Source organism: Patella vulgata, chromosome 6 (genome assembly GCF_932274485.2).
Source record: "Patella vulgata chromosome 6, xgPatVulg1.2, whole genome shotgun sequence".
Taxonomy (NCBI): domain Eukaryota; kingdom Metazoa; phylum Mollusca; class Gastropoda; family Patellidae; genus Patella; species Patella vulgata.
The window spans coordinates 63,165,667-63,309,845 of NC_065884.2; the positions used below are offsets into that span (position 1 = coordinate 63,165,667).

The following is a 144,179-nucleotide window of genomic DNA, read 5'->3' on the forward strand; positions in this document are numbered from 1 at the left end:
TGTTATCACGTGGTTATCACAATTGTAGATAATACTGGGTTAGAGGTTAGATCTATTTGATAAGGCCAACTTCATGTTTGGTGAAATATCACGAACCAAATGTTCATCATCGTAGGTCAGTGCTTATGTGGACTTAACCTTTCCCCCATATTCTTAAACCTAACCTACAATCTCGCCAACAATCTCGTGCCCTAACCTTATTTACATCTCAGCGACCTTGACGAAAACTGAGCTGGCCTTAATGAATAGAATTAGCCGGGTTAGAGATACACGCTCTTTAACGAAATAACGAAAAGGGTTTTATGGGTGCGTGTGGTCTAGCGTGTGTTTTAGATCTTAAGGTATATCATTGTGTGGATTGATATCGATCCCTCGGTGTGCCCCCACCCACCTAATCATCTATGCAGGACAGATATCTTTGCAAGGGGCAACGTATAGTAGTTCGAAAAAGATCCCATGGCAGTTGTCATTCGATATTAAGAGTATAGACCATAACGCCGATGTCCGGGCAAAATATCCCTCATAGCACACTGTATGGCCTATGCCCGTCTTCATTAGCCCAGTCGGGACAGAACAGTAGGACGTTAAACCCCATTTTTCCATTTCATTTCGTTATCGATCTCAGGCTTGTACGTGATAAGGAGTAACGCCGACTTATGTCCTCAAACTGCTAAAGATCCCCTACTCACATTATTGAAATAATAACGTAGTTTGTGACGAGTGGACTTCAAACCCCGTTTTCTCCAACATCCTTTGTATCTTTAAATAACCAAGCAATTTATAACACCCACTATAATAGTAGTAGGTTCTTTTAATTAACATATTTAAGAAAAGGTTTACAAATATACAAATTATAAAAATAATAATAATATGAGTACATTTGAATTTAGATTTTACTAAATTTACAACTAAAGGAAAACTAGCATAGGGGCTACAGCGGGAGACTATTTAAATTGGTTTTTACTACTTAGTTCCAAATCAACCTCATTAATAAAAATGAAATATCATATTCGGCTCTAAGAAGATTAACAAGGAGTTAGGGGAGGAAGAGGGGGAGGTGGTGAGATAATTTATGAACGGAATACTAAGGCAATCATGGCCATGATGATACTTCCAAATACTGAAGCAGAAACTCCAACGGCACCTGGAATAAAAGAAATTTTATAATTAAATAAAATGAGAGAGGGAGAGGGGGGGGGGGGAGAGAGAGATGGGGTTTAACGTCCATTCGGAACAAACAAGATAATTTCGGGACTGACATATGGTTCAATTTTTATTTAGCAGTGGGAGGGAACAGGGAGACCCGGAGATAACCCAGGATAATGACTGAGCCACGCTGGGTAAAACGTTGGATCGCTAACCCGGGAGCACCTTCTTGTTCGATCCCGTGTTGGTCGAGAAAGTTCATCGGATAGAAAAGTAGATGGTTCAATTTCATTTCATAGATAAGTACATGTAATTATCCGGTCTTCCGGGTAAAGTAAGGTACGGGCTATCATCATATATATATCAAATTGTATACACGATAAAAAAAATTAACGGGAGCCGCGGTGGCTCAGTGAGTCCCTTGATTGATCTAGGTGTTGGCCGAGAATGTTGAATGGGATTTTCCGGCGTAGTTACCCCTTGTTAGTTGTGCAGGATCGAGGGTCTGGCAATTGATATAACATGTAGTCGTTCGGATGGGACGAAAAACCGATGTCACATTGGCGTGCACGTAAATGATCCCTTGACAGAATTCGAAATAAGAGTGGGCCGTTGTGCTGCTGCCAGGGCAAAATTTCCCTCATATCACAGTGTATGGCGTATGCCCCTCTTCCGAACAGTTGGAGTGGAACAGCAGAACGCTAATCCCCATTTCATTTCATTTCAAAAACATTTAATACATTACTTACTATTGCATCCCTTTGTTTTCTCGGCAAGATAAACCACCTTTTTAGCAGCTGCAATGGTGAGAGATGTGCATAAACCATCTTGTTCCGGTGTCTGTCGCTCTACACATGCTTTCCAATTGGCCACAGCACTGGAAAAATACATTTCATTTCATAATTTCATATCTTTTTTCACATTTCTTTACTTATTTGAGAGAACCGAGTCGACTGACTATTTTGTTAATACACTGGGTTATAGACCGTTCCGGATTAAATTTTCAGTGTGGACGGAGTAGAGTCTATTGGGTCTTTCAAGGGTTGAGACGGATAACAAGACGCACAAGCCAGGACAGTGAAAACCATAGGATGTTAAACCCAATTTCACTTTATTTCAGGACAGTACTTCAAGTCGTCCAGGCGTGGGGGAAACCGAAAGTCTTCTGTATCATGACGAATCCCTTGATACCAAGTGTCACGGAAACGTTTCTTCGCTATATATTATACACAAGCATACAGAATAAAATTAATATTTTCTCATTGCTCATTGAAACATATTAAATTATACAAGTAGTACCAAAGCAAATGAATGGATGGAATAATGAAGGGTGGGGTATTTTGTTTTTGTTGTCAATTTTAGATAATTAGGTGAATTATTTTTAAGATCATATTATTCAAATTTTTCTTCCCTGTAAGGGAAATTGTGTCCTATTAAGCCGGAAGTGACGATAACACAGTGAGTAAGACGTTGGCTCACTAACCTGGAGGTCACATATTCGTTGGCCGAGAAAGTTCATCGTGATCCCCCCCCCCTTCCCTACCCTTTTTGGTGCGGAACGGAGAGCAAGGCAAAGGACAGTATCTGGTCGTTGGGATAGGACATATAAAACCGAGGTTCCGTGTACACATTTGCGACATAATTTGCAAGGAACATTAATTTATCTTGCAATATTCTATTGGTTTAAACCAGAATGTTTCCACCAGAATGATGACAGCAGAGTTTGATCCTGAATCAGATGGACGCGAATTTATCTCATATACGACTCCATAATCATTATCCCAGTTGCGTCCGGAAAGTGGGCCTTAAGTGGCAATAAAATGAGACAATCAGAATATTATATTGCTCATCTCATTGAACCTAATGGTCTTCCGTACCTAGTTGATAATCAGAAAATGAACGGAGGATGTTTCAGGTGTTGAATCGAAAAAGATGCTTTGATGATAATACTCACATGCAATCGGCTTCTTTTGAATTCGAGTATGTATTCTGACAATCTATTAAATGGCATTCATTAGCAGCATAGGCTACACCTGGAATAATAATAAATATATATATGTTATAATAAATACCTGAAGAGCAACTTCGGTTGTGAAAATGTTAGCACAAATTATGTAGTTCATTTCACCAACATAAATTTTACTTATATATATATATATATTTATATAGGCAATATCGCGATTTTTTCGATCAGCCTCAACACCAAGATAGTTAGCGCTTCGGGGCTGATCGAGTGTAATCTGCACCAGACTATCAATAAACATTTTTTGTTCAGACAAAAAAGCACAAAAACAAAATATTCTCCAAAAACAGAGGTTAGATACCGTCTTGGCCTCGATGATCGTGGAGAGAAATGAGTTACCATTTACTATCGACGACTGACGGCGTGAAATAAATCGATAAGGGTGGCTAAGTGGGTAAGATGCTGGCTCGCTAGCCTGGAGGTCGCAGGTTCGATCCCGGTGTTGGCCGAGAAAGTTAGTCGGGGTTTTCAGGCGTGGTTTCACCTTGTCGATGGTGCACGACGGAGGGCCCGGTTAGGATGAAAAATCGAGGTCCCGTGTACACAATGGCGTTCGATATAAGAGTAGGCCGTAGGGCCGTTCTCCAGGCAAAATTTCCCTGTATGACGTATGCCCGTCTTCATTAGCCCAGTCGGAGCAGAACAGTGGGACGTTAAACCCCATTTCATTTCATTTTAAATCGATAAACGTGAAGCAATTCGTGATTGGGGGGGGGGGGCTTCCATCCTAGGTCCTTATAGGCGTGGGTCCAGGGGCCGCAATAACCTGGAGAAAAGAGTACTTGCAGCCAAATTATAGCCCCCCCCCCTCCGCCGGGCCTGTGATTGGTTGATTTTAAAACGTATTGGAATAAATGCTTGCTATAGCAAGACTACATTATATTATGTGTCAAGATTTGCGATTTATTCTGGAATGACTGTGTAATATTATGTTTCAAAATCTGTGATTCATTCTAGAATAGCGGGACTTTAAACGAACGGAACCACTAACTAACTTGTCACATTGTTGGTTGGTTGTTTTAACATGTTTAGATCAAACATTATATCTCCAAGAATTAGGTCAGGGGGAAATGTTTTGGGAGTTTACACATATTTTATTGTAAATAATTTACAAAGGGACCATGTTTTGGTGACATGAGACAAGTCGTGTCGTTTGTTTACGTGCCTGACCTATATTTTGCTACATTACAAGATAATTGGGAGAGGTAAAACCTGAACATAGAGAGATAGAATTCTCTTGTCAACCATATGTTATTTCTGGTTTTTCGTGTGACACACTGGTTTCTTTTTAAACTACAAGAAAGACTTTGTCTTCACCTTTGATATATAGAAAGATAAAATAGACGTAGACATTTGTTTAGAAATGAAATGAAATATGTTTTGTTTACGTCTTAGTACTCTTACTTTTATACGCCGACAGGGAGTGGGCTAATGAAGACAGTCATACGTAATGCAGTGTGTTATGAGGGAAATCTTGCCCGGACAGCGGCGCTACGTTCTACTCTTATTTCGCATTTTACAGGCCAATGTGCACAGGACCTCGGTTTTCGTCCCATCCGAACGACTAGGCAGCTGTCCTTATCAGTCCTACGTCCTGCATCTCTGATAGGGGACAATAACACTGGAAAATCCCGAGGAACCATTTGGGCCATCATCGGGAGTGAACCCGAGACCTACGGCTATAGCGAACCGACGACTTACTCACCGAGCCACGACGGCTCTCTACCGTAGTTATAATCTGATGATTATTCATGAATGACGGTATCGACACTTATAACCCATACTCCTACCCACACTTGTCTATGGGAATACAGCACCGATTGGTGTATTTCGATAGACTACATATGAAACTAACTTCTAAGATTAATTTTATTCACTATTGAACCACCCAACATTTGTATGTCGGTGATGAAGAGCGCCGCCGAGATAACGAAATAATCTATTTATAGGAACACATTTATAACAAAATGGAAGAAATATGTAAATATTTGAAAGTGCCTAAAGGGAAGTTTATATTAACTATAAACGCGATGTGTGATAGAAAGCGTTCCACCCAAAGCGAAATTGGTAGAGGATAGAGCCGGTTACACAAACGAGAATTAACATTAAAGTCAATGAATAAGTCCAAGGTGATCAGTGGCCATATTGTATAGTCTCGTTAATCCAGCCCACTCGTTGCCGGGGGGTTATATGTCAATATTGTCATCAGATATGTCAATATTATGGTGATTAGACGTCAACTTTTTTTTTGGTGTAACGTGACCTCAGGCAATCGATACAATAACCATACTAGTCATAAAACATTTGACAACGCCTACATATATTTTACATACCAGGAATTTGATCAGAAGGGGGTCGGGGTGGAGAGTACGTCCAGTTTGGAGTAAGATCTGGAGCATTACCGAAGAAAGTGATAAAATCAGAAGCTCTGAGACAATATTTCTGCTCATTAAGGGGGCATACTACGACGGCCCATTAGTGCCAAACAAAATCAAAAATATTAATCCGTTTGAATGATATTAACTCGTTCTAACGAGATACTAACCCGTTCAAACGAGATACTAACTCGTTCAAACGAGATAATTAATTCGTTCAAATGAGATACTAACTCGTTCAAATGAGATACTAACTCGTTCAAACGAGATACTAACTCGTTCAAACCAAAATGTCATCCTCGATCCCCAGTGGTTTCGTTCTGTTCTACTCCGTCCTCGGTATCAGTGGAGTGAAACCACTGGGGATACTGAGGATGCGAAAACGTGGGCAATGCTTGTTTGTTAAATATGCTCTGCGCAAAATATGTTTTGTTTTTTGCTTTGGTCGAACTATTCCCTATTAATTTTATTAATGTTTCCAGAATGCCTACAATTTTGTAGAAGCTGTTATAATCCAAAATACACAAACAGAAACAGAGATATGTTTACTACATAGAAAGACGGTTATTTCCCGGCTGTGTCCTCCGACTGCTAAAGACCCCTGGAGGGAAGCAAATAAATACAGTAAAAGATACGATATGTTAGTCAAGACAATACCTGTATGGCCGTGTTCATGGTCCTGTAGCAAATGTCTGCATCAATTGGGCTAATGACACAATGTGCTATGAGTCAAATTAAGGCCAACTGCAGATTTGGTCAAAGGTCACGAGATGTAAACAGGGCTAGCGTTAACCCTAAACATAAACCTAACCCTAGCCCTAACCCTGACCTTAACCCACAATCGGGTCAACAATCACGTGTTTACATCTGTTTACATCTCAAAACGATAACAAGAGGTTGCCATGCAAGGTACGCCCACATTTTGCAGGAGATGGACTGGGAACAAGCAAAAAATGTGATTTTCATACAATAAGGAGCCATAATACAGGATGTAACGGTTCGATATGCGTTAGTATAAAACTGTGGAGGTATAAAAATTACAACCATTTATCAACCAGGACCCAGTTTCTAGAAATCTTAACTAAAGATAAAATCCAAATTTTAGTAGATACTTCAATTTTGATTGGCTAAGCACTAAAATCGATCTAATATTATCCAATCAAATTACTATCGATATTTCATTGTTCAAAGAACAAGCAGGCCCACAAGTCGCTCGGGGTCGAAATGGCGGATCCTACAGTCTTTTGAAGAACGCTGCCCAAACGTCTGCACAAAGAAGACTTAGAACAATAAAAAGATTAGCATCAGATAATGCAAATGTTGACATGAGTACACAACTATCAGCAACCCGAGCAGTCATTATTAGAAAGTAATTTCTAAAATGTGACTAATAATGAAACTATTATTTTTCACCTATAGCTAATTAATCAATGTGTCAACAAAAACTGATGATACATTGACAGCAAATACATCACAAATAATATGTCATAGGATGACACTGATACATGACATTAATACAGTGATTCTCAACTAGTGGGCCTGACAAGGACAGCTGTCTAGTCCTTCGGATGAGACGAAAAACCGAGGTCCCGTGTATACATTGGAATGCACGTAAAAGATCCCTTGGCAGTTGTAATTCGATATAAGAATAGGCGATAGTGCCGCTGCCCGGGCAAAATTTCCCTCATAGCACACTGTATGGCGTATGCCCTTCTTCATTACCCCAGCATAGGAGCAGAACAGTAGGACGTTAAACCCCATTTCATTTCATTTCATTTCTCAACTAGTGTGCCGCGAAATTTTTAACGGCACACTAAGAAAATGCGAAAAACCACGTGATCCCAATTGAGTATTCACTGGTGTCAACTGATAAGTTCATAGCTGTGTTTTTCTTTATTTAGTTTGAGTCATTCTATGTGTCTATGACTAGTCTCTGTCTACGGTTGTATGCCGTCTAACTTACTATGTTTTTATTTTGAAAAATTCAATTATTTTTCATATATATTTAGCCAGGTGTGCCGCTATTTTCTCATGTGTTCCAAAGGTGTGCCGTTGGCAAAAAATGGTTGAGAACCACTGCATTAATACATACCTGATAAATGGAATGAAATCAAATGCCAGAATTACATTAGTTTATACACAGTTACCCGAGTAGTGGACTGAAATAATATTCGTCATCTACTTCTCACCACCAGCCGGGATAATAATAACAGGTATACGCCGTGCATGTGCTATGGGGGTAATTTTGCCTGGGCACTGGCGATTCCGTCTACTCTTCATAGAATTCCAACTATCAAGGGTTCTTTTACGTGCGCGCCAACGGCCTATCCGAACAACTTGATGATGTTCCATGGTTGGCCGACCTGAACAATCCGCACGCCGGGATGGAACCCAGGAAGCCCTGGTTAGTGAGCCAGCGCCTTATTCACTGAGCCACTTTAAACACGCAACAGTTGGAATTCGGGAATAATTTAACGGAAACGCCGATGCCATACGCATGCGTTAAGATATTATCAAAATGAAAACGACGAGAATATCATCTTGAAAATGTTGAATGTTGCTAAACCAGTAATTGTTAGTCCATGTAACCAATTTAGTGTATTATAGCTTTCATATATTCAACCCTCATAATATTGTAGTTTGTAAGAGATTAAAAATTGCACGATCGGCGTCTTTATTGTACTTAAAAAATAATAACACCCTTCACAGTTTGGTGCATTTTTGAATCAACTGGTCTATTGCCAAATTCATTAAACTTATTTAAAATACAGATGTGACGTCATCCTTTGATGTTGGAGTATACCATTATTTCAAATAATCGTACGGGCAATGTGCCAAGCGTAACTTGGTAAAATATTGAACTCGAGTGACGTATTTCATTGCAAAGCACGTGCAAGTGTCTGTATTTTAAGTTGTTTAATGGTCTCGAGCTTAAGACATTGCGTAATATATTGTAAAAACATGTTACAATATATTACTTAATATCTCGCTCTCGACCATTAAACAATACATAACATATATTTAATTCCAAGCCTATAATGACCTAACCCAGCAAAACAAATGTAACTGTTTTCTTTGCTACTTGTTTGAAAATTCCCAACATCCATAATAAAACGACAGTTTGACATGCCATCCGACGGACTAGGCGCTTTTCCTTGCCAGGCCGATTTTACCGAACCTTTGTTTATAAATTAATCCCCTAAGCGTATTCCGTGTGGGATTGGGTGGCCGAATGGATAAAACCTATGGGTATAAAAACAAATATGAATGTAATATGAATGTATATAAAGTGATTCATTAAAGTAATTTCTAATCAATTATATTCGGTGAAATACAAACTGCCCAAATTTAACAACAGTCGTTTACGCCTGTATAGTCCATTTTACACGTTTTCTTTTTTAATTATTTTTTGGCTGTTTGTGAACCAGTCATTACTAATTACTTCCACATTATCTTGTAAGATATGTTTGTCTTTGTTCATTACAAATGGCGCCAGAACCATAGATTACACGACTCGTGCACTGATTATAAAATGCTCATCGTGTCTTAAATATTGGATATTAGGATTCCATACTTTCAATATTGATTGAAATGGGATAATATTAAATCTTTATTCGTGTTTTTAATTTCAAAATATTGAGATAGAGGTTCAGCCCCTTTAACCGGCTTCTGGATATATTCTCTCGTCAAGCTAATTGTTTTGTTTTACTGTATATGTAACAAGTTCAAGATGTTGCCCATTATAGCATATACCAGGTTTTTTTTATATCCCAGTACGCTACAAGATGAGTCAATGAACTCAAATTATAACTAAAATGCGCATTGGTTACTTGTCTGGCACTTGTCCAAAATTTATAGACTTTTCGAGTATAACCGCTCATAAGACACGGTTTTATGAATATTGTGTGTGTATAGTTTGGAAATTAGCCCAATTTTTCTTAATATAAATGTAAAAGCAAAACTTTTCATTTATATATCGTTTACACTGAGTGTTATTTTTAATTATTTTTTTAACGACAAACAGTTTTATGGACATCGTTTGGAAATTAGCCCAAATTTTTCTTAAAGATACATTATGTAAGATTTAGATAAAGAGCTGGCCATTCTTGCTATAATAGTTCGAAAATTGATAATGTAAAATGAATAATTTGAAAATTTCATTCGAATTACTCTATAGCGAGCCAAGATATTAGCCTTCGAAGGTTTGACAAGACGTGTGCTAAGTCTCGCTCCTCCATTTTTAGCTTAAATCAAAATATGGCTAATCTGTTCTAATCTATTTAATATCGGAGAAATCAGATGCCACCGAGAGTTGATTATGGCCTGGATAAGTTAATTAATGTTTAATTTATAATTTAGATAACATTTCAGTTCTAAAGAAAGACCTGCAATAGGCAGATTTAGCTCTTGCATAATGTATGTTTAATGTACATTTAAAAGATAAACTATTGATTTATGTAACGTTTATACTGAATGTTTGTAAATTGTTACTGACTTACTCGTGCTTAGAATTCACATTATGTAATCTATTAAAATGTATTTGGATTATGAATTGACGTAAAGAGACAGACTTTGCGTAAAATGATATAAGGTTTGAATCTATTTGATTGTTTAATGCGATTGACTGTAGTAGTAACTTTCAAGTTGTTATTAAAGGATCGTCGGGGGGGGGGGGGGGTAGTAGAGACCGAGGGCCTAGTCTTTTGGATGGGACAAAAGAACCGGGTTCCCTTTGGACACAATTGAAAGCACATTACCCATCTCCCTTACTATTGGAAATAGTAGGCTGTAGCCCCGCTACGTGAGGACAATTTCGACCGCATTAGCTAGGTTGGTGCAAAAATGTAAAGCGTTTCGGGAGCCGCAGGGGCATTCTGCACACAGCGATTCATCTACTTCATACATCGAGAATAGACATTAGATCTCTGTCCGAAATGGCCGCCATATCCAAATATTAGTATACTGTTTGTAATGCATAAATATTTAACAAAATTCTGGAAGTATACGTACTGTTTTCGACTAAAATCGTCGATAGGACTTAAAAAATTTTTTTATGTCGGTCAACTATAGCTTAGTGTAAATAGGCAGCCTAAGTTTAGTGTGCCGCAGTGGTTAGCTAACCAGGAAATCCCGGGTTCGATCCTTTGTTTTTTTGCCGATTTTCCGGCGGGATTGCCAAGGAACAGGGTCTAGTCCTTCGTACGGGACGGCAAACCGCAGTCCCGTGTACACGTAGGGTGCACGTAAAGTAACCCTTCACAATTGAATTTCATAATTAGAGTAGACCCTAGAGCCATTGCCGGGTAAAAGTAGCCTCATATCACACTTCATAGTTCATTCCAGTCTTCATTAGCCCAGTCGGTGCAGAAAAAAGTAGGCCGTTAAACCCCATTTAATTTAACTTCATGTCATTAAAACCATCATTGTAATTTGATTTTTTTATGTTGTAAAACTGTATTTATGTTTTAATGGTATATTAATCGACAGTATGACCTGAATAACCTTCAGGCGAGGAAGTAGATAATTTGATATATACACCATCAATAGTCTGTCACTTCTAAAGGTTAGTTAATAGTCCTGTTTAAAGCAGCAATTCTGTTCAAATATATCAACTAAAACCTTGGCATGGATTCATGCTATATTATAACCGCCTAGAGACCTCGACATTTCTCAAAAACAACTTTTTAAAACTCGCATTTTTTTAAATATAGTCGAGAGATAAACAATATACGCTATTCGAAAATATTACAAGTACTGGAGTTTAAACTTTATAAGCTTTAAAATCTTTTTGAGCCTTAAATACCCTCACATTGCATATTATAAACAACGTTTAAAAACTCGAATTAGTTGGCCACCAGAATTACGTTTGTTTAGCGTATAAGTGATGTTATAGAGAGTTGCACAATTGACATTAATGCAGAGTTTTGGACCTCCACATTTCTCTAAGACAATGTTTGAAAACTCTAATTCTCTCTCTCTCTCTCTTCTCTCTCTCTCTCTCTCTCTCACGAATTGTTCCGACTTACACCTCATCATTGCCACTTTAACATGTGGTTTATCATTCATGCTCTAATATTAACATTCCAACCGGTGTAGCAAATATAGCTACCAAATTTTCAATCAGACATACCTGGCTAGGTTTCTCTCGTGAATAAATTAAAAATGGCCGTAGATAAAAACTTATTAGATTAAACCTATCCTATTGCTACAAACTGTTTTATATATACGTATGTATATGTAATTTTATGCTGCTCCACGTGGGCGTTATTTTTTGCAATAAATGTATTTATATTTCTGCCTGTGCTAGAGGTCTGCAAAAGTTCTTGAACTAGACCCGATGTTTTTAATGAATGTTTTGTAAGAAGACAACCCGTTTTCATCGAAAATTTTACCTCTGAAGATAAAACCGAGAGTACGTTCAACTGTCGATATAGTAGTCGTCCGGATGGGACGAAAAACGGAGGTCCCGTGTACACGTAAAATAATCCTTGACAGTTGAAATTCAAAATAAGAGTAGTCCATATAGCGCCGTTGTCCGGGAAAAATTCCCTCATAGCCCAATATATTTATCTCTGAAGATAAAACCGAGAGTAAGTTTAACTCTCAATACAGTAGTCGTTCGGATGGGACGAAAAACCAAGGTCTCGTGTACACGTAAAAGAAACCTTGGCAGCTGAAAATTCGAAATAAGACTAGTCCATAGCGCCGTTGTCCGGGTAAAAATTCCCCTATAGCCCACTGTATGGCGTATGCCCGTCTTTAGACCAGTAGGAAATGAAAATGAAATGAAATGAAATTGGGTTTAACGTCCTACTGTTTTGCTCCGAACTGTTCATACGCCATATACAGTGTGCTATGAGGGAAATTTTGCCCGTAGCGGCACTACGGCCTACTAGTATATCGAATTCCAACTGCCAAGGGATCTTTTACGTGCACGCCAATGTGTACACGGGACCTCGGTTTTTCGTCCCATCCGAACGACTAGACAACTGTCCTTGTCAGCCCCTCCGTCCTGCATCACTGACAAGGGACAACCACGCCGGATGAACTTTCTCGGCCAATGCAGGGATCGAACACCCGACCCCTAAGCTAGCGAGCCAGCGCCTTACCAACTTAGCCACCGTGATCCCCTAGACCAGTAGGAGCAGAACAGTAGGACGTTAACCCCCATTTCAGTTCATTTCTGTCGATACAGTAAACCCAAAGTTAATCACAAAGAGTTTGTCCCATCATTATCGAACCCAATAACTTTCAATACCTTTACCAGTAGTTTAAAGTGAAATGAAATGGAGTTTAACGTCCTACTGTTCTGCTCCGACTGGGCTAATGAAGACGGGCATACGCCATACAGTGTGCTATGAGGGAAATTTTGCCCGGGCAGCGGCACTATCGCCTACTCTTATATCGAATTCCAACTGCCAAGGGATCTTTTACGTGCATTCCAATGGATTAAAATCGCATTATAAAATAGAAATGATAATAGACTATTGTTACCAGCCAATCTTTAAAGTAGCTAAGTCTCTAACGCATTATCATCCAAAGTCTTCGACAATGAAAACACGAATTATTTATCAATTTAAATCAAGATTGATGTTGTGATCTTACCGAGAAAAGATGGGCTTCTGATATCCAACATTTAAGACAAAATAAACATTTTAGCATTGGTGCACGAGGCTAGACATATTCCACAAGTCATGTCAAACGGGGATGTCATATTCTTATCTGGAGAGCATGCATAATAAGTACTCTCGGTATAGACTGGAATAACCAGACGCTAAAGATTGCCATTCGATTGAGATTTCTGGCGTATTTCGCTGAACATAACTGATTAGAAATTATAGTAAAAACAGAGACAATTGAATGTAAATCAGTTTATATACATTCATATTACATTATTATAATGCGTTGCAACCCATTTGTGTCAATTTCTAGGTCCCAAATATTAGCGATTTAGCTCCTTTAATAAACTCAGCAAGTAGGGTCAAAAATGAGAATCGGTCGATAAGTGTAATCTGCTAAGAGTACGAGTACGGATCAAGAATGGTACATGTAATTAAGCTAATGGGCAGCCATTGCTACTGGCCTGGATCTAACAGATTGTTAATACAGCTCACGTAATACACACATTGTTTCTACACACTACAGCATCCACTACGATACAAAATAAACAAAACGTTTGTTAGACAAAATATGACCTTTACGGTTTGGTCGAAAACAGTTTTGACTTCGTTATAAAAAGGATCAATTTGTAGTAACAATATTTTTCAGGATTATTTCCTCTTGTTAGAGGCGCAGGGTCGAGGACATGGGGGGGGGGAGGATGAAATGAAATGGGGTTTAACGTCCTACTGTTCTGCTCCTAGACTGGGCTAATGAAGACGGGCATACGCCATACAGTGTGCTATGAGGATTTTTTTTGCCCGGGCAGCGGCGCTACGGCCTACTCTTATATCGAATTCCAACTGCCAAGGGATCTTTTACGTGCACGCCAATGTGTACACGGGACCTCAGGATTTCGTCGCATCCGAACGACTAGACAACTGTCATTGTCAGCCCCTCCAACCAGCATCTTTGACATGGGGGAACGACGCCGGAAAATCTGGATGAACTTTCTCGGCCAATGTAGGGATCTAACACCCGACCTCTGGGCTAGCGAGCCAGCGTCTTACCCACTTAGCCACCGTGACCCCCACCTGTATATCGCATGTAGTAAATAAGCTAAAATGTTAGAAAACACTGAAATCCTGCAAACTATTTTAATTTGTAATAAAATACAGGTTTCTCATCTGACAGTTATTGCTTTGCAAAGTATAACATTGTAAACGTTGACTCTCTAAAACAAATACCATTCCAATAATGTATAAATATATTCGATATCCTCTGTAAAAGAGATGTGGCCAGAATAAAACCGTGTATTATCTGACTGAATCCGTGCCTGGAGATTATAAATTTGTGTTCTGGATATTAAAATTCTAAATAATAGATTTGTATACATTTTAGCGTGGTTTAAACCGCGATAAAAACGATATTGATCCGATTGAATCAAAGCCGGGGTATTATAAATTTGTGTAAAATGTTAATAATAAATTTGCATACACTTTAGCGTAAATTAAACCGCAAAAATAAAATAAGATACTGGTCCGACTGAATCAAAGATGGGGATTAAAAAATTGCGTAAACTGTTAATAATGATTTGCAAAGATTTTAGTGAAAATAGTGCCCTACAAAATACAAATGCCACACATAAACAGGTGAAACGTGCATGTAAATAAACAAAACTGCTTACCAATAACTAAGACGAGAGCGATAAAAACCTTCATGATGATTTGAGTACGAAACTGTGGCTGTTGATATGTCCGTGCTAAAATGCGAAATGGTGAGCTGACAAGGCGTGTACAGTCTTTTTACACAACCGACCAGGATCCTGCTACGTCATTTATAGAAACAGTCGATGTAGCGGTTTTGTGGTTATAGATAAACCGGGGAAGCCCGAGACAGTAATAGTGTTGTGTGTGGGTGGGTGGGTGTGTGTTTGTGTGTGTGTGAGAGAGAGAGAGAGAGAGAGAGAGAGAGATGGGTTTAACGTCCACTTGACACAAACTAGGTTATTTCGGGACTAACATATGGTTCAATTTTATTTCAATAATTCGCTTTCGCGTATGGGAGAAAACCGGATGAATCGAAAAAATCCCACGAGGTTGGACAGTTGACCCTACTCTTTGTCACATACAACCGGGGAATCGAAACCACGTCAATTGACTCAATGACAGACCTTACGATACAGCGCGTACTAACCATTCCCTCCCACCCCGTCTCTCCAATACAGTAGTGAGTGTTGTACGGGAGAGATGCTAATTGTTGTAGGCCGGTTGGGGAGGTTCGGGAATTTCAAGAGTTCACCATGGTCGCTTTAAATAATTGAGTATTTTGGGGAATACTAACACTGAACTTGGATCCAATTTACCCTTTACCCCTTTTATAAGAGTCAGGGTTAGAGTTAGTATTCCCCAAAATACTCATTTATATAAAGCGGCTATTGTGGACTACGGAAATTCCCGAACCTCTCCAACCGGCCTACAATTAGCATCTCCCATGTTGTAGAGCCTCGGAGATATATAATGCGGGGAAGTCTGGCACAGTTGTAAGTGTTTGTATAGACTCTGAGAAGCTGGGTACAGTAGTGAGTGTGTGTTTTGGTGATTAGAGATAAACTGGGGATGCTTGGTGCAGTAGTAAGTGGGTATTTGGATAGATAGAAGGTTGGTCAACGTACAGTATTTGTACACTGAACAGCCTCAGTTATAGATAAACCGGGGATGTCTGGTACAATAGTAAGTGGGTGTAGATTCATTACTGGTGATAGTTGTTTTTCATAATACCATACAATATACAAAAGTATACACAAGAGTACGAAAATTATACACGAGCACAAATTCAAAGCACTCCCGTCACTCACATAACCGGACAATAAGAACATGGACACATATTTTATAATCATATCGCCAACTGTAGATCACACTACATGTTGTATATATGCAAGCCATGTGTACGATTACGGATTGGTATATAATAAGGTCAGGAGCTTAACCACATGTATTTTCCTGTGGTTTACTTTTTCGTCTATAAATGGAGAAGAGGGGTCAAATTTTGGGTAATACTGATGATATTACAACGTAGGGATAGGGGTGTAATGTATCTTTCTGCAGAGCAATCAATGTGTCGGAAGTGACATTTTGAACCCAGTCAACATCAAATCCTCGTAGCAAAGAATCTAAACGGTCAACCTCCTACGACATTAAGATGAGGAATTTGCAAAATGCGGTCCCCTATGTTCCTATTAAGATTGGAACCAACGGAATGTTGATCAAAAAGCTATAACCTGTGATGTTACAGCCATTTAACATTGAAGTCACTGTGCAAATAACTGAGTCCTGATGTTCAATGCCAGTGGAAACGCTGATAGGCAAGCATGTTGGAGTTATTTCCCTTTTTACAAAAACGAATACCTGGTTATTTCAGGTGGTTTTAGGTTCGAACAAGTGGCATAAATAAGATGAGTGTTGGATATTAAATCCTGTGTTACACCTTTGGGTGTCAGGTTTTTTTTAAGTCTTATTTTTGATTTTTGTTTATGTTTGAACCGGAAACGCCAAGCAACTGCCACGAATATCTAAAACTGGCCAGAGAGAGAGAGAGAGAGAGAGTCAAATATAGGGGCATCGGAAATGGAATGAAATGAAATGGGGTTTAACGTCCTACTGTTCTGCTCCTATACTGGGCTAATGAAGACGGGCATACGCCATACAGTGTGCTATGAGGGAAATTTTGCCCGGGCAGCGGCACTATCGCCTACTCTTATATCGAATTCCAACTGCCAGGGGATCTTTTACGTGCATTCTAATGTATACACGGGACCTCGGTTTTTCGTCTCATCCGAAGGACGAGAGAGATAGAGAGAGAGTTTACCGTCCACTCGACACAAACTAGGTCATTTCGGGACTAACATATGGTTCAATTTTATTTCCATAAATCGCTTGCGCGGCGGGGTCTTTAGCAGTGGGAGGACCCAGAGAAAACCCACGAGGTTGGACAGGCGATCCTACTCCTTGTCACATATTCGATTTTGTCGAAACTTAAAATATAGGTCTATCTCCGAAGGATCTCGATTCTTTTCGATATTGGCATATATCCGACCATATGGCCCCCGATTGTACGAAAAATCACGTTTCTAGCTTGTGGGCACTCTAGATTTGATTTTGATGAAACTTGAAATGCATGTTTATAACCCAAATATCTTGGTTCCTTTCAAAACACGCGAATATTGGATCGTAACTTGCTGAATTATGGCCCTTGATTGTACGAAAAATCACGTTTTCAGTTTATGGTCACTCTAGAGCTAACAATGTTTATCAGATTGAAAAAAAAACGTTTGAATATTTTACACCGTTCATGAAGGTAGTGCCAGTTATAAATAGACAATTTTCCTTTAATTTTTTTCTCCCCTTTTCCTGCATTTATTGATTGACTTTTTGGTCTAGAACTAATGAAAAGGGACCAAATTTGCAATTTCATAGCAGTTTTGGGTAATATTAATGATATTACAACGGACGGATAGATGGTGTAAAGTGTCTTTCTGCACAGCAATCATTGTGTCGGAGGTGACATCTTGACCCCAGTCGACATCAAATCCTCGTAGCAAAAAATCTATAAGGTCAACACTCTACAAAATTATGATGAGGAGATTGCCAAATGCCGTTCCCTGTGTGCATATAAAGATTGGAACCAATGGAATGTTGAGCAAAAAGCTACAGCCTGTGATGTTACAGCCATTTAATATTGAAGTCAATGGGCAAATAATTGCTAGTCTGAGCCAATTCGGTTTTGTTTGAGTTATCTCCCTTTAGTAAAATGAATAACCACAGTTCACTTTTGATTTCGATATTGACCTCTTAATGGTAATTCTCATCTCTTTGGCGGCGGCCAACCTGGCAACGACTTGCCAAAAAGCATGTATAAAGTTCACCACTTTACCATTCACTCCACATTTTAACGTGAAACGAAAAGATATGGGGTTTGACACCACTAATGTTCAGGTTTCATATTACCCGAATATACTAGCTTTGCATTTAAAAAAAAGGTATTTTTACATATGAATTAAGGAAGTTTATGTTTGAAAATGAGATTAAGATTTATTTTCTGTTTAATTAATTCATATAAATGATATCACGTGCGCTGTAGATCACAAGGTGTGTTTCATCAATAAAATGGGCATTATTATAAAGTCATTTGAATTGCAATACCACGGTTTCAACACAGATTAGAAATACAAAATTCTCTTATGAAATTGTTTAGCTATTTCTTGCATTATTTATAACATAATTAACATCACTTATAACATAATTAACATCACTTATTATAAAGTCATTTGAATTGCAATACCATGGTTTCAACACAGATTAGAAATACAAAATTCTCTTATGAAATTGTTTAGCTATTTCTTGCATTATTTATAACATAATTAACATCACTTATAACATAATTAACATCACTTATAACATAATAAACATCATCTATGACATAATTTTGCATTCTTATAATGTGCACAGGGTTCTGCTCAAAGCCAGATACAATTACTAGCCCGTTGTCTAGGGTGGGGTGGGGGGTACTCGATTGAACATTCCGGAATTGAATTCTCAATCCCAAAAATAGTGACAATTTGGCATGAAGGTAGTTTTCGATGTTCTCTTCTATCAAGAACAGGTTACGTGCGATCTGACCTCATTTTCGGCGGCCATTTTGCTATTTTAGTTTCATGGCATGATAGACTATTGGTCGAAGTGTAGAAATCTACGTTTTAGCACTCACAGAAATCACCAGAAATACTTTCATTACCAATGACAATATTTGCAAGTTCCGTTACCGAAAACTCACAATTCAATTTTTGGGCCAGATTTGGAATACACATTGCGGCACTGTATACATGTTTGCCACCATTTTGTCAAGACTTATATGTTAAGCGAGTATGCCGCTGGTCCACTATAACCCGCGGATGACCCGAGTTCGATCTCGATGTTGGCCGAGATAGGTACTCGAGGTTTTCTTTAGACAGTGGCAAAGGGCCTTGTAAGGACTTACATCTAGTCGTTCGTACGGGACAAACAACCGAGGTCCCGAGTATACATTAACGTGCCAATCAAAGAACCCTTTGGGGAACTGCTTAAGAACAACAATACTGTTGAATATCTAAAAGGAATATCAATTCCGTATTTACAAAGAGGGTAATAGCGCACGCAAGTTGTCTTATTTTTATTATCTTTGCGCATGCTCAGAGGTCTTTCCTGTATTCGCCCCTGTCTCCAAGCCACATACACTCACAACAGGGATGCAAATCATCTCCAAGCCACATACACTCACAACAGGGATGCAAATCATGACCGCAAACCAGAGGTGACAGGACAGCTTGAGGTCGAAGCGCGACACTCTAGACCAACCCCTTCAAAATAAGGTACCCTCCGCAGACAATATATTCGGGTTATGGCCAAAAGTCAGCCCACCCGTAATCTTCGCAACAATCCTCCACCAATGGACTGTTTTTAATCGGATTGATTCTACGCGCATAGACTTTAAAAAGAACGGGGAAATAAAGGATTAATTAAAAAGAACGGGGAAATAAAGGATTAATTAAAAGGATCGGGGATATAAAGGATTAAATAAAACAGACATAAATTCAATTTTAATTGTTGATGAACATTTAATTTATTTATTCTAATGATAATAATAAGAGAAATAATGCCGACACTTTTCTTGATAAAAATGAATGGTATGTTTTATGAACGTGGTGATATGACTTTTAAACCGTGGTATCAACTGAAAGAAAGAAAATATATGAAAATATGTTAAACACAATTCTTATCTGTTTCACAGGGGTGACATGTTACAAAATTGTCATCGTAAAGAAAAATAAGGCACTCGAAGCTATCACACAATTTCGGTTTCGTATAGCATCGCTTTATATTTTCAGATTCGTTGGAAGAATTTCGTTCCCTAATCATGGTTTAGGCAGTGTACGAAAAGAATTGCTGGACATTCGACACAATTAAGTGGTAAATGATTGCTATATTTGTTCGAGACTTTAGTGTAAGATCCAACGTTTAAGGAAATGAAATGAAATCGGGTTTAACGTCCTACTGTTCTGCTCCGAACTGAGACAATGAAGATAGGCATACACCATACAGTGTGCTATGAGGGAAATTTTGCCAGGCTAGCGGCACTATGACCTACTCTTATATCGAATTCCAACTGTCAAGGGATCTTTTACGTGCACGCCAATGTGTACACGGGACTTCCCAACATTTATATTATCAGATAAACTTTCAAGCGGGAAGAGTCACTCTTTAAAGTACCACTGAATATGGATCCGGAACTGACTCTGACGTCATCACATCATCTTATAAATGTGACGTCATATCAAAAAACGTAGTGCATGTAATTGTCCAATTGTCCAAGGAACAAACATGCCAAGTTCCATGTCGATCGTACATGAATTCGCGGAGTCTTAGTCTTTTTTCGGAGAGCGCCACCGCCAAGAAGAACAACAAGAACAAGATCAGTAGCACTTGAAGACCAGTTCCTGATCCAAAAGGTCGCTCTTCATGTATATATGTAAAATACTTACTGTTGTTATTGTTGACATTACCAAACTGAGTTCCCATCATACCAGCATAAGAGTTCATACCAGCCAACATTCCTGGGTACATTCCTCCCATCATCATTCCCGGGTACAGACCAGCTCCGTACATACCCATACCAGCTCCGTACAGTCCCATACCAGCTCCGTACATCCCTAGACCACCAAGGCCGCCATACATTCCAAGACCTCCGTACATTCCGAGTCCGCCATACATTCCTAGGCCACCGTACATTCCGGACCAAGGTCCATACATTCCTAAACCAGCGCCGTACATCCCCAAACCTCCCATGGGAACAGCCATGGAGACGGCCAATACACAGGCAAAAGTGGCAACAACGAATTTCATCATCTGAAAAAGAGAACAAAGCTGGTGTATAATTTTTATTTATTCGTCAAATCACGATGAATACCCCAACATAGCCAGAATCAATGTTACACACACAGCTAAAAAAACTATAAAAAGTACTATAGTAACAAGAAAACATTCATGTACAAATATTTTTTCAAATCCGTCAGGTTATGGTCATTTTTAGTTTCCGTGGATTTCTGTTGATTTCACACCACCATATTTATATTTTTTCAAATCCGTCAGGTTATGGTCATTTTTAGTTTCCGTGGATTTCTGTTGATTTCACACCACCATATTTATCTCCAGTAGACAAATAAAGTAATAATAATTGTACTGTATATGAGGTTATTTTGATACTACAATCCGCTTAACAGTCTTTATATAAAACCGTGCCATTAATAAAAGGAAATTCAGTATCTAATCGTTAAAGAGGAGATCTCTAGGGTCTGGTAAACGACCTGGTTAAATGAAATGAAATGGGGTTTAGCGTCCTATTGTTCTGCTCCTATACTGGGTTAATGAAGACGGGCATACGCCATACAATGTGCTATGAGGGAAATTTTGCCCGGGCAGCGGCACTATGGTCTACTCCTATATCGAATTCCAATGCCAAGGGATCTTTTACGTGGACGCCAATATATACTAGACAGTTTTCCTTGCCGGGGCCCTCCGTCCTGCACCACTGACAAGGGGAAACCAATGCAAGGATCGAACACGCGACCTCCAGGCTAGCGAGCAAGCGTCTTCCCCACTTACCAACCGTGGTCCCGACCGGGTTAAAAACTTCGGCTCTAATTGATAAAATCGCAGTAAATTCAATTTTACAAGATAATTTGTCCATTATGTCTCTATGACAAGTGTTAAGTTCAACTTACCTTGTATGTTATTTGAAGAGTTAATCAAACTGATGATGTAGATATGAACCAACGAGATATTTATACGTACGTATATGTAATTATGTAGTCATTTATTATCACACTCCCTCCCTCCGCTTCCTGTCCTGATAATTAATGACCACTAATTAACTAATCGTTATCCAAAAGTTATATAATCTATGAAATGAAATGTGGTTTAATGTCCTACTGTTCTGCTCCGACTGCACTAATGAGGACGGGCAGCCCCATTGCCTAGAAACAATGTCCCCCATAACATACTGTATGGCGTATACCCAGTTGGTATAGGATCGTGGGACGTTTAGCCCCATTTTATTTCTTCACAATCAGTTTGAAAAATGGGTTGTATCCCAAATCTAGTTACTCCTGCGTTAATAAAATCTTGGGGTTTCCGGACCCTTGTATCTGTAGGACAAAATGCTGATTATACACATTAGCTTACACACATGAACTCTTAATAAGACAGAGAAAAGATAATTGTTGTTTAAAACACAATTATGTAACAATTAGTCCAGGAGCCAAGGGGTGTTTGCATACATAAAAGGGCCTTGAAGTTTCTCACCCTATTCTAATAGAGGATCCTATGGGGCGCCATTTTAGCCAAAGTGCACCTTCTGAAACATGGTAATATTTTTTTTTCATGGTTTTCTCTGAATTGTCGTGGCCCAAAACCAGTCAAATATAGGGGCATCGGAAATGGAATGAAATGAAATGGGGTTTAACTTCCTACTGTTCTGCTCCGAACTGGGCTAATGAAGACGGACATACGCCATACAGTGTGCTATGAGGGACATTTTTCCCAGACAGCGGGCATCAGAAAAAAAAATCATGTAACGTCGCAGGACACCGGTCTACCTATAATAGCGTGTTGCCACTTGAAATGAAACTTATGAGACACTTAAAGATGCGTTCCAAGAAAAGTATTTATCGGGTGGTAATGTCCAATAAAAGTATGGTAATTTAGGTATATATGGAAAGTATAGATATCCAATCTTACTAGAAAAATACCGGATTCCCCTAATCAACAGACCGACGATTAGGAACTTCTGCACGCGTGATGTCAAAGGTCACACGCGAACATTGAACGTTTGATGTACAAGTTGATAAACTTTATAAGAGTTAGACGTACAACACTTTCTGAGATAAAAATGACGGAAAAAGACGCGGGTAGTGGATAATCCGAGAATTTAATTAGGATTCGATATTTGTAATAAATAGTAAGCGATTAAAAACAACATCGTCTTATGTATGCAATGAATTCTCCTCTGACTTCCAAGTGAGTTAAGTCACGTGACGTAAACATGACCTGGCTTGATCGAATTTTTATAGCAGGACATTCCTTCGCAATTACAATGATTGAGAAGGATTTGAAGCAAAGTTATGACAAATTAATTAGTTTGAATATGTTTTTAGTCCATATATACCATTAAATCACCCAGTTTGTACGCGGGAACTCATCTTTAACAATATTGTGTTCCGCTCTATCTGACATCCTGCATAGTTTATAATGTAACCAGTATTTTGTTTTCTATAATGTTTTATCATATATGCTATCATCTAGTGATATGGTCACGTGTTAATGCATACCGCAACAAATAACTAACCCGCTTTATTGCATACATTACTGTCAGTTACGGATAACATTAGCTGTAGTTAGGTCATGGACAAATCGAACGATCTTCTCGTTTTCTATGTAAATGGGGTGCAGGTAAGAAAATCTTGTTTTAAATAAGAAACATTTGTTTAAAGTAATGTAATCTGCGAGAAAACATGTATCATTTACCACGAATGGGCTATAAAATGAGCTAGGTCTAATTTGGAAATGGACATGGCAACATTTGGGGGCTTTAAAACAAAAAAATAGCAACATTTAGGGGCTTTTCGTAGAACCTCCGTAGCTTATTTTATTATCCTACTTTATGAAATTGTAGTCCACATGATGTTAGCCTCTGGTGGGGTTTTTCACAACAAAGAGTTCATCAAAATATTTTCAAAACCCCTCAACTGTCATACTCCTCGCAGTGTTTCGTTTGATTAGAGCTAATCTCACTTAACACTGCTGTAATGGAAGCAAATTTCTGTTCCAAATTATGACTGGCCAATACTATAGTCCGATTAACAACCAATAGCTAACTGCGTAACAATATTATTACGCTTTAAATAGTGCTCCAAATCGGACCAAATATGTTTACATAACGGTACGTCATGACTCACGATTTAATTACGCCTATTTAACCATTGCATAGCAGAATATTGCAGAAAAACTAATTACGTGATAAACGAGGCTATCTAAACGGATACAATGTAAACAATACTGTATGGAGACGAACAATACTTTTACCGTTTTAATAGCTTAATTAAATCACTGTCCAAAGTTTTTGGGAAGACCCCAGATTAAATGAATGGCTGTCGTGTTGCTGTACTTGGGATAGATTTGATTGAACAGAAAGAATAGACGCACTCCCCAAAAGCCCAAGTATCAAAAGCCTATCCAGCAATGGCCAGAGAGGGATTTTCAGGAATATGCTCATCTGTCCGTGTGGTGCTACATTCCAAAAGATTTTCGAGTATCCCCAAACCTTGCTATAATTATGATGTGTTATTAAGAAGAAGTTTTATAAAGAGACGTCTTGCAAACACTAATCACCCTTGCATAAAATAAACCTTTAATGTATGCATGCGTTGGGCCAAAGAGGCAAAGAGTTGTAGAAAACTGTTCATTGCTATGCAACTAAGTTCAAAACAGATATTCTCTACTTGTTACACAGTGTTCGGGACAACAAAACCTGTCATACTATGTCAGGCATAATAAAATCAGCCATTTATTACCAACAAAGACGCTTCTTTCATATATAGTTTCAAATCTCCTTTTATAACTATTTGATTATTTGCAATACCCCATTCTATCGTAGGTGAGTTCGGGTTATGAGATAATGTTTGCAGAGCCGTTGTATTTGACAAGCCTATTTATCATATAATGTTTGTTGAATGGAAAAAAATAAATTTCACATAATTCAATAAATATATTTATAGCTCCACGATAAAATAAGAGATATACGCATGTTTTAAAATTTGTTGCTGTGTTCAGCAGAGGCGAGTAGAATTTCGTTTTTGGGACATATAACAAGCGAGGGTTCTGTTGATTACGGTGTCTGATTTAGGACACGCAAAAAAAAAAAATATTTCGAGCGCTCGAGATATTAAATCGAGCGCTCGAGACACTAAGTCAAGCGCCTGAGATACTAAGTCGAGCGCTCGAGAAAGTTAAGTTGAGCGCTCGAGAAAGTTAAGTCGAGCGCTCGTGATAATTAAGTCGCGCACTCGAGATAATACAATCAACATGTCTCAACCGATGTTTTAAGCTGTATAATTTTGTGCATTATTTAATGATAAACTTGCAAAATAAAGATATTCTGTAAAAACGAACCAATGAATATCTTTATTCTACTAGTTTATCATCAAATTATGCACAAAATTATATAGCTTAAAGCATCGGTTGAGACGTGTTCGCTTATATTATCTCGAGCGCTCCACTTAGTATCTCGAGCGCTCCACTTAATTATCTCGACTTAGTATTTAATCAGCTGATTCATGTTTTCTTGTATTTTATTTTGACAGACGATAGAACATGATCCTGATCCAACATGCTCCCTTCTACAATATCTTAGAACAAAATGTATCTTTTTATATTTATGGCATGGTCTTATTGGTGTTTTTGATAAATATTAACACAGATACAAAACATACAGGGTTACATGATAACTCAACTATGTCTAAATCATGTGTTCGGTAGCAAAGTATTGTATAACAATCCATGTGTTAATTGCTTAAGTTCGTAGAAAAAGCCAATATTATGTGTTCAACAGTCGACTGTTTACTTCAGAGTTTAAAACAAGATTATGTTTTTAGAACCACATAAAAGTGTAGTTCAGAAGCACCCGTGTATACTTCTGAAAGTACCACAGTATAGTTTAGAAAGTACTTGAATATTCAGAAATTACCCGAGTATATTTCTGAAAGTACAAGAATGTACTTCTGAAATTAACTAGAATATACTCATACTACTAGAATGTACAAGAATATACTTCTGTAATATATTTCTGAAAGTATCAGAATAAACTTGTGCAAGTAACATAATCATTTTCTTTTAGAATAAGTATATATTTCTGTAAATAACAATATATTTCTGAAAGTACCAGAATATACTTCTGTAAGTAACATAATATATTTCTGAAAATAAAAGAATATACTACTGTAAATAACAAAATATAATTCTGAAAGTACAGGAATATACATCTGTGAGTAACATATTTCAGAAAGTACAAGAATATAATTCTGTAAGTAACATAATATATTTCTGAAAGTACAATAATATACTTCTGTATGAAACAAAATATATTTTTGAAAGTACCAGAATATACTTTGGAATGTACCAAATATACTTTGGAATGTACCAAATATACTTTGGAATCACCTGCATGTCACGTGGATACACAGTGGGAATCTACACGAATCCGTCACTGGATATTAATTAACGTGATGATTTCATTTGCTATTGTTTTTCGGATGCTTGTATATCAGCATTTAAATTATATCGACGAGCTTCTAACACAGACTCGATTTTAAAAACAAAACAATTACCTTGATTAAAAATAAGTACAACTTACTGGTGCCAAGCTGGTCTGTGGTGAAGGAGGATGTGGAGCATGCACTGTTATGATTTCCAAATACGATGAGGAGAATAGAACCATACTGTATCCTTTTCAAACTAAAATCTTATTTCTGGGTCATTTTTAAAGATGTATTAGGAGAAGTTGGGAGCCTTGGTGCCGAGACAAACTCGTATGTTTAATTGTGCATACTCCATGGCGTGTCCTATGAGGGAAAATTTGTCCAGAGAATTCATATTTAGATTTCCAACTTCCAGGAATGTTTAACGTGCTGGCAGTGACATACACAATACCTCTATTGTTCGTCCTTTCCAAACTGCTAGTCCCCTGACAAGCGGGAAACGCGGCTGAAAAATCGGGATCAAACCGAGGACCTCCTGGTTAGTGAGCCAACACTACACTGACCGAGCTTCCATACCCCAGCAGTGCATATAAGGAATGCGAGGTTAATGAGTCGACCACACACACGTACAGCGGTGGGACAAAATCACGATTTTACCGGTGATTCGCCGACTATACTCTCTTGGCAATGCTTTAGTTTGAAACTGCCATGTCACCTCTTTCTCAAAACAAGTGTTTTATAATGTTCTCGTAGCTGGCGTGTTATGATACTCATTGTCCAATAAGTAGGTTACCACCTTACTATGGACCATGAACTGGGTGTGACATCATATCGATGAGCTATTGTCCAAGGAACACCATGTTTCAGGTTAATCGTACCGCAAGAACAACACGATGGATAGCGTTTGCGGACCACTTCCACGCCCCAAAAGGTATAAGAAAGTGGGGGGACATATGGGACTATGGAAATGAAATGAAATGACATGGATGTAACGTCCTACTGTTCTGTTCCGAACTGCATCACTGACAAGGGGGAACCACGCCAGAAAATCTGGATGAACTTTCGCGGCCAATGCAGGAATCGAACACCCGATCTCCAGGCTAGCTAGCCAGCATCTTACCCACTTAGCTACCCTGACCCCTCATATGGGACGATGCTTGTCCGATGATAGTAATTAACAATCCTTATATATACTCACCAGACATTATTCAGTTAATGCGTGTTTAACACCAGTTTGTTCTGTACACGGATTAGCTGTTACAACGACTGAAGGTATTGGTAGTCTTCGCACTAGATTACATCCAGTTCAGGTAGGTCAGACAATACATTAACTTAACCAAGAAGGGGGATCTTCAAGCATATAAACCATTTAGTTCGGTTATGGATACACCAAAATCACCCCTAATAAATTGTTACATTTTGTTTTATATGAAAACTGTTCGTTAGTTAAACATGCATTATGCAGGAGCTAAATCTGCCTATTGCAGGTCTTTCTTTAGGCCTGGATGTTTTCTAAAGTATTAATTAGACATTAATTAACTGATCCAGGCCTTAATCAACTCTCGATGGCACCAGATTCCTCCAATATTAAATAGATTAGAATGGTTCAGCGATACTTTGATTTAATCAAATATGGAGGACCGAGACTTAGCTTCGATCAACCAGTACGGTGGTTGAAATTATTGCACACGTCTGCCAAACCTTAAAAGGCTAATATCTTCGCTTACAATAGAGTAATTTGAATGAAATTTTCAAATTATTCATTTTACATCATCTACTTTCGAACTATTATAGCAAGAATGGCTAGTTCTTTATCTAAATCTTACATAATGTATCTTTAATGGACATCATTTCAGACAGGACTGGAATGAAATTGCTACGGTAAAACAAAACAACCCTATCTATGTGTGTTTAGCCGATTTGGGTCCCCGAAGATAAAACCTACGCCCTGGGGCCTGTTTCACGATAAAATCCAAATTTTAGTAATTTTATTGGATAGTGTTAGATTGATTTTAGTACTTGGTCAATCAAAATTGAAGTATCTACTAAAATTTGGATTTTATCTTTAGTTAAGATTTCGAGAAACAGGGCCCAAGTTTTATAGCTGAATTTTCTTTGTCGAGTATCTTATCTTATAGAATGCCGAGTCATTTGGGTTTTTTTCAAAAATAAATCTGTGTGTGTACTTACATGGAGGGTTAGATAATAAAACTAAACCACTAGATTGCGTTATCAGCAAATCAGAACAGGTCGTAAAGGGAGATGAGACCATAATGTGAATTACATGTACATATCGATTGTGCAATTTACATGTTATGAAACATGTGGTTAGTAATTAGACCACACTATTCGCCACGTACGATGGTGGTGTTCCCCTAGCTACAACTGGTCTGTTTCTTCTGCAAGAAGTAATGAAATGAGGCTTAACATCCTACCTTTCTGGTGAAACGAAGACGGGCATACGTCATAAAGGGTGCTATGAGGGAAATTATGCCCGAACAGCGGCACCACAGCCTACTCTTATTTCGAATTCCAACTGTCAAAGGCTCTTTTATGTGCACGCCAATGTGTACACGGGGGCCCCTTTCATTCATCTCACCCGACCAAAATGGGACACTGTACTTTGTCAGGGCTTCTGTCCTACACCACGCAGAACGGAAAAACGCGGGGAACTTTCTCGGCTGGAAGCGGGATCGAACCCCGGACCTTCAAATCGAGATGAACCCGTGTATGTAAAACAGTCCCCACCACAACCCGGGTATTTAAAGCCCTCGTGCACCACGAACTGACATTCAATATTCACCATAAGTTGCTTGTCGATGATATTATGATAATTGACAGTGGCGAATCATTGCCAACAGACGTCAATAAACCCAACAGAAAAGACCCGTTGAAAATGAAATGAAATGGGTTTTAACGTCCTACTGTTCTGCTTCGACTGGGCTACAGTGTGCTTTGAGGGAACATTTTCCCGGGCAGTGGCACTATGGCCTACTCTTATATCGAATTCCAACTGCCTAGAGATCTTTTACGTGCATGCCAATCTATACACGGGACCACGGTGATTAGTCCCATCCGAACGACTAGACAGCTGTCCTTATCAGGCCTCCCATCTTGCACCACTGACAAGGGGAAACCACGTCGGATTTTTCCGATGATAATACATGTATAATGATATTTATCCACATATTTAATTAAACAAAGCAGTGTTTTCATTGACTTTTCAATTAGTTAATAGCTGTTTCCTTTTTGTTTAGGGGGGTTGGATGGCCGAATGGTTAGCACGTGCGCGCTGCGCTGTATCATACGGTCTGTCATTGAGTCAGCCGGCGGGGTTTCGAATCCCCGGTTGTACGTGACAAGGAGTAGGGTCGCCTGTCCAACCTCGTCGGTTTTCTCCGGGTCCTCCAGTTTCCTCCCACTGCTAAAGACCCCAACGCGCAAGCGAATTATGGAAATAAAATTGAACCATATGTTAGTCCCGAAATGACCTAGTTTGTGTCGAGTGGACGTTAAACCCCATTGCTCTCTCTCTCTCTCTCCTTTTTGTTTAAAGTCCCAATGCGCGATTTAAGCACGTGAAAGATGGACCTGTCCAATAATGGTTAAATTGCGTTGAGTATTTACAAAGATATGTGAAATTAAATTGAAATTTCATCGATCTATGCTGTTTGCTATGCAATAAACCGGCCGCCATTTTGTTGTCCACGAAAATTAAATGATAATCTGTTTTAAATCCGATTGAATCCAAACCGGGACATTATCTAGTGTTGGTATTTTGATTTTGTTTTCTTCGTTAAATGTTAAATAATCAACCAGAGTAAATTTGAGCGTGGATTAAACATACATTATGCAAGAGCTAAATCTGCCTATTGCAGGTCTTTCTTTAGGCCTGAAATGTTATCTAAATTATTAATTAAACATTAATTAACTGACCCAGGCCATAATCAACTCTCGATGGCATCGGATTTCTCCGATTTTAAATAGATTGGAACGGGTTCAGCCATATCTTGATTAATTTAAAAATGGACGAGCGAGACATAGCTTCGAACAACCAGTACGGTAGTTGCAATTATCGCACACGTATTGTCAAACCTTCTAAGGCTAATATCTTCGCTCACAATAGAGTAATTTGAATGAAATTTTCAAATAGTACATTTTACATTATCTATTTTCGAACTTTTATAACAAGAATGGCCAACTCTTTATTAAACTCTTAACTAATGTATCTTTAAGCCGTGAGAAATTTGATATTCTAGCGACAAATGTAACTGGCGCTTCGTTAGTTTAAACATCAGGTATATGAATTTATTTGATTATAATGCACAGTTGGATTTTATATAGCGTGATTAATAGCCAGCTCCAGCAGATAATACGAATAGTCTCTTATATAAGGCTTAGTCATTCATATTTGAAAAAAAAACAAAAAAAAAAACAAAAAAAAAAACCACCACATGCGTGATAAAATATAAGGTAGGTCAGACATTATAAAATTAAGGTTATTATAAGATAACTTTATCAGTAAAAAAAGTCGTATCTTTTATTGGTCTCGATGACTATGATATATAAATGCACTGTGTAAATAAAAAAACCCACTTGTCGCGTTTTTGACATATGGTGTTTAGACACGTACTCATAGTTGGGTTCTCGTAGTTTACAACGTAAAGATACAAAATAGAAGATTAGATAAAGAGCTAGCAGTTCTCACTATAATAGTTAAAAACTAGACAATGTAAAGGGAATTTGCTGAAAATTTCAGTCAAATTGATCCACTGTGAACCGAGATTTTAGAGATTGAATTTTCGGTCTAGTCTCGATCATCATTACTATAAAAACATAGTCTCGATTATCTATTTCATCGAGAGTTGATAATGGTCTGGATAAGTTAATTAATGTCTAATTAATAATTTAGTCTCGATTATCTATTTCATCGAGAGTTGATTATGGTCTTGATAAGTTAATTAATGTCTAATTAATAATTTAGATAACATTTCAGGCCTAAAGAAAGAGTTGCAATAAGCAGATTTAGCTCTTGCATAATGTATGTTTAAACTGTAATACTTGATCTCCATTAATACACCAAGGTTGTGTCGGCCATTTAGAGGTTTATTATCTAATCCTTGAAAGGCATTTAGCAATTGCATTATGATATAATACTAGAACACTTATTATGGATACAATCACTTGGTTTATTATACTGCAGCGTTTCAACAAGACATCACAGGCCATTTTCAAAATGAAATAAAATGAAATTAAATAGGGTTTAACTTCCTACTGTTCTGCTACGAACTGGGCTAATGAAGACTGGCACACGCCACACAGTGTGCTATGAGCGAAATTTTGCCCAAACCTCGGCACTACGGCCTACTCTTATATCGAATTCCAACTGTCAAGGGATCTTTTAAGTGCACGCCAATGTGTACACGGGATCTCGGTTTTTCGTCCGATCCGAACAACTAGGCAGCTGTCCTTGTCAGGCCCTCCGTCCTGCATCACTGACAAGGGGGAACCACGCCGGAAAATCTGGATGAACTTTCTCGGTCAATGCAGGGATGGAACACCCGACCTCCAGGCTAGCGAGCCAGCGTCTTACCCACTTAACTACCATGAAATATACAATGTATATATATATACATGTACAATCAACAATATCGTTAATTAATGAGCTGTATAGACAGGTGACAAAGATTACTTTACAGTTTTTATAAGAATATAACTCTACTTGGAGTAAGTTTTTGAATATAAAAATCGTTGGGTTAACCCAGAGTGACATTCAAATCGTTATAATCATATAATAATCAGTTTGATAATACAATTTTAAACAATGGTTACAGTATTTGATATACTATTATCTCTAACTCCATATGCGGTGTGCATTGTCTGTGATATCACCTCGGTGGAAACGGACGTAAAATAAAACTAACTCACATATGAGGTGTACGTTTCTTTTATTCGGCATAATAACCCGATGGGGACGTACGGGTTTATCATTCTACGTAATATTGTTCTACATCTTTGTAGAGCCTGCTTTCAAACTTTCTATCGATCGGTTATACCATAGAAAAAGAGAATTCAGTAGAAAATCCGAATATTTTGATGATCTTTCAAATTGTAAACTTAAAGGCTCAATACCACTCTTGTTGTAACTGAATAATATGTCCCAATCTTTATTCTGGTCAACAAATTGTACTATTTTACAATATTCCATTTAATTGATGATACAAATTTCATCTTAACACACCTAATTTAAAAAATTGGAAAAATTCAACTAAATGATTTGAAAAGCCTGACGTAAAGCTTTTCAAATGTGACTTGGATTTAAAAATATTTTTGAACCCTCTGGACAAGTAAAATAGGATTTAATGGATAATTTACACAACAGATAAGACACTAAGACACCTAGGCTATTTTTTTAATTTCTGGAGCTGTCAAGCCAGCAAGAGTGTTATTGTCCCTTTAAATGAATAAACCAACACAAATACAAACAAAAGTAAAAATCGTGCAAAGCAATGATTGTACATAGTAGTGGGACTTATTTGTCGCAAATTTTCCTCTATCGACATCTGTTCTGGATAAATGATTTGAAATTCGAGTTGATATTCGATGTAACTGGCATACGATTTGCATTGAAAAGATTTAATTTCAGTACTGTAGAATTAGATAACAATCATGTTGTGTATAAATATATTTTAGGAACAAATAGCAAAGCATCATGGATCACAATGTGGTTTCTGTACACCGGGTATGGTCATGTCGATGTACACGTTATTACGAAATAATCCACAACCATCGATGGTACAAATAGAAAAATATCTAGAAGGTAGGATAGACAATCGTCAACCATCTATGATACAAGTTGAACAATATCTAGAAATTAAGATAAACAACCCCCAACCATCTATGGTACAAAAATCTAGAAATTAGGATAAGCAATCCTAACCGATCTATAGTATAAATTGAAAATATCGTGGGGGTAGGGTAGGCAGTCCGCATAGTCCAATTGGAGTAATTTATAGAACGTAGAGTAAACCATCCGCTACCATCGATGGTACAAATATCAACCAATATTCAACCGTCGATGACACAAACAGAGAAATCTCTAGAAGTTAGGGTTAACAAACTCGAACCATCGATGGCACAAATATATAAATATCTAGCAGGTAGCGTAGACAATCGATGGTATAAATAGAGAAATGGCTAGAAGGTAGGGTAAACAATCATCAACCATTGATGGTATAAATATAGAAACATTTAGCAGTTACGGTAATCAATCATTAACCATTGGTTTAAACAGTATTTATTTAACATTGATGGTACACTGAAACTCATGGCCATTGATGGTACAATGAGACGCATGGCTAGAAGTTAGGGTGAACAATCACCAACCATCGATGGTACAAAGAGACAAAAAAGAGAATTATAGAAAGGATACCCTTGTTTTACTTTTAGCTGACAGGGATAATGCTGTCGATGGCCACTCCCCCAGGGAGGGCTTCCCTTGCGCAGGTTTCCCTGGTCAGTCATTCTTCCTGGAACATCTGATACCTATGATAACAGAGATAATAGGGTTTTTTTTGTTTTCTTTTAGTCTCTGCATCTACTGCTGTGAACCATTTATCGCCTTTCTCTGAGATACGTTTTCTTGTATGCCCGTCTTTATTTTAATACGATAATCAACCATATATATTTTATGTCATATAGTTTTCTAAAAGCGATGAATAATCTTACATGTTTCTCTGAAAGGGTAATTAACCTTATATTGTTTTCAAAGGACATAAATAATTTAATGTGATTTTTTTATATGGTTAAATACTCTTGTATATTTTTACAAAATAAGGATTGATGTGTTATGTTTTTGTATAAATGTAGCCATAAAAATATAATTAATATCATATTTTTTTATAAAAAATGAGGATAAATAGATATTTTTTTTTATTAAAGGATAATTAATATTTTATGTATTTTTATTAAGGTAATTTATGTAGATGTACCGGATATCGACCAATCCTGGATGGTTATCGGTCTTTTTCTAAGGTAAAGTGTTTGTCAGCCATTTTTATTCCACGGTTCAGTTCATCATGCATTCAATAAATAACGAAATGGCAATTTTAACAGTTTTCGTCATACATTTAATTCTTACAAAAATATTTCCTCCAGTGAGAACAACAAAATGGATTACTCGACTTTTTCTAATTCGCCAACTTCGTAATTTGACCAATGGTTCGGATTGATTCCGCTTGTTTGTTTATTATTATTATTCTAATAAATCCTGAAAAATATGGTCAATCTCGTGCACTACCCAGAGGCAAATACAATCAATGTCTCGGGCAAAAGGTTTCAAATACAGTCAAGGTATTGGACGTATGTCAGTTAGTGTAGTCAATGTATTGTAATGAATCAAGATTGCCTGTAGATGGTAAAGGATAGGTCCACTCATTTAACTCTTTGAATGTACATGTTTTACATTTCTTCATTTCTTGTTTGGGCTGGGTTCGAGCAGCTATCGACCTTAAATGTATAAAACAGAGTTTATAAATCAGGTTTGGTATAGTTGTTAGAACAAATTGAAAAGCATGGCAGTATGCACATGACAGTATATGCTAATATGTTTTCTTATTCTAGGAAGCCTGTGCATTGGGTGAAAATTGTTGTAGAAATAAAAATGAAGGCGATGACAACAAAAATGATAACAAAGAAGAAAAGGTAATCCTCATCACAAACATAACCGTACAAGAACCAATCCTGTTTCATTTTCTGTTATTTTGTCATATGGGATGACAATTTGTCCGATAAAAAAGATTTGAGATTTGGTGTCACACTACTGTAAACACAGTAGGCTAGGTCAAATTTCAAACCAGAATTGATGAACAAATCAACTTTCATTTAATCTTTGGGAACAAATACCACACCACTAATCAAAATAATATATAGCAACCCACAACAATACCGAAGTCAGAGAAGTTTAGCCCACTTACACATTCTTTCTTGAATACGGGATTGTATAACATTGCTATTTATATACATATGGTGATTTTATGATCATGATACATTCAACGTATAAGCATAAGCCCCTCATCTAAATGAATAATTAAACATACATTATGCAAGCGCTAAATCTGCCTATTGCAGATCTTTCTTTAGGCCTGAAATGTTATCTAAATTATTAATTAGATATTAATTAACCTATCCAGGCCATAATCAACTATCGATGTCAACGCTAACCTGCAATATTTATTGTATTATGATCCGATTTGCTGCTCAACTTTCATTCATGATTTAATCATAAAATGGATAATCGAGACTATGGGTTTTATCGTACCGACTTTAGTAATGATGATCGAAGCTAGGCCGAAATTTCAATCGTTTAATTCTCGGTTCATAGTGGATTAATGTGACTGAAATTTTCAGCAAATTTCCATTACATTATCTAGTTTTTAACTATTATAGTGAGAACTGCCGCCTCTTTATCTAATCTTCCATAATGTATCTTTAAATGAATAAATAAACATTACATTTGCAAATAAAGCCCCCCTAAAATAAATAAATTACCTAATTTGGTATATTTTCAGAGCGAGGCTTACATTTCACCTTATGATCCGACACAGGAACCGATATTTCCCCCAGAGTTAAAGGTAGGTAATACATGTACTAATCAAAAATGAAAATATCCCGAAACTACAAATTAGCCTGTCAAACCTTGTGGGTTTTCTCCGGGTCCTCCGGTTTCCTTCCACTCCTAAAGACCCCTAGGCACAAGCGAATTATTGAAATAAAATAGAACCACTTGTTAGTCCTGAAATGACATAGTTTGTGTCGAGTGGACGTTAACGCCCCCTCTCTCTCTCTCTCTCTCCCCCCCTCTCTCTCTCTCTCTCTCTCTCTCTCTCTGTGTAGGAGCGTTGCAAGCTTACAATGACACAAAGTTAAAAGGACAACCTCTCCATTTATTTGGTTATTTCCATACAGTTTGAATTCCAAAACTTAAATTAGTGCTCCATCATGTATTTAGTTTAGATTGAATCTATATGTGATTTTTCAATGTTTTCAATAAAAATGCTGTGTTTTAAGGTAAATTATGCTAAATACCACAAGACGAGTCTACTGTTTCATAATAATGGAGTAAAATGGTACAGACCTACTACATTAACTGAATTGTTAGATTTAAAACAAAAATACCCTGATGCTAAAATTATTATTGGTAATACAGAAATCGGTAAGAAATGTTATTAAACTAATGTGTAACATAAATAAAGTAGTTTAAGTGTATATAGTGATCTAATATAAAAAATTTCATATGTGCAAACATTGTTTTTTTTAGTAGTACCTTTAACGTTTGCATTGCTTGATAACGATGAAATTGAAACGTTGCAGTTAATAAGCCTAGTGAATTTCATCCATAAAGCTGCCTGTTTATGCCTTTTAACGTTGTGACGTCTTTATACACATGAAGAGTCCATGGGAAGAACGATCTGAGTCACATTTTTGTCTTTTCGCCTAAAAGGCAAAACAGATTTTTGGACAAGAATGCTTGACGCGAACAGAACAACGAGTGGGTTTAATTACAACTTCAAAATGATGTCCAATACGAATCATAATTACCAGTACAAGAACTGACTTCCACTTTTCAGACAAATTAAGGTCAAATAAAGGGTACGATGGACGTATTTGTCCGGGAGGTCATTTCAGAAGGGCCTTGGTTCGATGTGACTCCAATCGTATTTACCTGAAATTAAGTGTTCCACAGAAAGCTTATAAAATTTGCTACCAGATGGCGCCATAAACTGGGGTTTGCTGAAAAAGTGACTTAGATCGTTCTTCCCCGGGTCTCTTCAAATGCTTTAGTTTTTGTCAGTTAATGGTTAGATTTAACAGTCAAGGAGAAACTTGGTTTTAGCGTCTTGGTAACACAATTCGTTACAACTAACATGTGTTGATTTGTTTTTGTATATGGCGAGCACTCTAAGTATAACATTTTACATGGACATCTATTTTACGTCTGCTCTTGTTTGAATTGAAACTTCAATGTTATCCGTTACGTTTACTACCAATTTGTAGTCCACACCGATATTGTTCTAGTACAGGGCGAATGGTCTGACAAAGGAACAACCCACAGTTGATAGGATAGGATGAAAAACCGAAGTCACTTGCACATATTTACATGCACCTAAAAGAACAATTGACAGGTAGAATTCGAAATTAAAAGTAGGCCGTAGAGCCGCTGTCCAGGAAAATTTCCCTTATGTCACACTGTAAGGCATATTCCCATCTTCATTAGACCTGTTGGTGCAGAACAGAAGGACGTTAAACCCCATTTCATGTGCTCATGAATTCATTCATTCATTCATTCATTCATCCAGTCAGTCAGTCAGTCAGTCAGTCAGTCAGAAATTCAGTCATTCGGATATTGTTCGTCCCATCTCAACAACTAGCCACGCTTTCCTTGTCAAAGAGTTAACAGTATTTTTTTCATGAATTTAAGATAAAATATATAATGAGTTTAAAATAGAAATAATTTGATATTTTTAAGGTATAGAAACAAGATTTAAGAATATTAAATATGACGTATTGATCCACGCGTCTAATATTCCCGAACTTACAAATATAACATCTACTGAAGGTGGTATTAAATTTGGTGCGTCTGTAACTTTATCTAAGGTAGAAGAGGTCCTTCAGCAAGCCATTGATAATTCCACAGGTAATGTAAAATAGTAGAATACTCGAAGTTATGGAAACCTCTCAAACCAGTAGCTTACTTGTGGTCAGTGAACGCTCACAAAACAGCAGCATACCTGACGTTATGGAAACATTTCAAACCAGCCGCATACTTAACGTTTCGGAAACCTCTCAAACCAGCAGCATACTTAACGTTATGGAAACCTCTCAAACCAGCAGCATACTAAACGTTATGGAAACCTCTCAAGCCAGCAGCATACTTAACTTTAGGAAATCCTCGCAAACCAGCAGAATAAATGACGTTAGGGAAATCTCTCAAACCACTGGCATATTTAGGAAAGTGTGTGTGTGTTTCTGGTTGGGGTGGGGATGGGGTAACACTGTCGAATTTAAACATACCAAGAACTTATACTGTATAATTCTAAAAACCTCAAATCCACTGCATGTTAAACTAGCTCATTTACCCCCCCCCCCTCCCCGCGTCCCCTATTCTATATAAACGTCTACGAGATTTTTTTATGATTCAGTTTCCTTTGAAATCGATTTCAGAAGAAAAATGCCGAGTGTTAAAAGCTGTTGTGGAAATGTTGAAATGGTTTGCCAGTAATCAGATCAGAAATATCGCGGTATGTATGTCGTTATTAAGATTTATATTAAGCATTGCGGTTTGTATACATCAGAAATAACGAGGTATATATATATATATATCGTTATTAAGAATTATATTAAGCATTGCGGTTTGTATACATCAGAAATAACGAGGTATATATATATATATATATATATATATATATATATATATATATATATATATATATCGTTATTAAGAATTATATTAAGCAATACGATTTATATACATCAAAAATACCGAGGTATATATATATCGTTATTAAGAATTATATTAAGCAATGCGGTTTATATACATAAAAATACCGAGGCATGTACATCGTTAATACGAATTATATTAAACGTATATATCACCGCGACATTAAATACTGATACACACATTCCAAATGCGCATGTTACGTATGTGTCGATGTTGAACTTTTAATTGTGTAATGGGTACCATCATATGCCAAGCATTGAGATGTACGTATGCAGTGTTAGCTTCCAACTCTCGTTATTTATATCACATTTTATTAATATTTTCTTCTAGGCTATAGGAGGGAATATAATGACAGCTAGTCCTATATCTGATTTAAATCCAGTACTTCAAGCCAGTACAACCGTATTAGAAGTTATATCTACAGGTACAGTATTCGCCAGGATAATGCAATCGGCATTCATCGATATATTCCGATCCAGCCATTGTGACACATTGAGTGAGATGCTGACTCACTACTTTTGGGGTGCATTGTTCGACCAAGATGTTGGCCGAGAAAGTTTGGGGAATTCCCCAGCCTAGTTTCCTCTTATTAAGGGAAGATCTGACAAAGAACAGCATTTAATTGCCGGGATGGGACGGACATCTTAGGTTCAGTTTACCCTTGACATATGAAATTCATTGAAGAGTTGGTGGAAAAGTCGTTGTCCGAGCACCACAGTACCCCATTTCTTTCATTTCATGTCGTATGTTTTAGAAGCTTTAAACTTTTATCAAATTAAATTCGTAATATATTCTTCTTCAGATAAGGTCAAACGACGAGTTGTAATGGACGCGGATTTCTTCACCGGTTATAGAAAGACAGTAATTAAAAACAACGAAATTCTTGTATCTATAACAATTCCATTTACCCACAAGGTAAGTAGTTGCATTCATGGGGGAAATGTGGCGCTACGACCTGCTCTTGGGGTTATGGGTAAGGATCCTTGATGTGTTGTCCGGGAAAATTGGGCCTCATAGCACACTGCACACGAATCTGCTGGAGAACTCGCGATCTTCTGACATACGTTTGTTTGGCTTGGCGTTTGCTATGGCAGCTACTAAAACCAACTGGGGCGCCGTTGCAAATTCTTGTCACCCTTGCTGGGACAGTCCCACTAGCAGCATTGTCTTATGATAACATAATTATGGTTTTCATTATTATTATATTTTAGAATGACTATTTTGAAAGCTATAAACAAGCGTTGAGGAAAGAGGATGATATTACAATAGTAAACGCTGGAATGAGGGTTGTGTTTGAAGATGAGTCTGACGTCATCAAAGAAGTGTATTTATCTTATGGTGGAATGGCGCCAACTACAGTTATGGCCAAAAATACAATGAGATATTTAGTTGGAAGGTTTTTATTAAACTATATTTTAAAGAAGGTTTTGGAGTCAATAATTTGATTGAATTTAGGAAATGATTTAGAGGATCATGTAGCATTTATCCTTTAATATCACTTTTTCATGGTTTGAATGTTGTCTTTTCAGAAAATGGGAGGATAATTTGGTACCGGAAGCTTGTCAATACCTGGAAGAAGATTTACCTTTAAATCCTGGATCACCTGGTGGTATAGTAGAATACAGAAAAACTTTAACCACTAGTTTCTTCTTTAAGTTTTATTTAACAATCACCCAGCATCTTTATAGTAAGGTATTTACAATTTCTCTATTGACACATTTGAACAGTCACACAACAACTTTATAATAAGGCATCCAAAATAACTCTAATGACACATTTAACAGTCACACAACAACTCTTTAGTCATGTGTCTAGAATATTTCTAATGAGGATTTAACAGCTACACAACAGTTTTATAGTAATGTATCCACAATATCTCTAATGGCGCTTTAACAGCCACCAAACAACTTAATAGTAACCCATCTACACATCAGCTTTATAGTGATGTGTCTATAATATTTCTAATGGCGCATTTAACAAACATACAACAATTTTATAGAAATGTATCCACAATATCACTAATGATACATTTTAACAGTCACACGGCAACAGCTCTCTAATTAAGGACATCACTTGGTGAAACCATCATTAGCACCAGCTGGTATTGTTTTATTTTGGGAAACCAACCACTTTGATCTCACAGCATTGCAATAGCAATCCCGTAGAAATGTATCTACAATATCACTAATGATACATTTTAACAGTCACACAGCAACAGCTCTCTAATTAAGGACATCACTTGGTGAAACCATCATTAATCTCTTCTTAATGCTAGAAAACATTATTTAGCACCAGCTGGTATTGTTTTATTTTGGGAAACCAACCACTTTGATCTCACAACATTGCAATAGCAATCCCGTAAGTTAGGACCAATACAATGACATCAGATTGAGTTCTGCTTACAAAGACTAACATGATCTATTTCAGGGTATACTCCAAGGAAAACCAACACCTCATTCTTACCTTAGTGCTATAGAAACCCATGAATTGGGACCTAGTAAGGGAACTCAGGTTTATGAATTAGTAGGTGCCGCTCAGAAAGATGACAATCCAATAGGACGACCAATTATTCACAACTCAGCTTACCAACAAACTACAGGAGAAGCGGTTTATATTGATGATATGCTGCCCAGAAAAGGTACTGAAATTCCCATTGTCACCTCCTTACTTCATCGAACACTCCTTTCGTGTCTTACAATGTGATTAAAACTCAGATCCCGGATATTTAGTTTCGTTTTTAATTGTTCAAAGTTTCAGTTTACGTTTAATCTGCACTGATTCATGTAGTGGAGGCCATCGAAAGTATAAAATAAAAGAAACGAAAGATAGATTTGCATTTTAATCAGATTGGGTTTTTTATTTGTCCATTGTCCGTGTGTTACTTTTATTAGTGCCCATGAAAGGTGTTGGTTCAAATGGTCATCCTCTTCCCTTCATTTGATCGCTCTCTCATGGCTTACGATGTCATGTTTTAAATTTCTTTTGTTCATGATCTGTTATATTGTTATAGGGATAGGGTGCTCGTCATGTTTAATGCGTGTATTTACTTTATGAAGCGTGTATCCTTCTACATTTGGTCCACTAAAAGTGCCAATGTGCGATGTACGTGAACTTGTGTTCCATATATATGGAGCCTAATCCAAACCGAAACAAACTAAATATGTCAAAATGAAACTTAAATCTTATAGAATGTAACCGATCTCTAATCAAAATAACCCAAACAGATCAAGCGAATTCAACACCTAATGCTAGGTTTCCACTATCACGATTCGTGCAATGATCCGTTCAGGTCTCATCATCTATTGAGGTCAGTCGTAGCAATCGTGTTGATCGTATCGATCATTCCAAAACTGCCTTTGTTTTAAGCATATATGAATATATTTCACCAACAGGTTCTTTGCACTAGATTTGACTTTGGCTCGCTAACTTGGACGTCCCGTGTTCGATTTTCAGTGGTGCCAAATGGAGGGCCTGCCAAGGGACGACGTGTAGTCGTTAGGTCCTGTGTACACATATGAGAACCCGTAACAAATGAGTAGACTGTAGTGCCGCTGCCCCTGAAAAATCCACACCATAGCACACCGTATGGTATATGCCCGTGTCCAACAGGACCATGATACGTTAGAAGGTCTTTAAATATAGATAGTGCTTTCTATTGTTTTCCAGGGGAATTATTTGTGGCACCAGTTTACAGTTCCAGATCTCATGCTACTTTACAAGACATCGATCCATCAGCAGCTTTACAAATACCTGGGGTCAAAGGTTACATAGATTATAGAGATATACCAGGAGTCAATAGGATAGTAATTTGCGCTGAGGATTTTTTTGCTGTTGACGAGGTATGTCGCCGTCCTTTTCATGAGGGAAAAATGACCAAGGTTGAACCTCCCACCCCTTACAGAATACTAGTATGACCAGAGTTTTAATTAGACAAACCCTGAGCTCCATGTATTTATTGGGAGTAGAGTATTTTGTGAGGTTCCACTGGGGTGTTGTGGATCGGGTAATTTGCGATGTCATCCAGGTTTATGAGAGAAATGGCCAAGGTTCGATTCCTCAACTTACTCCCCACCTCCTTCACCACAGATTAATGTGTCTTGTTGTAATTGTAATTGGACAAACCAAAATCTCTAGGTTGTCTAGGTAACGGGGAAAGTTGTTTACATAATTTTACATTTATATTGTTGTCTAGGTATCGTGTGAAGGTTGTTTGATAGGTGGTGTGGTAGCTACGTCAAGTCAAACAGCACGTGAAGCGAGTAAAATGGTGGATATAAAGTACCAAGATCTCCCGGCTATTATAACCGTTGAGGTAAAACCGATACTGGCTTTATGCTTATGAGTCATTAAATGGGCTGAATATCTAACACGGCACCATTTCGTATATTAAGTTGTTATTATTGGTTACCAAACAGTCGGACTGGGGTAAACTTCCAATCTGCACCCGGTTATGCCAATATAGAAGTTGTATACCTGTACCCCCCCCCCCCCACTTAATCCCAACCCACCGATATCTTATCTTCTTATTATACGATGAGTTCACCAATAAGTCGTATTGCAGTAAACCTATATCCCCCACTCCTTCCCTTTCATCCTATATCCCTGTTATAGGTTGTGGTCACCAATAAGTCGTATTGCAGAAAACCCATACTCCAACCCAACATAATTATTTTATCTTATTATTATAGGTTGTGGTCACCAATAAGTCGTATTTCCATATATCCTCAATTCTTACTCCTTTATATGTTTATTATAGGCTGTGGTCACCAATAAGTCGTAGTACACTAAACCTTTACCCTAAATCTCATCTCATTATTATTATATGTCGTGGTCACCATTAAGTCGTACATCAGTACACCTCTGTCTTTCACCCAACATATCTTATATCATTAAAGGTCACCGGAAAAGGTTCATAAATTTTGTAAATAATGCAAGTAATTATGTCAACATATCCTTTCCATAAGTATAACACGAACTCGAATGTGACGTCATTGTCGTCCTTCTGCTCATATTCTAGTCTATATTTCTATGCGCAGAAGGACTAAAATGACGTCACGGATTGCTTATTGACGGAAAGTTACGACTACCTACGGAGATTGGCGGAAATTACTTATGTTGAAATTTACCTGTTGCAGGTAATATAGACATTCGGGTTCGGATTATACTTATGGAAAGGATATGTTGACATAATTACTTGTAGTATTTGAAAAAAATGGAGGCTTTTCCGGTGACCTTTAATATTAGATGCGTTCATCAACTACTCGTATAACAGTAAAACTCTACCGCACCCACCCTCTTACGTCTTTATTATAGGATGCTATCACCAACGACTCGTACTGGAGAGAACCTTTAGTAAATGGATGTGGAGACGTTGATAAAGGATTTGAATTATGCGAAGAAGTGCTAGAAGGGGAAGTTTATATGGGAGCCCAGGAGCATTTCTATCTTGAGACTCAATCAGCCATAGCTGTACCAAACGAACGAGACGAAATGGATCTTTACAGCTCAGCTCAATGTCCAGCATGGGTTCAAGTAAAACATTTATATTAAAGTCTTACAGCGTATTGAACACCATAGACATGTGTCAGTCGAGTACACAAAGGAATGCATGTCTGCAAGGCACACGCAACTTGAATATGATACTATTGCGACCAATCATCATAGTTGAAACGTTTTATTACGTCATGATTCAACTCACATCACTTCTGCTTTCGGGACTGACAGAACCGTGAAGGGACTCAATACCGTGTCACTTAACTGCAATGCCGCCATTACTAAGCGTCCTGGGGCACTCCCAACAAAACTATTCTGTCACTTTGTATTTTTGGACTTTGACTATAAATGACCTTTAGTATTGATGATACCATATTTTATGTATATAAAACTCCTGCTTTGGCGACCATTGTTAATCGGTAAATATTCAGTTTGACGATACAAGTCATTCGGAAATGTTCGAGAAGATCTACCAACATATTGCTGACATACAGGCTTTTAAAGATTTAATTGACCCGTTGTACATGTGTTATGGCCGTTTCATGAAGTGAGTAGTCCAAAGATCGGTGGCTCTAGGACTATGTTTCTCACATCCTAGATATGCCAGAGCATGCCCGTTTTATGATGACACATAGGCACCGTATGTTTTGTTGAAACAGGGATATTTATAGATTTATAGTAACCGAGCGCTATAGCATGAATATGTCTGCTATCGTAATTACAGATATACTTTTATCTTATTTGGCTTTTTCTAAAAGTATATACACGAATTAGAATTATGTTAGATTTAGATAAAGAGCTAGACATTCTTGCTATAATTGTTCAAAAATAGATAATGCAAAATGAATATATTGAACATTTTATTCAAATTACTTTATTCTGAGCGAAGATATTAGCCTTTGAATGTTTGACAGGATGTGTGCATTGATTGTATTAACTACCGTATAGTGGTTGTCTGAAGCTTAGTCTCGCTTCTACATTTTTAAATTAAATCCTTAAATGGCCTAACCGTTCTAATCTATTTAATATCGGAGACATCGAGGGTTTATTAGGTCTTGTCATGTTAATAATTGTCTAATTAATAGTTTATGTAATATTTAAGGCTTAAAGAAAGACCCACACTTGGCAGATTTAGCTCTTGCATAACGCCTGTTAAACGGTCGCTTTGAGACGTAAATAACTGGAATTGGTATGCTGTAAGTTATAAGTACCGATATAGAATATTTGACATACTGAAGGATTCTCGCCAAGATTGGCGATATGGCGGTGATAATATCGCACAACATACATTGGTGTAATCAATGGGGTTGTATATGTTTAGTTTGTGTCGAGTGGACGTTAGATCCCCTCTCTCTCTCTCTCTCTCTAAAAAAAATGTTTAGACATACCATCGCCTTGATTGTAACCACGTTTAACTTTACCCTATTTTTTTTAGGAATCAGTGGCTCACGTGCTTGGAGTTCCGTGTCATAAGGTCAAATGCTATACTAAAAGACTTGGTAAATATACTTCCTACATTACTCAAAAGGGGGTTCGGTAGCCCGCTAACCTGGAGATCCCGTGTTCGGTCCCGGTGTTGGCCAAGAAAGTCCATTGGGATTTTCCCGGCGTGGTTCGCCTTTCTCAATAGTGCAGAACGATTTGCCTGGCAAGAAATAACATATAGTCGTTCGGATAACACGAAAACCAAGATAGCTAGTACACATGCACGTAAAAGATCCTTTTGCAGTTGAAATTCGATATGTGTTCGATCCCTGCATTGGCCGAGAAAGTTCATCGGGATTTTCCGGCGTGGTTTGCCAATGTTAGTGGTGCAGGATGGAGGGCCTGACAAGGACAGATGTCTAGTCATTCGGATGGGACGGAAAACCGAGGACCCGTGTATACAATAGCGTGCACTTAAAAGATCCCTTGGCAGTAGGAATTTGATATAAGTGTAGGCCATAGTGCCGCTGCCCGGGCAACATTTCGTCATAGTACACTGTATGGCGAATGCCCGTCTTCATTAGCCCAGTCGGAGCAGAACAGTAGGACGTTAAACCCCATTTCATCTTATTTCAATTATTATTATTTATAAAGGTGGTGGTTTTGGTGGTAAGAATACACAGAATATCCCTACAGCTGTATTAGCAGCAGTAGCAGCCAGAAAGTAAGATAGTTTTGTTTACCTTTCCAACTATCCATGTTCCAGTAATTGATCTTAAAAATTGTATTTTAATTAAATGGCAAATGTCTTGATTAGATTATTATAAGGAGTGCTAGACCAGAACAGATCACATAATAACCAATATAATTAAAACGAGATTACAATTTGGTTCGTGTATTTCTTACCTTTGCAATGCATCTAACCACAGCCCTTTTCTGTGTGACAGTTAAATTTACATCACCCAGGCATACTATCACCCATAGGAAAAACTTACCATTATATATGCTTGGGTTTCAAAATTCCTGCAATCCACTGGAAGACAAAGCCGCGGATACCAATATAGATAATGTGGGTCTAATAAATCGATTTGACCTGATCACCGTCTTCTAAGAAAATTTGTTATAATAACCAGCGGGTCCACCAGAAGACAAACAAGTGGACAGGACATAATATCAAGTGAATGGATCCGGGGTCGATCGTGTCAACTGCACTGTGCAGTCCGAGAATGCCGTGATACATTGTTTACTTTATGAAACCCCAATTTAAGCAAGTGAACCAAAGCATTTTGAAAAGATTGTATTATTTTAGTATATGTCATGACGAGTCTATGGTAGCAAGATGGTATTAAGATATAATCTACCCCTGATATAATAATTGTTTATTAAATGTTATATAATTATATCAACGAGATATATCTGTCTACTAGTTATGACCTAGCTATAAGCTGTTGTATATCAAAAATGCGATATATTTACCTGTCAACTAGATATAACCTAGCTATTGTTGTATTTACCTGTCAACTAGATATAACCTAGATATTAGATGCTGTATATGTCTGCCAACTAGATATAACCTAGCTATAAAATGCTGTATATGTCTGCCAACTAGATATAATCTGGCTATAAAATGTTGTATATGTCTGCCAACTAGATATATCCTGATTATAAGATGTTGTATATGTGTGTCAACTAGACATAATTCTAGCTATTAGTTGTTGTACACCAACTGTGATATATTTATCTGTCAACTAGATATAACCTAGCTATTAGTTGTTGTATATTAACTGTGGTATATTTGCCTGTCAACTAGATATAATTTACCAATGAGATGTTGTTTGGAGCGAGATGATGATATGGTCATGACAGGAACAAGACATCCTTTTATGGCGAAATACACAGCAAGTATTTGAACATTTTTTTACACTCAAATAAGTTTTATTTGTAGAACATTGTAATACGTACGTTTTCCTTTTAAGTAGACTATTGGTGCCAGTCATTATCACATATAATGATGGAATTATTAGTGAGCAGAAATTCGGCCGTGTATCTGTTATCACTCGTCATATCAGTCCGTTATATAGAGGTATGACTCGTTTTTTCCTGTGGCGTTCGTCACTTCCGATTCAGGAAACCTGTATTACTCAGCTATCGTAGCAATGATCTCTGTGTTGAAATTATGTGATAATGACTGGCACCAATATTGTCCTTTAAATTTTGTTGTTGTTATGCTGTGTGTTTATCTAAAGTTTTGTTATGGTGTGTTTTACATTTAAAACTTAGTTGTTATGGTGGGTGTTATTTTCAAAGCTTTTTTTGATATGTTGTGTTTTTTTTAAGTTTTGTAGTGGCGTGTGTTACTTTCAAAGTTTTGGTTTTGTTATGTTGTGTTTTATTTTAAAGTTTTGTTGTGTGTTATTTTGAAAGTTCTGTTGCTATGTTGTGTTTTATTGGAAAGTTCTGTTGTTATGTTATGTGTTATTTTAAAGTTTAGTTGTTCTGTTGTGTGATATCTTAAAGTTATGCTGTGTGATTTTTAGGTGTTGTTGTTATAGTGTCTCTTATTTTAAAGTTGTATTTCTGTGTTGTGTACTATTTTAAAGTTGCATTTTGGGCTGTGTGTTATTTTAAAGTCGTGTAGTTATGTTGTGTGTTATTCTTAGGTGTTTTTGTTATGATGTGTGTTATTTCTGAAATTTTGTTATGTTGCTGTTATTTAAAAGTTGTATGGTTTCTGTTATTTTAAAGTTTTTTTTAATACGTTATGCGCTTTTTTATGTTTGGGATGGTACTCTACCACTTACTCTCAAGATTGTAATTCTAATATGTTTCTTTTATTTAAGGTTGGATATTCGACGGATGGTCGTATTGTATGTCTAGATGTGAATGTTTATGCTAATTGTGGTGATTCACTCCACGGATCAGACGCAGTAAGTAGATAAGCTTGAATTCAATATCCAACTCACAATATGAATACTAATATACGAATTGATGAGAGGCCACAACAAGCTAGATTCATATGTAGAGGACATAACATCACCCAGCTACTGCCCACAGTAACTTGATTATCTTAAACACAGTAACATATTGACTTCATCAAACTGGGTTCTAACTATCGGTGTATATCGTGTACGAGGCAGATTACACTGATTATACTTATCATTTTTGAAATTCCGTTTCTCTGACTCTGCTGTCACTTGAAATGATTCTGCAGCTCGACTAACTTGAACACTGAAATGATTTTGAAGCTGGACAGTTGCTACGGATATATCTGCAACATTAATAACAAATATCATGTTTAATGCGAAATTGGCATATTTTCTTAGAAGTCAAAATATAGTTATTTCTGTATCTCTGTATCTCTTGCATAATAGGTTTGTCAAATCACTAAATATTATGCAATAATAGGACCTATCTAGCACTTAAAAGAATTATAATACCGGAAATTATCTCCCTTGTTTGCTGTACTCTACATGGAATTAGCAATGTTCAACATTTCTGTTTCAGTTTGAAAATAATATATTTGCCAATTTCTTAACTAGCAATGGTTATTTATAGTATAATTCTTTAACAATGCTGGACCTTTATAGAATTTATGAGCTTTATTGTAACATATTTTAAACATATGACTTAAAATAAAATGCAACTATCACTTTAAATCGGAAGTCAAAATAGTACATATTGCCATCTTCGACACTTTACCCTTTAGGATATTACATACAGGACATAAATATCGTTTTGTGTAAATTCTGCTTCTGATTCTCCCATTCTGATTAAAACACAGATCCTATTTCGTTTCGTTTTTTTATAGTTTACAATTTCGATTTACTTGTCTTCACTACACATGGATTTGGAATAGGTTTTTTTTGTAACCCGCTTAATGTGACGGAAAAACCAGTGAAATTGTCTGTTCTGGCGAGTGCTTGGCGTGCGGTGCACGGAACTGGGTAGAGATCCGCAGCGAAGACAAAGCAAAGGTTGTATATCCAAATACCCACCTGAAACATCAACGCTGATTGGTTAGTCAAATGTCTGACGCCATAATGTCAAAGGCCGCTTGCATGACCCATGACGCGACCGCCCACTACAACCGGTCAGATCTTCGTGTAGTGAAGGCCATCGAAAGTATAAAATAAAACGAAACGAAATACAGATCTGTATTTTAATCAGATTGTGTTTTTCCCACTCGTTTTAATTTTACATATTGTAGTTTCTCTTAAACTTTCTGCTTCATCGTCACCATTCTTCGTTAATGGGCTGTGGTAGGTCCATGTCAAACATCATTAGTATCTATTCTGCAGTCAAATCTATATATAATAGTGGTGGTGCCAATGGCCAAATATCAGAATTGTCAACAAGATTTTGTAATATTTTTACTCATATTGAACGACAATGTCTCTCTGTTTTCATTTCAGACGCTTGACAATCTTCTACGGAGAAGTGATAACGTCTACAAGATACCAAACTTTCGTGTATCCTGTCATTTCTGTAAAACCAATATCCGGTCGAATACATCCAATCGTGCTTGTGGCAGTGTACAGGCCTTTTTTATCATAGAAAATGCAATCCAGCACATCATCGATAAACATGGAATGGATCCTATTAAGGTAGGCGAGAGATAAAATATACATCGAGATGGGGTTTAACGTCCACTCAACACAAACTAGGTAATTTCGGGACTAACATATGGTTTAATTTTATTTCAATAATTCGCTTGCGCGTAGGGGTCTTTAGCAGTGGGAGGAAACCGGAGGACCCGAATAAAACCCACGAGGTTGGGCGGGCGACCCTACTCCTTGTCACGTACATCCGGGGAATCGAAACCAAGCGAGTTGACTCAATGACAGACTTTATGATACAGCGCGCACACGCTAACCATTCAGCCATCCAACCCCCAATTCGATATAAGAGTATGCGGTAGCGCCATTGCCCGGGTGAAATTTCCCTCATAGAACACTGTGTTGCGTATGCCTATCTGCATTAGGGGAGTCACGGTGGCTAAGTGGGTAAGACGCCGACTCGCTATTACGAATTCTAAAGGACTCGCTTTCACTATCTAAAGGACACCAAGCCAGCAAAAGTCCTTAACGATCGAACTACCTTTTCCCATAACACCACCTCTCATTATGATTACAAATCATCATAGTTTATTACAATACAAATTACCGTTTTCCTTCTGAAGGTTCGAGAGATGAATTTTTATCAAGAAGGAGATAGAACTCATGTTAACCAGATTATAAAAGATTGTAATATAGAGTCGTGTTGGCAAGAATGTATAAACCAGTGTGACTATTATAACCGCAAAACACAAGTGGAACTTTATAATAGGTATGGTATTTTTTAATATCAGAACAATCTGATTAGAATACAGATTTATATTTCGTTTTTTATATATTTTCGGTGCCCTCACTACACGAAGATCTGACCAGTTGTAGTGGGAGGTCTCGTCAGGAGTTAAAACGAGTGGCGTTGACCTATGACGTCAGACATTGATTAAACAATCAGCTTTGCCGTAACCGTTTCATTGGCTAATTCCTCACATCAACTAGAATGCCTGTTATATAACAACCCCTCCCAGAGCCTTGTGTTGTGAAGACAAGTAAAACGAAATTTTGAACTATAAAAACGAAACGAAATAGGAACTGTGTTTAATCAGATTGATTTTAAAATATAATGATTTTAGCTATTGTTGATGGGCATAAGGTGGCATCAACACGAAGAAAACCCACGACGGAAGACCCTACTCCTTGTCACGTACAAGTGTAGAATCAAAACCGCTGAATGAAAGATCTTATTTGTACAGAACAATATGCTGAGATAACTAGTATTTCTATAGACCTGAGGCCAATCTAGACAGTTAGTCGGATCACCGGCATAACCGCGGGTTTTTTTCTCTGTGTACCTTGCTTTCCTCTCATTTCTAAAAACAAATTCACTCAAATTATGTCATTGAAACATATATACAGCCCCTGTGTTAGCTCCGAAATTAGCTGGTTACTGTTAAGCGGGCTATAATAGTTCAAACATGTGATGAAAAATGAATATATATTTTTTTTCTAACACTATTTATTCAATAAATATTTACATAATATAAAATATAATATGTATAAATCTGGGATCTGATAACAAGCCGGGGCTTATATATTGTAAATTTCATTCAAATTACTTTATTCTGAGCGGAGGTATCATTCGCAGATGTAACGTAGATTGGTTGTTATCGTGGCAACGGTACTTGACAATCGCGAATTATTGAATGGTGATCTTGTTTCAATCCAAATAAATCTCGGCCATCCGATGTTCTAGAGAGTTGATTATAGGCTTGTCATGTGAATAAATGTCTAAATAACATTTAATGCAAAGTAAAGACTATAAAAAGGCAGGTTTAGCTCTTACATAGTGCAAGTTTAATTACTATTAGTACTAAAATATTTTACAGAGAAAATAGATGGAGAAAAAGGGGGATCTCTATCTTACCCCTGAAATATGGGGTATCTATCGGTGCAATTTTCTTAAATCAAGTAAGTAAACGATTCATTTTATCTCGTATCTATTAAAGATACATTGTGAGAGATTGGATAACAAGTTGACAGTTCACACTATAATAGTTAAACATTAGATAATGTAAAGGCAATTTGCTGAAAATTTCAGTCAAATTGATCCACTATGAACCGAGAACTAAGCGATTGATATTTCCGCCTAGCCTCGATTATCATTACTAAAGTCAGTATGATAAACAGTATAGTCTCGATTATCCATTTAATCGTTAAATCGTGAAGGAAAGTTATGCAGTAAATCGGTTCATAATCCACTAAACATCGCAGGCTAGCAATGCCATCTAGAGTTGATTATGGTCTGGATAAGTTAATTAATGTCTAATTAATGATTTAGATAACATTTCATGCCTAAAGAAAGAACTGCAATAAACAGATTTAGCTCTTGAATAATGTATGTTTAATATAGACCGATATTATGATTTATGGTTTATGTGTCATTTCGTAATAGAACTGGAAATATACCGGACATTATCACTGTTTGACGGGTGGTCTGACAAGGAGAGCTGTCTAGTCGTTCGGATGAGACGGTAAACTGAGGACCCATGTATACATTGACGTGCACGTAAAAGATCCATTTGCAGTTGGAATTCGATATAAGAGTAGGCCATAGTGCCGCTGTCCGGGCAAAATTTTCCTCATAGCACACTCTATGTCGTATGCCCATCTTCATTAGCCCAGGGGGAGGGGGGGTGACCGAATGATTAGGATGTGCGCGCTGTATCATAAGGCCTGTAATTGAGTCAGCTGGCGTGGTTTCGAATTCCTTGTTGTGGACAAGGGGTAGGGTCGCCTTCCAACCTCGTGAGTTTTCCCTGGGTCCTCCGGTTTCCTCCAACTGCTAAAGACCCCTACGCGCAAACGAATTATTGAAATAAAATTAAAAACCATATGTTAGTCCTGAAATGACCTAGTTTCTATCTCTCATTAATCCAGTGGGAGAAGAACAGTATTGTTTATATTATACTGAGCTATATTGTTTATATTCGATAGACAGTGCCTGGCGAATGTTTATACTGAAGTATTATATTGGTTATATTCAATAGACAATGTCTGGTGAATATTTATACTGAAGTAGGATATTGTTTATATTTTATAGGCAGGTGCCCTGGTGAATGTTTATACTGACGGATCTGTTTTATTGGCACATGGGGGAGTAGAAATGGGCCAAGGTCTTTATATTAAAATGATCCAGGTACGTATATATGTAGTTTGAAATCCCAGTGAAAAATAGTTATAGACTTTCAACACAGCAACGGTTCACAATTGTTAGCTATACGAATTCCCCAAACGAGAAGTTGTACCAGGTGTTAAGGAAATGTAAGCATACGCTGTATTGTTGCAATTATAGAGGACTGGAATGATGGTTGGGAGTTGAATTTCAGTAACCAGTAAGCGAATTATTGAAATAAAATTAAAGCATATGTTAGTTCCAAAATGACCTAGTTTATGTCGAGTGGACGTTAAACCCCATTTCTCTCTCTTTTTTTGTTTAACGTCCAACTTTTCTGCGCCTACACTCTTTGTCACTTACAACTATCCCCACAACTATCCACATGTCAATGATCCAGACTGCCACTGGTCCCTTCTTCTGAAAGAAGTAATAAAATGCGGTTTAACGTCCAGTGCTATGAGGGAAATTGTACCCAGACAGCAATTGAATTCCATCTGTCAAGGGTTCTTTTACGTGCAAACCATAGTTACTATATAGCATAATTTACTATTTAACACTATATGATCCCATTATCACACCATCTTTTGTGTCGAATTGGTTATTTTATAGGTGGCAAGTGCGACTTTAGGTATTCCAGCTAACCAAATTCATACCAGTGAAACGAGTACCAATACAGTCCCTAATGGATCACTAACAGCAGGCAGTACTGGGTCTGATCTAAACGGAATGGCTGTAAAGGTAGTATACATCATATAGGGGGCTAGTCTATTTTTTGTTTACCTGTTAATGTGCATTGTCTTTTTCCAGGGCCGTTTAATCTTGTGGGGGAACGGAATAAATCATTGGGGTTGGGGATGAATTAAGTAAAAAAATCGTATTTTCCAGCGCGGTGCGAAGATTCGAATTTGTTTAAAAGGGGACCCCCGATTTAGACTGAATGAGGGCACCGAGAATATTCTCTTTTTTTAAAAAGGAATCTTAACTAGAATCTCTCGGTCATCAAATGGAACTTTTTATCTTGTAATCTACCCAAAACGCCCCTCCCCTCCAAATGTAAGAAGCCTGGGACTTTGTCCCATTTTGCACCCCATGGCCACGGAACTGCCCGTTTGTCAACCTAACATTTGGATGGCGGCACGTTTTTGTTTACCGCTTTGGACAGCCTTGAACGCCACTGTTGGTTTTGTTTAACAGTGACGGTGTGTTTGATATAAATTGTATATTTGTCGAGTGTGTGTGACTCAAGGACCGCACAAACTCTGCCACAGCTCCGAGGCAAGGACAACCCTTATGTAGCTAATAGTAACGCCCTTTTCATGGTTTTCGGGACAGGAATCAAGAAATGTCCTGTTAATCTCCATGATGATATGATATGACTTTTTCCTGATCGGTAAACGCGATATTGTGAAAATTAGTTCGACAATCCACTATCACATTAAATGTGGGCGCGTTAACAGATTTTTGATTTCATAAAAATAGTATATATTTTTTTAAATTAAAAATGTATATTGCAGATCGCGTGTGAGAAGATATGTAAAAGGTTAGAAAAATATAAAAACGAAAAGGGTTCTTCGTGGAACGACTGGGTAAAGAGAGCTTATCAAGATCGAGTGAGTTTATCAGCAACAGGCTTTTATAAGTAAGATTTGTAAACATTATATATTGTGGAGAAATGGGGTTTAACGTCCACTCGACACAAACTAGGTCATTTCGGGACTAGCGCATGGTTCAATTTTGTTTTAATAATTCGCTTGCGCGTAGGGGTCTTTAGCAGTGGGAGGAAACCAGAGGACTCGGAGACAACCTACGAGGTTTTTTTCTAGTAACAGAAGTAAGATTCCAGTTATTTGCAAATATATAACAACAGTCGGTTAGGATCAATAAAATTGTGGGTGATGTTTTGATTTTTTTTATTTTGTCAGCAAAAGTTCATCGGGAATTTGCAGCCGGACTTTCCTTAGTCAGTGGTACAGGCATGAGGACATGGCAAGACAAGGTGTCTAGTCGATCGGATAGGACGATAACCAATGTTCAAACGTGTACCCATTGGCGTGCGCGTAAAAGGTACAGTTGGAATTCGATTATGCATGGCGTATGGTGTATGCCCAGCTTCATTAAAACTCATTTCATTTCTTGGAACTTATATTCTCTGTCATGGTGTATTGTAGAGCACCTGACCTGGGCCCAGACCCTAGTACAAACAGTGAAAACAGCTTTTACTATTATTCCTATGGAGCTGGTTGTTCGGAAGTGGAAATTGATTGCTTAACAGGAGATCATACAGTAAGAAAACTTATTACCACAGCCCATTCTCGTCTTCATTTACCTTAATGGTGCAGATAAGGTAGACGCGCATACTTTCTGCACCAGCTAGGGAAATGAAGATGGACATACAACTATACAACATGCGCTGTTCCAGGAGGTTGAATTATAGCTGATTTAGGGATTTGAAACTGCGATCGTCTTGGTTTGGAATTCTTGGACTTTATTTTCAACAAAAAGTCCACACAGGCCTTATTCTATTAGATGGCGTTTTTAATGTCAAATTTTTTAATCATCTAACATTTTTTCAAAAACCGAGGTTCTGTGTATACATTGGCGTGCACGTAAAAGATTCCTTAAGGCTGTTGGAATTCGATATAAGAGTAGGCCATAGTGCCGCTTCCCGGGCAACATTTCCTTCATAGCACAATGTATGGCCTATGCCCGTCTTCATTAGCCCAGTCAAAGCAGAACAGTAGGACGTTAAACCTCATTTCATTCATCCATTCATTAACGGAACAATAGGATAATTCAGACGAAACATTCGCAGGGGAATATATGCCTTTTACTTGCTTAAATCATCCCCATTTTGTGAAAATACTTCTTTGTTTTGTATTTTTAGGTTCTAAAAACGGATATTGTATTTGATGTAGGGACGAGCTTAAATCCGGCTATAGATATAGGACAAATAGAGGGCGCTTTTATGATGGTAAGGAATTGTAAAATTTGGTTTTCCAAAACGAACACCTCGAAACCCTATGTTATAAGCCCATAAATTAATTTTGTTTTACGAAACTTTTGATAAATTTGATTATTATTTACAAGACCTTATTGATTTGTGTCAAAATGAAAAGGGTTGATTTTATGTATGTTTTAAAAAATAAATAAATAAATAAAATGAAAATGTAATCGCAGAGAGTTAGACCCTTCACTAATTAAAATGACGTCATCGCAGACATCTTGGAATTGGGACGTCAAAAAACAAAGTCCTTCAATCGATGCGCAATAGTCCACGTTTAATGTCGCCCGTATTCGAATTACTTGGCGGAACACTAAGTTTTTCGAAAAAGCGTCGCTCCACAACCACCGCCAACAGCCACAGCAACCAAAAAAGGAGCGATTCCTGGATCAAACATCACGTTAACTCGACTTAGCGCTTTGTTTTTTTTTATCTAAATCAAAACGTGTACCTGCTTAAAAGCAGCTATACCATTTCTGTATTATTTTTACAAAAGGGTCATGGTCTACACATGCTGGAACATTTAAAGTATACGCCCTCTGGTACACTTCTAACTAAAGGTCCCGGCAACTATAAGATTCCATCCATGGGAAATATTCCTAAAGTCTTTAACGTCTCTCTGCTGAAAGGAAAGCCGAATAAAAGGGCCGTGTATTCATCAAAGGTAAGTGACGAAATACAATTGACTCTCAAGTTGCAATTCCTTAATTCAAAATTTCGCTGGTCCTCTATTGTCTAAACCAATAGGGGGCAGCCAGAGAAAATCATTAAAGGTCAGACAGTTAGGAAAGCCGCAAACACCCATCTTTCCTTATAACAGTGCTAATTACATTAGTTTGGAATAAACCTGTGTGAACCCGTAAAACGATTAAACAGCATCGAGTTTGGGAAACAGACAGTAAGATAATAATAAAAGGAAGCTGGATCGAACCCAATATTAGTAAGTAGACAAAATACAAAATCCAAGAGACGAGATCGAGTTAAACGGACAGCAGCAATTGGTCTGTACAACAGTTTGCAAATACTCCTGAAATGTATGTAATTACAGTGCATAATTTATTCTTTTGTTCCAGGCTATTGGAGAAGCGCCGATGTTACTATCCCTTTCAATTTTTATGGCAACCAAGTCGGCTATAATGGCTGCTCGACATGAAACAGGAATGGACGGCTACTTCCAGTTTGATAGCCCAGCTACTCCTGATATTATAAGAATGCTTTGTCAAGATGAATTTACAAAACAGGTACAAATTTAACATCGTTCTTTGGGTAGAGCAGACAAACTATGTTTGTATTATTGGGGAACAAAAACGCATTATAATAATAATGATTTAATAATGACTTTATTTTCTGGGGAATCATTTTAACACGTTGGTCCTTATTTTCAAACCTCGTGGGGTTTCACCGAGTCTTCCGGTTTCCTCCCACTGCTAAAGACCCCTACGCGCAAGCGAATTATTGAAATAAAATTAAACCATATGTTAGTCCTGAAATGACCTAGTTTGTGTCGAGTCGAGTGGATGTTAAAACCCATCTCTCTCTCTCTCTCTCTCTCTCTCTCTCTCTCTCTCTCTCTCTCTTCAACATAAAACCAACAGCTTATACCATATGCATTATCTACTGGTATTTAATAAGTGCATACATATGACCCCCCCCCCCCCCAAAAAAAAAAAAAAAAAAAAAAATAGGACATACAATAAAGAGGATTTAGGAAAAAGACAGTAGTAATTGACAAGGACATATAATAAAGAGGATTTAGGAAAAAGACAGTAGTAATTGACAAGGACAACACGATTGTTTCACTAATTTCCGTTTGAAAACAAAAATTGTGGCTGTCAATTCCAAAATAACGAAACGGTTTAATATAGACATATTCTTGGCATTTCCTTTTTTCATTGACCTCATTTGAAAAGAACACATACATCTTGAACAGGGTGGTATATGACGTGTTCATTTTTTCAAACGTCTAAAGGGGTTTTATTTTATATCCGTTACAGATTAATTATGTAAGAGCTAAATCTGCCTACTGCACGTCTTTCTTTTAGCTTCAAATTATTATTTAGACAATTATTCACCTGTCAAACCTATAATCAACTCTATAGAATATCGGTTGGCACAGCTTTAAATGGATTAGAACGCCCGCGAGATTTATCATAAAATTAACGATAATGTGGATAATCGAGACTCAGTCTCGTTTATCCAGTAGCGTTGCTACGATATAATAAACAATCTACGCTACATCTTCCAACACCCTCAACTTAGCTCAGAATAAAGTAACTTGAATGAAATTTTCAATACATTTATTTTTCATCACAGTATTTTAACTATTATAACGGTCAGCTCTTTATTGTAGGTATTGCTTTATACAGTTATGCATTGGACATCTTTTTAATAACTTTACGGTAATATGTTAAGCTGCACGTGCGACGTTGCACTGTGGGACAGCTATGGCGGAATACTAGGGAAGACAGCGTTCGTCATCTGTCGCCGTTTGTCGGCCTTTATCTTATATATCAATCATGTGTGTCATGAACTGTTGATAACTGGTAATCTGTTTGTCAGATGTTTGTTATTATTATAATATACTTTCTCATTTGATGACCATGTTGTAGATAATCCTACATTATCTAAATCCTACAAAATGTAACCATTAATGATTTATGTCTGTTTATATTTGACAGTTTCCATCACCAGAGGAAAACAACTTTACGCCATGGTTCGTAAAACTCTGAAACAACAATTGGTTGGACTTGAATACTAGTTATTATATCTAAATTAGATTTAAAGTCTTTTCGGGCGATTTGTTAGCGATTTACAATTGACCCCATACAGTGTACTATTATTTCTATTATTATTATATGCGTGTGTTTATAAATAAAAATATCTATAAGATAAATATTAGCAATCAAACTATGGTGTCCAAGGTCTGGTGAACTACTAGTCTCGGTCACCCAGAACCTTCTAGTCTTCAACGTACGGAGGGTCTGGGATCGTTGTCGATATTTAACGGAAAGTCCATTGGTTTTTAATGTGGTTGATTATCCAGTATCCCTGTCCGTCGGTCCGTTCGTCAACAAGAGGCTACCATTTTCAACAGGTGATGTTTTTCAAATTTGGCGTGAAGAGGACGAACCCTATTGATTTTTAGAGTTCCGTAGTGCAGGACGGAGGGACTGACAAAGACAGCTGTCTAGTCATTCGGATGGGACGAAAACCGAGGTCCCGTGTATACATTGGCGTGCACGTAAAAGATCCCTTGGCAGTTGGAATTCTATATATGCGTAGGGCATAGTGCCGCTGCCCGGGCAAAGTTTCCCTCATAGCACACTGTATGACGTATGCCCATCTTCATTAGCCCGGTAGGAGCAGAACAGTAAGACGTTAAACCCCATTTCATTTCATTTATGTACAAAGATAAAATTTGAAAAAAAGCGCTATGCTCAGGGTTTGCAACTTTTAATTTGTTCTCCACATAACTGAAATATTGCACAACAAAATCTCGACAGCAGCTTATCCGAACAGAAAACTTGGATGTTGACTAAAATTGATATTTTGGCAAAGCGAGGATAACTGAAAGCCACAGAATGTTGGATATCAATAGGGTTTCTCCTCTCGTGAAGCTAAGGCTCCAAATCAATATCGCGTTAACAAGGTTTTCGGAAAGTAGGGAGAACTCCGGATTCAACCTCTTGCTCCCCACCAAATTTGAAAACACCCATTAAAAACTACAGCCTCTTTTGTGTGCTCAGGGGTTTTCGTCAATAGAGGGATGGTGGATAACTACAGAAAGAAAAGTCGCGGAACTCTAAAAATCATTCGGGTTCGTCCTCTTGACGCCAAATTTGAAAAACATCATTTGTTGAAAACGGTAGCCTCTTGTTGACGAACAGACCGACGGACAGGGATACAACACGCCAACTCTAAACTGTTGGCATTCCAAAAATCTAAATTTAAAAAAAAGAAGTTAAAATGTGGCATACACCTGCATGATTTACCTGTGTCACTGTGAGCAATCACCTGGAAAGATTAATGGCATATAATAAAGTGTACATGTGTAGTATTACTGGATCGTCAGTTATTGTGATCGCGTCTTTGACTTCATGTTCGATGTTGGAACTTTATTCTTCGTATCAAGGCAAATTGTTAGTCACAAATCTCCTTGTTCTCAGAATAGTAACTGACCCTCTGGCTTTGATAATATGGTTGTAATGACAATCTGAATGAGCTCTGCCGAATCACAACCCTACTATCTGTTTTAAAGGTGCAAACGCCTCTAATTTAATTACCTCAGGGACTTTTGCACATATTTAACTTGCGGCAACCATAACAATTCATCAAAAACGACGTAAATTCATGAACAATAACTAGTTTCGGGATCCCTGAAATTACTATACTCCTGTTCAGCCCATCCCTAAAAAGGGAGGGGAAAGATAGGATGTTAAAACGTGTTGCAAATTTCTGCATTACTTGATTACTTTAATCATCAGTAGAAATACGCTAAATAAAATGACCAATCGTATATTATTTTACAGGTACAAAATAGAAAAAAAAGATTTGTTTCCGTTTTATCCAAGAAACAAATTATTGTCATTTCATGCAGAAAGATATGGTGTTTAAACGTGTTGGAAATTTTTTTATTATATGGTAGCCTTAAATTATCATATAAATTAACACTTGGTATTTTGATCGAGTATTTTAAAGCAATAAGAACGTTTCCGTAATCGAGAATTCCAATACAAAATTTATTGTTAGTTCGAGTGGAAAATGCTACAGGTGGTAGATAATATTTAAATGTTGTTTAAATGCGTATTTTCATAAGGTCCACTTGGATATCAAATACGATTTTGTGTGAAATAGGCGTCATGAATACAATGCAACACAGGAGGCTTATGACATTTTAAAGTCTAGTAGTTTATTCATCCCTTGAATCTGTGAAATAAAGAACATTTTGCATCCAAAGCTGGTTTGAATACCGTTTGATGCAAAGTGAACACACCCTTCAAAAAATTATCCCTACTCAAACTTTCCTACAGAACCATAGTCAGATTCGGAATTCCAACTGCCAAGGGATCTTTTACGTGCATGCCAAAGTATACATGGGACATCGACTTTTCGTACCATCCGAACGACTAGGCAGCTGTCCTGCACCACTAACACGGGGAGACCACATCAGAAAATCCCGATGAACTTTCTCGACTAATGCAGGGATTGAACACCCGACCTCCAGCTCCAGACTAGCAAGCCAGCGGCTTACCCACTTAACCACCGTGGTTCCCGGTCTATTGTCTGTACAGTCCACCATGTAGTTTTATAAACAACAGAGGATATGGTGTAACTTTATAAACAAAACATAAAAAAAGAAGAAAATGGCAGTACTACGCAGTTTCTATATTTTGTTACACGATGGGTACAGTCCACCATGTAGTTTCATAAACAACAGAGGATATGGTGTCACTTTATAAACAAAACATAAAAAAAGAAGAAAATGTCAGTACTACGCAGTTTCTATATTTTGTTACACGATGGGTACATTTTAATCTATAAATATATTATCTATTTACGAAGCATTGCATGATATTATATAGTATAATAAATATTTAATATTTAATCAATATTTAACCGAGTTCGTAATCTTAAGTTATACATGACGGTGTTGTTAAATCAACTGAATAGATTAATAACTTTATTTTCTAGCCATATATTATTCATTTTTGTTTCATATTCAGGAAATTATCTCAATTATCAACTGAAAAGATTATTAAAATGTTCGCTGATGTTGTTGGTTAAGGTGTAATCAACTGAATAGATTAAAACATATTATCTAAGCAAAATGGAACCCGGTCTCTCAATTGTGACAGCTGTGGAAATGAAATGAAATCAGGTTGAACGCCATACTATTCTGCTCTGACTGGGCTAAAAGACACGGGCATATACCATACAGTGTACTATGAGGGAAACTGTATCCGGACAGTAGCTTTAAAATAAAGTAAACAAATATATACTATTAATAAATAAAGTAAATAAGCCACATGAATGTAAATGATATACTAAATACTATAAATAAATGTGAGAGAGAGAGAGAGGGAGAAATGGGGTTTAACGTCCACTCGACACAAACAAGGTCATTTCGGGACTAACAAAAGGTTTAATTTTATTTCAATAATTCGCTTGCGCGTAGGGGTCTTTAGCAGTGGGAGGAAACCGGAGGACCCGGAGAAAACCCACGAGGTTGGACAGGCGACCCTACTCCTTGCCACGTACAACGTAGTAGTGTAAATGATATAGCAGATAGAACCATTTTATGCTATTTTTAGAAGAGTTAAAAGAAGACATTAATATTGGCAATATTATTGATTTATGTATTTCATAAGAATTCCTGATGCGATTGATATGGCACTTTTTAAAATGAAGAGTATGAAATATGAAATGGTTGCAATGGCTGTAATATGACAAGAGGCACAGAAGGCTAGGCGTTGGGTTTGTTTTGCCAAATTTACAGACGGCATATTAACAAAAAAAGTGGGTGTAATGCGGCCCCCGCGGGTCAGGAATGCACCAAAATAAATTATAGCTGTCTTTACGGTATAAGGATTAATTATGCCAATTTGCTAGATGATCCATTCAGAATTGCAGCCTGTAAACGGTAAACACAAACAATGGACGTGGCTCTGCCCCTTGGGGCTAGATATGGAACAATATAAATAGGTACAACCCTGTTATTGAAATGGTTGATGTGCTGAATTTGAACAAAGTTTGCTAATACAACCTGTAGAGTATTTACAGACAAACAATAACAAACATGCACCGAAATATATAGTTGCTATAAGGAGAGAGAGAAATGGGGTTTAACGTCCACTCGACACAAACTAGGTCATTACGGGACTAACATATGGTTTAATTTTATTTACATAATTCGTTTGCGCGTAGGGGTCTTTAGCAGTGGGAGAAAACCGGAGGACCCGGAGAAAACCCACGAGGTTGGACAGGCGACCCTACTCCTTGTCACGTACAACCGGGGATTCTAAACCACGCCAGTCGACTCAATGACAGACTTTATGAGTTGCTGTAAGTAATTCCAACCTGTAGACAAAAACACAAAAATTGGGCCTGGCCATGCCACAGGGGATCGGGACATATTATTTGTGACCTTCTGGCGCTAAACACAAAATTTGGGCGTGGCTCTGCCCCTGGCGGTCGGGACATGCACTAAAATAAATAGTTGCTATCCTTACGGTATAACGAATTCCAGTCTGTAGATAAAAAAACACAAACAATGGGCCTGGCAGTGCCACAGGGGGTCGGGACATGCACCAAAATCAAGAGTTGCCGTCCTTAGACTATAAGAAATACATATGTAGGCAACACATACATTCACCCAAAACAATAGGGATCATCCTTAGGGTATAAGGAATAGGTATGCGCAGTTTCAAAAGGATCTGTTAAGACCTGCAGTCTGTAGGCGCCACACAGACACATACAAAAATTGGGCGTAGCTTTGCCCCGAAGGACCCGGCATGCATCACAATTAATAGAGGTCATCCTTAGCGTATCAGGAATATGTATGAAAAGTTTTCAAGACACACAAAGAGAAAATGGTCGTGACTCTGCCCCTGGAGATTGGACATGCACAAAAAACAATAGGGATGATCCTGAGGTTATAAGGAACTAGCAGGATACCCGGCTTCGCTCGGGGGTCATAACTCCGAAACCGGAAGTGGTAGACTAACGCCACCTGGTCTATGTTACTCCCCGGTCCGAGCTACCCCTATACCCCAAATTTCAGACTCGGGGCAGACCTAGTGTAGCCGCCAACCCCGAACAGACAGGCTTAGCTCGGGGGTCATAACTCCGAAACCGGAAGTGGTAGACTAACGCCACCTGGCCTATGTTACTCCCCGGTCTGAGCTACCCCTATACCCCAAATTTCAGACTCGGGGCAGACCTAGTGTAGCCGCCAACCCCGAACAGACAGATACTCCGAAACCGGAAGTGGTAGACTAACGCCACCTGGCCTATGTTACTCCCCGGTCCGAGCTACCCCTATACCCCAAATTTCAGACTCGGGGCAGACCTAGTGTAGCCGCCAACCCCGAACAGACCGGCTTCGCTCGGGGGTCATAACTCCGAAATCGGAAGTGGTAGACTAACGCCACCTGGCCTATGTTACTCCCCGGTCCGAGCTACCCCTATACCCCAAATTTCAGACTCGGGGCAGACCTAGTGTAGCCGCCAACCCCGAACAGACCGGCTTCGCTCGGGGGTCATAACCCCGAAACCGGAAGTGGTAGACTAGCGCCACCTGGCCTATGTTACTCCCCGGTCCGAGCTACCTCCATACCCCAAATTTCAGACTCGGAGCAGACCTAGTGTAGCCGCCAACCCCGAACAGACAGACAGACAGACAGACGGACAAACGACAGTCACAAATATATATATAGATAGATAGATAAGTGTGCAAAGTTTCAAGATGATCTATTAAGAAATGCACACAAATACAAAAAATGGCCATGGCCCTGTCCCTGTGGGTCGGGTATGCTCCAAAAACAATATAAGGAATAACTTTGCAAATTTTCAAAATAATCCGTAAAGAATCGCGCCATGTAGGCGACCCCCCCCCCCCCACACACACACACCTAGACAGGGGTGAAGGCATAATACGTCCACATTATGAATGTGGACGTTTAATAAAAATGATAGAGAGCTTAATTAATTTAAATGACGAGAAAGTTAATTTGAAAAGATGTAGTGAGAGAGAGAGCGAGAAATGGGGATTAACGTCCACTCGACACAAACCAGGTCATTTCGGGACTAACATATGGTTTAATTTTATTTCAATAATTCGCTAGCGCGTAAGGGTCTTTAGTAGTGGGGCGAAACCGGAGGACCCGGAGAAAACCCACCAGGTTGGACAGGCGACCCTACTCCTTGTCACGCCAGTTGACTCAATGACAGGCCTGATGATACAGCACGCACGTGCTAACCATTCGGCCCCCCAACCCCCCCAAAAGATGTAGTAATATGGCCTTGACTAATAGTTGTTTATCTATCTATCTATATATATATATTTATGACTGTCGTTTGTCTGTCAGTCTGTCTGTCTGTCTGTTCGGGGGTGGCGGCTACACTAGGTCTGCCCCGAGTCTGAAGTTTTGGGGTATAGGGGTAGCTCGGACCGGGGAGTAACATAGGCCAGGTGGCGTTAGTCTACCACTTCCGGTTTCGGAGTTATGACCCCCGAGCGAAGCCGGGTATCCTGCTAGTAGATTCATATAGTCAAGCAAAATAACACTTGAAACAACAGAAATGTACATGACTTGAACTAAAGGTTAATAAAAACATTTGTCATAATATGCCATCTTCATGGTCAGAAATGCAATGTGTCTGTTGACCAAATTTAGTAATAAGTCCCTCCCAGAGAGCAAGGTGTGTGATATGTCTATTCCATATTTGTAATTTAGGACAGTGGTCAGTCTGTGACGCGAATCAATTCGGGTGTGGGCTGGGCACTATAAAAGAGAGTGGAGGATTGCATTCGGCAGAACTCTCGCCGACTGTCATGTCAGTCATATATTTATTTGAGAACGAGGATGATTTGAGACTAATGCTACGAGTATTAATAGAATAAAAAAAACATCAGAAAAAGAACCCGAACAGAAGTTAAAATCTTAGTCACGGAAGTGAAGGCAAGGTGAAGCTTAGTTATTATTATTATTATTATTACAGCATATTTATAGTGCGCACTTTCATATAACATGTTCAGGGGCACTTTACAAAGTGACAATGTAATCATAAATAAACAACAAGATTATGGACATGTTAAAAGTTGTATAGAGAAACAGTCAAAAGCCTGATTTTATAAATGTTTTAAGTTATTTTTGAAAAGAATATAGAGATGCACAACATTTTTATGTGTTTTAAGTTGTTGTTTTTTTATAAAGAATATAGTGATGTACAACATCGTAAACTAAATGGTAGATTATTCCATGAAACGGGTGCTTGAAAAGTAAAAGTTCGAATAGTACTACAAAGATAAGAAAATTATGCAAAGTGATCAGTCAATCAATGTAAAATGATAAGAATAATTATTTGTAATACAAAAATTAATTTGAAATGCAGTGAAATGAAAATTGAATAAAACAAGTAAAATTGTTCATTTAGAATGTATAGTAAACGGAAACCGATAACAAGAATTCTGTATTCATGCGTACGGAAATGACAAAAAGATAGTTCATTTATTAATGATATAAATGATATTTTCAATTGATAAGAAAATTAGTTATGCATGCATGCGGAAATGGCAAAAGGGTCGTTCACCTATTAATAATAGTATAAATGATATTTTCAAGTTATAAGCAGACATATCTCAGTTTGACTTCAACTGCTCATAGAACTGCGCTTATTTAATCAACCAGTGTTTACATACAATTAAACGTTCATCATGAAGGGTTATATGGTTTCGATATTGTTTATTCTAATAGACACGGCATCAACAGGTAAATATATTTAGATATATAGCCGTATTAATTCTTTGAAAAATGATTGAGATGCGGTTGCTCAGTGAATAGAACAGTGGCACGCCACTCGGCAAACCTCAACAGATTCCAGTACCCTACATCTAATCTCGGCTGTATAACAAAGTCCGCCATTAGAACTACTTTTAAGTTCCCGGATTACAATGGCGTTGTCCATGACGACCAATGACGTCATTGATGACGACGTATTTGAAGAATGTTTTATCTTACAAAATTATCAAAGTTTGAAGCTGTTTTTCTTTCAAGTTTATCCGATTTTCTTTAGACAAGGACAAATTTGCACTGAACATTCTACACACTCTTCGAACGACGCAATTTTGAGAACTTCTTTCTAAACGCGGGCAAGTTTCCCTTATAAGTAAACCGGTGCCGCATCGCAAATGTATAGGCGTAGGTACATTACTGTCACACAGCCGAGGCTAGACGTAGGATACCGGAATCTGCCGAGGTTTGCCGAGTGAGTGGCTCGCTAGAGGTCTCGGAATTTCCGGCGTGGTCTCCCTTTGAAAGTGGTGCAGGACGGCAGACTGACAGGGACAGCTGTCTTATAGTCGTTCGGATGGGACGAAAAACCGCGGTAAAATAACCTTGACAGTTTGCAGTAGATATGAGAGTAGGTCGTAGTGTGGTTGTCCGTTTTTTTTGTTGTTACAAAATGGCTGTCGCAAATAATGTAAGAATAATAAAGGGCACATTTACAATGTACTTTATTGGCAAGGGCTGTGATCAAAGTGCGATACAATTAATATTCTTTATGTTATTACTATAGATATTCAATTTTAGTTTACCAACGTATCGTCTAGTCATTCGAATGGAACGTAAAACCGAGTGGCTCGCTAGAGGTCTCGGATTTTCCGGCGTAGTCTCCCTTTGAAAGTGGTGCAGGACGGCAGTATACACCGGCGTGCATGTAAAAGATCCCTTGGCAGTTAGAGTTCGATATAAGAATAGACCATAGTGCCGCTGCCCGGGCAAAATTTCCTTCATAGCACACTGTATGGCATATGTCCGTCCTCATTAACCCAGTCGGAGCAGAACAGTAGAACGCTAAACTCCCATTTCATTTCATTTACCAACGTATCATTTATTCTTGATAACGATAAGAGAATACTTGTCGAAACGCCGTGCTATATGTGTAGAAACCAGTGATGGTATTCAAGGACTATATACTATCCGTGTGTAAAGAACACAGGTACAGTCTTATTACCACCCTTTTAAAGATACATTCCCACAAAAGTACTTATCGGGTGGTTATTGGTATATATGGAATGTAGAAACAGCCAATCTTACTAGAAAAATACTGGATTCCCTGCAAAACACCTATGGGACGCACACGGGACAAAAATATAAGGGTTTCCCTAACCGGCAACCCAACGATTAGGGATGTCTGCTCGAGTGACGTTAAAGGTTGCAACAAAGATTGTCTGATCTCTCAGCGTTAGTGAGCGCCTGATGTATATGTTGATAAACTTAATGGTGAGCTTAAACGTACAGCAGTTTCTTAGAAAAAAAGACATGGGCATTGGATAATGCGAGAATTTATTAGGCTTCGATATTTATGATAAATGGACAGCGATTAAAGACAGTATCGTCTTGTATGTGCAATGAACTTTCCTCCGGCTTCGCACCCGTTGCTAGGTACCGCGTCAACCAAGTAAAGTGTCACAAACATGTAATCTTTTAATAGATTTTTTTTATAGCAGGGGTATTCCCTCACAATTACTATGTTTTGAGAAGGCTTTTGTGCAAAATGTTGATAGATAAATTAGTTTGAATATGTTTTTAGTACAAATATATCATCAAATCACCCATTTTGTACGCGGGAAGGTATCTTTAGATCTTAGAAAAAACCCGAACATATTATGTTTCACAACAGATTTTTGTGTAATTGCATACAGCATCCTAGACGGGAAAACGGGGCCGAAGTATCCTATTCAAGGACGTAAAAACGTTTTGGGTCTCGAACCCTACAACTGTTTGGTAACAAATCCTACTCTCTACCCGTTGTGCCAGATCCTTCCGCTCAAACGAGTAACTTATAAGAGTATTGGTTTTTAAAAGTGTATAAATAGGCCTGAACGTACATCTTAATGTAATATGAATGTATATAAAGTGATTTATAATTATTCAAGTTTTAAAACATTTATCGTTCGGTGAAATACGTGAACAGTCCAAATGCTTAGTCCATTTTACACGTTTTTTTTTTCATTCAGCCATTACTATTTTCGCAATGTATTGTAGTAATTGTTTACAAATGGCGTACACAGCCATAGAATAGACGACGCGTGACACTACAGTCGTTTACGTCTGCTTAGCCCATTCTGCACGTTTTTTTATATTATTATTTTATCGTTATTGGATCAGTCGTTACTAACTATTTCCGCAAAGTGTATTGCAGTATTTGATTTTCTTTGTTTATTACAAATGGCGCCAAAATCTATAGAATACACGAGTCATCTTTACATTTTCAATGTGTTCAAACTATTGGATATTAGGATCCCATATTTTCACGGCATAACATCAATATAAATATACCTATATTTCTAATATTATGGAAAATATTGAGGAAGAGATTTAGGTCCTTTTATTACAGATCAATTCAAACGAAGGTATTTATAGGGAAGTTATGTCCATGAAAAGTATAACAAATTTGTTATGTATAGCGCCAAAATCTATAGAATACACGAGTTATCTTTAAATTATCATTGTGTCCAAACTATTGGATATTAGGATCCCATATTTTCACGGCGTAATATTAATATAAATATATGAATATTATGGAAAATATTGAGGAAGAGATTCAAGTCCTTTTATTAAAGATTAATTCAAACGAAGGTATTTAGAGGGAAGTTATTTCCCTGAAAAGTATGACAAATTTGGTATATATGGATAGTAGAGCCCTCCCAATCTTAGTAGTAATTCCCTGAAAAACACGAATTGAACACGAAGAGTACATAGATATGAGAATATCACGATGGGTAGTTCCTTGAGATTAAAATGTATATCAACTGTACGCGGGGGTGGGTGGGGGGGTATCTTTAAGTAGGTTCTTAGTCTAACACTTTTTGATGCACATTGCAGTTCTATTTTCTGTTTTGGCTTATTAATATTTAAAATGTGTCAAAGCTTTTAAGCTAGGTGAAACAAACACAGCTATATAGAAATGTTTCAGATTGCATAAAAGTGTTGCTATATGTCTTTTTTCATATAAAATGTATTAAAGTTAAGTGACATTGGATTACCTTAAATAAGTTTATTTAACAAAGATTACACACACACAGGCTTCCAGTAGTTGAACTTGTTGAGTTCGAAGTGTTACTTACTATATTTAAGATTGTGAACGATATGGCACCGGCATATCTCTGCAAACTCGTCGACGTCAAGTGCCCGCAAAAAGTCACCCGTTTTACCCAAGCACCACTACCTGCCTACCCCAAAGGTCGGGCGAACAATAAATTTTACGGTGACCGAATCGTCTCACGACATGCCCCTATCGTATGGAATGGGGGAGGGGGGAGGTTGGATGGCCGAATGGTTAGCACGTGCGCGCTGCGCTGTATCATACGGTCTGTCATTGAGTCAACTTGCATGGTTTCGATTCCCCTGTTGTACGTGACAAGGAGTAGGGTCGCCTGTTCAACCTTATGGGTTTTCTCCGGGTCCTCCGGTTTCCTCCAACTGCTAAAGACCCCCCTACGCGCAGGCGAATTATTGAAATAAAATTGAACCATGTGTTAGTCCCGAAATGACCTAGTTTGTGTCGAGTGGACGTTAAACCCCATTTCTCTCTCTCTCTCACGGAATGGACTGCCATGCGAAATTAGAGCCGTGATGAACATTGAAACTTTTAAAAACTAATCACAACCCGTCTTGATTCGGATGTTAAACTTTTTGTCGTCATGTTTTTATTGTTTTTATAGTTACTCCCCTTTACATATCTTATTACAGTTTTACTGAAGTTTCCTCTTCTGTTGTTTTATTATCTGTAACAATCTTATTTTATTTTTTTGATATTATGTAAAGCGTGTATCTTTATTGCAGTTTTACTCAAGTTTTCCTCTTATGTAGTTTTATTTTAATTTTTATACTTTATAAAGCGCGTTGAAAATATGCCATGCTTTTTACTGTGAAATTGTTATGTTTTAGAATGCGATATGAAAGAATGTACTATTATTATTATTATTATTAACATTTTCATGTGGCTTCATTTCCTTTTTATATACGTTTCCACACTGATAAGCAGTGAATATTTGATAGGCGACTAAAATCACCGAGAGAGATGATATCGGTGCGGGTTAATGAATTCGCAATATTAACTTTTTCCCTTCTGCAAATTTAATTCTAAAACATTTTTTGGAAGTAATAGAAAAATAAATAATGGAGTTTGAATTATATCTGGATGAAAACAAATATTCCTGTTTAGTCCCAAACGTTTGCGGTTTATGGATTACTTCACTCGCCACAGACTAGATCATTTCAGGATAAACATATGGCGCAATTGTATCGCGCGTAGAGGTCTTTAGCAGTTGGAGGAAACCGGATGACGCGGAGAAAACCTATGATGCAATTTTATTCCGCTTGGAGGTCTTTAGCAGTTGGAGAAAACTCTACCCCTTGTCTTAATGTCAAACCTTATGACCTTTCGGCCATTCTCCCAATATGATATAACATTATATCAAATGAACTCACACCAAGAAAAGGAAGAAGGATATAAGACGCATGACATGATTTTATTTTTTTCCTAGAAAAACTCTAGAATAAAAAAAATAGAAAAAAAAGAAAGAAAATGGTAGCATCACGGTTACTAGGTCATTTTGGAACTAACACATGGCTCAATTTTACTTCAATAATTCGCTTGCACGTAGGGGTCTTTAGCAGTGGGAGGAAACCGGAGGTCCAGGAGAAAACCCATCAGGTTGGATAGGCGACCCTACTCCTTGTCACGTACAACCGGGGAATCGAAACTAAGCCAGTTGTCTCTATGACAGACCTTATGATACAGCGCGCACGTGTTAGCCATTCGGTCATCCCCCCACTCTTTTGTTAGAACCAGAAGTAATTATTTGGTCATGGATATCGATGATAATTACACAAAGTCTCTGAAAAGGAATGCAAGTCGAAATTTCGGGTAGCTGATTGCTACAATAACTGTTGGATGGTGTCGCTTTCCGGACAAATTTTCCTTCATAACACTCTGCAAGCTATACCTGTCTTCACTAACCCAGTTAGGGAAACAAGGTTTGACGTTGAACCCAATTTCATTTGACTTCCGTGTTTATAAGCTGCTAGTCCCATATCAAAACTGTACTCATAAGATTTGTTTTATATGTTTCAGCTACGTCATCGCCTAAACTTGCCAAAATATCAACTTTAATGGATTTAACTGTGGGGTTTGATCTTATTGATTTAGATGATGATGGTGTGGTAGAATTTGCAGACAGTAGAGATCACTTTAGCAGAATAGATATCAATGGTGATGGGGAGATTAGTCAGGTGGAAATAGTCGGTGATTCGGTTGGTGAAGATATTCCATCACTGATTCCTAAACTAAGTGATGTCAATGGTGACGGGAAGATAACATTGGCCGACATTGAACTCTTCTATTTCGAGCTTGGACGAGAATATGGAAACGACATAGATCTGGGAGAATATTTGGAATATTGCCTCACCAAGATAGAATCAGCAGAAAGTGGCATCACGGTTAAAGCTTTTGTTAGAGCCAGAAATAATTACTTGGTCATGGATATCGATGATAATTTGAAAGTCTCTGAACAAGAATTCAGATCGGAATTTCGTGTGGCAGATTACGACAAGAACGGTAATCTTACGACCATAGAATTAAATGGTTTCAGACCCATTCGTAAAGTTGATGTAACTGCTTATTGCACTAATGCCAATGTTGGCTGCCCAGTAGAAAATTTTCTGGCTATGTTTAACGAAGCGGATGACAACAATGATAAGTTCTTAACTATGACAGAATATATGAACAAATTTGGCGAGTTGACGACTAGCATATAGATGAGCATTTATACGCTGAGAGACATACCTGTTGAACACCTGTAGTTTAACTTTGATTAAATCCTTCTCTCACAATTCTGTTGTTCATGCCATTTACAAGTCATTATTTTAAATTATGTTTAAAGGACAATATTGGTGTCAGTCTTTATCACACAGGAGATAGAACTGGTTAAACAAGTTCCAAATATAGTTTTAACACAGAGACCATGGTCACGAAAGATACGTAATGAAGATCCAAAGAAGTGGCGAAAGCTAAAGGAAAACACGAGTTATCCAGCTATATAACTGACTGAAGTGGCGAGTGATAACAGACACATGGACGAATTTCTGCTCACTAATAATTCCTTCGAAAACCGAAAGTTGTTGTGTGAATGTCACTAGATAAGAGAAAACGAAATAAATAGAAAAGTTCCGTGCATTACAATGTTTTTATTCATTCTATACTTAATAAAAACAAAGGACTGTACGGACTATTTCGATTTTTCTCGTGTTCTCTTATCCAGTGACATTCAATTACTTTTTTGAATTATCAGATATCATCTCACAGCCTCACATAACTTTTGGTCTTCGAAGGAATTATTAGTGAGTAGAAATTCGCGCATGCATCTGTTATCACTCGTCACTTCAGTCAGTTATATAGAAGGAACTCTGTTTTCTTTTTGCTTTCGTCACTTCCGTTTTTTGAAATCTTCACTACCCATCTATTGTAGCAATGATCTCCATGTTAAAATTATATTTGGTGTGTTTAACCAGTTCTATCATATATGTGATAATGTCTGACACCAATACTGCCCTTTAACTATATTTTCAAGCTGATAAAAATGTGTTGCCAGGCACCTACGCCCACAGCAGTTCGAGTTATTCGCCCACTCTCCCAAAGTTTTCGCAACACCTGCAGCCTTAGAGAATGAGGGAGGGGCAATGGTCAAACGTGGGGTTGACTGTCTAACTTCGTGGGAGTTGTTTCCGGTTCCTTTCAATGCTAAAGGTCACCACACGCATGGGCGCTAGTGAATTGAATAGTTGAAATAAATCTGTACAAGGTGTTAGTCCCGAAATATCTTAGTTCGTGTTGAGTGGGCGTTAATACCCAATTCCCTCTCTCCCCTTATGACATGTCTGCATGGCAAGTGATAAATTTGCACCACATTGCTATTCCCAACAATTACAGGCCTGAGAAATTGTTGGAATGATGCATGTTTTGGTAAAAATCTCAATAAATTAGCAGGTTTTGATACAAATGCATGAGTACCTCGAAGGAAGCCATCTGATAATAATGAGCAATCATTAACATCTGTATAGCTCAGGATCAGCCTTATACTACCCCCATTCACAAGAGTGGCCACTGGACAGTGACACGAATTTTCGTTCACAGGGAGATGATTCAACGTCAACCATCTTTGAAAACGTCGCCAAATTCTAAGGGTTAGATCAGGAAAGCTTGAGGCGTAACATCAACTTTTCATCGTGTTCAAATGAAATGAAATGGGGTGGGGTTTAACCTCTATTTTTCCTATTCCGGGAAAATTCGAATCCCAACTCTCACGGATTCTGTTAAGTGCACGCCAATGTGTACACGGAACCTTAGTTCTTCGTCCAATCCGAACGACTAAAGGTTGTACCTTGCCATGCCCCCTGTCCTGCACCAATGACAAGAGGGACTCACGCCGGAAAATAACGAAGAACGTTTTAGTTTTCGGTTGTTTTTTTTTTTAAATTTTGATGCTGGCCGGTGAGTGTAGCAGGAATAATTTGCTTGATTGGTTACACACAATCTGGAATTCAGTTGGGCATAGAGTGAGATTTCCATTGCAAAAGTACCTAAGTATGGCTATATTGACCTCGTCTCTGTTCGATGTACTCACGGGCTGGAATACAAGGAATATGCTTTTCCTGCACACCAATGCCCCCCCCCCCTCTCTCAAAATCGTCAGCATGTTAATTACACAAAACATTCATAACATAATAAAATAACACCAACCATTGATCCAGAGTCCGTGATGGATTTAAAGTTTGTACAAAATGAAATGAAATGAAATGGGGTTTAACGTCCTACTGTTCTGCTCCTAACCTGGGCTAATGAAGACGGGCATACGCCGTACAGTGTGCTATGAGGGACATTTTGCCCCGACAGCAGCACTACGGCGTACTCTTATATCAAATTCCAACTGTCAAGGGATCTTTTACGTACATGCCAATGTCAACACGGGACGTCGGTTTATCGTCCCATCCGAACGACTAGACAGTTGTCCTTGTCAGGCCCTCCATCCTGCATCACTGACAAGGGGAAACCAAGCCGGAAAATCTGGATGAACATTCTCGGCCAATGCAGGGAACGAACACCCGACCCCCAGGCTAGCGAGCCAGCGTCTTACCCACTTAGCCACGTGATCCCCTAAAGTTTGTGCGTATTAATCATATTGAGAGAGGTCACGCGCTACATCAAGATATAAATACTCGATTGTTGATACTCGTTAGTCGTGGAATCCAAATGGAAATGAAATGGGGTTTAACGATGGAAGATGTATTATAATACTTATTCGATATTAAATATTTGATATGGTGAGGAGTGAGGCTGCCATTACTGGATTAATTATGTCACATTTCATCAACTATGGGGGGTTGGATGGCTGAATGGTTAGCGTGCGCGCTGTATCATAAAGTCTGTCATTGAGTCGACTGGCGTGGTTTCGAATCCCCGGTTGTACGTGACAAGGAGTAGGGTCGCCTGTCCAACCTCGTGGGTTTTCTCCGGGTCCTCCGGTTTCCTCCCACTGCTAAAGACCCCTATGAGCAAGCGAATTTTTGAAATAAAATTAAACCATATGTTAGTCCCGAAATGACCTAGTTTGTGTCGAGTGGACGTTAAACCCCATCTCTCTCTCTCTCTCTCTCTCTCATCAACTATGAAATGATTAATTACTGACTTGGCGACAAATCCTCGTGGAAATGCGCCCACACAGCAGCTATGTATTACCAATATCCATATACGACTGCTTCTCTGGAATCAGGACTTATTAGATGTATACCAAATTTTGTAAGGCATATGCTCATTCCGTGTCAAATCACGCCCAAAAGTTGTAAACGCAAACCGTAGCCCCTTCGATTTTCCTAATTTGGGTTTATATTCCCATGTTGCCTGACCAATTGCTGAATTTGGTATAACCCCAGAGATTCAAAAATTGGTTATTAAAGGGAGATGCCCTCATGATATTTACGTTTACCATGACCTTGACCTTCCAGAGAACAGTGCTTCATACCATATTTTAAAAATCAATACTGAAAAACAATTGGTTCATCCTGTCACTGTCACTGCCAGAATTGAAAACTAAATATATTGAAAACTGTAGCCTCTATCACATTCAATCAGTGGCTGCCAGGCAGGAAACGCCCACATTTTGCAAGAGATAAATAGAGAACAAGCTAAAAACAAAAACGATTTTTTGTACAATCAGGGGTCATAATGCAAAAAGTTATGGTCTGAAATGCGCAAATGTCAAAAAGGATTGAGATTTTTGGAATATAAAGATATGTTTTAAGTTCCATCAAAATTGGATAAAAGTTGTGACCTCTAGAGGGTCCATAACCTTTGAATAACATTCTTATATACAATTTGCATACAAAGAGCGGCCATTTTGTCGGCAGTTTCATTTCGATTTTCATAAAATTACAATTCAACCTTCATTATGGTGGAATAGTGATCTAAACGGTTTTTAAATTCGGGAAAAAAATTTGTGACCTCTACAGAATCCACACGCTAAAAATGTGACTTTTCGACTAATCAGGGACCATAATTCATCAAGTTTCGATCCAATATGCGCGAATATCAAAAACAACCAAGATGGTTATAAACATGCATTTCAACTTTCATCAAAATCGGTACAAAATTGTGACCTCCACAGGGTCCACAACCTTGATATACCAGATATTTACACTATTTGCGTAGAGGGGCGGCCATTTCGTCGGTCAGTTTTGGTCCGATTTTTTACGAAATTCGAACTCAACCTTCGTTACAGTGTAACGGTGATATAATCAAACGTTTTTTGAAATCGGATAATAATTGTGACCTTGAGAGGGACCACAAGCGAAAAAGGGCGATTTTTCGTACAATCAGGGGCCACAATTCGGGAATTTACGATTCGATATGCGCAAATGTCGAAAGGAACCAAGATCTTTGGGTTATGCGCAAATGTCGAAAGGAACCAAGATCTTTGGGTTATAAACATGCATTTCAAGTTTTATCAAAATCGGATTAAAATTGTGACCTCTACAAGGTCCAAAACCTTGATATACCATATTTTTACACTATTCGCGTACAAGCGGCGGCCATTTTGTCCGTAAGTTTTGGTCCGATTTTCACGAAATATTGAAAGGAACCAAGATCTTTGGGTTATAAACAGGCATTTCAAGTTTCATCAAAATCGGATTAAAATTGTGACCTCTACGGGGTTCACAGCCTTGATACACCATATTTTTAAACTATTCGCGTTCAAGCGGCGACCATTTTGTCCGGCAGTTTTGGTCCGATTTTCATGGCATTCGAACTCAACCTTCATAACGATGTAATGGTGATATAAAAACAGTCATGTATTAACCTTGAAATATGCGGTATGAGTATTCTTGTCACATGATTAATAACCATTCTATAACGATAATAATCATTCACCACTTATATAAGTTTTAATAATAAATTGCTCATAATTATAATGATAAATATGACCAAGACAGTTCACGTGCTATATGACGAACACAGTTCACTAAACCATGAAACTGGCCCACGTGATTAAGCCAAAGAGGGTCGTTAATTATAATCCGATATTCGTTAAATGTTCAGGGATTAGAGGGAGATTGGATGGCCGAATGGTTACCACGTGCGCGCTGTATCATAAAGCCTGTCATTGAGTCAACTAGCGTGGTTTAGAATGCCCGGCCTTACGTGACAAGGTTGTCTCCGGGTACTCCGGTTTCCCCCCATTGCTAAAGACCCCTACGCTCAAGCGAATTATTGAAATACAATTAACCCATATGTTAGTCCCGAAATGACCTAGTTTGTGTCGAGTGGACGTTAAACCCCATTTATCTCTCTCTCTCCAGGGATTAGAAACTGGTGTTACGGGGTGACCCCATATTAACATCTGTTAAAACTCAAGTTTTTGTGTGTTTCAATACAGAAATAAAACGATGTTTAATGGTACATCAGTACCATCCGGGCTATATTACCCCAAACAAGATGAGCGACGGTGGCTCGCTAGCCCGGAGGTCGTGGGTTCGATCCCGGAGTTGGCCGAGAAAATTCAATGGGATTTTTCGGCGTGGTTTGCCCTTGTCAGTGGTGCAGGACGGAGGGCCCGACAAGGTCAGCTGTAAAGTCGTTCGGATGGGACGAAAACCGTGGTGCCGTGTACTCATTGGCGTGCACGTAAACTATCCTTTTGAAGTTGGAATTCGATATAAGCGTAGATCGTATCGCCGCTGTCCGGGCAAATTTTAATTCATAGCACACTGTATGGCGTATGCCCGTCTTCATTAGCCCAGACCAAACAGAACAATAGGAAATTTAGACAGTGTTGGGGCTACGTATCATTAATCGGCAAAGCTTAGCTTTTTGGGACAAAATATGTTCTCAGCCACATTCCCAGAGTTCACAAACCAGTCTACGTCTAAACCAGACTAGTAACATGCGCGAACATAATTGTAAATTCAATATGCATATATGTGTAATCATTCAGTTGAAGCAATCAAACCATTAAGTAACAACACCAGGTACATTACTGGTTTAGTAGGCTAACTGAAGATCGTGTCAAGATGGGTGACGACAATGTTGCTGTTCTCAGTCAAGTACGAAAAGAAGTTATAGAATTACGCCAATTAGGCGAACAGTGGGGCCTGTCACAAACAGAAATTAATTCTTGCATTGACACCGCTCTTAATACGAAACTAGAAACCGCAAGCAAAGAAATAATAGCCAAGAAAATGCAGTCAGAAAAGAAATGGGGCACAATTCGGTTTGTTTTCCGGGTATGGCTGGCAATCGTTATTTTCATATCAGGATTCACGGTAATGCTAACCCAGATAGAATACCTATCAGATGTTTACAGACTGTTAGACCCTTATCGTTATGATTTTTTGGGAATGGTAAGATTGCTTTCTCTGCCACTTCATGAAAGACACAACATAAGTTGTAAGTATACTTTAAAATAAAGACAGCTAGGGCTTCCTAGAACTTAAGAGTTCATATTTTCTGCTTTCCACGAGTTCTTGTTTCGTATTTCTGCTTTTCACGAGTATTAGTTGCGTCTTCCTGCTTTCCACGGGTTCTTGTCTCGTCTTCCAGCTGTCCAGGATCTTACACGTCTATTGGCGTTAACTTACGACGGTTACACTTGCAACTGTAGTTTTATAAGGAAATGAAATGAAATGGGGTTTAACGTCCTACTGTTCTGCTCCTAACCTATGCTAATGAAGACGGAGTTTTATAAGGAAACGATTATTAAGCTGACAAGGCTTGTTATCGTATCCTATAATCATTATATAAATTTTGTAAATTTAAAAGAATAAAATATTGTTTAAATAAAAAAAACTGTAGTTATATAGCTAGAACCTATGTATTTTACGATGATTTAACCCGGGGGCGTATCATTAATCATGTAATCGGTTACATTTAAAACAAAAAGATGACAATCATCGTTTATCCCCCAAAGCATATGTATACTAAACCAAGCAATATCAGACGAAATGCAATAGGCTATAATTTGTTAACATATACCCATGTATTATTTATATATATTTCTCATCTCTTGTCTATGTTTAAGAATTCCTATAAGGGAATAAAGAATTATTAATTATTATTATATTCACACTATGTATTGAACATGAATAGCCGAAAGGTAGTATTAGAACAATACTGGTGGTCAAAATATTAAAAAAAATCGCACCAGAATAGATTTGACACGATTTGAACATTACTCACTAAAGTAGGCAGGTTGTGTATACAAATTGATGCAGTTGTATTGTGTGATATTGAGTTTTTATGTGGGTATAAGTATTATATATTGTTATATAACGGAAACAGCTGTTATCAAAGAAACGTTTGTCTGTTGACACAATTTAATACCGATGTTTTAATTTTATGATTTTATGATTTTTGAGGTATTGATATATGTTGAGAATATGATTGCATATTTTAAAAAATAACTGACTAAACATTTGGCAAATCTATAAGGTTGGTGTAGGTTCTTAATATTCAAGTAATATAATCCTAAGATAATAACCAAATAAAACGTTTTACATCAAGAGAGTCGGTAATTTTGATACGCCCACATTTTCAGGTATATTGTCACCCCTGTCCGTCCGGACGTTGGTACGTCTGCCCACAATTGGTTTGTGGACACGCTACAGATCACATTTTCGTATACGGTAAAATTCCATTCTTAAATTTGGAATATTGGCTGAGCGTTAGTTTGAAAATCGCGGCCCGATTCAAATGAAAGTTGTTTATGTTTTTGTATCGCACAATTCTACATGAATATAGTGTTGGATTTTTATAAATTTGTGTCGGATGTGGCAAGAAATGATTCCTTTTAGCGACCAAAGAAGAATCACGGTGACAAATAGACGGTAAAGATTCCAAATATGTGAAAGAACTAATTAAACACGTTCCAAATATAATTTTAACACATAGATCATTGCTACGATAGCTGAGTAATACAAGTTTCCTGAATCGGAAGTGACGAACGATAATGGAAAACACGAGTCATACCTCTATATAACTGACTGATGTGACGAGTGATAACAGATACAAGGCCGAATTTCTGCTTACTAAAAATTCCTACTTTTGATTTCTAATCTATAGTTTGTATCAAAGTTGTACACATACGCTAACGCCCTCTGGTGTAATAATGTTGATAATTCATTATATTTTTCTGGACATTTTCATTTCAAGGTTTTAACTTCAAGACTTTTTGAAACGTAGAAAATATTTTCATAAGAGTTCAAATTCCAGATTTTTTTTAGATACTTCCAGAAACCAATGAATTGATTTTTTTGTCGTGTAAAATTAAGAAATTATTTTTTAATTTTAATATTTAATGATAGATAATGAAACATAAAGTCAATTTTTTGTTTAAAATGTTGATTTTGTGCATGAAATGTTGACATAAGAATGTAGAAACAAGAATCATTAGTTTAGAATGTTGCGTTGGTGTCTAAAATGTTCAAACTGGAATGTAGAAACAAGAATCATGAATATTGTCCCATTTGGTCTTCCATATAATAGATGCAATAGACGTACGTCAGTGGCATATGCCTTTAATGTGATATTTTTTATTTCTATATATTATACCACGATGAAGAAAATGTGATTATTGTATGTGATATTTTTATTTATATTTAGCATACCATAATGAAGTATGTCTGATTGAAAATCCATACTTTGAGGAAGAAGAGGAAGCTGATTGTTTATTCTGTGACAGAATTGAGTCACATAATTAGACCGTGATATTTTCCTTCAGCAGATTTTATTCAGGGTAGGTAACTCCACTTAATTATTATGTTAACTTTACAAAGCAAACAGTATCTAAAAAACACAAGACAATTTATATGGAAATACAATCACTGTTTTTATAGGCATAGTACGACGTTTCGACAAGTATTCGCTTATCGTTACGTAGATCTCTGGACTGATTGAGGGGGGGGGGGGTCAAGAAACAAAAAATAATGTGATTGAAGTTGTCTGAACCATCGTAAATTTTAAACGGATTTCTTCGATTATGATCAAACTACTTATCTTTGGTTATTGTAAACTTACCTGTGTGTTTGAAATCAACTCCCGTTATATAAAATCCATTGCATAATTTAATATCCCAACGTCGTGCTATGCCTATAAAAACAGTGATTGTATTTCCATTTGAAGAAACGCCTTCAAAAACGAGATGTGGACTGGGGCGAGGACTACATATACGCTTCAACTACGTCTCGGACTTCTTTTCTTTCAATGCAGAAGAGAAAATTTACAGCTTCTAAATTTAAGGATAGGATACTGTATAAGGGGCTAACGACTGAATGTATCGACAGAAGGATGGCAGAACGGACTGCCGCACGGAGGGGCAGGGCGAATAACACGTTTTCAGATTTTCGGGCCTCCCAACCTCCTATCGAACCCGAGGACCATCGAATGACGGTAGATGCGTTGGCTCAGGGGGTAAGACGTTAGCTCGCTAAGCTGGAGGACCCGTGTTTGATCCCGCTGTTCGATTCTCCGACGTGGACCCCACCCCCCACCCCCTTGTCAGTGGTTTAGGACAGAGGGCCTGCCAAGGGACAACGCATAGCCATTCGTGTAAATATTGGCGTCCCTCTATTGTTATGTACTTCTCTGAGCTGTCTGTTGTTACCATTCGTAATCATATAGGGGGTTGGGTGGCCGAATGGTTAGCACGTGCGTGCTGTATCATACGGCCTGTCATTGAGTCAACTGGCGTGGTTTCGAATCCCCGGTTGTGCGTGACAAGGAGTAGGGTGGCCTGTCCAACCCCGTGGGTTTTCTCCGGGTCCCCCACTGCTAAAGACCCCTACGAGCAAGCGAATTATTTAAATAAAATTAAACCATGTGTTAGTCCCGAAATGACCTAGTTTGTGTCGAGTGGACGTTAAACCCCATCTATTTTATCTCTCTCTCTCTCTCTCTCTCTCTCGTAATCATATTTTTTTAATGTCCGTGTTTGTCTACTGATGCCATTGGTATTGATTTGTTAAATTCCCCATCGTGCAATGTTTGTCCATTTCGTCTATTGATAACATTGGTATTGATTTGTTAAATTCCCCTTCGTGCAATGTTTGTCCATTTCGTCTATTGATAACATTGGTAATGATTTGGTGAAAGCGGTCTTAAAGTATAGCACCGTGAATCTGAGATGATTTTTATAGTTGGTTGTGGGAACATGTCTTTAATATTATGACTGTTTATTTCAGTATGTTTTCCGCACGGATGGCATGTTGACGCCTTGCCTAATGAAGATGAAGTCCTTGGTACAACATCTTAAAAAATAAACACTGGCAACTGTCAGCTGAAAAAAATATACTCCGATATTGTCTTGAACACCAACGAATAAAACCAGAAATTAATTAGGTTTTTGAAAATTATATTTTCCAAGTATGGATCGTTGTTTCTGTCAAGTTTCAGCCATGTAACTGATCGCCATATCATTAGCCCCATGAGGAGATATTGGGCATGTCTGACTTGGGGAAAGCCCCGGAAATTGTGGTTAGATTTTTTAAATATTTACTTCGGGTATGGATACCTTTGCGTCTAGAAAGTTTCAGCCATGTTAGTTATGACCTAATCTTTGACCCCATGTGTAGTACTTCAAGGAGCTGCTTTGGCTATATGTTCCAACAATGCCCGATGACACCAACTGATTTTTACTCGCATGGACACCCACTACAAAATTTGGAAGTCAAACCTTTTGTAACCCAGCTACTGCGTAGAAATATCCATGTACTCAAAGTGATGCTTCTTCTTTAGGGAAAGTGATACGCGGTTTTTTCTTCCCATCAGTGCATCTAATACATGATGTAAAACCCTACAAACTCTGCTCTGGTTGATTCCAAGAGTGTCTGCAATCACTTACTGGAAACTACAGCCACTATAAAGCCACACATACTTGCAGCAATGGCGGAACGGCATGGTCTATCTCAGGGTAGTCGAAATCTCGAAGAGCTTAGGCCATTTTTGAAAGAAATAATTAGGATATTCGAGTGAAAACGTGTATTAACGACACCATATTTTTAGGGCAAGTAACTCACCCCCGCAACCACCCTTCGGCCAAATGTGGACCCCCTCCGACCCTTTTTCAGATCGAAATCGGTCAAAATATGCAATACGCACACACGCATGTGCATCCCATCCAGCCTGTCGTGGGTATCATCTTGAAACCCACTGTGTCCCTACCCTATGGTCCCAGACACAATTCCCAAAAAAAAAGTTTAGGGGCCGACTCCTGTGGAAGGCTGGTTTTTAGTAACAAATTTTGTTTGCCTCTTTCGTTCGAAAATGACGGGGTTGTTTCCAATAAAATGAGAAGGGTCGCATTTCCTTATTGTTAAAGTTAGCAGTCTGGAATGTTATCACCACCCTCTTTAGTGTCGTGTCGTGCACCAACATCAATAGTTGCCGTCCTTAGGGAATAAATATACCAAGTTCCCCCCCTCCCCCCGTCATTGATTAACCTAGGGGTTCGTGGAGTAGAAAGGAATGTAACCACACTGGGGATACCGACGATGGAGTTGTTGCTATGAAAGAATTGTTTGATTTAAAATTAAAAGAAATTGATTCATTTCGTACATTGTCTAACTAGGACAGTCTAGTTCTTGTAAGCATTAAACAAGATACATAATTTATAGCCATACAGAAAACAAAGGTTCTTTTAAATACTGATGTACAGAAATAAACAAGATACATAATTTATAGCCATACAGAAAACAAAGGTTCTTTTAAATACTGATGTACAGAAATATCATACTTAACTTTGACTCGCGATATAACGGAAGCTTACGAAGGTTCTTTACGCCACGAGTGGCGTTTGTGTATCAATTGTTCGGGAATATATGGTGAGACAAATAATCTGAAAACTATAGGAAACAATGAAGATTATTAATTGATTTGAGTAGTTAACATGGCGAAGAAAGTGTCGACCTTTAATTTACTGTATTGCGTAATTCTAATATACTGGATGCCAAGTTTATTGAACAGTTTAAACACCAATGGTTATGATATAAAATACAATTTGATAACATTAGATAAAAGGGCTGCAGTTTCATTTAAAACGTATAATACTGATGGGCGACTCTTTTGTAGTCATGAATGTGAATATGAATCAAGATGCGTGGCATTTACGTTCAACAAAATCAGAAGCGAATGTCAACTTTTTGATGTAAATCTAAATGAAACAGAGACGTGGGTCGATGATGTTGGAAATGAGGTCTTTTTAATAATAATCGGTAAGGCTGTGTGTAACGATCTGTTTTATTGCATTATCTTATTAGTATTTATTATTACACAAGTCCGGTCGGTAAATAGTTAGCATAATATTATTAATTACCCCGGACCTTGTTTTGTATGGAAGACCAAACAGCTCTTTATTCAGTGTTTTTAATTCCTAGTTTTTAATTCCTAGTCCTTAATTCTTATTTTCTCTGGACCTTGTTTTGTGGGAACAATTTTTTTTCTCGGCTGTTTCTAATGGAACAGTAGCCATAGAGACCAGTTCTTTATCATAAAGGGTTTGAGATAACTAGTTAAAGTACCTAATTAGCTAACTGGATAGCGCATATCTTATGAACTTGCATCGTAGAGCTCAGAAATATATAAAAACAAAAATAGATATACAAGTCCACCTAAGCTTTCGGGAAATGTACCATTAACGGCCCTGTTTTTGCAGAAAATGGCCTGTCGCGGCCTATTTGTGAAGATGTTTTGGGGGGAATATGATTTATCATAGGTACTTCTGTAACCAAATCTGGTTGACTGGCCTACTTTTATGACAATACTAATTCTACAATATCTACAACTAAAATACCATCTACCCGTATAGAAACTGGGTGCGTCCAACTGGTTGCCTTCACACCAGCTGTCAAAGGAAACGACAGGACGGGGGCGAGTGTCTGTCTCGGAAATTGAGAGAGATACGGGGAAGAGACGGTCGGGCTTGAATTCCCTCATAGCACACTGTATGGCGTATGCCCGTCTTCATTAGCCCAGTTTAGGAGCAGAACAGTAGGACTTTAAACCCCATTTGATTTCATTACCGAGATTTCCCGGCTTGGTTCCCCCTTGTCAGTGGTGCAGGTCAGAGGGCCTGTCAAGGGACACAGTATAGTCGTTTGAATGGGACGGAGAGAGGAGAGAGAGAGAGAGAGAGAGCGAGAGAGAGAGATGGGTTTAACGTCCACTCGACACAAACTAGGTCATTTCGGGACTAACACACGGTTCAATTTTATTTCAATAATTCGCTTGCGCGTAGGGGTCTTTAGCAGTGGGAGGATACCGGAGGATCCGGAGAAAACCCACGAAGTACAACCGGGGAATCGAAACCCCACCAGTTGACTCAATGGCAGACCGTGTGATACAGCCCGCGCACGTGCAAACCATTCGGCCATTCACCCCCCCCCCTCCCCCGGGACGAAGAACCGAGGTCACATGTATAAATGTAAAGCAACACTTGGCAGTTGGAATTCGATATAAGAGTATATCTATTTGCGTATCGATTTGCGTGTCATCACTTTCAGCCCATCACAGTGTCATCATGTTTCTAAGCGCCGACAAACCATCGATAAAATGTACCCCATAGCACACTGTATGGCGTATGCCCGTCTATATTAACCCGGTCGGGGCAGATCAATATGAGGTTCAACCCCATTTCAATCTATTTATGATTATCAACATTATATTGGTACTTGATCGTAAAATTTAGTATATTAATAAACATTGGTAACATATCCAATCAAAATATTCATCTTTTATTCAGAGGGCGAAAACCTGGCCAGAAGTAAACCCACTTTTAACAGTAGTATTGTAGATGGTCGTTCGAGTGAGCAGGCAGTAGACGGGGACATCACACCACAAGATTATGGTTTACAGACCGTTTGTTTTCAAACACCTATCACAGACCTCAATCCTTGGTTTATTGTTGACTTAGAAGATGTTTATAGAATCAACTTTGTTGTTGTTTATAATGCCGATGATTATCGTAAGTAATAACCCGACGATTTGTTACTCAATAAGCCCCAGCAAGAAAATGAAAATGTCCCCACCCTTGACATTCTGAAGAACTTCTGACATTTGGCCCACTGTATTTCCATTCTCAATTGCTTCAACAATATATTTGTGTTTAGGAAACGTCTGTGCGAAATCTGCAATGATCAATAATGACGCCAAAACTCCAGTGGATCACGAGTATATGTACTCGCAAACTCAATGTTCCCACGTTCCTTGTAGTTTTAAATAAGTGAGAAAATCAGAAATAATATCCATGCTCATACACCCCTCAGTTTGGCCTTATTTTATACTTTTGAAAATAAATCTTGTAGACGGTGAACGTGAAAGTGAAAGTAGACAATGTCCCCTTTGAGTCCTTGTGATATATGTACTAGTCTAATGACGAACACCTTGAATCAATTTTGAAACTTCAGGCGTCCCATTTCAGCAACCCCAGAATAGAATTCTCTTTGTGATCACCAGACAGTTCCGGATCAGTTAAGTCCACAGGGTATGCTCTCGACACTCCACTTCGGCTCAGTGGTGCCTATATTTCCATTGACCGCTTCTGAATTATTAAAATGTGATCTTATCGTCTTATCTGTTTGTTAAATGTATTGGAAAAAAAATCACACTCCGTGTCTAATTGCTAATAGCTGTTTCTTCAGAAACTAAAATACTATTTTAACCACCGCTAGTAAATCATTAATATTGGCATCAGTCATATATACTATTCAACAAAAGTAGGGGATATTTGATTTTTAAGTGTTATTAAAGTCACCTAATGAAACTGACGAAGAAACAAATGACAAAATGAAATGAAGTTCACATTCATCGATTTATTCCAAATGATCGTTAGACTAAGTAAGGCACAGACTGACCATTATAAGGGTAAAATGATACCCGGGGTCAAACAGCAAAGTTACCACAGCATCACAACCAAGTCAGTAACGGGTAAATCCTCCTCTGTTTGCCAAACAAGCATTGATCCGACGTGGCATACTCCTAATGAGACGTCTAAGGTCATTTTGGTCCAGATTGTCCCATTCCTGTTGCAACGCAGCAGCAAGTTCTTGGACATTGGCAGGACGTTGTTGACGTTGACGTAACCTCTGTCCAAGCATGTCCCAGACATGCTCGATGGGGGAGAGGTCGGGACTCAGTGCTGGCCAAGGTAATGTGGTGATGTTCTGTTGTTGGAGGTAACCTGTAACGATCCTGGCCCTGTGACATCTTGCGTTGTCATCCTGGAAGATGAAACGGCGGCCATGACGTCGTGGGAACGGCACAACATGGACTGCCAAGATGTTGTCCCGGTAGTACTGGCCTGCAACACGCCCTGCAACAACATGTAAAGCCGTTCTTCCAGCAACAGTGATGCCTCCCCACACCATAACAGAACCACCCCCAAATCGATCATGTCTGATGACCTTAACGTCGTTTCGACGACGCCACACCCTCCTACGTCTGTCCAAAAAATCAACAGTGGAACTTGACTCATCTGAAAACATCACATTGCTCCAGCGTCGATTATCCCAGTGTTGACGATCCCTACACCAACGACGTCTTGCCTGAATGTGATGATCTCTCAAACAAGGGATCACGCGAGGACGTCGGGCGCGAAGGTGACCCCTATGCAGTCGATTCCGAATCGTCTGGCCACTCACTCTCACACCAGTGTCTGTTTGAAGACGAGCGCTGATCTGATTTGCTGTGATGACACGATTTCTCAAGGCCAAGGTACGGATAAATCGATCCTGGGCTTGAGTTGTCGCCCTTGGTCGCCCTGAGCGTGGTCTGTCCTGTACAGATTGTGTATCACGGTATCTGGACCATAGCCTGCTTATGACAGACTGAGAAACATTCATCGTCTGCGCCACAACCGCCTGTGTTGTGCCGATCTGTAGCATGCCAAGGGCACGTAACCTTTCATTTTGGGTAAGCCGACGCATATCAAAATTTGTTTTCTGGTCACTAAAACAATTAAACTGATGTTTCCACCCTGGAATTCAATGCCACAATGACTGTAACATTCAAAGTCAGAGTCGTGCAAATCTTGGGTTGGACCCCCATGATGATCCCAAGCATCACCTTCATTCCATGCGGTAGCTATTGGTGCGTTTGGGCGTCACATGTAACTGGAAATGTGTCTTCTGTTAGGTTCTATAGTGACTTTTTTCGTAGTCATTTGCATATTTTAGTATTATGCCCCCAAAATCAAATATCCCCTACTTTTTTTGAATAGTATATATATGAGATCTAAAGATATCAACACAAGTCGACGACTACTTTTATCGACGACTGTTGATATTTTTTTATTTATAAAAAGACGAGCTGGAGATTTTATTTATCACCCAATCATTTCTTACATGCACAAATATATAAATATAACTCTTTGCTATAGATTTCACTTTTACTGAACCTGATTACATTACGGCATCGTGATACATCATCTTTGATAGCAATTCAACCATTGCAAAGTTCTTTATATTGACCCAGTGTTTCCATCAAGGGCAATTAAATACCAGCGGCTGCCAGGCAGGATACGCCCACATTTTGCAAGAGATGGATAGAGAACAAGCTAAAAACAAACGTGATTTTTTGTACAATCAAGGGCAATAATCCAGAAAGTTATGGCCTGAAATGTGCAAATATCAAAATAAAGATATCTTTTAAGTTTCATCAAATTCGGATAAAAATTGTGACCTCTAGAGGGTCCACAACCTTCGTATTACACACTTATACACAATTTGCGTACAAAGAGCGGCCATTTTGTCAGGCAGTTTCATTTCGATTTTCACGAAATTCGAATTCAACCTTCATTATGATGGAATGGTGATGTATTTAAACGGTTTTTAAAATCGGAAGAAATTGTGACATCTAGAGAATCTGCAAGCTAAAAATGCGATTTTTCGAACAATCAGGGGCCATAATCCAGGAAGTTAAGTTTGGGTATCCGCGATTATCAAAAGGAACCAAGATCTTAGTGATATAGTCAAACTATTTTTTAAATCGGATAAAAATTGTGACCCCTATGGGGTTCACAAGCTAAAAACGCGATTTCTCGTACAATCAGGGGTATTAATTCAGGAAGTTATGATTAGATATGCGCGAATACCGAAATTAACCGAGATCTGTGCGTTATAAACATACATTTCAAGTTTCATCATAATTAGATGAAAATTGTGACCTCCAGCGGGTCCACAACCCTGATACACAATACTTTGACACTATTTGGTAAAGAGGGACGGCCATTTTGTCAGTTTCGGTCCGATTTTTACGAAATTCGAACTCAACCAATCTTAGGGTGTAACGGTGATATATTGTAACGGTCTTTTAAATCGGATAAACATTGTGACCTCTATGGGGTCGACAAGCTAAACACGCCATAATTCAGGAAGTTATGGTCCGATATGCGCAAATATCCGAAGGATTTGAGATCTGTGGGTTATAAACATACTTGACAAGTTTAACCAAATCGGATAAAAATTGTGACCTCTACAGTGTTCACATGCTAAAACGTGATTTTTCGTACAATCCATGAAGTTACAGTCCGATACATGCCAATATCGACGGGAACCGAGATCTCAGGGTGATAAACCTATATTTCAAGTTACATTGAAATCAGATAAAAATTGTGACCTGTAGACTGTTCACAAACAATTGTTGACGGACGGACGTGCGGACGGACGAACAGGGGCGACGACAATATACGTCCACATGAAACTGTGTGCGTATAAAAAAGAGTTCATTTTTAATAATACAAGAAGTTACTTTTAATAAAAAATGAACTTTTTTTTGAAAATACAAAAAAGTAGCTCCTTTTCAACTGGCCAATCAAATTCATGTAAAACGATATCTCCTAAGGAGATATCGCAGTAGTAGATTATGAAATTTATCACACAAGCGATATCTACTGTAGAATGTTTTATTGGGCGATAAAGTAGTTTCTTTTCATTGTTATCGATTATATCTCATGATCGCTTTATCTGCCATTTTCGTGCGTAAATTCTTAGATTTAAATAAATATTAAACGCCCCTGAATTGTTTTTTTGTTGTGCTTTTGTTCTATTATTGTGTTGTAATTAATATAGTTTTATATCCATTATACCACGAATTCTGGTCATAATACAAAAAGTAACACGGAGCCAAAGGCTGTATCATTAAGATGTCCTGGGTTCGATGAAGAAGTGCCATGTCACTGATTTAGACTCAGTCTTTTAGAAAATACCATATTTACCAAAATATTCAAATATTCTTTAAATGACATAGTATGGTATTTTGGTGAATTTGTTACACCATAATAATGGATTTTATTCTATCAGACTCGGTACAAATATATACTTCTCTGTAGCCGAAGTTTTAGATTTTCGCACCCAATGCCATCATCCGCTTTGTCAATATTTTGTCGACAGATGAGATAATGAAAAAAAAACGAAAAAAAAAAACATGCTTGATCATTAAATATGCATAATGTAAGAGCTCAATTTTTCTCTATTTTAGGTCTTTATTTTGGCTTCAAATGAAATACAAACTATTATTGGGGCGTGTCTTCACATATCAAGCCAATAATCAACTCTCTAGTTCATCGAATGACAGAGATTTAAATTGATTTAAACACGATCGCCTTTTAATAATTTAATTTAAAAATGGATAATCTAGACTCAGACTCGATTTCCAAGTACCAATGTTACGATAATAAGCAATCTACGCTACACCTTCAAACACTGATAACGTCGCTTACAATAAAGTAATTTGAATGAAATTTTTAATATATTCATTTTTCATTATTTGTTTCGAACTTCTGTAGCAAGAACGGCTAGTCCTTTATCTAAATCTTACATAATTCATACAGTAGAATCTTTATTAGCAGCCACTCCTATTCAGCGACATCTCCTTGTAAGCGGTCACGATAAATTCCCCCTGTAAAAATTATGTTGTTTCATCTCTTTATTCAACGGCCACTCCTCTAACGCGGCCAGCGGTCACTATTTTACTGATAAATTCAACAAAACATCGCTCATTCAACGGCCATTGTTGAATGATACCATCTTGTCGTTCTTTGTAACACCCCGCTAGACAGTAGTATCGAAGGTTGGTACAAAATGAAAAGTTTACAGAAGTTATGTCCGAGATTTGAGTAAAGAATTTTCGTTCGGCGTAAGATTCAGCGACGGTCAAATTTACCGATGCAAGTATTGATGTATTTAATAAAACTCTTGAAGTTGCCTTATCATGCTATCAAAGATGGCGTTGACTTATTGTATAATAATTTACAGCTGAAAGACTACATGATGTTAATTATGAACTATTTCAAACTAACCCGGATGTTGACAACCAGGCTGTCCCCAACTGCTGTGCATCAGTAGGGAATTTCAGTACAGGCAAAAATATCATCCGATGCAATGAAAACGTCGCTGGAAGATTCCTGAAAATTTCTATCCAGAAATCCAATTTCCTGACACTCTGTGAAGTTGAAGTTTATGGAGTTTTGTGTAAGTATTATTGTATGCTATTTATAAACTAGACAGTTGCATGTTTGTGTTAAAATAAAATATGGCTGGACTTGAAGTTCAGAACCAAAAGCTACTTAGTGGTATAGGTAATCATTTGTAGTCATTTCCCAGAATTGGCGATTTTGTACAACTCCAACTCTACAATTCTCAGTATAAAAATATAATGAGGTTTAACGTGCTACACTTCTGCTTCGACGTGGCTTATGAAGACGGGCATGCGCCATACAGTGTGCTATGAGGACACTTTTGCTCGGACAGCGGCGCTACAACCTACTCAGTGTAGTTGGCAGTTGGAATTCAAATCGTTTAGGCGGAAACGCCGCTGTCCGGGCATTGTACATACCATTCGCCATTTGCCTAGTTGGTACAGACACGGACTCAATGATAGACCTAATGATACAACATGCACGTGCTAACCATTCTGCCATCCAGCCCCCCACCCCGGTACAGAAACGCAGGACGTTGTTGTTGTTTATTTCAGATTTAACGTCCAATGCAATTAATATGATATTATGGTCAGGTTGATTTAATTAAATTATTAACACTTAAACATGCATTATGCAAGAGCTAAATATGCCTATTGCAGGTCTTTCTTTAGGCCTGAAATGTTTTCTAAAGTATTAATTAGGCATTAATTAACTGATCCAGGCCTTAATCAACTCTCGATGGCATCAGATTTCTCCGATATTAAATAGATTAGAATGGTTCAAATTATTGCACACGTCTGTCAAACCTTCAAAGCCCAAATAACTTCGCTTGCAATAGAGTAATTTGAATGAAATTTTCAAATAATTCATTTTACATCATCTACTTTCGAACTATTATAGCAAGAATGGCTAGTTCTTTATCTAAATCTTACATAATGTATCTTTAAAGGGTTGAAAATTTGTTAGAAACACAAAAATAAAAAAGTCATTGTAAATCAAAATGTCACCTTAAATCACACTGATAAAATCGCTGTCGTGAGAAGAGGGGATGAGTCATCTTCTTTCTTTGTCATAATAAACAAATTAAAACAGAAGGTCCAGCTGACTGATGTTTGGCGCCATCAGTGCGAATAGAAAAAAAAACCCTTGGGGAAAAAGAATCTGCTTGCTTTATATGGAAAAGCGAAGTGCTTTTTCATTGGTTTGCACAGGGAGAGAGAGAGAGAGAGAGAGAGAGAGACAGAGAGAGAGAGAGAGAGAGAGAAATGGGGGATTAACGTCCACTCGACATAAACTAGGTCATTTCGGGACTAATATGGTTTAATTTTATTTCAATAATTCGCTTGCGCATAAGGGTCTTTAGCAGTGGGAGGAAACCAGAGGACCCGGAGAAAACCCACGAGGCTGAACAGGCGACCATACTCCTTGTCACGTACAACCGGGGATTCGAAACCACGCCAGTTGACTCAATGACAGGCCTTATGATACAGCGCGCACGGGCTAACCATTCGGCCATCCAACCCCCCTTTCACAGGCCTATTTTTTCAAATAAATGTATGTAACAACACAAATACTCAGCTGTCATTGCTGGCTAACTTTTGGACTAAAACAGAGAGGGAAATGGGGTTTAACGTCCACTCGACATTTCGGGACTAACATTTGGTTGTTCAATTTTATTTCAATAATTCGCTTGCGCGTAGGAATTTTTAGAAGTGGGAGAAAACCGGTTGGACAAGCGACGCTACCCCTTGTTATGTTCAACCGGGAATTGGAAACCACGCCAGTTGATGACTAAAACAGTGTCATTAAAGTAATGCTGAATTAAAAAGTAAAGTATATTATATTTTTTGGTCTGACATGATAGTGTTTGTGTTTTTCTTACAGTGGAAGGTGATAATTTTAATAACTGTGGATCCCAGTCCTACAGATGTAAACAACTACCAGGTAATGGTATATTCTATATACATAAATCGCAACGAGTTGGGGTCATGAGGGGACGAATTTTATTGATATCCAGCATTCCGTGCCCGTCCATTCTGGATTTACCACAAACTCCCAAACACCTCGCTAACGTGATATAGGCCACAGTTTATAATGGATTCCATACTAGGTTTGTGGCATTGGGGTCATGAGAGGAATATTCCTATTGATATTCAGGCTTTAGCGATATTCCGTTCCGGACTTATACGCCCTAATCTGATAACATGTTAGAAACTACATGTTTTTTTTCAAACTTGGTGCAAAGCATTGGGGTTGTGATAAAATTAACCATATTGCCTATCAAATTTGATGCGAAGCATTGGAATCAGAAAGGATGAACCCAGTTCACACTCAGCGATATAGGACTATCTATTCTAGCGCATTTGCGGAAAAGCTTGAGAACACGATACAGATTATCCTTCGTTATAAATGATATGAAATGGGGATTAACGTCTAATGAAGACGGGCATACGCTATACAGTGTGCTATGAGGGAAATTCAAATGCAAAGGATTCTTTTTGGTGCATGTCAATGTGTAAACGGGTCTTCGTTTTTGTATACGCCCACATTGTCATGTGGACGTTATTGTCGTCGCCCCGGTCCTTCCCTCTGTTCGTCCACAATTTGTCTGTGGACACTCTACAGGTCACAATTATTATCCGATTTAAACGAAACTTGGAATATAGGTTTATCTCCAAAGGGTCTTGGTTCCTTTCGATATTAACATGTATGGGATGGACACTTGGTAGATTATGTCCCCTGATTGTACGAAAAATAACGTTTATAGTTTGTAGACTCTCTAGAGGTAGTAACAATTTTCATTTGATTTTGATGAAACTTGACATGCATGTCTATAACCCAAGGATCTCGGTTCCTTGCGATATTTGTCCATATCTGATAGTAATTTGCTGAATTATGGCCCCTGATTGTACGACGAATCGCGTTTTTTAGCTTGTGGTCCCTCCAGAGGTTACAAATATTATCCGATTTAAAAGAAAAACATAAAAAAACGATTGATGAATATATCACCGATACACCACAATGATGGTTCAATTCGAGTTTCGTTAAAATCGGACCAAAACTGCCGAACGAAATTGAACCATACGTTAGTCGCGAAATGACCTAGTTTATGGTGAGTGGACGTTTAACGCCATTTCTCTCTCCCTCTAATGACTGTTGAGTTCCTAAGTCAGACAGAAACTGCCTGACAAAATGGCCGCTCCCAGTACGCAAAAAGTATGTAATACTAAGGTTGTTGACTCTAGAAGTAACAATTTTTATCCGATTTTGATGCAACTTAAAATATATCTTTATATCCGAAATAGCTCAGTATATTTCGATATTCGCGCATATGGCCCCTGATTGTGCGAAAAATCGCTTTTTTATAGCTTGTTCTCTATCCATCTCTAGCACAATGTGGGCGTATCTAGCTGGTTATACCATCCGCCCGGCTACGCGTTGTCCCTTACAAGTCCTCTGTCCAGAGCCTCTAACAAGGGGAAACCACGTCGCACAATCCCCATAAACATTCTTGGCAACACCAGGATCGAACACGGAACCTTCAGGTTAGCGAGCCAACGTCTTAGACATTGAGCAACCATTACTACAATAAGCTTCAATGATGTGCTTAAATACTTGAGGTCAACAAACATATTGTAATTATTAATTAACTAGTGGATTTAAATTTAGAGTATCTATATAGCGACATCTCTAGGATATGGATCACATTCAACAGATAATCACAGCGACAGGGGCTCTAGTCCTGTAAAAGAAATTACAGCAAACTGTAATGTTTTCCTTTAGTGGGTAAAGGACAGCCCCAATAGCTATCCCGGGCGAGAAAGGTTCTTTGGATTTTCCTACACGGTTTCCCCTGTTAGTGGTGCATGACGCATGGCCTGGTAAGGAACAGAGGTCCCGCATACACGCCCTGGATAGTTGGAATTTCGATGCCAAGCTAGTACGTGACATGTAGTAGGTTCAGTGTTCCCAAGCGAATGGCTTATTAACGTTCTCTTGTAAAGATCCGTAATCCTGTGACACTACTGTGTGTCGTTAAATAGATGGATTATGAATTACTTCCACTTTGTGATACAGCCCGTAATACTTGGGTGACACTATCGTCTAGGACTTTCGACTTCACGTTGTGATAACTATTTCCAATGATCAATTAAGTCTGAAACACTGTTAATGTTGTTACTAAGTTTATATAACAAATACAGCAGACTACAAAGTTAAATACAGGAAAACTACATCTTTAATATAAATTTTAGGTGTTATTAAAATAACTACGGTCTGAGTTTAGCATCCTTTACAACTCAGACCTTATGGTTTAAATACTACATTTTGTCTCTATCCCAGCCTCGCAGCCGAGGAAGCTACAACGTCCACCCTGAGCTCCGAACGACGTCTATCTCCCAGCCTCTCAACAATGTCTGGAGTGAAATTAAAATCGCTTTTTCTTATATAAAGATGAAACATGCATGAGTCAGTAAAGAGCCCCGGGAAATTGACCAGGCACTTCCTTTATCGGATTGGTCAGATGTACAGACGCTACCCTGTATTTCAACACAGTGTACTTATATGGGCACCTAGGAGGGCGGCTAACCACGTTTCTAACGCATGGGACATCCAAATTTGGATTATCAGACTATGATGTCATTGCCCGATTTGAAACTACCATACATATTCTTGTTAGCCTAGTTCTTGTTGTCACTGGTACTAGCTAACAACTTCAATACATTAACCAGATCATTTTACAGAACTTAAATAAACTCTACTGTATATAGACCCCATAGTATTATAATACGCCCCTTTGCAATGAGTTAAAGGAGCTAAATCACTAACATTTGGGACCTAGAAATTGACACAAGTGGGTCTCAACTCATATAATACTGTAATATGAATGTATATAAACTGATACTCTAATTTCAAATCAGTTATGTTCCGCAAAATAAGCCAGCAGTCTCAATCGAATGCAAATTTCTAGAGTCTGGTTATTCCAGTCTACATACGCCGTTTGGTTTAGTGCAATATGTCTAGTCTCGTTCCTCGAGTCTCTTGCTAGAACTGGGGCTGGAACGCATTATGGTACACGATTCGTGTACCAATGGCAAAATGTTTATTTTGTCTTAAATATTGGATATCAGAAGCCCATCTTTTTCCGGTAAGATCACAGCATCAATGTTGATTTAAATTGACAAATAATTTGTGTTTTCAATGTTGAAGATTTTGGATGATATTGAGTTAGAGACTTAGCTACTTTAAATAAGCACCATTGCCTAATTAACGTCGTTATCTAGCATCTATTAAATACAATACAATACAAATACTTTCAGAATGACATTTCAAAATTGTCATTCCATGTCGCGAACAATCTTTAAATAATCACTAATAATAGTTACATGTACTAAAAACTTCTAGTTGTCCATTAAATATTTCAGGTCCTACTTCTACTATAATATCATTACACGGATATGCATGCTACATTAACATAAATACACTGATTCATGCTATAACACAATAAATAACATCGTTTCAAAGTCAATGTAATTTCACTGTTGTTTAACGCTAAATAAATTCCGTGTCCTATTGTTCGTTTTCTTCCACTTTAACCTAAACACAGAAAAATATAACTAAAATGTTCCTGAATTATTTATGTGTCCTAATTTAAAAATACTGTTACGCTTCACTTAGTGTTGTTAAAGTTCATTTTCACTTTAACTTCTGCAATTCATCCTCTTGGATTCCATTGGTCTGTTTCAGCTACAATCGCCTTCTTCTTCTAATAAGGTATATCGTTTGTCAGAAGGCCTTCTAAGAAGTTTCAATCAGCATTTCCTTTCTTCTTTGACGACTTGTGTTGAGATAAATTCACTCATCCTCAAGTCAAACATGTCATTGTTATCAGACCAAAACTAAGTAGTCCTAATTTTAAACTTTATTTCAATATTAGCCTAACATTATTTGTTAAACTTATTATAAACCTTTTCCCTTAATTAAAATTAAAACTTCATTTAATTATTAATACACTTTGATGTGTCTCTTTAATCATCAGAATTCTAAAACGTATCAAATTTCTTTGACCTCTTAACCTTAACTCAGTGCAGGTAATCTACAATTTCATAATTTCCTTTATTTTTATAATTCCGCCATCAGTAATTTAACGTTTTGACTACTCTGATTAATCTACAAAAACCAGATTCTGTACTGGCATTTCTTTTATCTCGCCTCGTTAAGACTATACTCTTCTTAAGATTGAGGGGATCACGTGGCTAAGTGGTTAAGACGCTGGCTCGCTGGCCTGGAGGTCGGGTGTTCGATCCCTGCATTGGCCGAGAAAGTTTATCCCAATTTTCCGGCGTGGTTTCCCCTTGTCAGTGATACAGGATGGAGGGCCTGACAAGGACAGCTGTCTAGTCGTTCGGATGGGACGAAAAACCGAGGTCCCGTGTACACATTGGCGTGCACGTAAAAGATCCCTTGGCAGTTGGAATTCGATATAAGAGTAGGCTGTAGCGCCGCTGCCCGGGCAAAATTTCTCTCATAGCACACTGTATGGCGTATGCCCGTCTTCATTAGCCCAGGTTAGGAGCAGAACAGTAGGACGTTAAACCCCATTTCATTTCATTTCATTTCTTAAGATTGAAGCTATACACAGCTTTTTGTATACCCTCCAAGCTTATATAGAAACAACTGTGATGTCTATAACTCGCTGGCACCATCAATCATATTCACACCTTTTCCACATCAGCGGTACCGTATGTTTCTAAATAACATAGAAACCTCATCATAAAGTGATAATTTCATATTTTTAAGTTATATTTTTAAAATGTATTAAAATAAAGCCTTAAAATAGATGGTATCTATAAACACTCCTACCTTGTTAAAGAATAATCCTATTAATCCTATAATTCACTATTGCCAGTCGAGAAATTGGTAAAAAAATAAAAATTTTCAACTTCAAATTCAAACGGTTGAAGATAGCTATTCCATGGGGGGGGGGGGGGGAGGGGGTAATATTTTCGGGGTGAATGATTTTTAAGTGTCAGAATGATACCTATGATCGTATAATTGTGAGTTGACAACTTATTGAGCAGAAAACATATAAATAATTATGTTTTGACTTTCTTAGAAAATATGAAATTCTCGCTTTAACATTTTGAATGTTTTTCTGTAAATCCATTTCAATAACAATTTAAAAGTAAGTTTTTTGGCGTTTCCGTTGACATTAGTATGGTTTTACGTATAAACTACGCATGACATATCGGGGAATTCAAAATCTTTTCGACAGCCAACCGCACATTCGAATCCAAATTTGAATTACCCATTTTACCATGGTATTTTTTCCCGCTTTTAACACATACTTTGAACTTATTATCTCCTGTTTACATTTTTAATACAAAAACAACACGAATAATCCAGAAACAGTTTATACCACTTGCAAGGCACACTGTTTCATTTTAAACCATTTATTTAAACCTTTATACCGACCCACTAGCTATCTCTCGAATTTAAAAAAGGCCATTCAGTTTTAAATTTACCTTGGGCAAGCCTTTACCCTGAACCTAAACGCATTTACTGCGATTTTACACAGGTCCATACCTTAACCATACCCGGTTAAACACATATACACATTACTTGAACAGAACAGCACATAACATTCATTTACAAAATTCAAGTCTAAACACTCCTCTAGACATTCGAAAAGTTATTACGATCTATGCACCCGAATAATTCTTATGGAGTTTTGCTTCAAACATGCAAACCCTCGATATCCGAACTTTCTTCCTACCTAAACCTGAGACATTATTTATTTATATTTTTTTTTTACATAGCTTTACCGTTTCAATTTTAGGATTCTTATTTATTCCCCTATTTACTTAGATTTTCTTAATTTAATTATTTTAACTTTTAATCCTCCTTTTAACCTTTATTTTTAGCAAATCCCTAACCTCTAAAATTCCATTAAATGTACGCCTTGGTCTGTTTGGCTTTCCATGGTCAGTTTTCTAGGAAATATGTACCTACCTAAAAACGACTGGAAACTTCTACTTCGTGCAAGAATTTCCTCTAGGGTTGACATCCTTAAGTCAACGGCACCATAAAGAGAGGACTGTAGCATTATGGGGTGTTATCGTCTAGGACTTTCTTCGACTTCACGTTGTGATAACTATTTCCAATGATCAATTAAGTCTGAAACACTGTTTATGTTGTTACTAAGGTTATATAATAAATACTGCAAACTACAAAGTTAAATACAGGAAAACTATTATAGAAACTTTAGGCGTTTTTAAAATATCTACGGTCTGAGATTAGCATCCTTTACAACTCGGACCTAACGGTTTAAATACTACATTTTGTCTCTATCTACGGTCTGAGCTTGGCATCCTTTACAACTCAGACCTAACGGTTTAAATACTACATTTTGTTTCTATCCTAGCCTCTCAGCCGAGGAGGCTACGATGTTGCCCCTGAGCTCCGAACGACGTCTATCTCACAGCCTCTCAACAATGTCTGAAGTGAAATTAAACTTGCTCTTTCAACACAGTGTACTTATATGTGCACCTAGGAGGGCGGCTAACCATGTTTTTAACGCATGGGATAACCATATTTGGATTATCAGACCAAGATGTCATTGTCCGATTCTAAACTACCAGACATATTCTTGTTAGCCTAGTTCTTTTTGTCACTGGTACTAGCTAACAACTTCAATACATTAACCAGAGCATTTTACAGAACTTAAATAAATTCTACTGTATGTAGTCCCTATAGTATTCTAACCCATTCATGGGTAATCCTTAGCTTTGATATCCAAAGAATCTTGATATGTGAACTTTAAGGGTGTAAATATGTTTTCAATGATGTTTCCCGAGAACAACCAACTGATTACGAACAATGGGACAGGCGTGTAACGTTATTTTTATTGTTTTAGTGCAGTTATGGGACCTTCATTCTGACTTGTCACCTTAAAGGAACCGGCTCAAATAATGTAACTCATATGTCACCCATATTATGTACGTTAATTTTATATCTTTTCAAAGATGGGCCCAACGTTGCTCTTAATAAACCATCTACACATAGTTCACAATGGGATGTTTTGGCACCTGAGTTTGCTAATGACGGTGATCAGCGAACTACCATTAACAATTGCCAGTCTACAGATGCCAGTGACACTGACCCCTGGTGGCAAGTTGATTTACAGAATACATATAACATTACCAGTGTTACGATTAGTAACAGAGTTGACGATAAACAAGGTAAATATTACACATTCGTAATTAATAGGAACGGTGTGTGTCCGGTCAAACTAAACCAAAAGTGTCGGGCGCACACAGCAGATTATAAAATAAAATTTTTGGGCTTACTTTGCCGACGAACGTTCCGATCTTAGCTTGGGACAATTGCTGACATTTTCGATTGTGATGTCTGGTGGATTTCGAGCAAATTTGACGTAATTGATTATCAAATATATTCAATTTTAGATGTCCTGTTATTCACACTTAAACATCATTTGTAGTAAATTGCGTATGTTAGATACCTATAGAGATTTGTGTTGAATTGCAAGGGGTGTCTTAAATCGTTATCAGGGGCGTTTCCTACATTAAAAAGAAGGTAGGCCCTGTCAAATGAATAAATAGTAAGAGTCCAGATCGCATGCCTCCCAAGAGTGTGTGCGGGAACCGCGGCAGTCTATGCGTCCGTGTGTGTGTGGGTGTGTGTGTGTGTGTGTGCGCGTATGTAGGTGTGTGTGTGTGTGTGTGTGTGTGGCGGGCGGGAGGGCAGTGAGTTATTAGCAGATAATAGATTTCCAGTCCAACACCCGTCCACTGATCGGGACGGGTCACCAGTCAGAGTAAAAGCAGATCACCGACCGCACAAGGTTGATGAAGTCCGTGCTAGCCACGTGTACCTGGTCATAGCAAGTTATTATAAATCATGAGTGGTATACTTTAAATTATGGTTCTAAAAACTGCATAGCTTAGATAAGTATGAAGACGAAGTGTTCTGTGAAATTAGATTAACATTATGTAGAGCCGATTTTAAAATATTTGATGTTTACAAGTGTAGATATTTTCCTCGGTTGACATATACTCAGTTGTGTGAGATTGTTGTGAGTAGATTTTGTAACAGCCAGATTCGTTCAACCTTACACTAAAACACCAAACATGCCTAAAGTGAAAGAACCGGTTGTATCCAAACTTAGAGGTCGGTCTGTATCCATAAAACGTAAACGCGGAAATCATGATTCGAGTGCCAGTTCCCATAGCATTTCTGAGTTTTTAGATGATGTTCTTTCGAATGAATCATCCTTAAAGTCATTCGTTGGAGAATTATTCAAACGAGATTTGATCATGGACCACATTATAAAAATAATTCATCCAACATTAACAGACCCTCTACGCAATCGTATAGATGATTTAGAGAACCGAGTTGATGACTTAGAACAGTATTCTAGGCGAACATGCCTAAAATTTAGTGGCATCCCCGAAACACCTGAAGAAAACACTGATAATATAGTTTTAAATATTATTAACAATGACATACTTCCTAAAAAACAGGCTAAACTCACACTAAGTCAAATTGGCCGAACTCACCGGGTTGGAGCCAAACGCAGAGAAAAGGGCCGTGATATAATAGTACGTTTCAATAGTTATAGAGACAGGGCAAAGATATATGGTTCTAAACGCAACTTAAAACAGAGAAACCTCACCCAGATTCACAAGATCTTTATCAATGAAGCCCTCACTCGTAAACGCGCTGCACTCTACAAAAGATGTCGTGATATGTTTAAATCAAAGCTAATTAAAAACTGTTGGACGTATGATGGTCGAGTTTACATACGACCTCTAGCAGACGACCGAAATATTGTCATAACCTGTGAGCAGGACTTCGATAACTTTCATACATCAACAAACAGAGTAAATTCACAAGCTAATAAGTCTTTGTTTAACTACAACGAAGCTACTTTATCACATTCTGCAATCAACACATCTTCCGACTGTATAGACGATGATAACAGAGTTGGGCCATTAAAACAACAATCCTTACGAGATTTTGGCGGGTTTGCCTCGACCCCACAGCCTGATAAAAAGAAATAATGATGCCTGACAGTATCTTTATATTTTTGAACCAATTTCATTCATCAATATCATTCCCAAACTACTGTACCTTATTGTGTACTGATTTTTCCTGTTTTTCTTAATGTCTACAAATGCATAAATATATATACGTATTTAATTATATTTAAACATCCATTGCAAGAGCTGAATCTGCGTATTGCAGGTCTTTTTTAGGCCTGAAATTATTAATTAAGACATTAATTAAAACTTATTCAGACCATAATCAACTCTCGATGTCATCGCTAGCCTGCGATATTTACTGGAGTAGGATCCGATTTGCTGCTCAGCTTTCATTCATGATTTAATCATGAAATGGATAATCGAATTCCATTTACATTATCTAGTTTTTAACTATTATAGTGAGATATGCCAGCTCTTTATCTAATCGCCCATAATGTATCTTTAAGTTGATGACCAACTGGATAGTACCTCAAATCGTTTCATGCATTCACCATTGCCCCAATTATCCTTCATGTAATAATAAGTTTGCTTAGATTTTTAAAACAATGACAAAATCTTTCTGTAAAGTAAAGTCATGTACATGTATTTTACTTGTTGGTTCCCTATTGTCTAACTATTACAGAGTAATATTAGCTTAGACCACTGTTTAGTTTATAATACATAGTTACATGTAGTTATACATTTATATTATTATATAACTAATTATGATAATAAAAAAAATCGAATGTATAAAACTATGCCCACATTATTTATGGGCGTATCTTTTAAAAGTTCTCAATTATCAACTTAAAAGTTCCATTCAAATATTAACTAATTGGGTTATCATCTCAGTTTAAACTTTTGATTTCGTTTTTTATTCCATTTAAATTACTGAAATATAAACAGCCAATTATCTAAATAATTGTCAATTATGGGAAATCAGTCTTGCATCAAAATTGCATATCGGATTGTTAAACTGACCACCCTCTAAGTATTATCACTTTAACCTTCATCTTCATTTTTTGTCAAAATTGCCTGCTTTAGATATCATCGTACGATATTGTTATATTAACTTAACTATGACCGAAACATTCAATGTTTATGTATTATACTATTGCTTTAACTGTAAATAATTCACTGTTTTTGTCTGTATGTATGTTTTATTTGTTTACTAGTTATTTACATCATGTTCTCATGTCTCTATATCCACCAAAACTAACCACTAAATATTTAAGATCTAACTGTTTGATGATTTCTCAGTCCCCTCGTGCAATACTGGCGCAAGTGCAACACTCATTATATTTTCATTGCTACTGTAATAGTTGACATTTACTACACAGTAAAGCACGAGACATCTGAGAAATGGCAATGTCGAATAATATCTCCAATAGTTTTATGTGAACTTGATAATTTTTGTCTGCTAAGTACTGTTCTAGCCTTATTAGTTCTAAGATCAGGAGACGTTCATAAAAATCCTGGACCTTCAAATCACGATTCAAATGAAAACCTATCAGTCTATCACTTAAATGCACGTAGTATAAGACACAAACTTGAAACAATATACAACGATGTCAATGATTACCATATTTGTAGTTTCACTGAGACTCATCTGGATAACTATGTGTTAGATTCATCTCTAAAATGGGACGGTTACCATTCTCCATACCGGAAGGATCGGACGTCGCATGGTGGCGGATTATTATTATATGTTAATAAAACCATTTATTGCAAACGGCGAGATGATCTTGAGGTTACAGGTATAGAGAGTATTTGGGTGGAATGCAAATTTCCAAACACCGTATTACTTGTTGCCTTATTTTACCGCCCGCCAAACAGCACAATTGAATTCTGGTCATTGTTCGAAAGATCCATTGAACTAGCCTATCAAACCACGCTTAAGGTTGTAATTTTAGGTGATCTAAATGATGACTTGCTAGCACAACGCTGCAAGCTACGGGATATTTTATCTTTAAATAATCTCAGAAATGTTATTGATGAACCTACACGCGTTACTGGGACGTCATCAACCTTATTAGACGTAATTTTAGTAAATGATGAAATTCAGATTAGTTCCAGTGAAACGATTAATGTCACTCCTGACATATCCGATCATAAGGGTGTTTATGCATTATTAGATTTTCCAGTTTCAAGTCCCAGGAATTTTAAACGGGAGATATTTGTATATAAGGATGGTAATTATAATAGGTTAAATACTCTTATCAAAGAACACGATTGGGAGAGTACCTTTGCAAATTCTGATATTAACTTAGTATGTTCAAAATTTTATGAAATTTTAAATAGCTATATTACATTGTGCATACCAAAGAAATCAATAACTATAAGACTAACTGACAAACCGTGGTTCAATACAGAAATACGTAGAGCGATAAGAATCAGAAACAGGTTACACAAAAAAGCTTTGAAAACACAACATGAATGCGATTTAAGAAAATACAAAGTTCAAAGAAATAAAGTAAATAATTTTAAAAAAGCGTTAAAAACAAAATACAAAGAAGAAATCACAAATTTCTTGAATTCTAACGATACAAATAGCCAGAATTACTGGAATAATTTAAGGAAAGTATTAGGCCAAAATGTATCAAATGATATTCCTCCACTTTTAGACCCCAATGGAAGAATTGCTCATTCAAATTTTGATAAAGCTGAATTACTTAACAACTATTTCGGATCAATTTCAAATAACACTCAGCAAGGAGAATTACCAAAATTCAATAAGCGAACAAATTGTCAACTTGATATTCCTTTAGTCGAAGAAAAGGAAATCGCAGATCTTATAAGTACACTGAAATTGAAAAAAGCCAATGGATTTGATAATATTAGTAACAAGTTACTAAAATATACCAAAACCTCAATATGTGTACCATTAAAATATATATTTAACAAATCACTAGAATCAGGCGTTTTTCCAACAATTTGGAAAAAAGCAAATGTCCTACCTTTCTATAAAAAAGGAGACAGCTCTCTAGTTTCAAACTACCGACCTATAAGCCTATTAAGTTCTTTGAGCAAATTATTAGAAAAGGTAGTTTTCAAACACCTGTTTAACTATTTTCATGAAAACAATCTCTTGTACAAATACCAATCAGGGTTTCGACCGAACTACTCTACTGTTCATCAACTTTTAGAAGTGTATCATGATATCTCATCTGCAATAGATAAGCAACTATATTCCTGCTATGTTTTTTGCGATATATCTAAAGCGTTTGACCGCGTATATTTACCTGGTTTGATACACAAATTAAGTCAATATGGGGTTTCAGGCATGCTAATTACGTGGTTGTCTAGTTATGTCCAAGACCGGACTCAACGGGTATTCGTAAATGGCTCTGTGTCATCAGAAATTACTCTTCAATCAGGAGTTCCCCAGGGATCAGTTTTGGGCCCCTTTTTGTTTTTGACTTACATCAATGATGTACAAGATGTACTCCATAATGTGGCTAGATTATTTGCAGACGACACGGCACTTGGGTGTAGCAAACAGTCAGTTTCAGAGATAGAACAGTCCCTAAACTACGATCTGACAAATCTCAACATTTGGGCGAATAATTGGCTTATAAACTTTAATCCAAACAAAACAAAAGCTATTTTATTTAGCTCCATAAAAACAGAAAATTATCCGAGTCTGATATTCGATAATCAAGCACTTGAAGTGGTTAAATGTCACAAACACTTGGGCATTACCCTTTCAAATGACGCCAAATGGACCATCCATATAGAAACTATTATCTCGTCCACCTCAAAATTATTAAATATTTTGCGTAAACTAAAATTCACCTTTAATAGACAAACTCTAAATAACGTATATTTGATATTCATAAGGCCAAAATTGGAATACGCATGTGAAGTGTGGGATGGGTGTAACGTTTCCAATACCGAAAAACTTGAAAAGGTACAGCTAGAAGCTGCCAGGATTGTGACTGGACTAACTAAAACTTGTTCTCGTGAAGCGCTTTATTTTGAAACCGGATGGAATAAATTGTCAGACAGACGTACACAAAAGCGACTAACCACATTTTTTCAAATTAAAAATCAGAGAAACCCAGCATACTTATATGACATTCTAGAATATTATCAACAAACACCACAAAAATACAATTTAAGAAACATAAGCGAATATAGATATCCTTATTGTAGAACAGCATTACACCAAACTTCGTACTTCCCCACAACAATTCGAGATTGGGAATTATTAGAGGACCCCATAAAGCAATCAACCACTCTTAAATCCTTCAAATATCTATACAAACAAAAATTACGTTCCTTAATACATAAAGCGCCAATCTACTACTGTAAAGGTAATAGACATGAAAATATTATTCACACTAGAATACGGCATGGGTGTAGTTCGTTGCAAAATGATTTGTATGAAATAAACGTTGTGAATGATCCCACATGTTCTTGTGGCAAATTTATAGAAAATGCCGAACACTATTTCCTGCAATGTCACTTATATGATGTAATTCGTGCTGAACTATTAAATACATTGTCAAGTTATTCTGTGATAAATATAGATATCCTATTGTGCGGCAATTCAGAATTGTCAATTGAGATGAATACAAACCTTTTCCTTGAAGTTCACAAATATATCAAACTTTCAAAACGATTTAAATTTAAATAAAAGTTATTGTTAGTAGTTACATCTTAGAATAAATTATTAGCTTTAGCTTTTTTGGTGGATAACTTTTTTTCTTTTTTTTTTTTTTTTTTTCTCCGCACCCCCCCACCCCCCCCCCCCCCCATTTTTTTTTTTTTTTTTTTTTTTTTTTTTTTTTTCTCCGCACCCCCCACCCCCCATTTTTTTTTTTTTTTTTTTTTTTTTTTTTTTTTATCATTTTATACATGCATCAGTTCATTTATATCCCATTTATTAAACTTTATTTTTCAATGTTTTAAATATAATTTTATATTCTCTTTATCACCTCTTCACTTATTTTTATATAGAGCTTTGAGATATAATTCATCTGACTTTACTTATATTACTTATAAATTATTTATTATTGTATATACTATTTCGAAATCTTGTTAGTATTAAATAATGTCTATCATTTCTATGTATGGAAAGGGCTTTTCTAAGTTTTTGAAACTTGTGCTCAATCCTTTTGATATTTGTCAATAAAATATGTTTAAACTAAGAGTGAGGAAGTACGCTGGGTGAAGCTTTATTACAAATTATAACTGACATGACATACCGAACCTACCTGGGCCTACCCTGTTATGAGAGACAAAATAACTACATATGTCGGGCCTACCCTTCTACACACCCCTGATCATTTTGATATGTATATTGATAGGGTACTAAAGGGAGCAAATTACCCTATTTCATCGAGAGGAAAAATTAGTTGGGTTGATTTGATGTGTTATATTGGTGTAATGGTAATATCTCTATACGACTAATTTGTTCATCTGGAAATATTGAGGGGAAGATAGTTTGATTACTAATGTTAGCTGTGCGATAGTAGACGGTGGGCCCGTTTTAGCCCAATTGCCAAATCCCGAAAAGGCAAAATTAAATACCAAAAATGGGCAAAAAGATACTCACCGAATAGTGGAAAACAAAATTGGACAAATCGGAACGTAGACTATCTGTGGACCTAAAATATTAATTGCAGACCATAACCCACCCCACTAAACAAAGCAACACATTAAATTTAATTCAATCGACCACTATCTTGTTTACCTTATCAAAGAATTCGAGTCATTTTAGGCACTTAAGAGTGACTAGTGTGTTTTGATTTTAGAAATATATCTACTTTATTTTTTTTTAAATTTCAGACGTTGGACATCGTTTGTCAGATACGAGTATCATAGTCTATGAAACCACGCCATCACCATCAACGGCATTTACCGTGTGTAAATTTATACCAGGGATATTTGGTTGTACAATCAGAACCTTTGAATGTGATGGAGTAGCTATTGGTCGATGGGTACGGATTACAAAACCTACCGATGTTTTAACTCTCTGTGAAGTAGAAGTGAGAGGTACAATGATATAGAGTTGTGTTGGGGCCATGGGTGCACGTAGAACCCCATTTTATTTGATTCAAAAATAATATACCTTATAATTATTATACTCAGTGCATCATCTAACTCTTATATATATGTATTCACGATGATGTATCAGTCTTGGATAATAGTTACGGATTGCATGGTATAGCCTATTAATTGTTGTTAAACATCAATTTACACAAGCAATACTAACTACTGCTTAGCTCATATTTAAAATGCTTTGATCTACTGCTTGTTATATGAATTCCTTTTTACACTGTAAATACTTTGAGTAGTCCCAGTAAATAAAATCTAACTATTATTTTTTTTCAATCGTTTTGCCTTGCGGGGTGGGGGGGGGGAGCTATTCTATTTTCTATAGGATGAAATTCTATAGTATTCTACAGAATTTTGGGGGCCTGCAGGAAATAATGGCCCCTAATATTATACAGTTCCTGTAATGCAAATCCCTCAATTCTTCCTACAGATTTATGCTAAAATTTCTAAAGGAAAAATTTAAACATACATTATGCAATAGCTAAATCTGCCTTTTGCAGGTCTTTCTTTAGGCCTGAAATGTTTTCTAAATTATTAATTAGACATTAATTAACTTATCCAGGCCCTAATCAACTCTCGATGGCATCGGATTTCTCCGATATTAAATAGATTATAACAGTTCAGCCATATTTTGATTTAAGCTAAAAATGGAGGAGCGAGACTTAGCTTCGAACAACCAGTACGGTAGTTGAAATTATTGCACACGTCTTGTCAAACCTTCAAATGCTAAAATCGTCGTTCGCAATAGAGTAATTTGAATGAAATTTTCAAATTATTCATTTTACATTATCTATTTTCGAACTATTATAGCAAGAATGACTAGCTCTTTATCTAAATCTTACATAATGTATCTTTAAGTATTCTGTAGTTTTTTCTATAGTGTTTTCTATAGTAAGTTCTACAGTTATGTTTTAATTTTAATCAAGTTTTGTGAACAAACTGCACAGTTGTCCGACTGTCTTAAGATTCTTGTTAATACTAACTTCTATGAATTTAGAAATTTAAAATTCAGCCAATGAACAATCTTTTCTTGGATTAACTTTAATCAGTCCGTCAGCTAACAGATAATAAAATTGACTTTCCAGCAACATAAATTAAACGGACCGTTATCAAACGACACGTTATCACGTTAAAATAACTTGAGTTTTGAGCGACTGGCCCTAGTTCGATATTTGGAGGAGAAAGAACACTGAGAAATGGACAACCTCAAAGACAAGATTAAAGAGGTCAGTGTTTTGTATTCACATTTGAGGAGGGAAAAACTTAAGTACCAAGGTGCAGCTCATCGGTTTTTTTTTTGGGGGGGGGGGGGTATTTCTAAACCAGTTTATTCCCCAATGAAAAACCATACACAGATACATACATGATAAAGTTACGTTATTCAAAATACATATTATATCAAACATAAATCAATATCAACAGACATCAATAAAGCGGTCTCTCTCGCTCTCTCATTAATGAGTTATTTAAAGCTTTCAATCCCTTTAATTTTACTCTGTGCATCAGTATTATAAAAGAACCTTTGTTTTCTGTATGGATATAAATTATGTATATTGTTTTTTCTAACAAGAACTGTACAGTTATAAATTTTTCATGACGGGCTGACCCAGTTAGTCAATGGACCAAATTAATAAATCTTAGATCAGCTGAAGCATTTAGCTATTTTAGATTTCTGTGAATTTTAAATCAAATAATTCTTTCACAGCAACAACTCCATCATCTTCAGTATTCCCAGTGGTCCAATTCCTTTCTACACGATGATTTTTCGTACAATCAAGGACTATAATTCAGGAAGTTACGATCTAATATGCGCGAATATCAAATGGAACTACGATCTTTGGGTTATAGATATGAATTGCAGGTTTCATCGAAATCGGATCAAAATTGGGGCCTCTATAGGATAGACAACATTGATATACCATATGTATACTATTTTTGAACGATGGATGGCCATTTTGTCCGGCAGGTTTGGTCCGATTTTCACGTAATTCGAACTCAACCATTAGGGTGTAACGATATTCAAACGTTTTTATAAATCGGACGATAATTGTGACGTCTAGAGGGACCACAAGCTAAAAACGCGATTTTTCGTACAATCAGGGGCCATAATACAGGACGTTAATCACGCATATATATATAAATATATATATATATATATATATATATATATATATATATAATAAAAGGTTATAGTTAAAGCTACTCTTAGGTGTTAGATATTCGAAATAAAGATGTTTTAGGAAAAAAAACTAGGTTTTTGCGAGTACTTTCCGCTTTATTAAGCTTCTTCAGGCAAATTTTACCAATTCCAACAATTGATGTGACGTAATAACGTCATGGTTACAACAATGAACTATAATGGCTATAATAAGCACGATAAGATAATATTGCATACATTATGTATCATTAACAAAATTATTAATTAAACATTTATATTTTACACAACTACAATGTTAATATAACAAAAATCAACACCTTGAATTAAGCAATGGTTTGAATTTTTCAATAAAATATGATTCCTTTACTTCTAATAGATCGTTGTTTTTGCTGTTTAATTGATATAACGGAAAGACATTAAAATTGCATTTGCCACAAACATCGAGGTGTCGGCTGAGGGGTATCATCCTGTATAGCGGATTAAGAATATGTTGTCGATGGAGGTTCATTCTTAATCTAAGCATATTTATGGTCTTTCCGATATATCTACCCTTACAGCCCGGACAAAATATTACATATATAATGTAATCGGATTTACAAGACATTGGTTGTTTTACATGAAATGTAAAATTGTCCGTGATATTTATGGATGAACCTTCAATTATGATTGAACACGTTTTACATTTGGATTCATTACACTTATTAACTGTGGGTATGATTTTAGTTGATTCGAATTTTGATGAGATTAGTAATTTAGCCAGGCTTTGAGGTTGCTTTAAACTATTTATTATTTTTGCCTTATTTAATATATCATCCATAATCGGGCTATTTTTAAGAATATGGAGATTATTATTAATTATAGATTTACCATCTTCTTGTGATGGGTTGAAAGTAGTTACTAAAGCAACTTCTTCGTGACCCTTTGTTTCACAAATCGTTTTTGGACACCTTAATTTGCTCTGATCTAAACTTAAAGCTTTTCGGATGGCATCATCTACTAGCTTTGTCGGGTAGTGTTGCTTTTTTAGAAAACCTTTAAGCTCATTAGGGGTATTTGTTTGATATCCGATTGTGAAACTATGGTGCACACGCGTCTAGCTAAATTATACGGAATATTACGTTTGATATGAGAAGGATGGCATGAATTAAAATTGAGATACTGATGTGTGTCTGTCGGTTTATAATACATATCAGTTTCAATTTGACCATTCGGTAAAAGGTTCACCGTGACATCGAGAAAGTTTAGTTTTACTTTACTAGATTCATCAGTGAATTTAATATCGACATCTAGGCTATTCAAGAGATCGTGGAGTTTGGTGATCGCTGTATCTTCTATATTAAGGACGCACCAACAATCATCCAGAAATCGTTTTGATACCCCTGAGCCGACACCTCGATGTTTGTGGCAAATGCAATTTTAATGTCTTTCCGTTATATCAATTAAACAGCAAAAACAACGATCTATTAGAAGCAAAGGAATCATATTTTATTGAAAAATTCAAACCATTGCTTAATTCAAGGTGTTGATTTTTGTTATATTAACATTGTAGTTGTGTAAAATATAAATGTTTAATTAATAATTTTGTTAATGATACATAATGTATGCAATATTATCTTATCGTGCTTATTATAGCCATTATAGTTCATTGTTGTAACCATGACGTTATTACGTCACATCAATTGTTGGAATTGGTAAAATTTGCCTGAAGAAGCTTAATAAAGCGGAAAGTACTCGCAAAAACCTAGTAGTTTTCCTAAAACATCTTTATTTCGAATATCTAACACCTAAGAGTAGCTTTAACTATAACCTTTTATTATATATATATATATATATATATATATTTATATATATATATATATATTTTTATATATATATGCGTGATTAACGTCCTGTATTATGGCCCCTGATTGTACGAAAAATCGCGTTTTTAGCTTGTGGTCCCTCTAGACGTCACAATTATCGTCCGATTTATAAAAACGTTTGAATATCGTTACACCCTAATGGTTGAGTTCGAATTACGTGAAAATCGGACCAAACCTGCCGGACAAAATGGCCACCCATCGTTCAAAAATAGTATACATATGGTATATCAATGTTGTCTATCCTATAGAGGCCCCAATTTTGATCCGATTTCGATGAAACCTGCAATTCATATCTATAACCCAAAGATCGTGGTTCCATTTGATATTCGCGCATATTAGATCGTAACTTCCTGAATTATAGTCCTTGATTGTACGAATCATCTTCCTAAAACATCTTTATTTCGAATATATATATATATATATATATATATATATATATATATATATATTTACCTGTTGATGCCGTGTCTATTAGAATAAACAATATCGAAACTATATACCCTTCTACTTTTGTCATTTCACTGGTTGATGAAATGAATGTGGTTCGGTTAGCAGTTAAGTCAAACTAAGTTATGTCTGTGAGTGTAATGATTGTAAAAGCAATGCTGCTTATCGCTTGTAATCGTTTTAATCAATTTTCATATCACTGTATTTCAAATTTAATTTTGTATTTAAAATTATTATTCTTATCATTTTAAATTGATGGATCAATTCTCTTGTCTTTTAGTTAATTTTGTCATCCCTTTTAATTAATTTTGTCACCCCATTCAATTAATTTTGTCATCCATTTCAATTAATTTTATATTGCTAGTTTTCAATCATTTCATTCCATTAAATATACATATCAATTTGAAATTAAATTTAAGTTCTTTTTTTTAAATTTTTTAAAAAATGTTTTAACTTATTTTACTGTAAATTCTGGTTATCAGTAGAATAGTGGTTATCCATGTTTGGATAGTAAGAGTGCATCTGTGTCTGGTGGTCAGTAGAATAGTGGTTATCCATGTTTGGGTGGGGGGTTGGATGACCGTGACAAGGAGTAGGGTCGCCTGTCCAACCTCGTGGGTTTTATCCGGGTCCTCCGGTTTCCTCCCACTGCTAAAGACTTCTACGCGCAAGCGAATTATTGAAATAAAATTGAACCATGTGTTAGTCCTGAAATGACCTAGTTTGTATCGAATGGACGTTAAACTCCATTTCTCTCTCTTTCTCTCCATGTATGTGTAGTAGGGGTGCATCTGAATCTGTGAATTCTGATGGTTAGTAGACCAGTGTTTATCCATGTTTAGGTACTAGGGGTACATCTGTATCTGGTGGTCAAAAGTATAGCGTTTATCATACGTAGATGAGACAAATTCATAGCCCAGACTATAACTGATAATATTGTACTGATTACACACAACGAATATGCAGGTCTAGAAAAGGGACTGGTTTATTTTGTGTGATGATGGATTACAGGAATAAATTCTAATATAAAAATTTCCTATTTACTTTACACAACTATAGAATATAACATTGACTTAAATAAAATGGTTCAAACATATACGCAATGTGCAAAATTATACCAAGACTTGGGGAGAATGTTGAACAGATGTTGAATAGATATATGTGGATACTCAATCAAATATAGAAATCTTTAAAAAACTAAAGCAAATCCCACAAAAGATTAGTATTCTATTCAACCAGTCGCATTGGGTTTTTTTTAAATTCCGATATTAAACTTTAAATAAATAACCACCTCTCTTTCAGAACGAAAAAACAAAAGATCGTAATTTAATGTGTTGTATACATTCAGAGAAGGGGAAATTGTTGATATTTTTAACCAATTTGTCTCAGTAGCACACCTTTTTAGTATACAGAAAATGAACTCGTCATACAATTACGATTTTCAAGAAGTTTTCGCAATGAAGTTATTTGAATTAAAACCGGAAGTTATGTAATTGGTTCAGCATGGTATAGCGCTCTATTTTGTTCACGCATCACGTATACTTAATCAAAACATGGTAATGCACGGACTTTTTCTATATTCTTTCGTTTTCTCTTTTCTAGAATGAATAGAGCTAGTGATAACAGCTACACGGGCGAATTTCTGCTCACTAACAATTCCTTCGAAGTTGTTATGTGAGACTGTGCGACGATATCTGACGATTCAAAAAAAGTAATTGAATGTCACTAGATAAGAGAACATGAAAAAAAAATATAGAAACAGTCCGTACATTCACGTGTATTTATTCATTCTATACTTATTAAAAACATGGTAATGCACGGACTTTTTCTATATTTTTTCGTTTTCTCTTTTCTAGTGGCAGCCAATTTCTGTTTTGAATTTTCAAATATCCTCTCACAGTTTCATATAACAACTTTTGGTCGCCCATGTATCTGTTATCACTCCTCACATCAGTCAGCTATATAGGAGGACAACTCGTGTTTTGCTTTTGTTGAAACCTTGATTACGCATCTATCGTAGCAATGATCGCGGTGTTAAAACTATATTTGGAACGTGTTAAACCAGTTCTATCACATATGTGATAATGACTGACACCAATATTCTCCTGTAAACGTTAAAAAAAAATTCATGTTTATAACATCCTAATAAACAGTCATTTCAACCAAACGACGATGCGTGAACAGTATAGAGTGCTAAACATATACCAAATCTGTATGCTTGCTATGGAGATCAGCGAGTGCCTTGAACCAATTACATTACTTCCGGTTTTAATCAAGTTAATTTCTCGCTTACTAATTATTTGGCTTGTGTACAGTGGGGATTATTTATGAATATACATTTAAAATTGGTGGGAATCTGGTTGGCTTGTATAACATAGTATATCGCACGCTATAAGCATAATCATGAAAAAATATCAAAATAATCAATAAAATATTAAACCAAAGGATGACACTAATAATAATCATATGGAATGGTTTAGCTGGCAACTACATAACGACAATAAAATATTTACTTAATATGATTATAGCGCATGTCTTCGACATACATTTATTTGTTTTATATTTCTACGGGTTTAGCGATTGTTGGAGGGATGGGGTTGCAAAAAGATGTCAGAATACTCTAAGCATCAACCATAGTCAATTCGGCCTCCTTCAGGGGCGGGGCTGTTGGTATGGGATAAAGGACACTGCGAGGAGGCGTGAAAGCCGGATAGTCGGAGAGCTCTCGGACTTCTGGTCCCTTTCTTGTTCTTCGGGTTTTGCTTCGTTTTGTTTTCTTCTGTAGATCGATGACATTCTGAAAAACATGCAAAAATGAAATTTGGGTGGCATTTTATTGATTGAGCACAATAAAAACACAACACACTTTATATAGAAAACAAAAACAATCACTGGCCTATACACGATATTTCGAAAAGTGGTCTCTTATAATTACAAATATAAAGCATAAATAATAAGTAAACGGAAAGGTGATAAAACGAAGAAGCCATAAGATCTATGGTTGTATAAGTTAAAAGTTCAATTATTAATATCAAATTGTTACATATAGAGAATCTCATACGAGTCTTTTTTTGATATCAAAAAAGACGAGTATGAGATTTTATTTATCACCCAAAGGAGTTACTTTTAATAAAAAATGAACTGTTCTTTGAAAATAAAAAAAAAGTAGTTCCTTTTTGATTGACTAATCAAATTCATGTAAAGCAATATCTATTGTAGAATGTATTATTGGGTGATAAATAAAAAATATCAGGGTAATAGATTTGGTAAAACTTTAAAATGGCCGCATGTCATCTTTAAATATTTACTTGGTTTATGATAGCAATCGGCCTTAGTCTATACTTATAAGCAAATGGTGTTGGTGAATCATATTAGTAGTTTAATCTTGGTGAACTTTGTGAATCATACGCCTATGTAGTCTTGGTGAAGTATATTTAAATCTTAATGAATTTTTAATACAATTTGTTAGTCTAGGTGAATCCTGGAAATTATGTGAAGCTGTGACATTTAAGGTTTTTGTGAATTTTCGAGGGTTAAATTTTTTTGAAAAACTACGCCATTTGGATGGTGGATTACGGACTGAGAATTAATCTGAACGATAACCAGGTGAATTGATCAAATTAACGGAACAGTGTATTAGATGCTGAAATGAACTGTAACTTTAAATTATTGTGAAAACCTCTAAAATTGTATATGTAAATTGATTATAACTATATACATATTGAAATAAATTAATTAGTTGTGTTGTTTGTTGGAAATTGGGAATAGGTGCAATTATTAAGGTAAAGAACCTGAGGTCACTTTGTGACATATAGTCACGGTCATTAAGCGGAAGGGTGGGGGGTGGATGGCCGAATGGTTAGCACGTGCGCGCTGTATCATACGATCTGTCATTGAGTCAACTGGCGGGGTTTCGATTCCTCGGTTGTACGTTACAAGGAGTAGGGTCGTCTGTCCAGACTCGTGGGTTTCTCCGGGTCCTCCGGTTTCCTCCCACTGCTAAAGACAACTACGCGCAAGCGAATTATTGAAATAAAATTAAACCATGTGTTAGTTCCGAAGTGACCTAGTTTGTGTCGAGTGCAGGTTAAACCCCATCTCTGTCTCTCTCTCTCTCGTAGAAAAATCGGACCAAACTGCCCGACAAAATGGTTGCCCCCGTTCGCAACGTTACTCTCTCTCTCTCTCTCTCTCTCGTAAAAAAATCGGACCAAACTGCCCGACAAAATGGTTGCCGTCGTACGCAACGTTACTCTCTCTCTCTCGTCATTAAGCGATTTTTCTTATATGCTTGCTTGATTTCCTATTGGTGACTTATTGTATGATAGGTTGATTTCCGCCAATGTCGTCATAATGTTGCGGTTCGATGGATTTCGAGAAATGTTTTGCAAGAATTGTATTTGGAGATTTGCATTTGGAAATTTGTTGTTCGAGATTGTTTTTCGTCGTATGTCTCTGATGAAATGTAAATATAGGCTATTGTTTGATTTTCCAAAATAAATCTTATCTTTGTATTAAACTACAATTAAATTTTAAATAAACTACAATTTATAAATCTGATATGACAAATGTCTGATTTGTAAAACACATTGTTTTTTAAGATACAAATGTCGGAATGCGACAACAAATGAAGAAATAAAGACTATGAATGAATTAAGAACTAAGAACACTGAAATTGGGTTTAATGTCCCCGTCCTGCATCACTGACAAGCGGGAACCACGCCGAAAAATCTAGATGAACTTACTCGGCCAATGCAAGGATCGAACACCCGACCTTCAGGCTAGCGAGCCAGCGTCTTACCCACTTAGCCACTGTGTCCCCCTATTTTATCATTATACTTAATGATTAGTAAGTATACAACACTGTGTGCAATTATACAGTAGTCATTAAAACCTACGCTCTGTTAATAACCGTTGTATCATGTCTAAACACATTTCATCACAACTTACATTTTTGGTGTATTTCAAATAGAAGAATCCAGCTACCAAACTAGTTATACACAGTCCAGCAACCACTCCTATGGATACCAACAATATAGACACCACATCTGATGAGACTTCGCCTTCTACATAGAACATAAAAATAATATAACGGCATGCGCGTACAGCTTAAGGTTAAACCTCGGGACATCCGCAGAATTTAGGACCAATTCACGAACACACAAAAGAGTGTTGCCAATGTATGGCACAATGGATCACACGCACAGTTCCTATTTGTTGAATGACACAGAATTACAAAATAATTATACGAAGGTCAGCTGTCAGCTATCTCTTCACTATCTTGGATCTGTCTGTCACAGAATTGTTTAGAACAAGTTTTGTTCCGAAATACAACCTAGGATTGACTTGCCACATAAATACGTAACCATCGTGATTTTTTTCTTTTCCGGTTCCATCTTGTCAAGGGTATCGTCTTGTGTTACAATCGGATCATACAATTAATGCCCTTGAACCATGTACTTACAGGTTAACGTGCTGGTAAAATAACTGCAAGGAGTTGTTGGAATATTTGAAGAATTGACTGTTGGGTAAACAGTCTCACAACTAAACCATACTATTACAGAGCGCCATGGAAAACGCATCACTTTTTTTCCCCAAATATTTTATTACTAGGTGGTTTTGTATGTATAATAATATGCAATACTATGAACTATTGTTTCACACAATGCTACCAAACGCAAAAAATATCAGCCCGTGTGCACAAAAATAAATTGCACGAGATGCACATGAAAAACCCAATATTCACGTGTAGCATTGTGTGTGAGCCCTTTAAAAGCATGTTTTCAACTTAATGTGCAGTACATGAACTGTGAAACGTCAATCTGTCGTAATTTGTTGTTGGACGTGTGAAGGAATCAAGCTAGAGATGCCGAAACTTACTAAAAATCAACGGAATGAACCCATGGGAATGTCCAGGGCTTGCATGTCTACAGGTGCTATTGCCATACACTTCAATTGTCATCAGTCCACTATTGTAAGGTTGGTGGAACGTATTCGAGTTACTGGATCAAAACGTGACCGTAAACGTCCTGGTTCACAACGCGTTACAACCCAGGCTCAAGACCGCTACATCCGGGTCACTCATCTGCGTGACAGATTCCGCCCAGCGACTCGAACAGGTGCAGCAGTCGTCGGAAGACAAGGACCAGTAAGTGCCAACAACGTAAGACGTCGTCTAAGAGAAGTAGGACTCCGTGCACGACGACCTTATGTTGGAGCTATCCTCAGGGATCATCACCGTCAGCGGCGTTTGATATGGGCTCAAGGACACCAGACATGGAGAAGAGTAGACTGGCAAAGTGTGCTCTTCAGTGATGAGAGTCGCTTTCATCTTTTATCACGCTGATGGCCGTCAACGTGTGTCTTGGGGAACGTCTTGCAGACTGCTGCGTCTTCGAAACGAATCGATGGGGTGGAGGAAGTGTAATGGTGTGGGGAGGTTTCACATTTCATCACCGGACCGCCCTACACATTTGCAGGGGTCGCATTAATGCTATAGCCTACCGTGATGATGGCCCGTGGAGGACACACGCGCTACTGACATCTGTGTCGTACTTTTGGTTTTGACCCCTCTGACTTTGTGCCCTTGATTACAGATTAAACATCCATAAGTGTAAAAATGTGTTGTTATTGATGTGTTCCCATTTGAATATTGTTCACAATAAGAAGCAAAATAAATAAGATAGGTTTACAGGATCATTTTGTTATACGAAAAACTAAGTGATGCGTTTTCCATGGCGCTCAGTATATTTATAGTAAGCATAATCATGTTAGATTAGTCTGAATGTGTACAGGTGCTGATGAGATGTTAATATCCCTTAATCAAAACATATGTGATACACTTACCAACGGATTCAGTTGTTATCTTCTCAGCACCTTAATAAAAACAAAAACAAACAGATTAGCATAACACATAACATAATTCCAGGCCCGTAACTAAGGATTTTAGATTCGTCTGAATGTGTACAGGTGCTGACGAGATGTTAAAATCCCTTAATCAAAAAATATGTGATACACTTACCAACGGATTCAGTTGTTATCTTCTCAGCACCTGAATAAAAACAAAACCAAACAGATTAGCATAACACATAACATAATTCTAACATAACAGAATTATAACATCTAACACTCACACATATTAAAATAACTTAATTAAATCAACCTGTCCATAATATCATATTTTAATTACTGGGCGTTAAATTTGTAATAAACAACAACAACAGCAGCAAGCCACACACGCGTGTGCCTGACCTTGGCGTAGATAGAGCGAAGGGTGACAGTAACGAAGTGTAACACCTCCGCAACGTGTGCGTCATCCTGTCACCCGCCTTGCGACGCTGGGAGTGGTTTTGACCCTGAGACAAACCTAACGCAAGTACTGGGGCATATTCCTGAAGCACTGTCTCTAACCATTGATGCACTGAGTGCGATAACTTGGGCTTTTGACGGAGTGTGTCTATTTCGATCGTTCAATCAAATCTCTCCTGAGTACAGGATAATATGCATTCAGCAGCCACTCAAGAGAATGTTCATGGCTGGCCGTTTAACCGGAGTCACCTCTTTATATCGGGAGCAAACATCGATAGGCCTACGCGCATTGATAAATTTGGCTATCGCTGAAAATTGCTATTAGCGCGAAAATACCTTGACTGGACTCTCCGATATAAATAATGGGTTGGTGCCAACATTAATTACCGCCTCCTTTTGTTATGTTTCCGATAATGTTTATCCATTTTTTGGAAGAAACTCCATGAATTATTTTTATTTTATCAAAAAAGAACAATAAAAACACACTGATGAAGTCATATTTCTGTCTAGTTTGTTTAAACACAATACGTAACATGACAATCAAGGGTATTAAGAGATGGTGAAAATATTGTTCGTCAGCTGCATGGTCCAACATATGACAAAAAGACTTTACCCAATGTATACATTTAGTAGCTATAGTGGATAGCTTCGTTTGTCACACAATTAGCTTTTCTGCAATATTCTGCTATGCACTGGTTAATTGAGCATAATAAATTTTAGCGCGTTATGACGTGATGTAGTAGGGCTTGTCATTATATAATTTTATGTTAACCTATTTAAAGTTCTAGTTAATCCCGGTTGATTTTGTTACGCTGTAATGTTATTGGTCTTACGTTAGGTGGCACAAGGGGTTACACATTCGTGTAAGCTAGGTTTTACTGGGAGAGGGGTTGCTTAATGGATACCATTAACACTAACCTTTAGAAAATAAAAAATATATTATATTTGAATAGACCCAATCTGTACCTTTAAATTCTGGTGTACGACTTCAGTGAACATATTATCATTTATCAGGTTTGTGTGACAAGGTGTTGGCGGAGCACTTGAATATATTTTCAGCATAAAGATAGCTAAAACCTGTGTCTATGTCTCTTTAATTACTCACCTGAAACTTGGCTTGTGAAAGTTGCAGCAAATCCCCTCCCTGCTGTCCTGTGATCAGATCGAAATTGAACTGTCATTATATTTGAATCGCTGGTAATTGAAGAAGTAACAGATTGCCCACACCGACGATCCCCGCTATCAATAGTTATAGAATCATAACTGCAAGTATTCTGATATTCAATCTGAAAAGGAAAGTTACTTAATCAAACATATTTATCTTCATACATCAATGCGGTGCTTTTATTTGTTTTTATTTTATTATTGGTAGTCTTTTAGAACATTTTCATAATGCATTGTGTTTAAAAGGTACAGTGTTGACGTATATTGTTTTATCGCTGCCATGTGCTAGAGCTGTATTAGCATTGGTCATATCTCAGTTGAGCTATGGAAATGAACTCGTGGATAGTATTCCAGATTTCCCCCTCAACAGTCTTCAAGTTGTGCAAAACGATTGTGCTTGACTAGCTGCCAAGTCATCTGCTTGACATCATGTAACAGAAACTCTTAAACGTCTCCATTGGCTGCCTGTGAAAGCCCTGATTGACTTTAAAGTGCTATCACATGTATATACCGCTTTGTTGTCGGATACTGTTTCCTCCTACATGAAACAATTATTCACATTCTACAAACAGGAAAAACCAAATCTTCGTTCGTCCACAGATACTACTTTATTTTCTGTGCCTGCTTATACGAGACTCAGATGAAAAATATCTGTCCTTATAAACGATGCCCATATGTGAAATAAGCTACCAAGAACAATTAGAGAAAGTTCACCGGGTATACAAAAGCGCTATAGAAGATGCATAAAAATAATAATAATAATAATGAGAGAGAGAGAGAGAGAGAGAGGGAGTAATCTACAACAAAAACCATATGTGTGTGTGTGTGTTGGGGGGGGGGGAAGCAACGAGGTTGGGCATGCGATCTATCCATTGCTACGCACAAGCTTGGTATCAAAGACTTAAGATCACTAACATCGAAATCTGTGAACGTTAGGATGACTTTCTTTCCTTCAGGTACTCGTATTGTATAGGTGCACTCTCTATTATTGGGGTAATTATCAGGGTAGTTAGGAGATGTTATAATTCCACTTTCAGCTTCAACATCTACATCACAATCTGAAATAAATGGTTAATGTGTGGCTATAACACTTAAAATACAAAATTCTCTTTCAGACTCTACTGATATTCTACAGTGCAATAGTATGGAATTGTCAAAATCAAAGAATTATGCACGGTTTCACTTTTATTTCAATGTAGCTTAGTTATTTGGCGCCAGAGTAATTGGTAATTAATAGTTACAGGATTGTGTAACATGTTTTGTAAACCTGGGCCTTAGAACCATCCACTAAAGGTGGTTTGAGTCAAAGAGGGGAGCCATCAGTAGTGAAACCATTTCTGTCGCCTAGCCCGAATGTCAATTTGCACGACGCTTTACGTCGGTGTCATGTCTGCTCTAAAATAGATACTAAGTAATCGGGGTGTTGAGTGAAACAGAACATCCCTGTTTCATAACGTTGGAATATCAGAATCAGGTACAACCATCATAAGATTTTTAGTTATATAATCATAGTCGCGGATATAAAAGTTAAATAAAAATAGGCATTATGACACATAGGAACAGAGAGCGAGGGAGTTTGCAGAATAGATGACATTAACATATTTCTGCGTCGACACTAGGCTAATGACGAGGAACGTATGCCATACAGTCTTCTGCGAGAATCATTTTGTGCGGACAGCGAAGTAACGTCCCATTCTTATTCCAAATGGCAAGGGGTCTGTATAATATACGCACTACGTATCTCACCTGTTGTCCCAGGGATGGTTGGTCCATCTTGATTACGTATCTCACCTGTTGTCCCTGGACTGGTTGGTCCATCTTGATTGGCTGGTACCCCTGTGGATGTGAGTAAGTCGTTTGATGCTACTGGTGGGATTGATACTGTTGAATAGAAAACATATACATGAAGAAGATGCTCGTAGTGGGAATGCGGCTAAGTTGGAATAACGAATTATTAGGTGTTTATGCAATTCTTCCTTGGGATGTTTAGGTAAACTGACACAAGATATTTTCTAAAACACCCTTGTATCCCGGTGTGGTACTACATTCCACACGATTTGTGGAACTCTTGTGGTGAAAACCACCACTAACCCAAAACACTCCATCAAAATTTTTCCAAGTTGAAAATCTTGTGGGGTGTGGACTGGTACCACGTACGGATATAAGGTTATCTGAGAAGATATTTTTTAAAAAAAATATATAGACCTTTATGTTAACATTTTTAGAGCCCTGGTTAACCCCGGCAGATTTTGATATTATAGAATACGCTGTAATGTATTGGTTGTTGACCCGACTGTTGACAAGTAATACTCATAGTTTCAAACTGAAATTTGTCCTACGTTATATGGCACAAATGGTTACGTATTCGTATGAGCTAGCCTTTGCATTAAACATCTATTATTCTACGTATGTATAAAAAAATTGGGTTACGTGTAACTGTGTGTAGAGTGTGACACGGGTGTAAACCAGCTAGATCTTACGTATACACGTTTTAAGGCAGGTATCAATGAAGTTTAAAACTGTAGCACGCGTCTTCGCCGTCTGCAATCCGCATAACAATAATCATCACTTTGGTATAACATGATCTAATATACTAACTAGCTAGTGAAAGATGCAGAAAATCCTGTTTATTTTACCAATAACGTCGTGTACACGTGTTTATCGTGTCGTATTTGTGTTTGGTGAGGTAATGATCGTCTGTCCCCCACACGTTTTGAGGCACAACAAATCTGCTTCTAATAGGGCTTACCAGGTGTATTTGAACATATCGACATAGCAAACGGCACTTTGGCGAATAGCAATTATTTTCGATTAAAATCCATTATTTTCAAAGGTTTTAAATTCACATCTTTGAAGGTGCCCGGGTCAGGATCTGTTACAACCCCTTTTGTAATAACAACGCCTATTGCACATTTTGATTGAGGGCAATCATCTCAAAAATGTACGATCAAATTATTACAGTTGCCAGTCACACTACGTGCTGTTTTGAAAATTGTTAAACGTATTTTCTTTTTAACTAATATATATTAAAAGGTGCTTACCGTAAAAGGATATAATACATTCTAAAAGATTAAGTAGAAAATACCATTAAAGAAATTTTATTTAAAATTATTTAAAATCACAAAATTAAGAGTTAAAGAAGAGTATTTTATAAACAAATTCAAACCCAAACTTAACCAGTGATATTTTTCCGATTTAAATTTTATGAAAAATTATTGTAACTATCTCTCCATAATGACGCTACATAATGACGTAACGCCATTATCTATTATTGCCTTGAAACCCTAACGGCGAAACATGTAGGCATTTAAATAAAATTTCTTTAATGGTATTTTCAACTTAATCTTTTAGATTAATATATATAATATATATAATTTGTCTCGTCAAAAATCACCATATTGTGTTTGGCTCCATTGTAACATTATCGTTAGTGATAACAGTAGACCATTTTCGTAAATATATGGTTTATTTACAACGGGAACAGAATATCAAACATCTACATAATTACAACAGCAATACAGGTCCTAAACTATACAAGAACTAGTCGACGACAGGAACACGTCTAACAATCTTGAATCAACCATTCCGCCCCTCTGCCAAGGCAGCGGCTGAACTCGGGTGAGTCCATACACTCGTCCGACCCTTTCTTCTCCTCCCGGCTCATCTCTCCTAACTGTCAGTGAACTCCTCAATATATACCATTGCACACATGGTCATACATGCAATTGTCTCTTTTATCTCGTCATGGCATGCCTACTGATCAATGCATATTCCTTTGAAGTAAAGCGGAGCGTGTGCAAAGACCACGCGTAGTTTGTAAAGAACACACTGAATCAATTAGATGTTTAATAAGCTCGTGCTTAACAGAAGTTTATATAGAGGTGAAAGTCAAAAATCATATATTGTTAAAACTAGCAGAGTTCATTAAGTTCCATGTACCTAAATGATACTGTTCAATTTGGTGAGAAATATAAATCACTTTGTCACACCATATAGCCCGTTTGGAGATGAATTGCCTTAAAACTACATTTCATTCATTCAATTATGTTTTCATTTATGGCCGCTGGCAACGGTCTTAGGATCTTGCAGGCATAAACAAACTATATCACATTAAGCCTCTCTTAGGATTAGGAAACTCGCCAAGCTCCCATCGAACTAACGGGGGGATGAAGTTGCTTTGTGTCGTTTTCGCATTGGCCATACGTTATTTAATTCACATTTCATATTAAAGCGACATCCTCAACCAGAATGTGAACACTGTCGTGTTCTTTTGACGATTAAGCGTATTTTGATTTGAGTGCGACGACCTGAACGAGGTCTATCATCAACATGATGTGTTTGTTGGTACCGGTTCGTGACACATTAAGCATGTTGGCTACTGTTCGCTGTGTAGAACCTATTTCAATATGCCAATAGCACGTAGACGTTCATCATGTTAAAGACGTCTCATTGCAAATTAAACGTAACACACTAAAGCAAAGATACGCTAAACAGTAAATATTATGCAAGAACCGATAGGAAAGCAAACATGGATAGGATAAACCAGGAAGCGGCAGTTTTCATCAACCCTTCCTAGAAGTGTCAAATTTGACAATGAAACCCTCCCACGTGTATGGTGCCATTGCGTGTCGCTCGTGCAGCTCAGTGGTTTTGTTGGGGCGTTAAGTTCTTCATCTGTGAACATACTCTCAAATCCGAGAGAGAGATGATGATGTTTAACGCCCACTCGACACAAACTAGGTCATTTTGGGACTAACATATGGTTTAATTTTATTTCAATAATTCGCTTTCGCTTCGCGTAGGGGTCTTTAACAGTGGGAGGAAACCGGGGGACCCGGAGAAAACCCACGAGGTTGGACGGATTTGCCGTTTAGGGTCTGGGTGGGTAACGACAACTTGAGACAAACTAGGTGATTTCGGGAATAACACACGGTACAATTTTATTTCAATAATTCGCTTGCGCGTAGGGGAGGACCCGGAGAAAATCCACGAATACGAATGCTGTTGGAATGGTTATGCTGGTGTACGATTGAATGGACTATAATGATTATAGTGTGTGATTTAATGGACTATGAACATGCTGGTGTACGATTTAATGTTAGCCCCCCCCCCCCCCCATATAAATAAATATATCCAAATATCTTGACAATCACACCACAATATTTATATATATACCAAGCCTTAAATCAGTTTCAAACAGTTATAGTCACTACAAAAGCTATGACTATCTTACCATCCATAAATAATAGTTAAGAGTGTCGGCCATAACATCCGGGCACTTTTGAGTAAAGAATAGGTTACGTGCTCTTGTTTTGAAATCAGTCTACAGACCATTCTCCGTATGATTGACAGGCCCGGATAATCAAGATGAAAGCTGGGATAAGAAATTGAATTTAGAAACACGCACGTTAGGCAACTCAACAATTGTTTTAAGAACCTTGTAAAAGTAAAGGGAGTTGGATGACACGCGCGCGCTGTATCATAAGGTCTGTCATTGAGTCAACTGGCGAGGTATCGATTCCCCGATTGTACGTGACAAGGAGTAGGTTCGCCTACCCAACCTCGTAGGTTTACCCCGGACCCTCAAGTTTCCTCCCACTGCTATAGGCCACCATACGCAAGCGAATTATAGAAATAAAATTGAACCATGTGTTAGTCCCGAAATGACCTAGCCTGTGTCGAATGGACGTTGAACCCCATTTCTCACTCCCGCTCTCTGTAAACTACTGCTAGTATCATGTTCTTGCCTAACCCGAGCGTTTCAGAGATATTATTTGTACTAAACCAAAAGATGCAGCTCCTAACACGATAGTTAATGATGAAGTAATTTAAAAAAATAAAACGAACGTAATTTCTAAACCTGCTGTAATAACCAAAACGTTAAACACTACTGCAATTCAGAATCGTCAATAATAGATTTTTAAGGCTGTAATAGTTGATCGATGTGTAGATAATTTCACGTGCGATGGCTATTTATAGACCCATACGAGTGTTATCGTACTGCCTGACTAGCCAGAAATCACTTCGAGACAAGCCACTGAAGCGTGTACATTCGCAGTGTCGAGTTCAACGTTCAGTAGAGAAAATGTTCGGTGCACGGGACACCCTATTAATATACTATAATCATGTTGTTGTACGATTAAATGAACTATAAACATGCTGCTGTACGACTGCATGGACTATAATCATGCTGGTGTACGATTGAGTGGACTATAATCATGCTGGTGTGCGATTGAATGGACTATAATCATGCTGATGTACGACTGAATGTACTATAATCATGTTAATGTACGACTTAATGTACTATAATCATGCTGATGTACGACTGAATGTACTATAATCATGCTGATGTACGGTTGAATGGGCTATACTCATGTTGATTTAATGGACTATGATCATGCTGGTGTACGGCGAGTTACTATATCCATGCTGTAGTACGGTTGAATGGGCTATAAGCATGCTGATTGAATGGACGATAACCATGTTGTTGTATGATTTTTTAGACTATGATCATACTGGACTAAGATTTGATGGACCATGGTCATTCTGGTCTACGATCTAACAGACCATGCCGTTGTACGATTGAATGCACTATAATCATGCTTTTGTAGGATTGGATGGACTATCATCAAGCTAGTGTACGATTTAATGGATCAATAGGATGCTGGTGTTCAGATTAAAGACACGTTCGTTCGAGTGCGGTTGAAATCGTTAACTAGTTTATAAGCATCCTAAAAGTTATTCAATATGTTAAAGTCTACTGTTGAAATCATATCGAGGTGACAAGTTGGGTAGGTGAGCTTTAGGGCTTCACAACTGTTTTAGAACATATCGACACCGGAAATAACACTGCGTGGTCTCTTTAGCGACTATCAATTGCATTCGATTAGAATACATTATTTTCAAAATTTATAAATTCGGATCTTTAAAGGTGTTCCTGTCAGGCTCACCGCTGAACAAATCCCAATAAGCTCCAATTGGATTAAATCGACATGACAGAATGTTAACAAACAAAAACGTCGAGGGAACACTGGGTATAAACAGAGACACTAACTATTACTACTAAACCCCACATAGTTAATTAAATCACCGTTATTTATGAACCAGGTACGCAAATCAAAGAAGTAAGTGAACATAAACATCTAGGTCTAATCATTCAAACTAACTGTAAATGGAATAATCATATAGATAGCATCTAAGCAAAGTAACCAAACTAGTAAATCGCCTCCGCTCTCTGAAGTATCGATTGCATAGAAAATCTTTAAACACAATATACTGTTCTTTTATCCTTCCACACTTTGATTATGCTGATATTATCTGGGATGGGTGCAGTGATCATTTATCTAACAAACTAGAATCCCTACAATTAGATACACTACGCACTATCTGTGGGCGGTTAGAGGTACTAGCCATACCTTACTCTATAAAGATACGGGGTTTCTTTCAATCTCAGAAAGACGCCGACGTCAAAAATTAAAATTAATGTATAAAATTATGCTTCTCAAATTAACAAGGCCATAAATTAATCAGACACGTCGATGATAGCCCTGCTTGCCTCTGTGGTCACAAATTCGAAGATAGCGAACACTATTTACTTGTATGCCCCTTAAATTCAGATGCAAGAAATCAGACAATCCTCAACATAATCATAAAACAATGAGTCAACAAAATTTAGCCCTGCGATAAATACACGTTTTTTCCAAGAAGTCCAACAGTTTATTCTTTTATAAAAAAGATTTACCCTTATACCCCGATACGGTATCTATATACCCCTATACGGTATCTATCACGACATTTACCCTTATATGGTATCTACCACGATATTTGCCCTTATACCCCTATACGGTATCAATATACCCCTATACAGTATCTATCACGATATTTCCCCTTATACCCCTATACGGTATCGATCACGATATTTATCCTTATAACCATATACGGTATCTACCACGATATTTACCCTTATAACCCTATACGTTATCCATCATGATATTTACCCGTATGCCCCTATAGGGAATCTATATACCCTATACGTTATCTATCATATTTACCCTTATACCACTATACGGCATCTATCATGATATTTACCCTTATAACCCTATACGGTATCGATCACGATATTTACCCTTATACCTCTATACGGTATCTACCACGATATTTACCCTTATAACCCTATATATATCATGATATTTACCCTTATACCCCTATACTGTATCTATATACCCTATACGTTATCTATCATGATATTTACCCTTATACCACTATACGGTATATATCATATTTACCCTTATAACCCTGTACGTTATCTATCATGACATTTACCCTTATACCACTATACGGTATATATATACCCCTATACGGTATATATATACCCCTATACGGTTTCTATCACGATATTAACCCTTATACCCCTATACGGTATATATCATGATAGTTACCCTTATACCCCTATACTGTATCTATCATGGTATTTACCCTTATAACTCTATACGGTATCTATCATGGTATTTACCCTTATAACTCTATACGGTATCTATGACGATAGTTACCCTTATACCCCTATACGGTATATATCACGATAGTTACCCTTATACCCCTATACGGTATCTATCACGAAATTTACCCTTATAATCATATACGGTATCTATCACGATACTTACCCTTATAATCCTATACGGTATCTATCATGATATTTACCCTTATTATCCTATACGCAGCACGACATTTTTACCCCTAAACGGTATCTAGCACGATATTTACCCTTATGCCCCTATACACGTCTATAGTAAACTGTAATAAAGTTAATCCCACCGTATTGAATCGAGCAAGCATACTCTATAATTACGTGCCATTTTGGCAAATACAAACAAATTGTTAATGAGATAGATCTGCAATGAACACAAAACAAAGTGAATCGATTTGAAAAGTTTATTTGTGATCTGGCTTGTCGTGTGTTATTAAACAGAGACATTGGTGTCGTGCCTTTATTCTGGCCGTAAACGGTTATCAAAAAGGATCGTATCGGCCTAGCTAAGCGGTGATATCTTCCTGTCTTCATCCCGTCTGCCCCTAAACTATCAATTTATTTTTACACACTCACCTATATCTTGGCTTGTGAACGTTGCAGAGAACCCTCTATGTCGTTCACTTCCATCAGATCGAAATTCAAGGGTCATGTCATTTGAATCAGTGCTAATAGGATCAGGTTTAACAAACCCGCATATACGAGTCCCACTATCAACAATTATATAATCATACCGGCAAGACGCCCCATTTTCAATCTGAAAAGGAAATTGATTTTACTAGTATTTAGTCATATTCGTTCTGAAAAGCAAATTCACTTTACTTGATGTTTTTTCAAGATAGCATCTATAACTTGCCAAGACGGGCATGCGCCATGCAGGTTGCTATAAGAGAAATTTTGCCAGGACAATGGCGCTGAAGCATATTCTTATTTCAAATGCGCATACATGATCTTTTGTACCATGCGAATTACTAGATCCCATTCCTTGTCAATTCCTCCATCCTGCAATACTAAGAAGGAGAAATCACACAGGAACATCACCTGAAACTTGTTTTGCCAACACCGGGAGAGAACTGAATCACTAGCACTACTTACCGGCGCCAGTTCTCTTTTATATCATAATTATTTGGGTTTTATCATGCTTTGATTTAGGATATTCTCATCACGTTTTGTGCTCAAGTGTTCTAGAAATGTTCTCCATCATTTAAACTGATCCCCAGTCTATAGAAATGACTATCTATGGCAAATACTAATCATGAATCACTTTCTCAATGTTTGTCTTTTTCCTAAAGATTGGACCGATGATCATAAAATGTCAACCAACAGCATAATAAAATCAAAATGGCTAAGTGAAAAATTACTGAAGACAGTATCTCTGGGGCACTTGATTTCGTTGGGGGGGGGGGGGGTTGGCTGTAACAAGACATCTTATTGATCATTTTTATAAGGAATACATTGACTAGTAAATCTACTACTATGGGTATTAGATAGCAGTACAACTACTACTACCACGGAATCCTAAGGGTCACTAACATCGAAATCTGTGAACGTTAGCAGGATTGTCTTTCCTTCAGGTACTCGTATTGTATAGATGCACATCCTATCATTGGGGTAATTATCTGGGTAGTTAGGGGAGGTTATAATTCCACTGTCAGCTTCAACATCTTCACCACAATCTGAAAAAAGATGCAAGGTTATATTGTATCTAACTTTTAATATACAAATTCTCGTTGAAACTCTACTGGATTTCTAAGGTCGTTAGATGTTTTGCTTGCACTTTCAACTTGAATATCTACATAGCAATTTGAAATAAAGATGTAGAGCTCGAATAAAGATTCTAATTCTCTTTATAAGACCGTGGTCATGCTGGTGTACGATTTGGTGGACTATAATCATGCAGATGTACAATTTAATAGATCAATAATATACTGGTGTTCGGTTTAAGGACTCTTTCATTCGAGTGTGGTTGAAATCGTCAATCAGTTTATTCAATATGTTTATGTCTAGGGCTAAAATCATATAGACGTGACAACTTGGGTAGGTGAGCTTTATGTTCAACTGTATTTGATCATATCGATACCATATGTCCTGTCCTGTCTCTTTGGCGACTAGTAATTGCATTTATTTTTAAATTTATGAATTTGCATCTTTGAATCAACATGACAGAATGTTGACAAACAAAAACGTCGAGGGAAACTGGGTATAAATAAAAAGACTCCGGTAAACATGGTCTATAAGGATGGGATATAAATAAATTATAATACGCACTAGGTGTATCAACTGATGGTGCTGAACTGCTTGGTCCGTCTTGAAAGTTGGATACCCATGAGTCTGTTGGTGTCCAGAAGTCGTTTGATCCCCATGAGTGTGTGGATGTCGGTAAGTAGTTTGATACTGTCGAATAGAAAACATGCATGGATTCGATGCTGGTATTTAGAATGCGGATACGTTGGAATAAAGAATTATATAGAGTGCCTTTATAAGATACCTCATCACAATTAGGCAATCAATATCGTTGGGTATTCCGAATGTCCAAATATGAACACTGCTTACATAACTATGCCCTGCTCATAGATACAAACGTGCACACAACATTGTGTATATTGTTTCCGAAAAACAATTTGTTTGTGAATTATAAATGTCTAGCATTGATGACAGTTACATAAGCCTGTGGTTCGCGCTGTTAGCTTTACAGATCTAGACTATGTGGAGGCGATATTTCCCCATAAAACCACTAGATGTTTGCCAGCATGATATTTTGACTTGGTCACGTCACTTAACATTAATGTTTTTTGAAAGCAGACAATCCCATTAATGTCGGTGGTTTCAACAATTTGCAAAATTCGTTCGTTTGAATAAAATATACTCTTAAAAAAAGTAGGGGATATTGAAATGCAAATACCTATGCAGGTTGTGATATGATAAATAGTCATGGACACTTGACATGTGTATTAATGTTGTAGAATTTTTGCTCTTGAAATTAATGGTGGCATTATATTTCATTAATTAATATCTTTGGCAAGTTAGTAGATTCACATATATGTAGTATGTACTTAAATCAACTTAGTGAATGAAAGACAGGTTGACACATAAAAAGAGTTATAGAACCAAAACATAGCTGGTTCTATGTGTCAATAAAATAAAAAGAGTTATAGAACCAAAACATAGCTGGTTCTATGTGTCAATAAAATACCACGAGATAAAACGTGCTTGTAAATTTACTAATTGCATCATATGGTTAAAGTAACCAATCATAATCAGTGATCGTACAGGTTCAGGGTCATGAGTAGCTTATTCTCTGCGTGATATCCATGATTCCTATAAAAGAAATCGTGGTAAATTTGTAAGACAGACTTTCATTTGATTCCGGAGAGTTTACCATCTGAGTGCCTAGACAACAGCTTGATTCCAGAAGGGGAAAGATGTAACAGTTGCTATTAGCAGACTCGCCCAGTCTGAATGGCTAGTGTTTGAGAATGACTTTATTATTGTAATCTATACTATGCCTGTATCCATATGTAAGCAGCAATGATATATAATACATAAACATGAACTGTTGTGTTGTTATAACTACAGAGCAGACAAACGTCTTAAGGAAAACAGTAAGAAGTAAATACACATCGTGAAACAGAAGCAAAGACAGCTAGAGACAAATTCTAGACGATCACAAGGCTGCTAAGATATGTAGCAAGAAAAGATGCATGGGTCATACGTAGGATGTGGCGAATGGTTTTCCCGCGTCCGCTCTCGACGTCTGACAGAAGACCCATGGTACTACACATTACATGCTTTGAGAGTGTGTTCACAGATGAGGAACTCATCGCCCCAACAGAACCACTGAGCTGCATGTGCGACACGCAATAGCGCCATACACGTGGGAGGGGTTCATTGTAAAATTTGACACTTCAGGGAAGGGTTGATGAACACTGTCGCTTGCTGGGTTTTCCTATCCATTTTTGCTTTCCTATCGCTTCTTGAATAAGATTTACTGTTTAGCGTATCTTTGCTTTAGTGTGTTACGTTTAATTTGATGGAGATTTTCAGTGACAGAATCTATCTGCATTATGGGCCTATCCTGTACAATTTCTCCCCAATTTTACCAATAATAATCAACTAGATCATGCATTTAAATATTCATAAGAAGTATTGCTTTTAAAGATAAAAAACGAAAGAGGCACGTGTTGAGCGACCGATTAGCGCACACCAGTAGCGGGGGACAATATCTGCGGACCCGTGTCACTAAGCATTCCTGTTCCGTCCACAATATGGCCAGGATGTTGTTTGTTTTGCGCTGCCAAAACGACTGTACGGCGTCATGATGTTCTCGTCAATCTAACGCCTAGGCTTGGCGCTCAAGCTTTTGGTGACCCTCCCCCGTCGTTGACAATTTTCACTGCGAACGAAAATCGTTCTTATAACCCATACTGTGCTGTGCTCTTCGTTCAATATGTTAATATCTATTGTTAAAATCGTATAGACGTGCCAAGTTCGGCTCACCACTTAACAAATTCGAATAAGCTCAAATTGGATTCGATCAACATGACAGAATGTTGACAAACAAAAAAGTCGAGGAACACTGGGTATAAATAAAACAATTCCAGTAATAATAATACATATGTGATGATCCGAAATTTCTATGTCTAGTAATAATATAACGTGTTCATGTATATTTGGCTTTAAATTTAATTACGGGTTTCGTTTGCTTTCTAAAATTATCTCTTTGGCTTTTTGTGTCTCACCTTGCCTACGGCTTCGTCAGTTATTTATTTTTATATCTAATTTTAATGTAATCACTGTCCATTGTATTTGTTATATCGGTAATCCTTGTATTTTTTTTTTTTTTGGATCGTTCGCTGTAATGTCCTGTATTGTTCATAGTTAATCTAGTCTACTTCCGTCTCTTTTGTCTCATAGCGCATGTGTGGCGCGCACTTTTTAAGAAGGATTTCAAGGTGAGAAGTCGCGTGTTACTTCTTGTGACTGGATACGTGACCATTTCTTGGGCCGTGTGAAACGTTTCGAGTTCCCTTCACCATAATCTGGGCTTTTGCTCATACGTTGCCCGATAATTGTACGCCCTAGTGTCTCAGTGTTAACCAGTGTGTTCCATTGGAATACAGCGAGTGGCCGCGAACGTGTCTCGTGGGTAAAGTCATTTTCTTGGCCTTTCGTACAACGCGCTTGACGTAGACTGTGGGTTGGTCGTATCTGTGGATTGGGGACTATTCCTTCCCGTTTTTGCATAACTGACCCCCGCTCGTGTGTTAACACCGAGCAAGCCTTTTATATGTTTAGATTTGTGTCAACTTTAGGTCTTTATTGGAATATAATAAAGTGCCTTATTTTATACTCCGTCCCAGTGTATTTACCAGTGGATTATTTATGTGACATTCATATTACTTGATGTTTTTATAGTTTTATATATATACTCAGCCAAATTAAAAACTTGACACTCGGGATTTTTGGGACTAGATTTTTAATATTTGGTTTAAGGCAACTATTTTAGTGTTATGGTGTGCACAGGCGACCTTGACATCAACAGAAAGCAAGAATACTTCTCGCCGATAGTTACCCTTATACCCCTATACGGTATCTATCACGAAATTTACCCTTATAATCATATACGGTATCTATCACGATACTTACCCTTATAATCCTATACGGTATCTATCATGATATTTACCCTTATTATCCTATACGCAGCACGACATTTTTACCCCTAAACGGTATCTAGCACGATATTTACCCTTATGCCCCTATACACGTCTATAGTAAACTGTAATAAAGTTAATCCCACCGTATTGAATCGAGCAAGCATACTCTATAATTACGTGCCATTTTGGCAAATACAAACAAATTGTTAATGAGATAGATCTGCAATGAACACAAAACAAAGTGAATCGATTTGAAAAGTTTATTTGTGATCTGGCTTGTCGTGTGTTATTAAACAGAGACATTGGTGTCGTGCCTTTATTCTGGCCGTAAACGGTTATCAAAAAGGATCGTATCGGCCTAGCTAAGCGGTGATATCTTCCTGTCTTCATCCCGTCTGCCCCTAAACTATCAATTTATTTTTACACACTCACCTATATCTTGGCTTGTGAACGTTGCAGAGAACCCTCTATGTCGTTCACTTCCATCAGATCGAAATTCAAGGGTCATGTCATTTGAATCAGTGCTAATAGGATCAGGTTTAACAAACCCGCATATACGAGTCCCACTATCAACAATTATATAATCATACCGGCAAGACGCCCCATTTTCAATCTGAAAAGGAAATTGATTTTACTAGTATTTAGTCATATTCGTTCTGAAAAGCAAATTCACTTTACTTGATGTTTTTTCAAGATAGCATCTATAACTTGCCAAGACGGGCATGCGCCATGCAGGTTGCTATAAGAGAAATTTTGCCAGGACAATGGCGCTGAAGCATATTCTTATTTCAAATGCGCATACATGATCTTTTGTACCATGCGAATTACTAGATCCCATTCCTTGTCAATTCCTCCATCCTGCAATACTAAGAAGGAGAAATCACACAGGAACATCACCTGAAACTTGTTTTGCCAACACCGGGAGAGAACTGAATCACTAGCACTACTTACCGGCGCCAGTTCTCTTTTATATCATAATTATTTGGGTTTTATCATGCTTTGATTTAGGATATTCTCATCACGTTTTGTGCTCAAGTGTTCTAGAAATGTTCTCCATCATTTAAACTGATCCCCAGTCTATAGAAATGACTATCTATGGCAAATACTAATCATGAATCACTTTCTCAATGTTTGTCTTTTTCCTAAAGATTGGACCGATGATCATAAAATGTCAACCAACAGCATAATAAAATCAAAATGGCTAAGTGAAAAATTACTGAAGACAGTATCTCTGGGGCACTTGATTTCGTTGGGGGGGGGGGGGGGTGGCTGTAACAAGACATCTTATTGATCATTTTTATAAGGAATACATTGACTAGTACATCTACTACTATGGGTATTAGATAGCAGTACAACTACTACTACCACGGAATCCTAAGGGTCACTAACATCGAAATCTGTGAACGTTAGCAGGACTGTCTTTCCTTCAGGTACTCGTATTGTATAGATGCACATCCTATCATTGGGGTAATTATCTGGGTAGTTAGGGGAGGTTATAATTCCACTGTCAGCTTCAACATCTTCACCACAATCTGAAAAAAGATGCAAGGTTATATTGTATCTAACTTTTAATATACAAATTCTCGTTGAAACTCTACTGGATTTCTAAGGTCGTTAGATGTTTTGCTTGCACTTTCAACTTGAATATCTACATAGCAATTTGAAATAAAGATGTAGAGCTCGAATAAAGATTCTAATTCTCTTTATAAGACCGTGGTCATGCTGGTGTACGATTTGGTGGACTATAATCATGCAGATGTACAATTTAATAGATCAATAATATACTGGTGTTCGGTTTAAGGACTCTTTCATTCGAGTGTGGTTGAAATCGTCAATCAGTTTATTCAATATGTTTATGTCTAGGGCTAAAATCATATAGACGTGACAACTTGGGTAGGTGAGCTTTATGTTCAACTGTATTTGATCATATCGATACCATATGTCCTGTCCTGTCTCTTTGGCGACTAGTAATTGCATTTATTTTTAAATTTATGAATTTGCATCTTTGAATCAACATGACAGAATGTTGACAAACAAAAACGTCGAGGGAAACTGGGTATAAATAAAAAGACTCCGGTAAACATGGTCTATAAGGATGGGATATAAATAAATTATAATACGCACTAGGTGTATCAACTGATGGTGCTGAACTGCTTGGTCCGTCTTGAAAGTTGGATACCCATGAGTCTGTTGGTGTCCAGAAGTCGTTTGATCCCCATGAGTGTGTGGATGTCGGTAAGTAGTTTGATACTGTCGAATAGAAAACATGCATGGATTCGATGCTGGTATTTAGAATGCGGATACGTTGGAATAAAGAATTATATAGAGTGCCTTTATAAGATACCTCATCACAATTAGGCAATCAATATCGTTGGGTATTCCGAATGTCCAAATATGAACACTGCTTACATAACTATGCCCTGCTCATAGATACAAACGTGCACACAACATTGTGTATATTGTTTCCGAAAAACAATTTGTTTGTGAATTATAAATGTCTAGCATTGATGACAGTTACATAAGCCTGTGGTTCGCGCTGTTAGCTTTACAGATCTAGACTATGTGGAGGCGATATTTCCCCATAAAACCACTAGATGTTTGCCAGCATGATATTTTGACTTGGTCACGTCACTTAACATTAATGTTTTTTGAAAGCAGACAATCCCATTAATGTCGGTGGTTTCAACAATTTGCAAAATTCGTTCGTTTGAATAAAATATACTCTTAAAAAAAGTAGGGGATATTGAAATGCAAATACCTATGCAGGTTGTGATATGATAAATAGTCATGGACACTTGACATGTGTATTAATGTTGTAGAATGTTTGCTCTTGAAATTAATGGTGGCATTATATTTCATTAATTAATATCTTTGGCAAGTTAGTAGATTCACATATATGTAGTATGTACTTAAATCAACTTAGTGAATGAAAGACAGGTTGACACATAAAAAGAGTTATAGAACCAAAACATAGCTGGTTCTATGTGTCAATAAAATACCACGAGATAAAACGTGCTTGTAAATTTACTAATTGCATCATATGGTTAAAGTAACCAATCATAATCAGTGATCGTACAGGTTCAGGGTCATGAGTAGCTTATTCTCTGCGTGATATCCATGATTCCTATAAAAGAAATCGTGGTAAATTTGTAAGACAGACTTTCATTTGATTCCGGAGAGTTTACCATCTGAGTGCCTAGACAACAGCTTGATTCCAGAAGGGGAAAGATGTAACAGTTGCTATTAGCAGACTCGCCCAGTCTGAATGGCTAGTGTTTGAGAATGACTTTATTATTGTAATCTATACTATGCCTGTATCCATATGTAAGCAGCAATGATATATAATACATAAAAATGAACTGTTGTGTTGTTATAACTACAGAGCAGACAAACGTCTTAAGGAAAACAGTAAGAAGTAAATACACATCGTGAAACAGAAGCAAAGACAGCTAGAGACAAATTCTAGACGATCACAAGGCTGCTAAGATATGTAGCAAGAAAAGATGCATGGGTCATACGTAGGATGTGGCGAATGGTTTTCCCGCGTCCGCTCTCGACGTCTGACAGAAGACCCATGGTACTACACATTACATGCTTTGAGAGTGTGTTCACAGATGAGGAACTCATCGCCCCAACAGAACCACTGAGCTGCATGTGCGACACGCAATAGCGCCATACACGTGGGAGGGGTTCATTGTAAAATTTGACACTTCAGGGAAGGGTTGATGAACACTGTCGCTTGCTGGGTTTTCCTATCCATTTTTGCTTTCCTATCGCTTCTTGAATAAGATTTACTGTTTAGCGTATCTTTGCTTTAGTGTGTTACGTTTAATTTGATGGAGATTTTCAGTGACAGAATCTATCTGCATTATGGGCCTATCCTGTACAATTTCTCCCCAATTTTACCAATAATAATCAACTAGATCATGCATTTAAATATTCATAAGAAGTATTGCTTTTAAAGATAAAAAACGAAAGAGGCACGTGTTGAGCGACCGATTAGCGCACACCAGTAGCGGGGGACAATATCTGCGGACCCGTGTCACTAAGCATTCCTGTTCCGTCCACAATATGGCCAGGATGTTGTTTGTTTTGCGCTGCCAAAACGACTGTACGGCGTCATGATGTTCTCGTCAATCTAACGCCTAGGCTTGGCGCTCAAGCTTTTGGTGACCCTCCCCCGTCGTTGACAATTTTCACTGCGAACGAAAATCGTTCTTATAACCCATACTGTGCTGTGCTCTTCGTTCAATATGTTAATATCTATTGTTAAAATCGTATAGACGTGCCAAGTTCGGCTCACCACTTAACAAATTCGAATAAGCTCAAATTGGATTCGATCAACATGACAGAATGTTGACAAACAAAAAAGTCGAGGAACACTGGGTATAAATAAAACAATTCCAGTAATAATAATACATATGTGATGATCCGAAATTTCTGTGTCTAGTAATAATATAACGTGTTCATGTATATTTGGCTTTAAATTTAATTACGGGTTTCGTTTGCTTTCTAAAATTATCTCTTTGGCTTTTTGTGTCTCACCTTGCCTACGGCTTCGTCAGTTATTTATTTTTATATCTAATTTTAATGTAATCACTGTCCATTGTATTTGTTATATCGGTAATCCTTGTATTTTTTTTTTTTTTGATCGTTCGCTGTAATGTCCTGTATTGTTCATAGTTAATCTAGTCTACTTCCGTCTCTTTTGTCTCATAGCGCATGTGTGGCGCGCACTTTTTAAGAAGGATTTCAAGGTGAGAAGTCGCGTGTTACTTCTTGTGACTGGATACGTGACCATTTCTTGGGCCGTGTGAAACGTTTCGAGTTCCCTTCACCATAATCTGGGCTTTTGCTCATACGTTGCCCGATAATTGTACGCCCTAGTGTCTCAGTGTTAACCAGTGTGTTCCATTGGAATACAGCGAGTGGCCGCGAACGTGTCTCGTGGGTAAAGTCATTTTCTTGGCCTTTCGTACAACGCGCTTGACGTAGACTGTGGGTTGGTCGTATCTGTGGATTGGGGACTATTCCTTCCCGTTTTTGCATAACTGACCCCCGCTCGTGTGTTAACACCGAGCAAGCCTTTTATATGTTTAGATTTGTGTCAACTTTAGGTCTTTATTGGAATATAATAAAGTGCCTTATTTTATACTCCGTCCCAGTGTATTTACCAGTGGATTATTTATGTGACATTCATATTACTTGATGTTTTTATAGTTTTATATATATACTCAGCCAATTTAAAAACTTGACACTCGGGATTTTTGGGACTAGATTTTTAATATTTGGTTTAAGGCAACTATTTTAGTGTTATGGTGTGCACAGGCGACCTTGACATCAACAGAAAGCAAGAATACTTCTCGCCGATAGTTACCCTTATACCCCTATACGGTATCTATCACGAAATTTACCCTTATAATCATATACGGTATCTATCACGATACTTACCCTTATAATCCTATACGGTATCTATCATGATATTTACCCTTATTATCCTATACGCAGCACGACATTTTTACCCCTAAACGGTATCTAGCACGATATTTACCCTTATGCCCCTATACACGTCTATAGTAAACTGTAATAAAGTTAATCCCACCGTATTGAATCGAGCAAGCATACTCTATAATTACGTGCCATTTTGGCAAATACAAACAAATTGTTAATGAGATAGATCTGCAATGAACACAAAACAAAGTGAATCGATTTGAAAAGTTTATTTGTGATCTGGCTTGTCGTGTGTTATTAAACAGAGACATTGGTGTCGTGCCTTTATTCTGGCCGTAAACGGTTATCAAAAAGGATCGTATCGGCCTAGCTAAGCGGTGATATCTTCCTGTCTTCATCCCGTCTGCCCCTAAACTATCAATTTATTTTTACACACTCACCTATATCTTGGCTTGTGAACGTTGCAGAGAACCCTCTATGTCGTTCACTTCCATCAGATCGAAATTCAAGGGTCATGTCATTTGAATCAGTGCTAATAGGATCAGGTTTAACAAACCCGCATATACGAGTCCCACTATCAACAATTATATAATCATACCGGCAAGACGCCCCATTTTCAATCTGAAAAGGAAATTGATTTTACTAGTATTTAGTCATATTCGTTCTGAAAAGCAAATTCACTTTACTTGATGTTTTTTCAAGATAGCATCTATAACTTGCCAAGACGGGCATGCGCCATGCAGGTTGCTATAAGAGAAATTTTGCCAGGACAATGGCGCTGAAGCATATTCTTATTTCAAATGCGCATACATGATCTTTTGTACCATGCGAATTACTAGATCCCATTCCTTGTCAATTCCTCCATCCTGCAATACTAAGAAGGAGAAATCACACAGGAACATCACCTGAAACTTGTTTTGCCAACACCGGGAGAGAACTGAATCACTAGCACTACTTACCGGCGCCAGTTCTCTTTTATATCATAATTATTTGGGTTTTATCATGCTTTGATTTAGGATATTCTCATCACGTTTTGTGCTCAAGTGTTCTAGAAATGTTCTCCATCATTTAAACTGATCCCCAGTCTATAGAAATGACTATCTATGGCAAATACTAATCATGAATCACTTTCTCAATGTTTGTCTTTTTCCTAAAGATTGGACCGATGATCATAAAATGTCAACCAACAGCATAATAAAATCAAAATGGCTAAGTGAAAAATTACTGAAGACAGTATCTCTGGGGCACTTGATTTCGTTGGGGGGGGGGGGGGGGTGGCTGTAACAAGACATCTTATTGATCATTTTTATAAGGAATACATTGACTAGTACATCTACTACTATGGGTATTAGATAGCAGTACAACTACTACTACCACGGAATCCTAAGGGTCACTAACATCGAAATCTGTGAACGTTAGCAGGACTGTCTTTCCTTCAGGTACTCGTATTGTATAGATGCACATCCTATCATTGGGGTAATTATCTGGGTAGTTAGGGGAGGTTATAATTCCACTGTCAGCTTCAACATCTTCACCACAATCTGAAAAAAGATGCAAGGTTATATTGTATCTAACTTTTAATATACAAATTCTCGTTGAAACTCTACTGGATTTCTAAGGTCGTTAGATGTTTTGCTTGCACTTTCAACTTGAATATCTACATAGCAATTTGAAATAAAGATGTAGAGCTCGAATAAAGATTCTAATTCTCTTTATAAGACCGTGGTCATGCTGGTGTACGATTTGGTGGACTATAATCATGCAGATGTACAATTTAATAGATCAATAATATACTGGTGTTCGGTTTAAGGACTCTTTCATTCGAGTGTGGTTGAAATCGTCAATCAGTTTATTCAATATGTTTATGTCTAGGGCTAAAATCATATAGACGTGACAACTTGGGTAGGTGAGCTTTATGTTCAACTGTATTTGATCATATCGATACCATATGTCCTGTCCTGTCTCTTTGGCGACTAGTAATTGCATTTATTTTTAAATTTATGAATTTGCATCTTTGAATCAACATGACAGAATGTTGACAAACAAAAACGTCGAGGGAAACTGGGTATAAATAAAAAGACTCCGGTAAACATGGTCTATAAGGATGGGATATAAATAAATTATAATACGCACTA

General features: G+C 37.4%; 3 protein-coding genes and 2 long non-coding RNA genes across 8 annotated transcripts; 3 read left to right on the plus strand and 2 right to left on the minus strand.

The window, feature by feature from the left end:
* Positions 1–774: 774 nt before the first annotated feature.
* Positions 775–14,988, minus strand: LOC126825689 (uncharacterized). The gene is made up of 4 exons (XR_007682113.2): positions 14,831–14,988; positions 3,101–3,179; positions 1,896–2,023; positions 775–1,144 (listed from the first exon to the last, which is right to left on the minus strand). It is a non-coding gene; the product is annotated as an uncharacterized LOC126825689 (long non-coding RNA).
* Positions 14,989–19,770: 4,782 nt separating this feature from the next.
* Positions 19,771–28,754, minus strand: LOC126825692 (uncharacterized). 2 transcript variants are annotated; one of them, XR_007682117.2, is made up of 3 exons: positions 28,679–28,754; positions 20,720–21,083; positions 19,771–19,911 (listed from the first exon to the last, which is right to left on the minus strand). It is a non-coding gene; the product is annotated as an uncharacterized LOC126825692 (long non-coding RNA). The 2 variants fall into 2 exon arrangements; XR_007682116.2 differs by lacking the exon at positions 28,679–28,754 and adding an exon at positions 21,959–22,026.
* Positions 23,559–59,535, plus strand: LOC126825658 (xanthine dehydrogenase/oxidase). 3 transcript variants are annotated; one of them, XM_050555398.2, is made up of 34 exons: positions 23,561–23,684; positions 25,595–25,652; positions 26,634–26,730; positions 27,690–27,798; positions 33,182–33,308; positions 34,461–34,522; positions 35,111–35,191; positions 36,058–36,120; positions 36,557–36,701; positions 38,016–38,183; positions 38,711–38,787; positions 39,318–39,411; positions 39,790–39,902; positions 40,199–40,383; positions 40,517–40,679; positions 41,415–41,625; positions 42,654–42,826; positions 43,180–43,299; positions 44,301–44,519; positions 45,916–45,979; positions 46,560–46,629; positions 47,716–47,803; positions 48,746–48,832; positions 50,318–50,509; positions 51,085–51,230; positions 52,339–52,420; positions 53,553–53,648; positions 54,237–54,365; positions 55,142–55,266; positions 55,796–55,910; positions 56,512–56,598; positions 57,125–57,292; positions 57,702–57,869; positions 59,307–59,535. In XM_050555398.2, exons 1-34 carry the CDS (start codon positions 23,637–23,639, stop codon positions 59,355–59,357), a joined length of 3,981 nt encoding a protein of 1,326 aa, XP_050411355.1. In that variant the 5' UTR covers positions 23,561–23,636; the 3' UTR covers positions 59,358–59,535. The 3 variants fall into 3 exon arrangements, 2 of the variants coding, with proteins under 2 accessions (XP_050411356.1, XP_050411355.1); XR_007682090.2 differs by lacking the exons at positions 56,512–56,598; positions 57,125–57,292; positions 57,702–57,869; positions 59,307–59,535 and adding an exon at positions 55,550–55,691 and having other exon boundaries at positions 23,560–23,684; positions 55,796–55,907; XM_050555399.2 differs by lacking the exons at positions 51,085–51,230; positions 52,339–52,420; positions 53,553–53,648; ... (5 more) ...; positions 57,702–57,869; positions 59,307–59,535 and having other exon boundaries at positions 23,559–23,684; positions 47,716–47,807; positions 50,318–50,457.
* A 19,301-nt stretch (positions 59,536–78,836) lies between these two features.
* On the plus strand, positions 78,837–81,694 carry LOC126824468 (uncharacterized). Its single transcript, XM_050553699.2, has 2 exons — positions 78,837–79,356; positions 81,568–81,694. Exons 1-2 carry the CDS (start codon positions 78,981–78,983, stop codon positions 81,663–81,665), a joined length of 474 nt encoding a protein of 157 aa, XP_050409656.1. The 5' UTR covers positions 78,837–78,980; the 3' UTR covers positions 81,666–81,694.
* A 19,834-nt stretch (positions 81,695–101,528) lies between these two features.
* Positions 101,529–109,427, plus strand: LOC126824469 (fucolectin-1-like; the record flags this gene model as incomplete). The annotated part of the gene is made up of 2 exons (XM_050553700.2): positions 101,529–101,610; positions 109,207–109,427. Coding segments are annotated over 2 exons (303 nt in total), but the record flags the coding sequence as incomplete, so codon positions are not given.
* Positions 109,428–144,179: the final 34,752 nt, after the last annotated feature.

Coding starts and splice junctions, on each gene's coding strand:
- LOC126825658 (XM_050555398.2), top strand. CDS start 23,637: ATGGACAAATCGAACGATCTTCTCGTTTTCTATGTAAATGGGGTGCAG. Junction 33,309..34,460: donor AATAGAAAAATATCTAGAAG/GTAGGATAGACA, acceptor ATTTTTATTAAG/GTAATTTATGTAGATGTACC. Junction 50,510..51,084: donor ATGGAATGGATCCTATTAAG/GTAGGCGAGAGA, acceptor TTCCTTCTGAAG/GTTCGAGAGATGAATTTTTA.
- LOC126824468 (XM_050553699.2), top strand. CDS start 78,981: ATGGGTGACGACAATGTTGCTGTTCTCAGTCAAGTACGAAAAGAAGTT. Junction 79,357..81,567: donor TGAAAGACACAACATAAGTT/GTAAGTATACTT, acceptor ATTTATATTTAG/CATACCATAATGAAGTATGT.